A 144,179-nucleotide genomic window follows, 5' to 3' on the forward strand; every position below is an offset into this window, starting at 1 on the left:
TATATATACCGCAATTTGTTTATCCATGAATCCACTGATGGACATTTAGGTTAGTTCCCCAATTGTGAACAGTGCTGCTATGTATATGTGTGTACATATATTCAATTGAGTATCACTTTTTGATTCTTTTGGATAGGTATATGTAATACCTAGGAGTGGAATTCCTGGGTCATATGGTAATTCTGTTTAACTTATTAGGGAACTGCTAAACTGTTTCCATTTTAGATTCCCACCAGTAATGTACCAGGACTCCAATTTTTCCACATCCTTGGCAGAAAAATAACACAGTATTTTCTGGATTTTTAAAAGAATTATTATAGCCATAGCCATCCTAATGGGTATGAACCACTTCATTGTGGGTTTGATTTACATTTCCCTAATGGCTAATGATGTTGAGCATCTTTTCATGTGCTCCTTGGCCATTTACATATCTTCTTTGGAAAAATGTCTATTCAAAGTCATTTGCCCATATTTTAATTGGATGGTTTGTCTTTTTGTTGTTAAGTTGTAAGAGTTCTTTCTATCTTGTGCATACTAGACCCTTACCAGATGTAAGATTTGTGAATACTTTCTTGCATTCTGTAGGTTATCTTTTCACTTTCTTGATTGCATCCTTGGACATTAGCACAAAAGTTTTAAATTTCAATAAGATCCAATTTATCTATTTTTTCTTTTGCTGCTTACACTTTCCATGTCATATCTAAGAATCCATTTCAAATCTAAGGCCATAAATATTTACCACTATGCTTTATTCTGAGAGTTTTGTGATTTTAACTCTATATTTAGATTATTTTGATTAAATTTTTATATATGATGTGAAGTAGGGATCCAACTTCCTTCCTTTGCATGTGGACCAGTTATGCCAGCACCATGTGTTGAGAAGAGTGTCCTTTCCCCATTGAATGGTCTTAGTACACTTGCTAAAAATCAGTTGACCATAGATGTGTGGGTTTATTTCTCCATTCTATTACATTGGTCTATATGTCTGTCCTTATGTCAATACCACACTGTTTTAGTTACTGTAGCTTTTTATTGTCTTCATAATAAAACAAGATATGAATCTTAAAACTGGGTAACCTGTCCTTTTCTTTCTTATCTCCTCCCAGCTCAAAATGCCTGCATCTCTTAATAGCCAACATTCTCTTAAATCTGCAGCTGGACTCAATGCATTCAAGCCTCAGCACAATTTTTTTTTTCTGTAGTTTTAGCCTTTTCTGGAAAATTGGCTTGGTCTGCTCACTATAGCCACTCGGCTTCCTGTCATAATGCCACCCTCCCTAGGCATATGTAGAACCCTTGCCCTTCATGTACTGTGTCCCTTTGTGGGGCTGGTGCTTGCCACACTTCTTATAGGAAGTCCAGCGGGTTTTAGTGACCTTCACCATGTTTGTGAGAGCGCTATCAGGAAGGAAAGGCTAGTTACTATAGCTTTGTAGTAAGTTTTGAAATTGGAATGTGTGAGACCTTCATCTTTGTTCTTTTAAAATTTTTTTTTGGCTTTTAATGTCCTCTTGCAATTCCATATGAATTTAAGAATTGGCTTTTCGATTTCTGCAAAAATTATCATTGGAATGTTGATAGAAATTTCATTGAATCTGTAGATCACTTTGGGTAGTATTGCCATCTGAACAATATTAAGTCTTTCATTCAATGAACACAGGATATCTTTCCACTTATTTAGATCTTCTTTAATTTCTTTAAGCAATGTTTCATAGTTTTCAGTGTACAAGTCTTTCATCTTCTTAGTTTATTCTAGGTTCTTTATTCTTTTGGATGCTCTTGAGAATGGGAATTGTTTTCCTAATATCCTTGTCTGGTTATTCATTGCTGGTGTATAGAAACACAACTGGATGTGTGTGTGTGTGTGTGTGTGTGTGTGAGGATCTTGCACTTTTGTAACTTTGCTGAAATTTGTTTAATAGCTCTAGTTTTTGTTTTTGGTTTTTTTTTTTCTTTTTGGTACTGTCCTCGAGATTTTCTTTATATAAAATCGTGTCATCATGAGTAGAGGTAATTTTACTTCTTTCTTTCCAATTTGGATACCTTTTATTTATTTTTCTTGCCTAATATTTATGACCCTTTACCACGCTGAGAAAGTTCCCTTCTATTTCTTAGGTTTTAAAAATGTTTTTATCATGAAAAGATTTTGTTAAATGCCTTCTCTATATATCAATTGAGATGATCATGTAGTGTTTACCTTCATCCTATTAATGCAGTATATTTTGTTGATTCATTTTCTTATGTTAAACCACGCTTGTATTCCTGGGATGTTTCTCACATTGTCACAGTGTATAATCCTTTTAATACATTGTTAGATTTGATTTGCTAGTATTCGTTGAGGATTTTTGAATCTATATTTATAAGGAATATTGATCTGTAGTCTTCTTTGTGGTATCTTCGTCTGGCTCTAGTATCAGAGTGATACTGGCTTTATTGTGTGAGCTGGTAAATGTTTCCTCATCTGTTTTTCACAAGAGTTTGAAAATAACTGGTATTATTTCTTCTTTAAATGTTTGGTAGAACCAGTGTGGTTTTAATTTGTATTTCCCTATTGTCTAAAGAAGCTGGACATCTTTTCATAGGTTTATTGGCCATATTTACATCATCTTTTGTGAAATTCTGTTCAAGTCTTTTGTCTATTCTCCTACCGGTATTCTGTTCTCTTCTTGACTTGTAGAAGTTTTTATATAATTTGTATGAGTCCTTTGTCAGTATGTGTATTGCTTTGTCTTCTCCCACTCTAGTTTGCCTTTTCATTCTCTTAAGGATGTCTTTTGATGAACAACATTCTTAATTTTAATATAGTCCTATTTGTTATTTCTTCCTTCTGTGGTTAGCCCTATTTGTGTTGTGGCTAAACCATTTTTGCCTACTCTGTCATAAACATTTCTCCCATGCTTTCTTCTAAAAGCTCTGTATTTTTACCTTTCACATGCAATCTACCTGGAACTTATTATTGTGTAAGATGTGAGGCAAGGGTTAAGTTTTTTTTCTTTTTTTTTCCACTTAGGTACCCAACTGACCCAGCACCAATTCTTTCCTTAGTGGCCTGCAGCATCACCTTTGTCATAAATCAGGTAACTGTATATGTTTGGGTTTTTTCCTTAATCTTTTTTTCTGTTCAATGTGGTGATTTGTCTATCTATGCATGAATATCACATTGTCTTAATTACTATAACATTATAAGTCCTAGTATCTGACAGGCAAAGTCCTCCAACCTTGTTCTTTAAGATTGCCTTGGGTATTCCTCACCATCTGCATTTCCATTTGAATTTGAGTCAGCTTCTCAATTTCTACAAAGCAAAAAGGAAAAGCCTACTGGAATTTTGACTGGGAGTGTGTTGTTGCATAGGGCTTTGGAAGCTGGAAAAAAAAAAGAAAGGATACATCTAGAATTGGGGGGAAAGATCAGAAGAAACATTGTTTATTCAATAAATATTTACTTAAAAAAATAAATGTTTGTTCGGTGCCTGATTTTGGTCATGCCTTTTGTGAGGAGTGGAATATGTGGAGACACAGTGGTAAAGAAAATACAGTATCTACAGTTATGGAGCCGTCTAGTGGTTCTCTGAATTCCGCACTGAGACCCTCCACAGAATTGATGCAGTCGGTGTTTTGCTTTTAAATCATCCCAGTTTTATAATGGGTGAGATTAGACACCTGCTGAGGCATATTAAGATCATTTGTAAATGTATTCCTGATAAAACTAAGTGCTTTCCAAATCCTCAAGACATTTCACTTAAGAAATAGAAAGCTCAGAGTTTACTGAGTTCTTAATATGTGCTACTGAGTACTTTAACAGACTTTATTTAATTCTCATGACAACATCACCAATAATGAGGTAAATATTATTATCTTCACTTTTAGAGATGAAGAAACTGAGGCTTAAAGAGGTTGAGTAATTTGCCCAAGGTCATACAACAAGTATATTACAGATCTAGGGTCGGAATCTAGATCTTCCTAATTCCAAAGCCAGTGCTCTTACCCACCATACATCAAAACTAGAAATAATGTAACATGACTTACCCCTATGATTTAATTTCTTGCAGCATGTCTGCATGTGCAGTGTTACAACAGGAGAGCCACAATATGCGTGGAGTCTCAAACAAAGACAGACAAATATGAATGTGCTGGTGTTTCGGCAGTGCTCCATGGGGGGCTGGGCGTCAGGGGAGACAAAATATCTAGAGCCACAGGGAAGCTGGGATTTGTTATCTGGCCAGGTTGGGGCTGAATGGAGTAACAGTCCAGGCAGTTTTGAAGGACCGGACTTCGGTATTACATGGAGCAGTGAACTACGGTCACCTGGCAGGAAGTGCAACTTCACACAAGGCACTGAGAAACCCAAGGTCTGTTCCCAAGAAACAGCACAAAAGATGCAAAGAATTCAAAGCCTTCGGGGTAAAATAGGTGCTTCTAATGGTACTGGAGAGCTTAAAGAAAGAAAATGGATCATAGTGAGGACTCAAACGAGGCACTGTCTATGATTATTCTTAAAGAATCTGTTACCTTTTGTGCAGCAGGGTTAATAGACCCCCAAATAAATTCCTGAAAATCAAACATCCGCTTAGGTCTTGTTGTGAGTTGTCTAATTTCAGTAGCAGGTGAGGTATACCAGCCTCACCAGATTCCTCATGTTCAACTGAAGGCACTGAATAAAACAGCTCAGAATATACAGAAACGCCAGCTCCATGGAGTTTCCCTTGCAGCGGAAGCGGGTAAGACTCTTCTTGAAGACTCTGTAAAGACCTGGCCTGACAAGAATACTTTCTTCATAACTTACCTCCTCCACCCATCATTCTTTCTATCTATAGAGTTACATCTATATGTATGTGGGAGTATGTGTGTATATAATTATATGGTTACACATACATATACAACTACAGAAGTAACTATATATGTAGTGTATGAAATACATATATTGGTATATAGAATACATAGAATATAACATGTATTATATTATATACATCCCAGCATGTCTTGGAGGAGATAGGCTATAATAACAAAATCCAGTAAGACAGATACTAACTATACATCACAAGAATTGTAGGATTATGCTAATTTATATTGGTAGACTTTGGAAATGGATTCTGAGGGTGTTATGTTAATACTAGGGCACAGAATTTTAGGTCAGATTGTATTTACGGATGCACTAATACAAGCAGCTGGGAATGGGTCTAATTTTTTTTTTTTCAATTAGTTGACTGAAACCTGGCTAAGTAGAGTTGAGATACCAGAAATTCCTTGATATAATGTCAAGGAAACAATCCAAGCAAGGAGATAAAAGTGTTGGAGTGAAAAAAAGGCAAAAGAAAAAATGTTGGAGTGGATTGATCTCACAGAGGCTGTTTGTTCTCCCATCTTCCTGTGTCCCCTTAGAGGGTTGAGAGACACCCCTTGGTGAGGGGGCACCGACACTGAGAAACAAGTGAATGAACATTGTTCTGGCAATTCAATGTAGCCTAGGGATGTGATGGCTGGAAATGGGCTCCTGATTTAATTCCCCAGTGAACTCACATTGAGAACACTGAGGTCCCAGGGTAGTACCACCAAGGCAAGGTGTGTGTGGCAGCAGAATGGGGGTGGTAAATAGAATGAACCCTACAAGGATCTTTGTTAGTGCCTATTTGAGTATTCGGTCCCTAGAACAAAATAGATGGTCAGCCATTAAGGGCCCACTTGATCTAAATAACCAAAACCTTCTGACTCTGGTGAACAGAGACTTACTCTGAGCCCTGGCAGTGGAGACTCAGAGCCTGATTCCTAACTCCTGAGTCAGTTCAGTGACCCAGAGTGCCTGCATTAGGGGGAGGTGGGGACCCATGCAAAACCACACACGTATGTCCTGTGACTCTCCCTCCTGGACTTTTCCAAAAGTACCTACAAGTCATTATATCAGGAGAAGAGTACACAGTAAAGGTAAACACCTAAATGTTTGGGAGATTATTGAAAACTGGCTCAGAACTAACTCTAATTCCTGAATGAAACTGGTTTACAGGATAGAAAGAGATTGCTCCCTTGCTTCCTTTAATCTTAGCTGAAATACAGCCTTCCCTGAGCACCCTATTTAAAATGCAAACACCGCCCCCTTCTAGAATTCACTATCCCCTTTCCTTGACTTATTTTTGGCTCCATAGAATTTGTTGCCTTCTAATGTACTATATTATTTAGCTAGCTTATTGTCTGCTTCCTTCTTTTAGAACATTAGCTCCATGAAGGTAAGGGTTTTTGTCTGTTTTGTTCCTTGCAGCTGGAACATGCAGCTGGAACATTGCCTTGCATAGGATTGACACATAATGTAGTTACTGAGTAAATAAAAATGAGAAATGAAGTTTTGCTCTATGGAGGAAAATCGTATCATCTACTCTGGCCTGATGACTCATGATATAAACAAGGACTATTCTCTTCTTTCCAAAGTCAAGTACATACCTGCACATTTTAACTAAGTTTCAATTTCTCCCTAGGTCTCCTCCCCCCACTATTTTATATAGGCTCCAAATTAATCTCGTGATTAATTTTACACCTGTTACCAATGGGACTTTGGGTTGACCACTTTGGGAAAGGAGGTGAACACATTTTTCATTGTCCTAGGGTTTACTCCTTATGTTGATTAGAATCATTTCTTTCCTTCTGAGATTCCTCTTCTGTCTCTCCCTCCTTCCTTTTCTTCCTTCCTTCCTTTTTTTCCCCCTTTCTTCCTTCCATTTTTGGAAGTTTAAGTATGGGAAGAAGATTGTATGCTGATATTAGGCACCCAAAAGGGTGAAATATAGAACTGTGCAGACACTTATTACTCTTTTTTGCCACCCAATATCTGAACTCCTCTATATTTGTAGAACCCATCACTTTACGAGGCAGAACCTGCCACCTATTAAGCTTACAATGTGAAATAATTCTTTTTTTTTTTTTTAGATTCCTTGAACCTAAGTGAGAGCTGTCAATCAGTTGTATCTATCAAGTTCAAAGTCTTAGGAACCAGCAACACAAAAACATAAGGATCACTGTGCTCTGGTGACAGATGCCAGCTGTGGCTGTTTCCTGAACCAACAAAGAGCACTAATTCTACCAGTAGCTTCCTGTGCCCAACCAGTGACAGGGTCTATGCCCAGCTATCTTGTGTGCCATCAGCTCCTCTGTGTGAGTGCTGTGGGTGATCTAGGGTGCTGTTTCCTGGCTGGGTGGCCACCAAGCAGTGGTGTGCTAAAGCCAGCTTGTAAAAGGTGATTGCTATATTTTCAGGAATTTTGTGAGCCAGTCATTAAATGTAATACTAAATATTAAATTATGTAAACTTACAACTAAATATATATAAACAAAGATAATAAACTCAAAACTCATCATTTCCTGATTATTTTTACTGTATTTTGCTGTTATGTATGGACTTAATGTTATTTACATTTATGGCATCTGTATTGTACATTTCTTTCCAATTCCGTGTTCAGTGACGTCACACTGAGAGCTTGGACATCAGCCATCACGGGAGTATTTACATCACAGAAATTGGCAAACACTGCAAATCATGGACTGATTTACTATTTTGTTTATTGTCTAGAGTTTAAGAGATGGGAAAATGTTAGTAATATAAATTAAACTTAAAAATGTGTCATGTCTATAATCATTATTCGTAAATAGCATAGAAATTAAGAAAACATGTTTTTTTCCCCCCAGAAAGCTGGTTCCACTTCCCAAAATTGTCATTCTCTGATCTTCCCAGAGATTCTGAGAGCAATCTTTTATCCTTTTTTAAATTGAATTATAGTTGATTTATAATACTGTGTTAATTTCTCAGGTACAGCACAGTGATTCAGCTATATGTATATATTCCTTTTCATATTCTTTTTTCATTATAGGCTATTACAAGGTATTGAATATAGTTCCCTATAATCCTTAAAAAAGTCTTTTTCTGAAGAAATCAGAGTACATTTCTAGGGACTAAGAAAACTGATGAATGCACTCCTCTATCTGTAACAGGACAGTATCTTTTCAGTAGGATGTAACAAAAATCTCTACAATGAGCCCACAACATTCAAGGGAGAGCAGGACTCTGCCCTTTCTTCTGAAGCTTAGCCTGAGCTTCTCACAAGAACATCTCAACCCTTTGGGCAGTATTCAATTCCTACTTAAAACTGTTCATCTTTATATGTTCCAATTTAGTGGTAACATCTCTTCCACATACTATAACATACCTAGTGTCCCTCAATGCAAGTTTATATTCTGATGTGGGACTATTTTGCAGTTTTTTGAGGAACCTAGCTACTCTATTAAAAGTCACAAGCATTTATTAAGTACTTATGGTTTGCAAAATACTGTGGCAGCAGTTGTTGAAGAATAAAGAGAAAATTCTGTGTGGTCCTTGAAGAACTTTATCCCTCAGTCCTAGAGATGACATATACACAATGGCTGTAATTCAAAATGGAATGTGTTAGGAAACAGAAAAGGAGTTCAAATCACTGTGAAACCTACCAATTTCAGCAAGAAAATGACTAAGCGATCACACCACCCATAACAATAAGCCAAGCTTCATAATGAGTGCCATCCAAATAAAATTTGTAATTGGTTTTTTGTTTTGTTTTGTTTCTTCAATATGAGAGGAAGGAGCCAGACCGACCTGGGCTTGGGAATCTACGCAGAAATTTACTTGCTGTTAATTAACCAGTTAATAGTTCAATCAGGGAAGCAGACCACAAGGAGTGATACGGAATAAGGGGCTCATTATAGGGATTAGACATTACACAATGGTGGGAAAAGATGTGATGGTCAAGGTCAATGAAAGAGGAGGTAGTTGGAGGATCAGATAAAGTCGCTAACCTGGGAGCATGAATGGGAGCCTGTGAAGGGCTTCCTGGAGGGCTGATTCCCCTGCGGGTGGCCCCAAAGTCAGCTGCCTGCAGAGCAGCAGGGCGGGCTATCTTAGGAAACCTGGACACCAGTGGGTGGAAGGCAAGCATGCCAGCTCTTGGGAGCACAGCATGCTGGCTTTATTCCGTCTCTCACTGCAGCGGGTCTGACCAGGATTGAGAGCACCTGCAGTTGGAGGTGGGCAGGTGCCAAGGGAGCTGCTGCCCCAAGCCAACAAGATGAACCAACCAGCGGCTGCTGGGAGGATAAGGGCTGCGCTTCAAGCCCACCTTCCAGACCTGGCACAGATTCTCCCATGGCCAGCTTTAGTTAGACAGGGACAGTGCAAGACAAGGAACTTGGAGAAACAAATTCCAGCTTAGCTAACTGACACAGTATTGGACCACCATACTATGTTACTCAAGTTAGAGACTAAAACCCTCTTAGCCTCAGTTTCCTCATCTGTGAAAAGGGAATAATAGCATTTACTTGGGAGAGCTGTCCTGAGGATGCGTATCTTAAGGTAGAGTTCATAGTACCTAGTATATAATCTATAATATTGTTTATCCCATAAAACAAATTATTTTAAGGCCTTTAATACCAGTTTTATAGTATATCCCTCTATTTTTCAAAATACCCTCTTTTGATAAGATTATCTAGGTGATTCGCTATTTTTAAGAGAAATGACACTTAATTTTCTTGAAATATATTTTAATATTATACGTCATTTTCTATGATTAAAAGTGATCTTATTATTGACAGCAAAACTCATATGCAGTTAACTTTTGAATTTATGGCTCCAAATTTGAAAATAGGCATACAATTTGGCTATATTGGCATAGGATTAAGTCACCAATAGCCTGGTCCTTAACCTATACTGACTGGAATTTTTAGATCTCTCCAAAAAATTTATGATCCTTTCTAGATGCTTTTTTTTTTTTTTTTTGAGGCCCTTGGGACCAGTGCCCACAATGATATCAAAGTTCTCAGATCCTAGAGCCCTAGGATGGTTGTCAGATTTAGCAATTAAAGTATAGGATGCCCAGTTAAACTTGAACATATGATAAACAATGAATAATTTTTAATATAAGTATGTCCAATGCAATATTTGGGACAAATATATCAAAAAAAATCATTCCTTATTCATCAGAAATTCTAAGTTAACTCAGTATTCTACATTTTCTACAGCAACCTGATCTGGCTCTCCATTCCTTTGGAGGCGCCCTGACCTCACTAATCCAGGAATCTATTCTACTGTCGTATCTTCTCATGCTATATTTGCTGTCAGTTCCCACAGAATCTCACTTCACCCTCAATATATCCCAAGATGAAGCACGACCTTAACTTCTAATATGACTAACCTTTCCATCAAGTCACGTCTGCCAGTACCATTGGGATTCTTCTCAACTCCTCAGATAAGAATCTTGGGTTCACTTTTGAGTGCCCCTCTCCATCTATGCCTCCTTCCAGACATGACTAAGTTCTGTCTATTCTTTCTAGAAAGTGACTTCCAAGTGCTCCTTTCCTCCTCATTTTCACTGCCACCACCTCTGCCCCTTACTCTCATCGACTAGTCTCCTTAACTCCAGTCTCCTCCTTTGATCCTGTCTGAATCCTACTCATCTTCCTCCAACACTGCTATTTCACTGTTCTGTGCTGCTCAAGAACTTATAACAGCTTGCTACTGTCTATTGTATTAAGTTCTATAACTCATGTAAAATCTTTTGCTCTTTGAAAAACAATGTTAAGAAAATGAAAGACAAGTGGCAATTCTCTCAAGGAAGAGCAGATAACCTGAATAATAGTATATCCCTTTTAAAAATAACTTTATAGCTAAAGACCTTAAAACAAAGAAAACTGTAGGCCCAGATGGCTTCTCTGATGAATTCTACAAATATTTATGGAAAAAAATAATTCTAATTCTACACAAACTCTTCCAGGAAATAGGAATGAGGTCAGCATTACCCTGATACCAACAGGAGACTAAGATACTAGAAAAAAAGAAAAGGAAACAATATGTCTCATGAACACACACAGAAAATTCTCAACAAAATTTTAGCAAATCGTACCCAGCAATATGTAAAAGGGATAATACATCAAGATCAAGTGAGCTTTACCCAACAAATGCAAATTAGTTTCAAAATTTTTAAATCAATCAATGTAATTTACCATACTAAAACTAGAGAAGAAAGACTGGTCATCTCAATAGATACAGGAAAAGCTTTGAAAAAATTCAGTATCTACTCAAGATTAAAAAAAAAAAAAAAAAACTCTCAGCAAACTAGAATTCTAAGGGATATTCCTATGTTCCTCAACCTAAGAAAAGGTATCTATGAAAAATTTACAACTAACATCATAGTTAATGGTGAATGACAAAAGGTTTTCCCTGAAGATGAGGAACAAGGTAAGAATGTCTACTTTCACCACTCCTATTCAACGTCACACTGGAGGTGTGAAATAAAGCATAAAAATAAAAGACATAAAGAATGGGAAGAAAGAAATAAAATTATCTCTATTTACAGAAGACATGATTGTCTACTCAGAAAAAAATCCCAAATGGGATCTATAAAAACTAACTGGAACTAATAAGTGAATTTAGCAAGGCCATAGGATATTAGGTCAATATACAAAACCAATTGTATCTTTATATATTCACAATGAATAATTAACAAATGAAACTTCAAAAGGTATCATTTAAAATAGTACCAAAAAGCATAAAATATTTAGGTATAAATTTAACAAAATATGTAAAAAATCTTCATGATCAACTATGAAGTACTGATGAGAGAAATCAAAGAAGACATATAAACGTAGAGATATACCATGATCATGGATTGGAAAACTCAATATTGTCATTTCTCCTTTATATTGATCTATAGGTTCAATGTGATCCCAACCAAAATTCCAGCAGTCTTTTTTGCAGAAATCAACCAGCAGATATTAAAATTTATGCAGAGAAAGCAAACAAAATAGAATTGCCAAAACAATTTTGAAAAAAAAAAGAAGTTGGAAGACTCATGCTACCTGATTTTAAGACTTACATAAAGCTACAATAATCAAGACTGCTTTGGTATTGGCAAAAGGATAGGCACAAAGATCGATGTATGATAGAAAATCCAGAAATAGACTCACATGTATATAGTCAATTAAATTTTGACAAGAGTGGAAAGGCAACTCAGAGAAAACAGTACAGTTTTTCAAGAAATAGAACAAAATAATTGAATATTCATATGCAAAAAGAACCCCAACTTAATCCATATCTCACACAATATATAAAAATTGACACAAAGTGGATCACAAACCTAACTGTAAAATCTACAACTGTAAAACTTTTAGGAGAAAATCTAGGTGAAAGTCTTTGTGACCTTGGTTAAAGAATGATTTCTTAGATACCACACTAAAGGCACAATCTATAAAAGAAGAAAATGGGACTTAATAAAAAATTAACACTTCTGCTCGTTGAAAGACCTTTTAAGAAAATGAAAAGACAATCCACAAACTATCCAGAGAAATATTTGCAAAAACATATCTGATAAGGATATGTGTCCAGAATATAAAAAGAACCCTCAGAACTCAATAATAAGAAAATAAATAACCCTATAAAAATGGGTAAAAGATTTGAATTCACACTTCACTAATAAAGATACATGGATAGCAAATAGGCACATGAAAAGCTGGTCAACATCATTAGTCATTAGGGGAATGCAAATTAAAACCACAGTGACATACCATTATACACCTGTTAAAATGTCTAAAGTAACGATAATACTGCACGTGAAGAGGATGTGAAGCAATGAGACTCCCATACAATGCTGGTGAGGATGCAATATGATACAGCTACTATGGGAAACAGTTTGGTAGCTTCTTGTGAAGTTAAACATATTCATATCATATAACCAGCAATCCCACATCTCAATATTTATTCAAGAAAAATAAAAGCATATGTTTACACAAACTTGGCACACAAATCTTTACAGAGGCTTTATTCATAATCTCTAAAAACTGGAAGCAATCTAAATGTCCATCAACTGGGGAATGAATAAACAAACTTGCGGTATATCCATACAATGGAATACTCTTTGGCAAGAACTACTGATACATACATCAACGTAGGTGAATCCAAAAATACATGGTAAGAGAAGCTGGACAGGAAAACTTCAAACTGAATGATTCTATTTGTGAGACATTCCAGAAAAGATAAAACTATAGTAAGACAAAGTAAATCAATGGCTGCCTGGGATAGGGTGGGCAGGAGGGAGTATAATGACTGCAAATGGGAAGAGGGGAAGTTGTTGGGATTATGGCAATGCTCTGTATCTTCATCTTGGTGTGGTTACATGACTGCATACATTTGACAAACTCATTGAATTGTTCAACACTTTGTTTGGAGTTGCAGAGTTTAAACCTCCAAATTCCAAATTGTGTGTCCTCCACGTTGTAGGTAAGGGTTCTTTTTCCTTACTGTTTTAAATTTGCTTGATCTTCTCAAAGCTTTATGGAATATGCAAAGATGTCCCAAGTGGAGCCAAAAGGACCCAAGTCATGGATCACTCTAACTAGAGGATGAGAAAGCAGCTCCCTGACAGTTGTTGTGACAACCATAAAGATTTAGATCCTATGAGATTCAATATACTTTAAGAAGGCCTTGTAACCTATTTGTGTAACTTTATACTGATCCTTACAGTTAGGATTAAAATAAGCAAGAGATGTTCCAGAGGAAAATGTGAAGGCATCTCGATTTTGCTTCTGAATACTTTCTAATGAGTTGCTAACCAGAGGAAGTGATTCACGAAAAGCTAGAGTAAGAACCAGTGGGAAGAGAAGGAATGGCCCACTAGGCCTTCTGAAGATGGAGGTGTTTACAGGTTAGCTGACCATAATGGACACTGGCCTGGATTCTGAGATTCCCGGGGGGCCAAGAGATGAAGGGTAAGATAATTATTGTCATCAAGGTCTTTGAGAGTATTTTATGACTTATGCTATTAAAAGAGCTCTGTCAGATCCACTGTAAAGAAGTGTTATGCAGCCCAGAAGGTTTTTATTTCATTTTCTAAGTAGGGGTTTTTGTGCTTGAGGTCCTCAAATGATTACATCATGTGCACAACAGCTGTAAATCTGAATGGAAAAAAATATCTATGCCAGTGAAAATAAAATTCACAATTACAGAATTACATTATTTGGCTGTAATTGCATGCATGGAGCACATGCTAAGGCTAGGCTCTGAATGTTTTGCACATGCTTAGGCTCTGAATGCTTTTCAAGAGCCATATGAAAGAGATGCCATTATTACTCCCCTTATACATTTGAGAAAAATGAGACTTAGAGAAAATAAGTCCAAGGTCATAGAACTAGAAGCAGGTGGGATAGGGATTTTTGCCCAATTTCCTCTGACTCCATGCTCCATACTGACTTCATTGATTCAATAAATATTCTTGACTATCTGTTATGTACCAGGTACTTGTCTTTTCAAAGGACTCTTTTTTAAGGACAGCAAAGTAAAAAAGTAAAGAAGTAACAACTATAAAGGTTTAAATTCCATGAGCCTCAGTATACTTTAAGAAAGCACTGTAACTTATTTATATAACTTTATAGTGATCCTTACAATTAAGGTAAAAATAAACTTTTAAAGCCCAGTTATGAAAATCTCCCCACTAAAAAAACAAAACAAAAGAATACATCTTTGGATAAATACTCCACAAAGGATTTTTTACATTCCTTTTCAATAAATTGTGTTACCCTAATCAAATGTGTTATTCGAAAAATTGATGCTCCACTTAAAATTGGAGATAAACTCTAATCCTTAAATTTGCCATGTAAATGCTTATATTTCCAAAGTATTATTTATGTAATTATTCAGATATTGTAAAGAAAATAACAATTATTTTCCTCCAAAAGAATGGTGTGATATTATTCCAACACACATAGTAGCATTATCTACTCTTCTATTATCATATTTAGCTGGAATGATCAAATGATCATTTTAATTTTTTGCATAATGTAAAACTATGCTCGAGACTCTGATAACATTTCAATGTAAAGATTTTTTTTCCCTTACCATATTAGGAATTGTGTTGAATCTGTTCAAATCTAACCAAGTCTTTATCTTTACACTATTTTCTAAAATTTAATAAAATAAAGGGAAGCTAAGAGAAAAAGCTTAAGACAAACACAACTATCTTTATGTCAATGGACAGATACTTAAGGCTTGGCTAAAGATTTAAGTCTGTTACTTTATGACATATGCTCCCGGCTACCCTGGCCATTACTTGACAGGATGTTTGCTTACAAAATGACTATTTTCCTATAGTCATTCCTGATTTTAATATAAAAGACTATCGTTATGACTCAACTTGAACATTAAGTCATCATGGAATGTCATAGTTTCTACAAACAGACAAATATTGATCATAGCAACTTTTAGAAACAGAATAAAAGCAAAATGAAATTTAAATTCATTAAAAAGTATTGGTTTGAAAATGTTTTTTAGATTTCTCAAAACACATTAATCATTGGTTACAAAATCTCACAAACCTCTGTATTTTAGGTTTTTATTAATGTCCACCTTGTTACAAAAATAATTTAAGGCAACCTTCAAAACAACAACATATATACTTGAATATTACTTTCCTTCTACTATAATTGGCAAATGCAAAACCAGTATTTCTAGCATTACTGTTGAAAAAAAGAGTCCTTTGTAGAGTGCATATTGTCTACAGAAATTTATAAAACAGAATACACATCTTTACTGCTACCATTGGTTTTATAAAACAATTCTTCATTTCAATTCACAAATATTTTAATTCAATTGCTACTTTAACAAAAACAAAATTTTCTTAACCCTCTGTTGACCACTCACCTATATATTATAATTAGGCTGAATTAAAAATCTTGTCACCTTCAAATTTCCAAAAAAGCATATGAAAATTCAGAGTTTCCCCAGGCCTCATTTGCCTGTGTATTTCCATCTACATTATTAGTCTTTACCAAATTTCTCATTTCTTGGTCTACAATTTATAGAGTACTGCAAGTCAAATAAAAGTTGCCAATTATCCGATTAATTTTGATTTAGAATACTGTTGCTCCAAATGATCCAGGCCTATTTACTTTAGCACAAAATAAGAAGAAAGTTGAGTAATTACCCAGATACTAGTAACTCAAGTCTAAGTTTCTAATTATATAGACTAACTTGACTATATTAATACAATTCTCTCTTTCACCTCTGTTGCTAGTCATTATTTTCTTGGTATTTTATGACATTAAAATGATTTTATAAACCTTGCTTCCCCAATTCCTTTCCATAAAATACAGGTTAGAATGCTTATACAAAGAAATGTAATTTTGAAAATAACACTTGTAGGAGGAGTAAGAATGTGGTTATGCTTCAAACTTAATAAAAACAATCAAAAGGTTGGGGAGACAAAATAGGAAATTTTCATCTATTTCATAGGCACTTGTTTTCACAACAGCCTATAAAAATCACTTTCTGAGCATTCAGCATGGCGTAAAAATCAGTTATGTATAAACTATTTAAAGTCTTTTCTTACCATAGGGGAGGGGATGGTAGGGGGAATGAATGAAATAGGGGAGAGAGTAAGAGGGACAAACTTCCAGTTATAAAATAAACAAATCACTAGAATGTAATGTATAACATAGGGAATATAGTCAATAATATTGTCATAACTTTGTGTCATGACAGATGGTAATTAAACTTATCATGGTGATCATTCTGCAATGTATAAAAATATTGAATCACTATGTTGTGCAGCTGAAACTCATATAAGTCAACTCTAATAAAAAGTAAATAAAGCATTTTCTGAATAGTTTTGTATATGCAAAAATATAAGTGAGAGAATTGAACACAATTCTAGGTATTTTTAAAAAGTATTTTTAGAGTGAATTTTGCATAAAATTGTTTTGAGTCTATGCTTCCTTTTGACAAGGGAGATAAAATATGTATTCTCTTGAAAATAACATTCAACAGAACCATAACTGAAATGTTAAATTCTTAACCAGAATTATTTAAAAAATATATATATTTCAAAATATTAAACCACTCTTACCTAAGCCTTTCTTTGCAAAGTAATCTCCCTTAAAATGTTAATTTTGGTTTAAATGTTTACTTTAAATGAGTTAAAACCAAATTTTGTATAGTTTCTTTAGTATTTGCAATGTTTTTAATTCAGATCATGAATTCTTAGACACATAACTTCTGTTCCAAAATAATTCATTTGATAAGTGATGGTCAAATCTTTCATTTTATAAGCAAGTGCAGATTACTGAGACCTGAGTTTAGTCTATAAAATACTCCTTTCATTTTTTTTGTTTCCTTTTTTCTTTTTAAAATTATACTCTTTTAAACAAAATGAGAATATTTGTATATTACTTAAATTCAAGTTTTAATATGTAAAAAGCATGCTCTCAAAATACAAACTTTTAAAAATTATTGGCTTTAGACAATAATATTCCATTAAGTAGGCCCATTTATTCCCTCCTTTTGCGGGGGGTGGGGGGTGCTGGAATTCATGATCTGGTCAAAACTTTAATTTCTGAGGTATGAGAAAATACAAGGTTAGAACAGAGATTCCAAAACCAGAACCAAAAAGGAAGGGAATCTGTTAGATGTTTTCTGTTGTTGTAAGATAAACATAAGCCATCTTAAAACTGGTCAAGTTCCGGACATGACAGATGATCTTTTAGTCCATTTTGAGCACGACTGAGGCTTAGCTGAATTAAGTGTAGCTAAGAGAATCTTGCTGTAACAGACTGTGTCAGAGAAAATAAACAGTAAATAAGCTTTCTGGGATATTTCTTCTCTTGAAGGGAAACATCTTCCTTCCTTCTTTCCCTCTTTTAAAAAGTATTCAATCCTTCTCTCTCTTTAAAAATATACTAACAATTTTAAGGAGAGTCTGTATGCATATGGAAGAATTAATCAGATATATTCATTAAAGTAAACTTGTTTCAACATGTCCACATTTCGCTTTCATTCTCTTTTAGCTAAGCCATGGATCATTCTGCCTAATACCACATCAACGAGGTAGGAAACCAAAGTGGTGATCTTTATAAATTTAAGTAGAAAGTGAAATCAACCTGCTGTTCAGGGGGAGACTGTGTTTATTATCTAAATTGTCTATTTGACAGAGTTTATTGGATGATTGGCCAGCTCCTAATTTTCGTGTCACTTCATTTGGTGAAGTAGGTATAAATTATGTGACTTAAGGAGTAAACTTGCTTTTTATAATTCATACAAAAGTTAAGTACATTGTAATCATTTAAATCACTTTCTGAATTTAAAGGTAAGTAATTAGTTTTTATTTGTCTATATAGAGAAGTTCTAACACATAATTTAATGTGTTCTTTCTCATTAAATGTACTGTGGAGTACGGCGGCTTTCCTTGTTTCTTTCTAATTTCCTTTCCTTTCAATTAAAATTTGCCTTCACCCCTTGCCAAACTGCATTTGTTTATTTTCATTTTTAACAAAAACCAATTTCTTATTTCTTCTCAGCTTAAGACTTCACAATTTTAGTCTGTACGACTCAGATATTCCCATGTGACATTAGTTGGTTGGCTTGAAAATAAAGGATCCACCTTCCCAAAGGAAGCCCTAAAGAGCTGACATGACTTTTCCAAAATGCATAAAATCTTTTCAAAACTACAGACTGGTTAGACACAAAGATTTGATATTAAAAATTATCATTTGATGCTTATGGACATTCCTTTAATGTTACAAAATTGTCTCATTCTGCCTCAAGTAGCTAACAAAATCAAGGCATGACACTCTTGATGACAGCTCCCAAATCTCACTTTAGAAATTCTATTCTTTTTTAACAATATCTTGACTATAGAATTCCCTATTTGCAAACAAAAGTATAGTTTCTTAATTTCAAAGGAAATGCTACGAGATTTATCTTTTTAAGAAACGCAGTTTCTTAGTAGTATGATAATTTAACCTGTTACAACTTTGATTTGAAATATTTAATTTTGTTTATTGTTATATCAGTTTCAAGTTTTACATCTGATAGTTCCCTGATGCAACTATCTGAAAAACAAAATTTTAAAAATGGTACTAAATGATGAAAATATTACTTAAATAGAAGTTGTACTAATTAGTTTACATGTTCTGAATAAAAGTTTAGAGGGAAAAATACAGAACACTTTTGAAAACCCACAAGCATGAATTTTCTGTGTTTTAGAGAACATTCTATCACTGATTTTCATTCCTACAGTTTCAGTTTCTTTCATGTGACTAGCATTTCACTTTCTCTCACATCTAAAGGCAATAATTCGATTGCAATGAATTTGAGTTTTATCTGAAAGTCCTCAAATACAAGATAGACTACATGATGTAAGGCGGGGAGGAGGTCGTATTTGCCTATAGAAGGGACTGGATTAAATGTTTCATTTGGAAATTAAAGCTTTGTTGTCCTTTCTGAATGCTTAATACAGTCTTCTGACAACATATTTGATGCAAGACTCAATTTGAAATCACTGAACTCTGTGGTGATAAATATGCCAAAAAACTGAACAAATTCCAAATCCCAATCTATGCCTTACCAAGTTAAGATATTTAATAACATAATGTATATAGATTTTATAAACTCCACTGAAATAATTTTGACCTATACTCTCAAATGCCACATGTAACTCAGTTAAGCATCCTCTCAATTCTTCATTTGTGGTTAAAATATCTTTTAAAGAGTAAATTCTATTTTTATTAATATTTATCTCAAGGCTTTAAGATCATTAACCATCAAAGAATCAGTATTAAGGGGCAGAGAGATGATTTCTTGTGTATAGATAATATTTAAGTGTTTTTAACTTTGTTCTCTTTGGAAAATGAGCAGGTATTCCATGGGCAGGATGAAATAGAACCCCGCTAGAAGACATACTATATATGCCACTGAAAACTTCTGGATGTCCCATGGGCATTTAAGCATATTGGCTTTTTTTCCCCTCCCATGGATGTTCAAGGAACTTGTCAATCTAAAGGGATACTTTCCTTCAGTTTTCTCTACACAAAAGCAAAAGTATTTACACACTCTAAAAAATAAATACTAGAAATTTTTTACAACCAACAAATGTATCAGTGAGGCCTTTGGGAAAAGCTGACCACACAGATCCTGTAAATGCCCCAGCCCAATAAAACTGCCCTCACAGTGCAGAGACCAATATTAAATTCGTTCCCCCTCCCCCCCAAAATTAATAATAATAATAATAATAACAAACCAGCTCAAAGGGCAGAATGTATTTGAAAACACTCTAAAATATTGTTTAAAGTGATTCCTTGAATAATTTGTAGATTCTCAAAAAGAGAAATTTATCAGCATTGTCCATCTTAATATTTGCAGTTTAAAAGGAAAAAAAGTATATATTATTGGCATGAAGATCTTTGAATATCTATTTTGTTATTTTCATCTCCACATAATTGTTATTTTAAAAGGTTTTTTCAGGGCAAATTTAGTCTATTGGCTTTAAGGCTGCAGAATTTTTTTTTTAAGGCTGCAGAATTTTTTTAGTAAAAGCTCCAATGCTGTTTTCAGTGATCAAACCAAAAATTTTAAATATTTTTTCACACTTTCAGAATGTGTTCACACATAGTTTTTCTAATACTATAGAATATATTGATTTTATTGCTGCAACGAAGAGTCTACATCTGTGTAATCATGCCTTTTAATGATTATACTTCAATGTATTTTAATGGCTTACTTGTCAAAGATACACATATACTATTTACACTTAAACAAATACTTAATCCTGTGCCTCCTTCAAAGGAAGTCGAAATAAATGTAGCTACAGGGGGAAAATTCAGTTTTCTAGTATCAGAAAACATTATGGTTAAAATTTTTGTGTGAGCTGGAAATGGTCCCATCACTTGGGCCTAACACATAAATACATTTAGGCAGAAGAGGACAAATGCCTTATAAGACAAAGAACTGACTTATGTACAGGAGGATAATATGATGGCTATTATGGAAACAATCCTTGTGAATTTCCTAACTTTTCTGCCCACAAACTCTCCTTTAATCGTATTTACTTTCCTCTTTTAAAGTAACATTTAAAAATCTATGCTCAAGCATTACTGTTTTCTTTTTTGACACTAAATTGAGTGTGATTACAGTTACCAACTCAAATTCTATTAGAGTATTAACAATCAATGTTACGAAAAGTCATAAAATATATGTGTAACAAACATAATGAGCTTGGGTGTTGTTAATATTGTTTAAACTTTTACACAACTCTGCCCTGTAAAATATCCCTCATGCAAATCAGGTATCTGGACATTTTTCAACTGACATTTTACTACTGATGAGAAACAAGGAGGTTAGAAAGAAAATGAGAGATGGGAAGAAAAAATGAACATGATTAATAGGTATTTGTTTCTTAAAATCTCTAGGGAGACTTTTAAATCCTTCACTGTTCCTATAGGCTCACCGAAGTGGAGAGCTAGTTCACATGCCTTTCAAAGCCTTCAAAGGAGAACTGAGTAGTTACTCAATCTTTACTGATGCTAAATTATTCCATTTGCGTCCTGTTGTTGTGAAATCAAGTGCTCTTTATGCATTGGTGCAAGGTTAAATGTTGACTGTATTCATTAGAAACTTTTTTTTCCAAACAAGCACCTAAATTATGTCCAAAAAGTGTCTCATGTTGAGTCTGTTTCAAACAATGCCTCCTGAACACTAAAACATCTTTCTTGTTGCTTCCCTCTCCCCTTCACCCAGAAAGAACTTGCATTTTGACTTTTCTTTCTAAACTTTTTTGATCAAAAAAGTGTCATCTACTTTGCTTCGCGGTTTTTGTTTTTTGTTTTTTAGAATCACTCCTGTTTTCCAACTTTGTAGAAATATAAAGGGGAAGTTAAACTTTATACAGCATTTGAATCTTTAAAATTATGGGTATTCGAAACAATAATGTACTTCGAATCAAGGGTTTGCCATTCCTGACTATATTTTACTAAGATAACTATGATATAAATGTATGAAGATTGTTTGACTAATTAAAACAGGGCTCATAGATGTTGTGAGTACAGTAGCACAAAATTTGCATCAGTTTGCTTTTGAAAGGTGTTTCCGCAGTGGTAAAAACTTAATAATTCTGCCCAATGTGTTCGTGAATAAGGTATTAACCCCTCAGTTGTCCAAGTACAGCGCGTACACGCGCGCTCTATGTATCTCTATTTGTGTATACACACCGCCCCCCTCCCCGAAGAAAGGAATCGATTGCCGTATTCCAGAAATGACAATGAAGAAGGAAAACTAAGCAAGAACTATAATCAGCCGTCTACAGTCTCACTCACAAAAGGGCAGTGCTGTGGGGTTAAGCTGTTGAGTTAAAAAAACAAAACAAAACCCCAAACCCAAACCAACCAGTTGCCTTAAACTGGAGCTTCCCACAAGCTTTCGCGCTGAGCGAGGAGCGGGGAAGGCGTAGTTCTCGGGGAACTGGGGGCCGGGACCCCGACACCGTCACCACCTCCCGAGGGGGTCTTTCGGGAGCGCTCCCGCCGGAGCCGGTGACAGTCCTGGGTGGGCGCCGAGCAGAGAAAGCTCCGAGCGCGTCCACAAAGCGCCCGGACCGCCTCAGGCGCTGAGGCGCGGCGGCTCTGGCGGCGGGCGCAGGACGAAGGGCTGGACGGAAGCGGCGGCGGCGGCTGGCGGGCGGCCGGGGGCGCGGGCCGGGGCGCGGGCGGGGAGGCCCCGGGCGGGGAGGCCCGCAGCCCGCGCCGCCGCCCCAGCCGCGTGCGCGCGCGGCCGCATCAGCTGAGCGCGCGCGTCACGTGGTGCGCGTGTCGAAGGTCACGGCGCGCTCACAATGGAGCTCTCGGAGTATGTGCAGAAAGGCTTCCAGATGCTGGCTGATCCCGGCTCCTTCGACTCCAACGCCTTCACGCTTCTCCTCCGGGCGGCTTTCCAGAGCCTGCTGGACGCCCAGGCGGACGAGGCCGTGTTAGGTAAGCCGCTCGGCTCTGAGCTGGATCGGCCTGGGTGGAGGGGCTCTCGGAGAAGAGGAGCGAGACCGAGCGAGAAGGGGAAAGCCCCGGGAAGAGGAAGTCTCCGGGCTTTGCCCTTCGCTCCGGACGGAGTGTAGGGATTTGGCTCTGCCAGAACCCACAGCGGACCCTGAGCGTTGTTCTGTCCCCAGTTGGCACCTGCACACAGCCAGCTACACGTTCCTGGCCTGATTTCCCCTCCCAGTCTCTTTGTTCCTTTGTAAAGCCCGTGTTCAAGTCTTGTTTGTGGCCTAAACATCTAAGGTTTTCAGCCTGGTCTGGGGCAAAGGCTGTTTGACACTTGGCCTTCATCAGGGCAGCTCCCTGCAATTCAAGCCTTCAGTGCTAGGCTGGCGAAGGTTTGAAAGGGTCTGCTTCCAAAGTAATTACTAGGTCAAACAGTGTTGACATTTTCCAGCTTAGAGAATAACTCAAGGTCTTCTGACTCCCTCCCAACACGCTAGTTCAGTGTGTTTTGCACAGGTTCCACGCCTAGAACCTTAAAATATGGTGCATAATGTTTTGTTTCGCACCAGTTAATCAGGAGACGAGACTCTTGTCAAGTGGTCCAGTGATTGAGGAGCCGTATGAATGGAAGTATATTTTAAGACAGATCGCTTTTAGATGATTTTCTTAAATATAAATATCTCAACAATTCAAATTTTTGGCTTTTCCCTGTAGTTTCACGAATTAAACACGTGTACAAAATGTATGAAAGTGGAAGTTCTTTAAACGAAAATAGTAACCACCACCTGGGTTAATCTCAAAAAAAAAAGGATAGCTGTCAAAACCTGAAAATACTTTGCATTTTATATTCTGAACTCGTTCCCTCTCGCCCACCCCCATGTATTAATGTCCATGGAGCCAGTTACCCTAAAATTAATCTATAGAATGCAAGTTTATTCATTCTTAAATTTACACCATGTAAAATATCTTACTTTCCTCTGAATTGACTCCATCCAGCATTAGAATGACCGCTGTATAGTTGTTTTACCCTAGGACTATATTGTTTCTTTAAAAGCAATAAAAATATTAAGGCAAAATAAAAGAAGATAATTGAGACCAGGTAACAGCATTAATTATTGATGTATGCTCTTTATTGTTTTGCCATTGACCATGTTGCTCATCTCAACTTATAATTGCCAGTCCTTATAGTAGAATTCTTCTTGTTATCTTGTTAAAGACGGTTCTTTACCCAAATTAAAACACCTTTTTAGGAGCAGGGCTATAAAAAATTTATTATCCCAGGCATCACTGGCAATTAATTTATTTTAGATCACCCAGACTTGAAACATATCGACCCAGTGGTTTTAAAACATTGTCATGCAGCAGCTGCAACTTACATACTGGAGGCTGGAAAGCAAAGAGCTGACAAGTCAACTCTAAGGTACAGGATATATTTATATATCCATTTATTTTCAAATAGTACCTTTATGATTCCAATTTCAGTTTTTAAAATGGAGACTAAAGTTTTGCTTTTTTTCCCTTCTTTAGCACCTCTCTGGAAGACTGTAAATTTGATAGAGAGAGAATAGAATTGTTTTGCACGGAATATCAGGTTACTTCCTTAAATTTAAAAAAAAATTAACAGTTACTATTTGTCTTCTACTGTGTTTGCAAAGATGGATTTTCTTTCTTTTTTTTCCCCTCCCAGAATAATAAGAATTCCCTAGAAATCCTACTGGGAAGGTAGGTACTGTATAAGGTGTCAAGCTGAGCCACTTTTCACTTGCAGGTATGAATGGAGAGTACTGGTGTGAAACAAAACAGGGCAAAAACCAGGGATCTAGACCCAAAAAAAAGGGGGGGGGGGCAAAGGGCAAGTGAAACAATTGAAGTTAAGCTAATGTTTTTAAAGATAAAGTTTATTGAGATAATTTTTTAAATGCTCTTTTACTATTCAGAACTTGAAAATAAAGTTTAACAAAGTTTTAAATTCCGAATGGATTAAAATTGTGTGTGTGTCTGAGTGGGGGAGGTGGTAGACACCATTGTGGGTAAAGATAAATAACTAAAAGTTTTTCTGCAGTTATTATGAACAAAATTATCATTGTATCTTTCAGTATAGGCAGATCTCTCCCTCACATAACTGATGTTTCTTGGCGCTTGGAATATCAGATAAAGGTAAAATTTAACAAAATGTTCTCTAAGGGAATTTAGGGAACTTATTAAAAAAAACAGTTAAGGACTGAAATCCATGTGTTGTGTTGTTTTAGACGAATCAACTTCATAAGATGTACAGACCTGCGTATTTGGTGACCTTAAATGTAGAGGTATTTATACAAAAACCCTGTTTAAAAATTAAATGTGCAATGAAACTTAAAATTTCCTTGATTTAAATAAACAGCATATTTTTTCTTCCCTAGAACACTGATTCCCGATCCCATCCAGAGATTAGTTTTAGTTGCAACATGGAACAGTTACAGGTACAGTATTAGGATCTGTGAAAATGCCTATTTTTTTTCATAGATTTTTAATTGAGAATTATGCCTATGGAAAGTTCAAAAGAAAATTAATCCAACCATCTGTCAGTAGACAATGAAGGTTGGTTAAGGATTTGATGGGAAGAGGGCTTCAAAAGCAATATTTTAACGTAGGCTTCCCTTTTGAAATTAAGATGTTACTAATAGAGAATTGGTCTGCATTTGCTGTTCCCCCCAATTAAAATAAACTTGTGTAGTGTTGAGTGTAAATTCCTTCTATTTGTGATGTGTTTGAGCCAATAGGACAAAGCAAAATGAAGAGCATGGCTTTGAAAATGTCTTCTTTGCTTACAAAAATTGAATTAAACTTTCAAAACAGGATTTTTAAACAGTGGTTTTAAATGACTTTTTATAAAGGAGAAAGTATACATAAAATTCTAAAACTGTTTATATTGCCAGTGTAAGACTGAGGGGATTCAAAACCACATTGATTAATGGACATGACAACAAATTTATTTCTGTTTAAAAAAATGAGTATCATTACTTGAAATTTTGATGAAATTGAATTTTTCAAAAGGAATGTCCTACAGTCTTTTTAATGTAACCATTAATCAAACTTTACGCTTTCAGAAGATGTGAATACAGCATAATCTTTGTTAGATAACTTGAGAGATTTAATTTTGATATTCCTTGCCTGTTAAGAGGATTCAGTTAGAAACCGTATTTCACATCTGAGGACAAGTAGCCCATTTGAAGATGAGATAGTTTATAGGAAATCCTTCTTTTGACCTTTTAATTTGTTTTAATATTTTGTATTTTAGAGGAAAACCTTCTCTTGATAGTGGTTTGTCAAAGGTTTTAAATCTTTGTGAATTTCAAACTCGTTTAGAAAGTGTCTCCCGTCTTTTTTTTTTTTTGGCATCTTTCTTAAACTTGAATACTTATTTCTCGTGTTTTATCCTAAAAACGTACCATCATATACGTTTTTCAGGACTTAATAGGGAAACTTAAAGATGCTTCAAAAAGCCTGGAAAGAGCAACTCAGTTGTAACTTGGAGAAGTTAACGATCTTTCTAGAGGAAGACCGGGAACGCCTTGCCGTTGGCCGAACCATCGTTTGTGCGAGCTGGACGTCTTCCTTTGCAGGAGAACAGATTATTTTTCTTTTAGATTCCTGTCACTCACAAATTTTGACACTTCATTTTTTTACATTTGTTAAAGGGTTAAGAGGGAAATTCTGCCTAAGTATTTGAGTCATCTTTAGCATTATCTGTACCTTGATCCCATTTGATCTTTTTCAAGTCTTATGAAAGGAAGTACAGTATCACATTCTGAATAAATAAGTTGTTCTCACAAAAAGAGTGGTGAGCCTGTGTCTAGATTTTAGTTTGTTAATTATTATTTTGTAGACATAGACACGATTGGCTTTAACTTTTAACGATCGCCTTTTCTCAGGATTAGTTAAACACAGTGGGGAAGAATGCGATCTCCGGGGTTGGTTGAAGACCCCAGGTTCGCGGGACGTGGGGAGCGGGAGCGGTCGCCCCGCGGCGGGAGCCGGCCAGTCCCCGTTACCTGCGCCCGAGGGCTCTCCCGCAGCCCGACCCTCGCCCCCGGGCACCCCAGGCCCGGGCCGTCCGGTCCCGCGCGGAGCCCCTGGCCCCGAGCGAGCGGCTGCCCGCGCGCGCCCCGCTTCGGCCACTGGCGGGCGGGGAGGGGGGTCGGCGCGGCCGCGGGAAGACCGGGGCGGGCGCTGTTGTTTCCGCGAGCCCAACTCGGGCGCAGGTTCCGCGCCGCGGCGCCGGAGTCTGGGCCGCAGCCCGTGGGGCCGGCGGGGACGAGCGGGGGGCGGCGGCCGGGCGCTTTCCTCGGCGGGAGCCCGCGGACGTCTCCGCCGCTGGCGGAGGCGGGCGGCGGAAAGAAAGAAATAACGGGGGGTGGGGTGGGCTGAGCTGCGTGCGGGGCCGGAGCGATGCCCGCGCCGAGAGCAGGGTGGCGCATGTGGCGCTGTGGAGAAATGTCTCCGCAGCCGCGCCAGCGCCAGCGCCGCCGCCGCCGCGGCCGCCGCCGCCGCGCCGAGCGAGGGGGAGGGGGCCGGGTCGCGCTGCTCCGAGGGGAGGGGGCGGCCGCGGGCCCGACTACACCGACACTAATTCCCAGGCCGCCCTTAAGGAATGAGGGGAGCACGTGACCCTGTGGGGGGGCGGCGGGGGGAGGGGGCGGGCGGACTCTGAGCCATTTTGGAGCCGGTGTCAGTTTCCACTCTGCCTTCAGCGGTGCATTTTTTTTCCACCCTCCCCTCCCCCTTCTTCATCCTTCCTCCCCTCCCCCCGCCTCTCCGCACGCACACACACGGCGCCCCCCACCCGCCCTCCTCCCCCCACGGCAACTATGAAATAATAATCGTAGTATTAAAGGCAGAGATCGGGGCGAGACAATGGGGATGTTGGCGAGGGATCCCCGATCCGGATTAGAAACACCTCCCAGCCCCGCAGAATAATACTGATCGCGCCCCCTCCGCGAGCTCCCTCCCCCGAGTGCGGAGCGGGAGGAGGCGGCGGCAGCCGAGGAGGAGGAGGAGGAGGCCCAGGAGGAGGAGGCGTTGGAGGCCGAGAAGGAGGAGGAGGAGGAGGAGGCCGCGGAGGAGGAGGAGGCCGAGGCGGAGGAGGAGGAGGAGGCCGGGCTCGGGAGGCAGCATGAGCCGAGCGCGGCGGCCGCGGCTCCTCTCGGCTGCGCTCGTTGCCCATTGACAGCGGCGTCTGCAGCTCGCTTCAAGATGGCCGCTTGGCTCACATTCATTTTCTGCTGAACGACTTTTAACTTTCATTGTCTTTTCCGCCTGCTTCGATCGCCTCTCGCCGGCTGCTTTTTCCGGGTACGTAGGAGGCGAGGCGCCTCCGGGACGGGGCCTGGGGGCGGCGGGGGCCGCGCGGGGCTCGGGCCGGCCGCGGGTGGACAGGGAGCAGCCCCCCCGCGCCTCGCCCGCGCCGGCCGGGAGGGCGCTGACAGCGTGGGCGCCGAGCCCCGCGCCGCCGCCCGCCGCCGCCCGCCAGTCGGCCCCGCGCGCCGCCCGGCCCCGCGCGCCGCCCGCGAGCGCGAGCGCGCGCCCGCCGCCGCCCGCCGACTCCCGCGGCGCCGGGACCGACCCGCAGCCCGCGCCGCGCCGCCGCCGCCAGCCGGCCTCGGCGCCGCTCCAGCCGCCGCCCGCTCCAGCCCGGACGCGCCGCGCGCGGCCCCACGTTTTAGTTCCTTTCTCCCCCGAGCGCCCCTCTACACCCTCGCGACGCACATGGCCCCCGAGAAGAACACTTCTATTTGCAGCCTCTGTGGCTCTCCCGGCCGCGGCGCCCTTTGTTGAGAGGTAGATTTGGATAAAACGGGGACGGGTGCCTGAAATCGGGAGCTGCTTGGGTCAAGTGGCTTCCCTCCTCTCCTGAAGAAAGGGCTTTGGAGGGGTTTAAACAGCCAGAGAACGCCCCCATTTTATAGGGACGGGTTGCGTGGGGGGCAGCGATCCCTCCAAGTTGAATGTTAGGCTGGAGAGAGCCCGAACAAAAATGTTATTAACTTAAGTTGGAGGGACACTTGTGTGAAATTGGATGGCTTGTAAGATGGCGGTTCCCAGTTGTTTCCAAGGTCTCCTGCATTTGTGTTTAAAATGGTAAAGTTTTCGAGGTGTTATTTGTTGGGAGTCTCGGATAATGTTCTGCAAACATTACTTGGGACGTGCTCCCTGGGAAGTGGGCATTTCAAATTTGGAGCTTTTTTTGGAGTGATGATGGTGAGTGGACGTTAGTCTTGCAAGAGGTTTCCTCTCTTTCTTTCTTTCTTTTTCCTCTTTTTCTTTTTTTCCCTCTCGGAGACTACATTTTTTTCTCTCAACCTCTAGTATGGGATAGTACTTAGAACCATGACTTAAGTCCACAGCGTTTAATAGGTTTTGCTAAATGTCAGGATAGGTCATATGGTAAAGAGATGCTTTGGAAAACGAGCACTAAAAGTTGATGGCATATGTTTACGCATTGTTTTGGCTTTGACAGCGATATAGCATGATCATTTTCACAGAGATTTACAGTTAATAATTGGAAGTAAACAAGTAGAGAGACTTTGATCATTCCCAATTGCAATAAAAGGATTTAGTGGGCTTAGTGGTCACGGTTCAATATTTGAAAGAGAAGCATGTATTAACCCCTTCCCTTATAGTAGGCAAAATTCTGGGCATATTTATTTAAATCCAAATGTAGGTTAGTGGTGCCTAGAATGTTATGAGTAGTTCAACCTATATGTTATAGGACTCTTAACCCTCAAGTTCTGGAAACATATTATAAGCCACACTAAAGTCTTGAAACTTAAGAATGCCAATTGCTAACAGCATATGCTAACTTAGGAGGCTATAATAGTATTTGAGTTTTATTTTAAGTAGACTGCTCAGAATCCCTTAGAGGTTGATTTTATGAACATATTCATACTTTTTTAAACACTTGTGTACATCCATCCCAAAGTGCAAATGTGTTTGAAATAATCTGCCTGTGTAAATTTATGCCTAGTAACAGTATCTTTAACGCCATGTAAGAGTCACTATAAGAGAACTGAGCTTCTGTAAGAGAATTGAGCCATTTAGTTGTACTTGGTAAGTCCATTGATGCTCTACTACCAAGTTCTTGGGTGTGCATAAAGTGCCCCAAGGGTAAACTTCTCCCTAGGAGTCTAGTTAGCCCCAACTTTACCCATAACTTGTATTGGGCTGTGAGCCTCAGCTGGGGTTATGGAGTTCATTTGCATTTCTTAGATTGCAGTAGTCAAGCTGATTGTTAACATAAGAACTTGCTTCTGTTTTCCTTCATTTTGACATTACTGGTTTTAGGCCTCCAACAAAACTGACAGCCCCAACTGAGTGTGTGTTATAATGGCAAGGTTTAACTATTGAGTATTTTTTCCATTGTATGTTTGGTGCATTTTTGCTTGCTTAACTGGCATTTTCTGTTATGGAACTTAGAAGGTTTTCCTTTCTAAGGTGCAAGAGATTGTTTCTTAAACCTTACCAAGTACATCAAATGTTTTGGAAGTCTTCATTAGGTTGCTAGTTTTTTCAAGTGGTATAAAAAGATAAGGAACTGATTCTTATAGAAATAACAAGTGATATTTACCAGCATCATAAATGGTAATAGGGTTGTGACCAAATTCTCTGAATTGAAGTTAGAGGAGTTGTGTGAATTAAGACTTAAGATGAATTTGAAAGGGTTTTGGTCAAGTACATGTGACTTAAATGTTCAAAGCCAACCAGTAGATTTCCCTTCACTGAGGTCTGATTGTTCTATGTGTTAATATTTGTGTTTGTCTGGTGTTAGTTTTCTGTAAAGTAGAGGAGAAATAAAGGCAGCTGTTTTTATTGTAGACCCTTCCTGAAAGTCATGATCAGTGGCATTATGTGATGTGCTTTCACAAGGAGACAGAAGTATCACCTTGCTAACCCAATCTTTCTAGGAAACATCCTGCAGTTTCACAAGGAGAGGTTTCTTTGAGAACCAAGGCTTGTCTGTAATCACCAAGTACAATAGAATTAAATATTGCTACTCTTTAGAGACAGTGTTCCACCCACAACTCCTCTGCAACCCCACTTAGATTTATATTAACAGTATATTGACAGTATTCCTCTAAAGAAGTCATACAAAGATAACTGAGGAGTTACACAATGACATTTTCTGGTTGAAGTTGTTGGTTGCCACCATGGTCACTTTTCATAAAAGAGGCTTTGTTTTGTTTTTACTTTTTTTTTTAAAGTACTCTAAAGCTAGTTTCAGCCATTGATGTATGTTGATTAGTATTTCCCTCTTCTGCATTAAAATTCCCTAAGAATTAAAACCTCAGATGCATCTTCAAGTTTCACAAGTTCCTAGATGTCTATTCAAGGCAGCTTTGAGAATGTGCTTCAGATAAGTCTGGAAGCTTAGGCTTATTTCAGATTCTGAAATGAATGAAGTGGGAGTAAGAAATGCATTTTTCAAGAATACTGCACGAAGTAATTGACTTCCCTGATTGTCCGCTGGTGTATTGCTACTGACAGTTCCCCACCGTGACTTTTCTATGATATATGATATCTGTTGGGAATATCATTTCATTGTATGGGGGTCTGCATGGAGGTTAGGCTGAGAAAATGACATTTTTTTTGTGCTATGGATGCTCTGGGTTGACAAGGTGTTGATTTAGCTTTGGGAATGGGCTGGTCACATGGTTCTTTACATATTGTCATTATCGTTGGATTCAAGGAGTTTTTCTTGCCTCCAGCATAGTTCAGATAAAACAAGGCTTTGCCCACCTCGTCTGTTGTAAAACATTTCAGTTTTCAGCCTTTCCAAAACTTTGTATCGCTCATCTACTCTACAGGAGAACTTCCTATTAGAGAAGAAAGCTTAAGAGGTTCAGTTCAATAAACATCTCTGCAATTTGAGCCCTGACGGTTTTGGGCTAAGTGCACAGTTGGCAATTCTCAAAAGATCCCTTCGTGAAAATTTTGACCCTTCTCAAAAGATCCCTTCGTGAAAATTTTGACCCTAGTGATTGCTAACAGGAGAGACCGAAAGAATCAGGATCTGAAAGAAGCTCTTCGCGCCGAGTCGACGTGGAAAGAGGCCCCCAAGAGTGTCGGAAATGGCCGGGAGTGCGGTTTGCATTTTCCTTTACCACTGCACGCTCCAGGGTCCCCCAGGCCGCCTGCCAGGTCGCCGCGGGCCGGGATCCTGCTCCCCAGTGCTGCGGGCCTCGTGGGGCCGCCCCACCCCCCGCCCCGTGCGCCCGCACCCCACCCCGCCCCCGTGCCAGCCCCGCCCCCGAGCTGTGCCAGCCCCTCCCCCGCGCCCGCCGCCGCCGCCGCCGCCGCCGCCCGGCTGCCCCGCACACCCGCCGAAGCTCCGGGCTCGGCCGGGCTCCGCGCGGAGTTGCAGCGGTGGCCGGATGCCAAGTGTAAGTGTAAGTTGCTATGGAAACCCCGACAGAGGCGAGTTCCGAATCCGGAGTGAGATGGAGCCCCGGGCGCCGCTGGATCCGCCCCTCGCATCGCGGCCCCCGGGCGTCCGCCCGCTCAGGCCCCAGCCCGAGGCCGACTCGAGGTGCTTCTCCTGCGGCCCCAGCACCCAGCTCCGGAAATGCCAGGGATGCAGATAGAGCAGAATTGTTTTCCCTTTGTATCGGGTCAAAACGTGCCAGATTCGTGTTGCTGGAACCGCCTGTAACAACCAGAACCCCTGGGAAGCCAGGGCATGCTCCCGGATTTTCGATCGAAGATCCATAAGGAAGTTTTACAATAAATTTGGAGACCTGGAACAAGCCCTAGCGGTTGGTAAATATCTGCGGGGATTGTGAGATGGCTGCAGCAGCCGTGGGGCTGCTGGGCTGGAGGACAAATGGAAGAAAGAGACCCGAATACTCGCAGCTCCCAGCCCCCACCCCAGACCGTTTCTTCTTCCTCCTGAAATGACCGGAGGGACTGGAAATTACTTTACTTGGATCCTTTTTCAACAGTTCAGTAGAATTGATTGAAGTCTGATTAGTAAATTCCTTCTGTAGAAAACGGTGAGACAGTCCAGCTTGTACAGTGTTCAGCGAGTTTTATGAACTCCCTCAGCATTTCAGAGGGTAGGGTTATTAGGAGCTGGAGATAATCTCGATTCTCTTTCTGTGAATTATGGCCAATATTCCTGTGTCTTGCAGGATCCTTTATCGAGCAGAAATGCATCGAACAACCAGAATCAAGATCACTGAGCTAAATCCCCACCTAATGTGTGTGCTTTGTGGAGGGTACTTCATTGACGCCACAACCATAATAGAATGTCTACATTCCTGTAAGTACAAAGTTTTAGACCTTTTTTGGTGTCATGTATATTTAACATTTTATCCTGAAATTTGAAAACTAACAATTCCTGCAATCCTTGAGAATGTTGGTAACAAAGTGAAGGAGTCTTTATTCTCTTGCACTTAGTGACTTTTTAATACATATTTAATAAAATATTATTATATAAGTACAAATCGCAGAAGTAAATTGTACAAGTGTTCTCAGGATGTCAGCTGAGTTAGTTTATTTAATTAGAAATACCTTTTGGCATGTACCATTTTGTTACTTACTAGTTCTCTGTTTCTGATACTAGTTTTAATGCTTAGCATCTAATTCCTAAACTTTAAAAAAAAAAGGAATGTGTTTTTATTTCTAGTCTGTAAAACATGTATTGTGCGTTACCTGGAGACCAGCAAGTATTGTCCCATCTGTGATGTCCAAGTTCACAAAACTAGACCCCTACTAAATATAAGGTAGGAAAATGTTTTAAGTCATTGTAATTGCTATTGGCATTGCATAATTATTGAATTTAGTGTCTATTTCTTCTCACAGAATTTACCCTTGACTCCCTATCTAATGTGTGCACTTGGTGGAGGGTGCCCTTAATTTCTTGGCCGTTTTAATGATGACTACTTTAAACAAAATTCAATATTATTCAAGAGATTTAAATTTCTTTTAAATCACCTTTTAAAAACCAAATTAATTCTGCATTTTTGCATTGCTTTATTGACTCCATGACAGGCAAGAGTGATGTGTTTAAACTGCTTCCATTCAATCTTCTTTATTCTCTTCTGTATTAGCTAATTTAGTAAATTGAAAGGTACACTTCTCTTGATTCAGTGAAATGTGAAGAATTTATTAATGAATATAAAATATTTTCCCACTAATTTAAAACAGTGCTACTCCCTTAAGAACTTTTATTCTCATAATTAGCGTATTGCTGTAGTTATAGTCACAATCAAATTACTGTGACACAAAGAACACAAAGAATGTGTAATAACTTATGAGCATTCTTTTTAGTTTTTGCCATATTAATTGATAGTTTACTTTCTAATTAATTCTTCAGGTCAGATAAAACTCTTCAAGATATTGTATACAAATTAGTTCCAGGGCTTTTCAAAAGTGAGTACTTTGCTTAAAAATGAATTCTTAAAAAAGTATTTATGGGTTCTACCTGCTATACCAAATGTTTACGTCTTTTTCTCCCCCCCCCCCCCGCCCCGGTCTTTAGATGAAATGAAGAGAAGAAGGGATTTTTATGCAGCTCATCCTTCAGCTGATGGTAAACTCTTTGGAGGGGGAGAGACGTTTTAGGTGGAGGGAGACCTTATCCAGTAATTCATTAGAATTAAGTTTAATCTAAAGTACCACATCCATTCGTCTGTATATATATTTTAATTAAATCTTTAATTTTAAAAATTGACTATCAAAATGTCTTTCTAGCTGCCAATGGCTCTAATGAAGATAGAGGAGAAGTTGCAGATGAAGACAAGAGAATTATAACTGATGATGAGATAATAAGTTTATCCATTGAATTCTTTGACCAGAACAGGTAAATTCTTTAAGAAGTATGTTTCATGCTAATATGACTTTTTAGATTTATTGTTCCCCTAATAAATTATCTGTTTCTTAGATTGGATCGGAAAGTAAATAAAGACAAGGAGAAATCTAAGGAGGAGGTATGTCCCATGACACAAAAACATATAGAAGAAACATTGTTTGGATTCTAGATTTTATGAGGGTGTATTTGCCTCTTAGAATATTCTAGGGTCAAACAGAAGAAAATTGTCATGTTCGATGTTTACAAGTGATGTGTATCCAATAGTTAATAGACAGAATTTATATGTGAGTACTATTTTTACAGAATATTTTAAATAACGTTTAATGCTTCGATGTACTGAAAGTTTCCTTATTATATAAGGAATCTGTTCATTTAGTATTTAACATAAAAGCAAACTCAAAGACTAGCTAAGAACTTAGTCACATCCCAGTTTCAGTATTGGTACCTTTTATCTTATTTAGACATATATCTAATGGACTTTTTTAAAAAGTCTTAAAGTTAGGAATTTTTAAAAAATTCCTTTTCTTACATATACTCTTAGGTGAATGATAAGAGATACTTACGATGCCCAGCAGCAATGACTGTGATGCACCTAAGAAAGTTTCTCAGAAGTAAAATGGACATACCTAATACTTTCCAGGTATCTATTTTGTAGTCTTCATGTGTTTTATGTAAATCCTTTTTTTTCATTCAATGACTTTTTTCCTTTTTGGATTCTAAACCCAAAAAAGCAACAATTTCTTTTTGTTTTTTTTAATTTGGCACAATTTGGAAATAGTTCTTAAAAGGTTTGGTATGGATTCCTTTTTACACTATGAAAACAAACCCCTTAATAATTTCAAGAAATGTTTTTCCTCATTTAAAGTTTCAAGAGGGATTTGTTTCTTTGTCCAAATGTTTGGAGAAATTTTTTTTTTTAAAGCCTCTTTGGATTATATTTGGATGACCAAAAAAAAAATCTAGATTTACCTTGGTTCTTTGTGATGTTAATAAACTGAAGTGTTGTTTTTCAACAGATTGATGTCATGTATGAAGAGGAACCGTTAAAGGACTACTATACACTAATGGACATTGCCTACATTTATACCTGGAGAAGGGTAAGTAGCCTCCCTGATGCTCGACGATTATTTTGGCAAGCTGTACTTAAAGATGTAAGACTGATTGTTTTTTCCCTCTTAACTTTGTAGAATGGTCCGCTTCCTTTGAAATACAGAGTTCGACCTACTTGTAAAAGAATGAAGATCAGTCACCAGAGAGATGGACTGACAAACGCTGGAGAACTGGAAAGTGACTCTGGGAGTGACAAGGCCAACAGCCCAGCAGGAGGCATTCCCTCCACCTCTTCTTGTTTGCCCAGCCCCAGCACTCCAGTCCAGTCTCCTCATCCTCAGTTTCCTCACATTTCCAGTACTATGAATGGAACCAGCAGCAGTCCCAGTGGTAACCACCAATCTTCCTTTGCCAATAGACCTCGAAAGTCTTCAGTAAATGGATCGTCAGCAACTTCGTCTGGTTGATACCTGAGACTGTTGAGGAAAGAGATTTTAATCCCCTGATTTCTATAGATATCTTCATGCCATTACAGCTTTATAGATGCTAATACATGTGACTATCGTCCACTTTGCTTTCTTTTGTAGTGACATTAAGTTTGGCTATAAAAGATGGACTAGATGTACTATTCATATGGACGTTAATGGAAAAGATCGTTCCTCTAAAGAATGGGTTTCTGAGAAAGCAGGCAAGATGTTTTTTTTCTGTGTGTTAGGACAGATGTGAAATGGTTTCTGTAACCATTGTTTGGATTTGAAAATCTTCTGCAGTGAATATAAACATTGGGCCATAGTTTGTTAATCTCAACTAACCCTACATTACATCCTCCTTGATTGTTCTTGTTATTATGCTGTTTTGTGAATCTGTAGAAAACAAGTGCTTTTTATCTTGAAATTCAACAAATGGAAAGAATATGCATAGAATAATGCATTCTATGTAGCCATGTCACTGTGAATAACGGTTTCTTGCATATTTAGCCATTTTGATTCCTGTTTGATTTTTACTTCTCTGTTGCGACGCAAAACCGATCAAAGGAAAGTAAACTTCAGTTTTACAATCTGTATGCCTAAAAGCGGGTACTACCGTTTATTTTACTGACTTGTTTAAATGATTCGCTTTTGTAAGAATCAGATGGCATTATGCTTGTTGTACAATGCCATATTGGTATATGACATAACAGGAAACAGTATTGTATGATATATTTATAAATACTATAAAGAAAATATTGTGTTTCATGAATTCAGAAATGGTTGTTAAATTCTCCCAACTGGTTCGACCTTTGCAGATACTCTATATTTGAGCCTTACCAGCATAGAATATTTTTAAGTGTGGATAGCTGATTCTAAATTCTGTCCCATTGGAAGCAATTGGCATATTCGTAATACTGACTTTTCTCTAGTAATACATGTTTACTTTTAAAATTAATAGTTGCATTAAAGAAAAACTTTTGACTAAGGAATATGGAAATGCTGTCTTCATTTCCCATTGCTTATGATGGAATTAATGTGTTTTTAAAATGCATATTGGTCACTGGAATTCTAAAACAAATTTTTAAATAAACCAGCAAATTACTGAAGAAAGCATTTTATCTAAAATTATTTTAGTATGTGGTATAGTGATCATTTCAAATTTAAGAGTTGCTTTTACAGTTATAAACAATGGAATATGCCCTCTGTAATATCTGGAAATAGAAGCAATTTATTGTGAGCTTCTACAGGTATTAATTTTTAAGTAGAGTGAGCATGTTGAATTTAAAATATGAATATCCCCAACAACTTTCAGTTTGTGTTTTGCTTTGGTCGAACTTGGTGTGTGTTCATCACCCATCAGTTATTTGTAAGGGTGTTTATTCTATATGGATTGTTTCATGTTTGTATGGGAAAATTGTAGCTGAACATTTCATTGTCCCCAGTCTGCAAAAGAAGCACAATTCTATTGCTCTGTCTTGCTTATAGTCATTAAATCATTACTTTTACATATATTGCTGTTACTTCTGCTTTCTTTAAAGATGCAGTAAATGAAGTTTTATGAAACCACAAAATACATATATTTTTATTTTGACCTAAATTTGTATAGTCCCATTGTAAGTGTTGTTTCTAATTATAGATGTAAAATGAAATTTCATTTGTAATTGGAAAAAATCCAATAAAAAAGGATATTCATTTAGAAAACAGCTAAGCCTTTAATAAAAATTTGATATGAAAAGCACACCATGCAGAAGTTTTGGGAACCCTGTTGTGGACTACAAGTGGTAAAAGCTAAAGAAAATCCACTGCTGTCTTAGTGATGTTGCTAAGAGTCATGCTTTGTTGTATAATTGCTTGAAAGCCCAATTGAAAGATGTATCTGTTTATTTACTCTACAATCTTTGAAGTAAAAGTTACCCATGTTTGCCAATGTTGGTGATTTTAACTCATTTTTCTAGGCCTTTCTTCTCAAGTTTTTCATCATATTATCTAAGACCTAAAAAAAAAAAGTTAATAGAAGTTTTAAGCAATGTTTTTACTTTGGCTATGACCATGTATATAAAGAATGAAAAAATATTTTTCAAAGGCTATAAAAACTTCCAAGTGCTAGTGGATTGTCATTGACTCACACAAAACCAAGTTGTAGGATCAATATGGAACTCCAAGACTTTCTCAACCTTGTTATGGGATTATTTTTGAAATTACTTAGTAAATAATTTGAAATTACTTAGTAAGTGCAGGTACTGCATTTATGGCTCATCTAACACTATTTTACCATACTTGAAAGCATGTCCATTTATTTTGTTTGAAAGAGGAATTTTCCCCTTGTCAATTTGAAAATTCCTTAAGCTTTAAAGGATATTTCATTGAAAATTTGTCTTAATAAAACAGAAGGAAGATTATAAATGTGCTGTACTCTTCTATATTCAGCCATCACAGATCTGACAATTAAGACTTAAAACTTCTGCTAAACTACCACTTAAAATTTCAACCTTACAAAAACCTATACCAGAACTGCTAACTTTGTACCTCTTTGCAGTCAAGGCAGGGTACCTGAAAAGTTAGCTTTTCCTTCTGAAAAGTTAGCTTTTCCTTCTGAAAAGCCTTCTGAGATTCTATACCACAAAATTAGGGCTAAAAATATCCCACAGAAAATGCCTAAATTGATTTCACAGATTTTAGCTTAAATGCAAAAAGAGAATGAGGCTGGTTGCTGTTGTGTAAATAGTGATCTATCTTGCTTTTACACATGCGTGCCACTTTACAAGAACCTTTTTTGCTTTTAAAATTACCGGCCGTTAATTGCACTGAGTTGGGGAGAAAGTTACCCATCAGTTGACTTAACCTACCAACTATATTGCTGCTTTCCCTATCCGTATGCGCAAATACTAGGATCTCTGAAGGTGCCATGCAACAGGCAGAGTTACTTGATGAGGGCTTTTCTTCATGCTTTCTTCTTATTCTTTTCCCAATATTTGGAGTTGTAGCTCATTTGTGAAGTCTTTTGGTTCACTCATTGTATAGGCCTATCCAGATAAAGTTTTGTTATGAAATCATAGTAGGAACCTAAAAGGAACCCAGGTGAAATCTACTTGCACTGGCCAAGCAGAAATGAAAATGTTCGGTTCTTAAAAAATAGCTTATGGCAATCTTTAGAGGAGATGGGATTTTAATTTTAGGAATAATCTGCACATGGAACCTAGTCCCTTTTAGAATCCTAAGGTGAAGGGAGTGTTATTTTTGTTCATTTCTCTTTATACCTTCAAAGTTTGATAAATAAATCTTTTTCTTCTGACGCTGCTCCTGGAATGACAGTTGGAAATTCTGATTTAGTTTAGTGCTCCATGAAATGGAAGCTCCATGGTATTTTGAAACAGGATGATTGTTTCCTCCATACAGTCTTCCTTACACTTTATCCCAAACAAAAGGTCTTGATGAAATTACATTTTAAAGGACCCTTTAAAAAAAGCCATATATACCTTTAAGACATCTAAGGTGCAAACAACACAGAACGCAGCTCCAACATAAGGCTCTTGGGCTAGATAAGGTAATTTCACTTGAGGATGTTTCAGGTATAAAATGAACAGTACAAGCGATTATTTCTAAGGTCGCTCTAAAAAAAAAAAAAAGATCCTGACTCCTCCAAAATAAAACCTTGAATTAAACTAGGACCAAAGAATTCAGATAGACGGGTCCTTTACAAAGAAAATAAAGTATCGCAAAAGGGAGCTTCCCAGTAAGTCAGACTTGGGAATCACCCCCGCGAAGCCCCTGAGCCTGTCCACCTCCTCGCAAATCTCAAGATCGCCCAGTTTTGATTATGAAAGTCTCCGAAAATGTTTACACAGTCGAGTGTTTCCTGTTTCCGCAGTTAATTTTTTTTAACGTTTTTTCTTCTTTTGGTTCTTGAAACGGATTTCCTTTATTTGCACCAGTTTCTTTTTCTGAGTGTGCAATTTCTAGAGGTCTCACATGAAGATTTCAGTATCAATTCCGGTCTTCATCAAGTCGACGACATCAAAAGTCATTTATCACTGGAAAGTCTACTCTAGGATCCTTATGAGTTTTCTCGAGAAGTTCAAGTGCATATGGAAAACTCACCCCGAAGTCTCATTTAACCCTCTAAATGAACAGCAAGCACTCAATAAAACTTCCAATGAATGAGTTTAATTACTCCCATTCTTCTGACTCTTGTCTTAAAATAGCCTTTCCAGAGACCATTAGAAGGAATTCTCCAACATAACAAGTGATGTTCCCTCAGAGTCACCTACATTTCAGTGAAAAAAAAAAAAATTACTTCTTGCTCTGATTGTTGGGTCATCATAAACTCCAAACTTCATTGTGAACATGATTTCAAGTTCGGTGCGGATTCGGCGCTCTCCAACTCTGTCCTTCTAAGTTAGGTAGAACCCTAAAGACCCTTGGAACGCTGTGGACCAGGTACTCGGAAAATGAGTCGTAAATTGAGATGGAAGGAAAGAGAACATTACGGAGATGGCTAGAGGGGTTACTGAAAATAAGGAAGTCGGTCCAGGAGTACAGTCTTAGGTCTAAGTGCCCCCAAGAGCGGAAGATACTCAAAGAAAGCCGAAGGCAGGAGCGCGCTGCAGGGCTTGGAAGATAAAGTAGGGGCGAGGGTGATTAGCATGGAATAAGCAATGGCCGGTAGAAATGGATCAGGATGCCCGGCTGGAGAAAATGACCTTCCTTTCCCGGCAGCGCTGCCTTCCCGGCTAGGGAGCCTTTACCAAAAGGACGGGTTAAGGAGGAAACGGCCCTTCTCCCTGTCTTTATTTTTTTAAGTAGCTGCTCTCGGAAGACTGGAAAGAGCTACAGCTCAGACCTCTGGCGCGGAGCGCGCCGCGGGGTTCGTCCCGGCTCCGCGCGCGAGCCCAGGCCGCGGGGCTCCGGGAGGCCATTTTGCGCGTGCGCCGCTCGCCTCGCGCCGCCCTCCGCTCGGCGGACGCGGATCCCGCCAAATTTGAAAGCGAGATTTTCAGGCCCTGCCGGGCTGGGGAGGCGGGGAAGCGAAGTCGTTTCTCCAAAGCCGGATCCCGTAGCGAGTGACGGCGACAGCCGGACAAGCTTGGCTCCACAAGGCGGCCCCCGTCCTGCCGGAGGCTTCTCCACCGGGAGAGACGCCGGCGGGGCAGCCCGGCTGCTGAGACACATCCACTGGCTCCTGGGCCGCGAGCTCCCCGCGGGCAGGAAAGGGTCCCACGTCGGAGGAGGTGGCGGCTTGGCTTGCAAAGCCCCTAGAAGCACATCCTTGAGGGGCCATTCCAGATCATCGCCTTTCTTTGCCCTCCTCCCTCCTGCTGTTTCAAATCCTATGCCCTTTCTCCTTCAATAACGAGGTGTCCTTGGAGTTTGGGGTTTTGTTGGAAAGATTGTAAGCCAGATGATTAACAAAATATAAAATTGCCATCTCGAGGGTTGCTGAAGGCTGAGCTTCGTGGACGGTGACTAGAAAGGCCGATGGGAGAGGGTCCTACGGTTGAACATGTTTAATGGGCAGTAGGCTCTAATCCCCCGGGAAGGAAAGTTGACCGGGTGACAGTGTCAAGGAGAGGGTAGCTGCGCGGCAGAAAGCTCAAGCTCTGGGCGAAGGACCACACCTTGGGTTCCCAAAGACGACGGCTAAGTGCGTCTTCGGGCAGCGCGAACCTGGGATGCCCAGCGCCCTTGAGACCCCCGCTGGGTAGAGGAGCAGGCGGTCGGGTGTTAGGATGTGCCCCCCGAAAGCCGCCGGGATGCAGCCGGTTTCCTGCAGAGCCCCCGCCTGCTTGATCCTCGGGACAGAAATGCTTCTCTGACCCGGGAGTCCCACGTGCACCCAAAAACGGGGAGAGGAAGGGACGGTTTGGGGAAAGAGGATTGGGGTAACAGCACAGAAGTGAAAGCAGCCTAAAATGGGCGACGCCCGGCGAGTCCTCTTTATCAGCGCGGCAGACTGCAGGAGCCGCCATTTGGTGGCGGATTTCGGTATTTCAGTAGCACGTTGTGCTGAACGTCACAACTGGCTTGTCTACGTGGCACGGTCCTTTCTGAACCAAGGTTTTTGAAAATGCAAATTTCTCCCTGTTCTCCCTCCTCCTAGGGGTTACGGACCCCTCCCCCACTCCCAGTGGAGGGCGCCGCGGCTCCGCTCTGCCCGGGACCCGGGGCGGGGACCTTTCCTCGGGGCTGCACCGGCCCCCACCCACGCCCAAGAGCTAGTGTGATGCGAGATGGAGCCTAGAGCAGGACTAACGGATGTTTTCCTCCTCGTTTTCCCGAGATTCCGAGCCTGCGGCTCTCCTCTCCCCCTGCGGAGAATCTCATTTCCTTGGGGCGGTGACGGGCATTGTCTTTTCGCGGGGCCATGTCCCAGCCCTGGGACGCCTCTCTCCTCACACCTCTCGGATGCAAGGAAAGGAAAGGAAAGGCGCGCCAGGCGTGGCCGGAAAGGACCCACCCGACGAGAGGCGGCTCCTCGGGGAGTGTCGGGTTTGCATCCCGGACTTGCACTTCCAGCTCGCCCCGGAGCCCTCCGGAGATTGGGGGAGCTAGACACTTATGGAGAGTGCCAGGAGGACTGGTGTCCCAGCCAGGGTTGCCGAGTCCTCGAGGGTTTCAATTAAAAGCCCCCAAAGCACAAGGTGCCTACCCGTTGGAGAACAAAGGGCCGAGGGGCGAGCGCGAGGCGAGTCCGCGCGCGCGGCTGCCCTTGGCTGGGCCCACCTCGGAGTCGGGGGCGCGAGCAGGGCTGACTCCCGGCGGGATGGGAGGCGGCGGGCGCGTTGCGGAGCCCGCAGCCCCCGCCTTCCTGGCGGACAGAAGGAGCCCCGTCTTCAAGCCAGAGCTGCCATGTTGTATTCGCGGAGAGTGCCAGTAATTTGACGCTCCCGAGGCAGCGGCATCCCAAACCCAAGAGCCCTTAGGGGCCGTAAGTGCCGCACAGCCGCGGTCACAGCCCGAAGAGACCCCGGGGCGCAGGCAGGAGCAAGAGCGCTGCAGGCGGCAGAGCCGGCGCGGCCGCGGCGCCGCAGCGTTTCCCCTCGCCACCTTCCTTCCAGGGGCTGCGGGGCTGCGCGCTCAGCAGAGGCTCGGTTGCCAGTAGCAACCACACGACGGCGATTTGTAGCCGGGGCTGCCGCCGCTGGTACCGCCGCCGCCTCGTACACCTCGGTGTCCAAGCATTTGGAACTCTGCGGGTTGCCCCGGTTGACATCTCTCGTCCCCGCCCGGGTTCCTCATCTTCCGGGACCCTCAGCTCCGTTCAAAAGCCATCTCCTCCGCCTCAGCCCTGCCCCCACGGCAGACAATAGATAAATAGGCTCGGAGCGCACACAGCCGGAGCAGGCACCTGAGCCCCCAAGATCCAGGCGCTTGGCCTCGTCCCAGCCCCAGGTGCCCTGGTCTCCAACTTGAACCGAAATCTTTTGTCAATGGCCAGTCCATTAAAAAGCTCTTCTCGACATCAGCAATATGGATGATGGTAAGGAAAGAAGTCAAGAGAAGACCCCCACTCCCTTTCTAGTAACATCGACACAAAGAGCTTAGGGTTGTGTCTGCCCTTAGGAACTGGGGCTTTCCTCTCTGGGTTAGAGCCACAGGCAAACGCTACAGCCTTCCCTCTTCTTTGTCTACCACGAATATTTTACATGAAATCCATAATATAGCAGCTTGCATAGCTCAGACATTACCTCCAGATGCTTGTTCTTATACACAAGTGGATGGAGCACCTTTTCTCTCTCACTTCATTTGATGAACCACACCAGCCCTTGGCAGTGTGGACTGAGTGGTCTGATGCATAAAGAAAATGATTGACTTAGGAATCTTTCTGCCTTTTCTAATATCTGGCTCTAGGACACTGGCTTAATTTTTAACAGAACTCTTACTAATGTTGTTAACAGGTTTTTATTGAAGAAAAATCTTCAAAGTATCCAGTAAAGTCTTCTATGAGCTATTAGGATAACCCGGGAAATATGCGAATTGCCAAATTTCACTCCTAATAATTGTTCCGGCCATAAATAGCCATTAAGTTAGTTGAGTGTTCTTCCTAGATTGAAATTTAATGTAAATTACAGATGTTATAGAAATTTTGAAGTTTAAAGCTCCTTGAGGAGAAGCACCTGTCTTATTTATCATTATATGCTCCAGAGTCCTTTTAACATAACAAATATTTGTTGAATCTCTAGAAGAATCCAGAATTTCAATAACTCTTATGAGAAATAAAACTTACTAATTACTAGAAAGCTTAGATATCTTTAATGAATTCAATAAAAAGGTAAATATTTACCAAGCTAGTAGCTCTAATCAGATATCCCCATTCATGCATATTTTTACCTAATTATATTTCAAATGTGGTAGATTGTACTAAAAAATATCTGACAGATGTTTCCAGAATTCCCAGAATGATAAGGGCTTGTAACTTTACTATTTTCCCACCAAAGGTATCTGGAAATTGGTTAAATAGGCGTAAGTAAGATGATATTTTAAAGTGACTGTCATACAGCACAGGTGTGGCATTAACTGCCTTCACTGTTCAACAGAAAATCTTAGTATTGGATACTGCAAATCTACTAAGACAACGCACCTTGAAGTATCCTATTTAATTTAAATAATCTTTAAAACATACTGAGAATGGTTAATATGTCTTAATCGTATCTGATGGTAAACTTAAATCAACATTCCTCCTAAAATGCCTCTTAGGTATGTTGTTACAAAAGGATTTCATCTTTAAGCTTCACCAAATGTCAAGTTCATTAAATATGACAGTTTACTTCAAACTTAGCACTACTTGGCCCTTGGAGGCAACATAATGACCTGTAGCTTGCACAAACACCACCCCCCACCACCACTACCACCTGAAAAATAGGAAAGCAAGGCTTTAGTGAAAACTTCTTCCTATCGTCTTTCAAGAAAGAAAAGCCCCAACAACTTGCTTTGGACCAAGTTAAAGAGATTATCTCCCTTTTTTCAGTAAGACTGTCTTTCAATGAATTGATGGATAAGATCAAAGTGCATTCATATTCATGTGAATTATCGCTATTGACTTGAATAATGATGGATTTCATTGTTTTATTTAAACTGAAACCAGCAATGCTGCTGCTTTTGAGTCTACACCCCTAAGGCAGTAGAATTTCTTCTGAGGACTCAAACGCCAAGCAATTAGGTCTGACAACCATGTCATTTCCACAATGTACTTCCATACAGAGGACTTTTTTAAAAATTGGAATTGGTAACATTTCTATAGAATCTTACTGCACAATTTTTGACTCCTTCCCAACCTTCTGAACAAAACTCCTTAGTTCAATAAACACACATCCAAAATATTTCAATATAAATGGTACTGGGAAAAGAAAGTGATGTTTAGAAACATCTAGTTGTTCATGAATCAGAAAATTAATGCTATCAGTAATTAACTCAGGAGAATGTTTTTCCTTTGAATGAGATTCATTATAGTTTGTTTTCTACTGTAACTGAAGAACTCAGAGTAAGCTTGGGAAAATGTGTTTACCAGCTGTTCTTTCTAAATATGCCTCATGACAATTATCTTAAAATATTTTCACTTGGGTTCTCTTCAGACTATCTCAACATTTTCTAAGGAGAAAGAGGTAACGAGATCCTGTGGACCCCACTCACTTTTACCAAATAATCATTCTGCTCAAATTATTCACCAATTAAGGTTCTTTATCACTTTGGAAACACTTGAAAGGAAATTCATTAGAATAAAGTAAGTTTATAACATAATAATACAAGCAACTTTAAAATAGGTGTAAGGAAATGCTTTTTTATGAACTTTAATATACACTATCCATAAAGACTCTACACTTAAAGACAGAGCTTAGTGCAACCAAGACTATTATATTATCATAGTCAGCAATGGGTTCTGGGAATATCCTTTCCAAGAAAAATAACTCACATCTTGGTTGACATCTTAGTTGGTATCATTCTTAAATGTTTTACATATATTTAAAGCATTATGCACAAGCATCATTTTTTTAAAAAAAAATTTGTTTTTATATCTGGCTGTGCTACGAGAAGTCTGTATCTTCACTGTCCCCACTTGGTGTCCTTAGTATTGCAAGGCACTCTTTAAGCCAAGAGTTTGTTAGTAAGTTTGATTCCCTTTGGGACTTGACCATAAATATATTGACATTACTTGTATACGTCTAACTTTTTATGTGTAAACTTTAAGACCTTTGTCTTTGACTTAAAATAAGCAATTACTTATTATTTCACCAGGAAAAAAAAAACACTCCTAGAACAAAAAGCATTTCTTTACAATTCATTTCCTGCCTTACTAATGGGAAAGGCATTAGTATTTTCTTCATGTAGGTAGTCATAATCTTTTCGTACGTTGTCCATATGAGAACTTTGTCACTTTAAAAATAAATATGAGGCAACATTGGAGGAGGTCAAGTAATTCAGCATTAGCACTATTCAGATGTTTCCCTGAAATATCAAAAGTAAGATGATAGGAGTTGTGTTGTATAGCTTACTTGAACTAACGAGGATGCAGATCGTAGTGCAAAAGAAATTAAAGAATGGGAAGACGTGCCACTGCGTCTTCCAAATCTAGCCTACGTTTTAGCGGAGCTCTCTCTCGGCTCTGATAATCTCTAAACCGACTTGCACGGTGGATAGCCTGTGACATTTTTGTGAAAGCAGAGACCTTGAGCACCTTCTCTCTGTACTTTTGCAGTATTTTCCAGGAGCTAGAGCATACAATTATTTTTCAGAGTAATCAATGAGCCAGAAGTTTTGGCTTGGGGACTTGATGTAGAGAAATGACGTCAAAAAGTTAAAAAAAGAGGCTCGCACATGCGCAGTGATATACAGCTTTTTTTTTTTTTAAGTAAGCTTTGGGCTCCTCACCCCGCCTCTGGGATCCGGCCTGCGCGGCGGGGTCGGGAAGCTGACTGATGTAAGGTGGTGTAGGAGTCCCACACCCGACTACCGGCAAAGAGAGTCTCACCGCCCCCAATATCACCACCACCACCACCACCACCGGGGCTCTCTTTAAGTCCGGAGAGGAGAAAGTCAAGGGGAAGCAAGGCCGACCCGGGCGGCCGCCGCGAGCTTTTCTGGCTGCGCAGAGCTGCGGGCCTCCGCTCCCGGGGTTCCGGTCTCGGCCGGCTCCGGGCTTGCCCTGGGAGTTGGCCGCACCATTCCCCGGCCCACGGGTCAGCCGCGCCGCGGGGAGGCTAGGGCCCGGACCTCTCCGCGGGAGCCCGCGCGGCAGTGCGGTGCTTGCTGGAGGCCTGGCCGGAGAAAGCAAAACGAAAGGACAGAGGCCTTCTTCATCTTGCAACTCGCTCCCCGCAGACGCTGGCTGCGACATCCACGGCCCCTTTTCACCCCATCCCCAGGCCAGCAGCCCGCGGGGCTACGAGCAAGCGGGAGAGTGGGACACCCCCCCCCCGCTCGCACCCGCCGGCCCCCGCTGCCCCGGAGGACCCGCGGGAGGGAGGCCGCCCGCGCCGAGCCTGCGCCGCGCTTCCGCACTCGCGCCTTCGGGCTGCGCGCCCCCGCCCCTTCCTCCTGCCCGCGCTCCCGGCCCTGCCACCCCTGCGCCCTCATTTCGGCGCAGCTCAGCTACCGACGGCGGTGGCCTCGCCGGTTTCTGATCCGAATGACAGCCTGACCCCAGCTTCAGCCGATTCCCGAGCCCCCTCCCCGGTTAGAACTGCGCGGAGACCGCGGAGGTGACTGTTGGAGTTTGAGAAACTTCGGCCTAAAGGAAAAGCCAAGGACATTGGCGGAGCATCACGTTCTTCCCTTCCTCTGGGGCCCCAACAGCCCATCCACACTGAACGCAGTTGCCTGCCGTCGAGCCAGGGACCCCGCGCCCATGCTGCGCGGGGATCCTCCTGTGTTCAGTTTTGCTGCGTCAGCCCAGAACTTTCCGCTCCGGGCTGGCGGAGCTGCAGCGCAACCCTGTCAGGACCTGCGCCTAAGGGTTGCGTGGGCCGCGTCCCCGCGGGTCTTGGCCCGGATGCCGGCTTGATAGGGTCCGGGGATCTTTTCTTATGTGGCACCTTCTATCTTTTGTCTCTTAAGTCCTCTACTAATAAAAAGGTGGGAAAGGACTAGCACTGACCTTGTCTGGGACAAGTCCAACAAGCCCAGGATTTCAAAGGGGGTGGGGGGGGCCTGTGGGTGTTGAGAGGGAGTGGCTGACAGACTTCTGTGGTAGGGCGCCTAGAGGGTATCTGATGGTGCGGGGGTTTGGGTACAATTTTAAAGAAAAACGCACGTCAAGTCTTTAAAAAGAAGATATTCACATGATACACACACACACACAAAGCAGCAATAATTTGGTTTTTATGCATGTCCCATTGCCTTAGAAAATATTATGCTGTACTTAAGACTTGTACATTAGAAGCATCAATGTTTAGTATCAGTCACTTTGTGCCATATGGTGCCTTTGGAGGTGAAGTTATTCATGTGTGGAATCCCCCTGATTCCGGTTTACTTTGGTGGTGGAAAAGATGAGTTCAATTTCTGCATCCACTGAATTACTGGAAAAGGAAGCCATGTACAGGAGTATCTAGAACTTTGGGACCAGCAAACTCATTGTCATTGTAGCACTTTATTGGCCTTAACACAAGGAAACGTAAGAATTTTTAAAATGTAAGGAGTTGACTTAAAAAGGCTTGAAAAGCAAAGAATGGGATACAAGACACAAACACAACCCCAGCATAGAAATGTTAATCTTCCTCTCCTGGATGGAACTGTCTCATCTGCTCTGTTGACAAACTTGAGGGCACATCCCGTTGGTTTGCTGAAACCCAAAAGTAAAAGCCTGACACTTTTTCCCAAAAGAGGGGCAGAGCAACATTTAAGATGTCATATGTTAGCTTTCTTCATTACAGATCATATTTTGAGTCCACTAACTTGGGTTATAGGGTATTATTATGCCTTTATTTTTTAATTGAAGTATGTAAATATGGTGTTATATAATTAATTTTAGATTTGCTGTTGGCAAAATGATTATTGTATTCTCATAAATTACATGCAGTTGCCAAATGAATGCATATTTAAATACCACCAATATGTTTTAATTCTTTGGGGGAGGAGGGAAGGAGATTTCATATCTAGATAAAACTCAGCTAAGTTTTCTTAAAAACAAGACATCTTTTATTAGTTGACTGATGTTTTGGATACTCTCACCTCTTCCCCTAAGCCCCTCTTCTTTGCTCCCAAAGCACTAATAGCGCTGAGTACAATTATAGCCCTTAGAACAGGGCAGACTGCAGCATATGCTTGTTGAATGAATTAAACTTTAGATGTCTGTCTCCCACTAGATTTTCTGTCCTAGAAGACAAGCGCATTCTTTTATTAGCAAAGTGTCTGGCACACATTGATATTTAATGTTTTTGTCTTAGAAGAGGAATGTGTACACACACACGCACTTGATTCATATCAACAGCAATTTTTAAAATGTGGATATCTAATTAGCACATATAAAGCTTTAAATTTAAAATTCAATTAAAAACTAAAAAAAGTCTGTTAAAATTAGTAAAATTTAATTTTAGGCGTGTGTAGAATATATTCCCATGATAATAGGATTTTCTGAATTTCCAGAGCAGATTTTTAAAGAGAAACACAACAGGATTTTTAAACTGACTTTATAATATTGTCTTTTTGAGTCTCATTTTCATAAAAAGAGAAAATAAATGCAAAAAATGATTTTGAAGTTACATGTAATTAGCTTTGTATAAGGAGCCAAAGGCTTCCACACAGATCTTTCATGGAAGCATTTTTGCAAGTTACTGAGATAATATGTTTCATTCTCAATCAAATGTATAGTTTAATGTGTCAAGTACATTGTATATCTGTATTTAAAGTCACTAGCACTTCAAGAAGAGTAATCTTAAATAGCACTCTTTTTTAAAAAATTGAAATATCCCTTTGAATAGTTTTCTTTCTCACTGCTTAACTGTTAGAGGTGTGAATGTCATCTTGGGGCATACAATTAGCTTTGTAAAGCAGAATGGTATTTTAAAGTTAGTAATTTGAAAGTGGATCAGAAAATATAGATTGGCTTTCTTGTCAGTAAAGGTAATCTTTCAATTTTGCCATTCTTTACATTTAAATTACTAACAATTCATTTATATTTTATGATTATTCTAAGTTGAATTTCTCCATTTAATTTTAAAGACTTTGAAAAAGAAAGCCAGAAGAAAGAGCAAAGATCTAGCTTGTTTAGGATGTCCAATTTCACATATAAAGTAGGAATTCCTTATTTTTATCAGGAACAATTCAACCCATAGACACTGTTAATGACAAATACACAGACTCTATAGTTAAGAATAGTTTATATAGCATTTGAACTTGTTTTCAAACTTTGTAGTGTTCCATAAGTAGACTGTTATGTTTATAGGTTTAGACATTTTTTTTTTGCTATTGAACTTTTATCTCAACACTTTCAAAGCAGAAAATAAATAGTAAAAACAACTTCTAAAAATGGCAGCTCTGGTAGCTTAGGAGTTTGAATTGTTTAAGGACTGAAACCAAATATGGAACCTTTTAGTTTTAAGGGGATTTCTTTTTTCATAATGCAACAAGGAACTGAAAACAAAATTACAATGAAGGTTTATGCAATTTTAATTATTTGTCCAGTCTGTTTCCCTCCACACACACCACACACATCTCTAAATTGGAACACACAAAAACTTTAATTTTAAAGGACCTTTCTCCTTGGGGAAATGTGGAGATCACTGTGAAACTTTATGCCTCAGGGTTAAGTCAAGGGATTGTGGGTGTCAATGGCTTCTGAACTGCAGAGTAAAACATGAACCTGTTCTAGGGGTAGCAGGGACCTGGCTGAATATACTTTTTCCTCCCTCTGAAGTCCCAACTATTTGGGGCTTCACAAAATACCAGGACTTCATCACAGAGTTCAAGTCAGAGTGAGCTTTCCAAGATTATTACATAGCACTCATCCCAAATATGAGAACAAGCTAAGTTTGCATGCTCCCTTCTCTTAAAGAACAGATATCAAGAGGTTTCCTGTCTTGGCGCTACCCATCAGCAGCTGTGACTAGCTTCTCACTTGACACCTGATGAAATTGTAGTTTCTGGTGGAGAGACATTTAAAGTTGATACCTGTCACTGAAACATTTGGTATACAGTTTTCAGACAAGCTGGAAACCAGTAATAGACTACTTAACTTTTGTTAAAAGGAACTGGGTAAAGAATTAGTTAAGTAAGCTAGGGAAGCTAGTTAAGATAATTTGAATCAGGAGTTTTCAGGTAAAGATTCTCCCTCTCTTTTGGAAACATCTTTCAGCAACAAAGTGAAGCCTAAATTTAAAAGACAAAGTGTTTAAAAATCACATAAAAGTGAGGAAACAATTAAGTTAGCAGTAATTTGGAGAAAGTCATGGAGGATAAGACGTTTATCAGATTGTTTCTTCGTCTGCTTTTCTCACTGAATCTCTAGGAAGGCTTATTAAATGCTTTCTATACGGTATAATTAAAGATATGAACATAGTTGTCTTGACCCTCGAGGAATCCTGAAACCCGAAATGCCAGGTGTGTAAAAGCGGGATTAAAGGGGAAAACATTTGACTTTGAGGTTGCACTGACAAGAAATGAATTTATGAGATTTACACAATGACACACGTGTGATTTCTCTCGACCGTCGAAGCCCAGGCGACTGCATCGCCGCAGTTTGCTCATCTCCCTGCATTTGAACCGGTTGCCTGGGCGCGTGCGGCTCCCTCCGGCCCCGCAGCGGTCAGGAAACCGCGCGGGTCTGGGTTCGGGTATTGACACTCGACGGCGCACTGCTCTCGGCGCAGCCGGGCCAGCTCCGCACGTCCGGGGACCCCCCCCCAGGCGGAGTCCCCCAGCGGCTGCGGACCGAGCGGGGCGCCGGGGAGGGGGGCCCCGTGACGTCACTCCCGGGACTGCGGTTGCCGCGAGACCGCCGCGTTCCGGTTCCGGCCGGTTGCCCCGGAGACGCGGGTACACAGAAAAACGGCTCCCGTCGGAGGCCGACTGGTCGCCGCGATCGCCCTCTCCGCGGACTCGCCGGCCGGGCGCCGCCGAGCTGGTGGCGGGCGGAGGGCCGTGGGCGCCATGAGTCAGAGGCAGGTGCTGCAAGGTAGGCCCGGGCGCCCCGACGGGGGGCGGCGGGGGCCCGGGGCCGCGGGCGGTGCGCTGCAGCCTGTCTCTCCCGCAGTGTTTGAGCAGTACCAGAAAGCCCGGACCCAGTTCGTCCAGACGGTAGCGGAGTTGGCGACCAGACCCCAGAACATCGAGACGCTGCAGAATGCAGGTGAGCCCTCACCCCGAACCCGTGTCGCTCCGTGCCCCTGGCCTCGCCCCGCCCGTCGCCCCGCATCCCTTGGCGCCCCAGCCTCGCCCCGCACCTCCTTTCCTAGTTGGCCGGGGTCCTCGGCCCTGCTTCGCCCCTACCCCCGGCATCCCCTGCGCCTCATCGCCGGTGTCCCCTGGCCACCCCTAGCCCCGGGTCCCTGTCTCCTCGCTCCCCTCGCGGCTGGGCTGTTGCGAGCGGCAGGATGGGGACAGGAGGACGGCGTCCCTGAGTTTCTCCAAACCACTGCGAAGGCTGTAGAAGCGTTCTGTCTCTTTAGCGGGTCTTTGCTGCTGAAGTTTCCAAATTGGCTTGAGAGGGGCCCGACGTCCTTATTTCCATCTTTATCGCAACCAAGCAACTGTAAGGTTGAAAGTCAAGACCATAAGAATTGCCTGGAAATCATTTTACATGAATGTGAAATCTACCCTAATCAGAGCCATTTTATCCGGATGCCCTGCCTTTGATCACTTTCGACTTCTCACGCCAAAGGAATTCCGGAGCGGTTGACACGTTATTTCTAGTCTTGCATTAGTGAAAGAGCAAAGATATGCTTAAATATTTTCCAAGAGTTTCAAAGAAGGCAGAGACCTAGCCTTGAGAAATCCTTATGGTGCTATTATTCCACCTCTCTGTCCAAAGTCACGTAGACTCTATAGAGAAAGGAAGAGAGTGTGTGTATGTGTGTGTGATTTTTCTTATCTTTTATCATAAACAGAGAAGATAATGGTGGTCCCCTCTCTCCCTGCCTCTCTTTCCTCCCCGGCTCTATCTCTGTCTCTTGATAAAGAATGATTCCACCACTATCTGAAGGTCGCATTTTATCACTACTGTGTTATAAGAAATCTTCAGTTTATAGGATGTGATCATTAAAACTCATTTAAATTAGCACAGAATCAGAAGAAAATTAAGAACATATTTTCAGGGCAAGAATGTTTAGACATAATGTTTAAACTGGGTTTCTGTGAGGGGCATTACTATTGTGCCTAGGTGGTCATTTCTCTTGTCACTAGGAGGGGTTCTGGTGCTTATATATTGCATATTTTAATTTTGGTGGTGGTAGGGGATGTATTTAGAATAGGGAAAGTGAATTTTATAATCCTTTTTTAAACTGTTAATTGTGAGATAATTGTAGATTCACGTGCAGTGGTAAGAAATAATATGGAGATCTCATGGACCTCAAAACTGTATCACAACCAGGATGTTGACACTGATAAAAATCCATCAGTTTCTTTCGGGTTTCCCCAGTTTAAGTGTATGTGTGTGTTTAGTTCAAAACAGTTTTATACCATGTGTACCCATCACCACTGTAGTCAAGATACCACTTTCATCACCACAAAGATCCCTTGTGATGCCTTTTTATAACTACACCCAATTTGTTCTTGTCCCTAACTCTGGGCAACCACTAACCTGCCCTCCATTTTAAAAATTTCAACTTTGATAATCTTTTGTTCCACAGCTGTTTCACCTGGACTGGTTTTCTTTCCTCTGCATGTGTGTGTGCTTGTGTGCATGCATATATACAACTCAGAGTACCCAGAGCAGTGCTGGTCACACAGTGTTGCATATACACTATTGTAACTTTATTAAAGCATACTACATTTTTTAATGCACTTATTTTTTAGATTTTTTTCCCCCTCTCAGCTCTACTCAGTAGCCTTTGTGAATGGACACTTGCTATTTACAAATGTTTAATTTTCTTGACAGTGTGTATACAGCTAAACTAAAACATGATTTTTTAAAAAGGGGAAATGATTGACATTCTTTTAGAAATTTGATACTGAAATATAGATGTACAGATAACACTTAAGATACAGAACATCATGTTTTAGTGTAATAGTGACAGATTATCTCTTCTCATAAGTATACAGTGTAGGATGTATTATGGAATTTAATCAATCCAAACAGGCTAAATCATCATCAAAGTAGAAGTGACTTAGGTATAACATTCTTTTTTTTTAATTGAGTTATAGTCAGTTTACAATGTTGTGTCAATTTCTGCTGTACAGCACAATTAGATACAACATTCTTAAATAGCCACCTATTTCCACTTATTGTCTGGCTTATGAAGGAATGGAATATAAAAGGAATAGAACTTAATATTTTGAAGTTACACACTTGACTATTATCTTGAGAATGATAAGATTTTTCTTTCCACTGAGGAACTTATTTTTAACATATTTCATGTTAGCTAAATTCAACTTAAGCACCCTTTTAATAACTTTAAGTAGAGACAGATAATGAATATTCCAATATATTTATTCTTTTAATTAAAAAATCCCTATAAGCTTTGCTGTGAAAACTTCTCTTAATAGTTAACCATCCAAATGGTTCATTTTTTGAAATGCACCATCGACTTAAAAGTGCATTTGAATGAGACACAATATGTGTACATCAATTATATATTTTGATTAAGCTTTGTTGTTGTTTTGTGGTTTTTTTTTTTTTTTTTTTTTGCCCAGTCAAGTGACTTCATTTTGGTAGCATGACACCAATGCATTTTTGTTCCTGACTTTAACATCATACTGTCCACATACCTAGGAGGGTTTTGTTTTGTTTTCTTACTTTTCTCCCCTAATAAACTGTTTAAATAAATATGTATCATAGGTCCAAAATAATATGAAAAAAGTTTTCCATATAGGCATCATGATTAATCAGTAGTTGACTTGTTAAGAAGTTTTTAATTCATTCAAGGTGAAAGGAACCTTAAAAGTAAAAATTGTCAAAGGAGTTTTAGTTCATTTAAAATCTCTGATCTTTTCCATTGTGTTTTTGATGTGCTAATGAGAGAATGTTCTTTATTAAATATGTCCAAAGTAATTATAAAGCAAACAAAGTTTTACAAGATATCTTCTTCAGAGTATTTGGACAAAAATAAGTTTGAGTTGTCCAAAATTGTTGCTAGCAAGAACTGTATACAGTGTGTCCAGAACCTAGAGTTTTTTTTCTTTTCTCATTGAGATTTTCTTCCTTATAAATCAAAAGAATGATACGTGAAAACATTAAAAAGTTTAATGTTTGTTATAAAGTCTCTCTATGCACCCTCAAACCCTGTATGTTTGAACCATTGCATCTTGCAGCAATTTAAAAATGAATTTGGATACTTCCACTCTTTGAATAATTAGTAACATGACTGCAATGATAGCGATAATACCCTGTTAACTTCTATCAATTGTAGAATTTCAGCAATTGGAGGTGGTTGTTATAAAATATAAGAAAAGTGTTTTGTGGTATATTGGAGTATGAGGCCACTCTTAGGTTGGTTAGAAGGTTTTTTTTGTTGTTGTTGTTGTTGTTTTTTTAATTTTAACTAAGCTAATAAAAGCTCCAGGAACATGATTTTTAAACTGCTTAGCTATATAAAATAAACTTCGGAAGCAGTTACTTACATAAGAAAAGTGGGGGGTAAATTTTTAAATAATACTTTGTAATATTTCACTTGTAACCTGTAGCAAAATGGTAAACATGGCAAATGAGTGTAGTAGTTATGCACATTTTCAGAAGAGTAGAAATATAAAAGGTTGCCTAATACTTTAAATATGCATCTGTATGAAACTAATTTGCAAATTGAGGCAATTTATTTGGTTCAGAATTCAAGAAAATAAGTGATATATGTTGACATAAAATGATTTTAAATTACATGTGTCTGAGGCAGGGTGAAAATCTTCAGATTAATGATCTAGGACTTCAATTTGCTATGAGAAGGAAAAGCCTGTAGTGTACTTTTATAATGTATTTAAAACATACCCTGAGAGGTACAGGCACCATGATTTCCTTACAAAAACTACTGTTCCAAAGGGTACTGGAACTGAAAAGATGATTAGTAAAGCAACTTCAAAAAACTTAACCAATTATGCTATTTAAATTTGATGTATTTTGTCAATATAAAAGAAATATTACAGTTGTGAATGTATGTAATTAACTCAGAGCACTGACTTTTTTTAAGGACAGGGATAGAGTTGGTTTTTTAAAAATATATACTTCAGTGGAAAATATTCTAGAGAACTAACAAAAATTCAGAACTTGTGTGCATCTAACAATATATCCTAAAAACAAGATCTTTCAGAATTTTAGTCTGTGTTGCAAATCATTGTTCCTTCATGGACATTCATCTGTTTTGTTATCCAAGCATTGGTACATAAGTAGAAAATACTATAACCAGAGCTAAGATCTCACTGTTTTCTTAGGAAAAGCTGGGTGACTAAAAGAAATCCAAGCTCTAGATGAACATGTAAGAGTGGGTTTTGGAAATGGCAAATGATGTGGGTTAAATTTTAATGCCACAGATTAAATGTTTTTAAAAAGTTATTTGTTTCCTACAAACACTTCATATTTAAATTTTTTTTTTTTTTTTGAGGCCTTTGCTCCTCTGACTAGAACCTTTCCCTCCATTTCTTTGCCTGCTTAGTTTCTACTCATTTTTATGACTCTATTTGGAGCTTGATTCCTCAGGGAAACCTTCCCTGAGCCCTCACAGTGAGCTGTCTCTTGATTTATCTTGCCTTGATTCTGATACTTCTCTTTCATCATCCTTATCACAATTGTAATGATTTAGTTTCTCCACTAACTGAATTCCATGCCCAGCACAATGCTTAGCCTAGAGCAGATGCCAAAGATGATTCAACAGAACGAAGGAAGGAGTCATTGTTTTTCCAAGTGTTTGCATATCTCTTAAAAGATGAGATTCTTATTAACAGCTCAGGTTGATAGAATGGGTATCTTCTTTCAAAGAAGGGTGGATAATTGCCCACATCACAAAGTGAGTTAGTGGCCAAACTGGGACTAGAACCTGTTTCTTACTTGCTGTCTGACCTTGTGCTCTTTCTGTGTTGCCTCATGGGTAGGATGTAAGTTATTCCTAGATGTTCTCGGAGTTCCGAATAAACCTCAGTGTTAACTGTTAAAATGAGTCATCTGTTTAGGCCTTTGGGTACCAATGCCCATCCAGTCATTGTGCACAAAGTTCTTTTGCGTTCTCCTTGAGGACCATCACGGGTTGTTGAGTGGAGGCCGGACGCAGAGGACCAACTTTAGTTGATACATACCTGGAGGTTTGAGGGAGTTGAAGTTGTATTTAGGGCTGAAGCCGGCTTCAGAGCTCTAGAAGACCTTTTGGCTTGCTCTGGCTTCTAAGGGAAGCCTTATCAAATCAGAAGCTCTTTAAAAGCACCCGGGGAAAGTGTGTAATCCACTGGCAGTTGAGAACCGAGAGAGTACTTCAGAGAGCTGTTAGACTGAGTCCCACCATTATCAGGGAGCATGCTGAGAAGGCTTCCTCAGACCCCAGGGTGCCTGGTGCCCTGTGATAACTGCCTGCTCTCCAGGCTTTCTGAGAACATGTGAGGTAGAACATGAGGAAGAGGGCAGCCCTGGGTCTTCGTCGGTTGATTGATGTGAGTGTGTACTCAACTCTTCCCTTTGGTTTTTTATGTAATCATACATTGTGTGAAGGGCTTTTCTTCCATGTTCACTGGGAGCAGAACTTTGGGGTTTCTATGGAGTAGATGTACTGGCTCTGGGAGAAATCCTGGGTCATACCTTGAGAAAAAATTTGGCCTTTTCTTGTAATGGGCAGGATGGCCATCTGAACACGAGTCAGCCTTCTCTAATTTCCAAAGTGAAATATTGGTTTTGCTGTATACCTCAAGTTTTCTACTATGAAGGTGGCTCACTCTTAAATTTATTGTTTATTCAAGTTCTAGTAAAAATCTTGTCTCAATTTGCAAATTAGCTCTCTTACAATAAACCAAGTTCTATTAAAAATCAAGTGATATTGATATTGTGTCCATGTGTCTCCAAAGGAAATGATCTCTATCCACTTTTCTGTATATTCTATCTCTGTGTCACATGAGAATCACTATTAAATTATGTACCTTGACTAGATTACATTATTTTTCCATAGAAATGTCTTTGTAGAATTAGTCTTGTAATATGCCCCTGCCCTTCTTCAGGGCTTATTTAAAAATATTTTTTTCATAACTTTAAAAATCTATCACTGAAGACATTGTCCATTCTGCTGTTAAGTTATTTTTAATATAAAGATATACTCATTTATTCTACCAATCTTTCTTAACTATCATGTGTCAAGCCAGGCCTAGGTATAAAACGTCAGGAAAAAAATTGTTCCTGTTTCCTTTTATTTCATAAAGTGGCTCCCTTTTTAAATTTTGCTGCCAGGAAACTCAGTGCTATGTTCAGAGTTCACTTGTAACAACTCTCCCTAAATTATATTTCTAGTAAAAAGCAACAGCCCTAAAAACCAAAAAACCCTTTCCATGACATGGCTCTCAGTTACTTTCTTTGTATCCATACCTTTTAATCTATCTCAGAAAAATCTTAAGTAGGTAGAATATGAATAAAACAAAAAATTTCATCTGAAGATAGATTTTTGAATTGATGCCTTTCAAATGTTTCCTCTTCGAATATTACCCATGACATCTCTTGGAGCAGGCAGTGTTTTTAGAATTGTCCTTTCATCCTCTGCACTGACTCCATTCCTAGACGTTCCACTCTTCTCCGGGTAGACGAGTATAACAGGTGTGTGTTGCAAAAGAGAAATCACACTGACAGAAGACAGGACTAATTTAAAATTTGCAGCTCTCTAGAAGACTTTTAAATTAAAATAGAATTATATTTATGTGGGGTGGTTAGATGAGGGAATAGGTTAAATGACCCATTTGAGTTCCTTAAAAGATTTATGAATTTATGATAACAGTGACATTTATGTACCTGACCTCATGTAGCTAAAGAAAAAACTATGAAACATATGTTATCCATTTTGTTACTTTAATTAAAATTTACCTGGAAAGAGAAAAATGCACATTAATTTTCACAGTTTGTTCATTCATCATTCAACACACATACTGAGTGTCCAAGTGCCAGGTTCATGCTTAGATGCTGACCATGCAGAAACAGAAGGCAGAGACTCCATCCTTAAGGAGCTTATTTGCTTATGGAGGGATATATAAATAAAGTACATTTTGATAAGTGCCTAATGTATAGACACATGGAACACACATGAAAGGTACCAAACCGAGCTTTAGAAATGAAGGGCACCAGTCATGGGGGGCTTCTAGGAGGAGGTGTTAGGTGTGCTGAATTTCCTAGGAGTTAGCTAGATGAAGCAGAGGGAGAGGAAGCTGCATTCAGGTAGAGGGACCATTACGTGTAAAGGCAAAGAGGCCAGAGAAAAGGTGGTACTCTGTAGAAAAGGTGGATGCTTGGGTGTGGCTGGAGCTTCTGGGGAATGGGACAGGGGAGAGGCAGGTCAGTGACTGGAGAGGAAAACAGGCCTAATTAGGAAGGCCCTCACCTGAAGTTTGGATTTATCCTGAAGTTACTGAAAAGTTTTAATTAGAGGGATGATGGGGTCCATTTTGTGTTCTAGAGAGATGATTTTCATAGCAGGGTGGAGAACAGGCTGAAGGGGGCTGAATCAGGATGGGGAAGGCCAGGTGCCCATTTCGCTACAGCAGTCATGCTGGGTAAGGGGTCTGCACCACTTGTGACTCAGCAGAAGGGGGCGGGGGGGAAGGTGAGGAGGGGGGAGTTGAAAATGACTCCAAGGCTTCTGGTTATTTAGGCAAATTAGCACCATTCATTAATGGAAAAGGGACACAAACAGCAGCCAGAAACGGTGTTTCACTCTGTAACGGCATTAAGGCTGCCGTGGGAGATCTCAGTGCTTTTGTTGATCAAGTACTTACTGGTGTTTATTTTGTCCCAACTGATCTTTCTAGCCCTTTAGAAATTTTAACTCATTTTAATTCTCATAACTTTCTGAGGTAGTCTTGGAATTTGTCACCATTTTGTGTACGAGGAAACTGAGACACAGAGATGTTAAGTAACCTCCCTGAGGCCCCACAGTCAAGAATTGGTGTAGTCCAGATATGAACCCAATCTCCCTCCAGACACCTCAGTCATTTATCTCTCAACATAGGCAGTCATGTAACAAGTAGGGCAAGATTCCTTCTATTTCTAAAGCATGAAGTTTCTTTTATGTTCTCATGGGAGCCCAACAGAATGCCTGAGTAATACTGACAGTCAAAGGTGAACCCTTTGCTGCGTATCAGTTAATTGTATGCAGAAATCACTTCCAAAACTTGAATGAACTGTAGTAGCAAATTTCATAGTAAATAGATATATAGAAAGTAGTTTCAGGTTAAAATAAAACATGTTGTTGGAATTTTGAAGTTTTAAAGGTTTGTGAAATTTACAGCAACACATTTTTAACATATTTTGTGTTTATGATAATTTTGAATAATATAGGAAAGTGAAAATATATAGTAGAAATCATTTCATTTTTAAGCCTAAAAAAACAAAGAGGGCCATCAAAGGATACTGTCAGAGAATGAAAAGACAGCTGACAGAATTGGAGAAAATATTTGCAAAGCATATATTTGATAAGAGCTTAATATTCCGAATATATAAAGAACTACAACCAACAACAACAAAAAATCCACTTCAGAAATGGGCAGAAGACTTAAAACGATTATATTTCTCCAAAGAAGATATACAAATGGACAATAAGCACATGAAAAGATGCTCAGCATCGCTAGTCATTTGGAAAAATGCAAATCAAACCTCGGATAGATACCACTTCACACCCATTAGGATGGCTACTAAAAACAACAATGAAACATAAGTGTTGGTGAGGATGTGGAGAAATTGGAATTCTTGTACTTTGCTAGTGGGAATGTAAAATGGTGCAGCTACCATGGAAAACAGTTTGGTCAAAAAGTTAAACACAGGTTACCATTTGGTCCAGCAGTTCCATTCAAATGGATACTTGTACACCAATGTGCACAGCAGCGTTATTCACAGTAACCTAAAGGTGGAAACAACCCTAATGTCCATCAACACATGAATAGATAAACACAATGTGGTGTATACATACAATGGAATATTATTCAGTCTTAAAAGGGAATGAAACTTTGATACATGGTACAACACGGATGAAACTTAAAAACATTATGCTAAGTGAAAGAAGTCAGATAAAAAAGAACAAATACTCTGTGATTTCACTGATATGAACTGTCTAAAATAGGCAAAATCACAGAGACAGAAAGTAGAATAGGGGCTCCCAGGGGCTGAGAGCAGAGGGATGGGAAGTTACTGTTTAATTGGTAGAGAGTGTCTGTTTGGGATGATGATAAGTTCTGGAAATGATAGTGGTGATGGTTGCACAATGCTGTGACTGTACTTAGTGCCACTGAATTGTACACTTAAAATGGTTAAAATGGTAAGTGTAACATTATGTTTATTTTACCGCAATTTAGAGGGGGAAAAAAAGATAAGCAGTAACCAGGGCAACCAGAAATCTTTACTTTGATTTAAACGAACCCAAAGACCTAGTTTGCAGGTACTTGTTTTTAACGGAACAAAGTTGAGACGTTAAGTAACTTTATAGAACTCCTCAGATTGAGATAATATGTGTATAAATTATACAAATGTAATATGAGAATGAGTGAGTTGTCTTTTTTGTATTTGGAAGTGCTTGACATTTCTTTCCTGATTTATTTACGTGCAGTTGGTATGCAAAATTAAAGTGACTAGGCCCATGTTGTATTAAAAGAGTTGTGATCATTTTGAGGCTATTTTATAATCCCCTCCCCTAGATTATTAGTAGGAGCTGCCTTTACTTGTGTATGTGATCCTATTTCTTGCCACTTGCTAAACCCTCGTCTATTTTTTGAATGAATGACTGTGGGCAGGATCAACGAGGCTGTTTTTATTCTTGTGTTTTGCATAACTGGATGACGATAAATTAGAAACAATGTCTTCAATACAGCACTGGAACAAGAAATATAGAAAAGAAACTCAAAGTCGGGATGGGGGAGGACTGTAAAGATTTGGCCCACAAGTTACATTTCAGAAACATTTTCATACCATTTTATCAGTTTGTATGGAGAAGACAGAATTGTTTTGTAGATATTAGAGTAGAATATATGAATTATTTTTACGATTAGTTATAATATTGGATAGGACATGCAGACTCCTTCAGGGGAGGCCCCAGTGAGGTCATTAGCTGCTGCCCAGAGACCCTGTCTGTCACATATTGTAGCATCTCTTCCGATTGTAATGTATGGGCTTCCATTTTCATGCATTCACTCAGCAAGGATCAATCATCATGGATTCCTAGTGGACAGGCAGGTAAGGAGAAATTTCTTTTTATGTTATATGTGCTTCTCTTTTTCCTTCCTTCCTTCCTTCCTTCCTTCCTTCCTTCCTTCCTTCCTTCCTTCCTTCCTTCCTTCCTTCTTTCCTTCCTTCCTTCCTTCTTTCCTTCCCTCCTTCTTCCCTCAGTTCCTCTGGCATCATTTTCTGTATTTTTAGGACAAACCTGCAATTAGAAAAATGAAGCCTCTAGGCTTCCTCCGTGTAAGAGACAAAAACATGTTCCTGGGGCCTGATGACTGTGAAGCACTAAGAGGCAATACAAGGACTGGAAATTTGGGGCAGCGTTTTCTCCAATAAGAATGACCTTATTCAAACAGATATTTTAAATGGAAACTTTAGCTTTTACTTTTATGGATCCAGAGATTTTAAATGTTTTAAGCTTCTTATTGTGCTACTGTCTGAATGAAGGAATATGAGGCAAGTGTGGGAGAGCGGATGCATCTGGATGGAAGCCCCACTCTGATAATGATACAGGAGCAGAGGGAAAGGAATTGGGTGCCATTTTGCTGGCCTTGTTTTTCCCGGGCTGGATACAGTAGAAAAAGGGAGGAGAAAATATATAAAGTAGAAATTTCTGTTGAGTATATGGACAAATGAAATAGCTTTTGGGAGGTAAAATATCCTGTTGCTAAAATGGCAAAGTAGAAATATCCAACATCGGGAGACTTGTGGTATATTAGCTCTATTAAGCTGTTGATGATCATGATCATCGGAAAAAATAATATGAAACATATTTGTGATTCTTTTAAAACTATTCTAAGCATACTTGTACTCTTTTTTTGGCCTCATTAACATATTTACTATGAAACTTAAAATCTATGATAACAAATTTAGCTTTTCTCTTTTAGAGTATTGACTCGTTTTACTTAGTATGTTACATATTCACTATAAAAATATCAAGTTATATTCATCAACAAAAACAACCAACCCAACTAAAAAAATGGGCAAAGGACTTAAACAGACATTTCAACAGAGAAGCTGTACGAATGACCCGTAAGCACATTCAGCGTCATTCATGCAAGGGAAATAAACATCAAAACCGTACAGGGATAGCACTTCACACCTATTGGGGTGGCTACTTTGAAAAAATAGCAAGTGTTGAGGAGGAGGGGGAGAAATTAAAACCCTATGCTTTACTGCTGGGAGCGCAAAATGACGCAGCCTCGGTGGAAAGCAGTTTAACAGTTCCTGGATAGTAGTGATGATTACACACCATTGGAAATGTATTAAATGCCACTGAGTTGTACACTAAAAATGGTTAAAATGTTAATTTTTATGTTACGTATATTTTACCACAATTAAAAACCTAAATGAAGTAATAAAGCAACTATAGAGAAGAAATCAACAAATTATTTTAAATCCAACCTTCTAGAAGGAACCCGTGTTAATATTTAGTAGTCATTCTAATACTTTATCGTGAGATGTGTCAGAAATTATCTCTATGAAAAAAGTGTAGAGAATAGTGTAAGCAACACTTAGGTCCATGGACATGCTGATCTGTTTAACACGATCTGGGGCCTGGGCGTGAGGAGGGGGGCTGTGTGCCTGCAAAGTTGACCCACCTGCATGGGCTGCAGACTTGTACCTGTGGCCTTATGGGGACTGATCTGACCAAGCCAGCTTAGACATCAGAATGATCACTAACCTGGGAACTACGAAAAGCAGCAGGTCACATCATTAAATGCTTCAGTGATAAGCATCATTATTCTCCACTCATGTTATTTGGTAGTATTATTTATCTTATTTTGGTCTAATCCTAAATGTTGTAAATGTTTTCCTTTTATTCTGTTTCACATGTTTCTGGATATACCATTATAAACATTATATATATATATAAATACACACACACACACACACACACATATATATATATATAAACATTATAAAAGAATATTGGTAAGATGTATTTGCTTTTATAGGTCACTGGGGTATGTTTTTAAAGAAAAGATATAATAACATCAAGTTGAATAGCCTGCTATAAATTAAGTTTAGAAAGTCAAGGAGCACTTTGTTCTAGTTTGAACTCTGTCATTACTTTTTTTGTAATCTTAGACTAAAACACCATCATCAAGGCACAAACAGCCGTGGATTATTTTGCATATTTTATAGTAAGGCCAAGTTACTATAGAGTGGGAATACCCAATAAAACGACCCAAATGCAGTTATTTTCCCCCACCGACTCAGTTTCCCAGACACATTATTTATTTAGTAATTACAATAAAGTCTGAATTTCTAACCTTGCTCCCCCATTTTAGTTGTGTGACAATTTCCTTAACCTTTCTCAGCCTCCACTTTCACGTCTGTAAAACAGACATAAGAACAGAGCCTACTTCATAGGTTTGTTATGAGAGTTCAGTGAATTAATATGGAAAACAAATCCTTAGAACAATGCGTGCACGTAATAATATATAAGATACTTTTATTGTTGTGATGATAATATTCCTACTATGTGTTCATTCGATCCTAGAATAAATATTATGAGAGCCAGTAACATGATACACTTCCTTATCTCAAAGAATTTATTTATCTGGAGTTAATGTCAGAAATCGAATTTGCAGCCCTTTATGAATGTGAGACCCTAGCCAAATGGCCCTCCTAGCTCACCTGGCCCTGAAATAGGTCCTGATAAAATTTCTGTAATAGACTCCCAAGTTTTCAGTTGGAATCAGAGAAAAGACCCAACAGTTGGAATCAGAAAAAACAAACAAGTCTTGATTGAAAGGAAATGGCTGATCCGAGGCCTGAAAACAGGATTGTCAGAGGCTGCGGTGGGGGATCCCAGCTCCCCACAGCCCGCTCCACACATTAGGTTGGCCTTCTTCTGTGTGGTCACAGTGTCTCTCTGCCCTCCTAAGGACAGCCCCGTCATGTCGCACAGCTAGTGTTTGCCAAACCAGGGATTTAAACTCTCATTCTCCAAGGCCTTTCTTACTTCCATGCTAGGCTGCTGCTCTGATAATTACATGTTGTATGATTCTATGCCTTGGCCAGTTAGGCGCTGCTTAATATCCCGTTAGTTTTTAGTGATGATTGTTTTGTTTGTTTTTTACCGATGTTTTCCCCTTAATTTTCCTATCTGCATATGCACTGAATTGTATGTTTGCTTTTTAATGTACATTTTGCTGATTTCTGTTTTCTCATAACTCACCTCAGGTGTGATGTCTTTGCTGCGGCCTCTTCTTCTGGATGTGGTCCCAACAATTCAGCAGACTGCTGTGCTGGCTCTGGGGAGACTGGCTAATTATAACGATGACCTAGCAGAAGCGGTTGTGAAAGGCGGCATTCTTCCTCAGCTCGTTTATTCATTGGTAGAACAGAATGTAAGAAGTTTTAAAAAAATTAGTTACATGGGTTTTTTTTTTCCCCTTTTGTTTTGGATTTTAAGATTTTTGATAGTTTGGGTACAGTTGCAAATTTGTAGGCATAGAAATATTAGGATGTTAATATAACCTTCAATTCTTTGAACTGCACAGAATAATATCTTTAGGGTATTATATCTTTGGAGCTGATTGGCAGCTTTTCTCTATTAGTGTTTATATAAGAAGAAGACATTAAAATTTGTAATGGAATTATGCAGAAGGCCATATTCCTATATATGGGCATATTAAAGTTACAGGATCAATCTCAGAAAGGTATATGGAGCCCTGGGCAAATAAGAGACAGCTTCGAAGCCAGGGGGAGAGAAACATCCAAAAGGAAGGAGAATGCATGTAAAGGAAGGTTTGACAAAGCATTTTTTGTCAAGGAGACAAGCCTGCCTAAGAGTCATCTAAGCGCACCTCCATTCTTCCCCAGCCTGTCTGGCTCCCTCTGTGTTTCTAATAGTCAAGGACCTTCCTCTAGGTAGGGTCTCGGACTGTTCATCCCAACCTGCTGTTTTACCATAACCTAGGGATATATGTTTCTTGACATGTCTTTAAGATTAAATTCCTATTTGTGTAGCCAAAGGACAAACAATCCAATTCAAAAATGGGCAAAGGACTTGCATAGACATTTATCCAAAGAAAATGCATGAATAGCCAATGAACATGAAAAGAGGCTTGACAGCATTAGTCGTTAGGAAATGTAACTCAAAAACCATAACAAGATAGCACTCTACCTACCAAGATGGCCACAGAAAATCAGAGAAAGGAAAAAAATAAGTGTTAGTGAAGATGTGGAGAAGTCATGTAAAATGGTGCAGCTGCTACGGAAAGCAGTTTGGCAGTTACTCTGCAAGTTAAACACACTTACCACATGACCCTGCAATTCTATTCCTTGTTATAGTTCTGAAAGAATTGAAAACAGGTGTTCAAACAAGACTTGTACACAAATGTTCATTGCAGCATTATTCATGATAGCCATAAGAATGACTAGGTTAAAAACAATGTTACATATGCATTACAATGGAATACTGTCAGCCATAAAGAGGAATGAGGTTCCGATACATCCTGCAACATGGGTGAACTTGAAAATGTTACGTTGAGAGAAGGAAGCCAGACAAGTCTACATATTGTATGATTCCATTTATATGAAATATCCAGAATATGCAAATTCATAGAGATGGAAGAGGTCAGTGGTTGCCAGGGCCTGGGTGCAGGTGAGGAGCAGTAAGAAGCAGCTGCTTAACATATAGACGGGTTCTTGTTGGGGTGATGAAAACATTCTGGAACTAGATAGTTGTGGTTGCACAACATTGTAAATGCACTGAGTGCCACTGAATTGTATACTTCAAAATGGTTAATGTTATGTGTTTTACCAAAAAAAAAAAAATCCTAATTGTTTAAAAATGTGCCTTAATTTTTAGATTGGAGAGTCATTTGCTAATGACTGTCTTATCCCTAGAAGGAGTTCTAGAAATCTTATTTTTCTTGTAGGCGCTCCTTCTATCATCAGATGCTGTTAGACTGTCCTCTTCTCTGACTCTTAGCTCCTTCTCTGAGGGCAGGGTCTGTGTTTGGTGTCCAGTGTAGTAGGTTCTCAACAGAGAAGTTCTCTAAGTGTGAATGAGTGCCCACTAGTTACAGAGAGACAAACAGTGCTAGGGCCGAAGTGAGGGCAGAGTGGGAGTGCGGGGCACTGTTCACAGGCTTCTGCCTCCTTCCCCTACCAGTCCTTTAGCCCATTTCTCCCAGGAGATTTCATCTCTTCTTTATGAGGTGCCAAGTCCTCTGATTTCGCTCTTCCTTCCTCCCTCCCTCCCTCCCTCGTTCTTTCTTTCTTTCTTTCTTTCTTTCTTTCTTTCTTTCTTTCTTTCTTTCTTTCTTTCTTTCTTTCTTTCTTTCTTTCTTTCTTTCTTTCCTTCCTTCCTTCCTTCCTTCCTTCCTTCCTTCCTTCCTTCCTTCCTTCTTTCTTTCTTTCTTTCTTTCTTTCTTTCTTTCTTTCTTTCTTTCTTTCTTTCTTTCTTTCTTTCTTTCACAATTCTTTCAGCAAGGAACGGGAGAGAAGAGAGTTAGGGATTTGGGAAGTGGACATCGGGAGGAAGGAGGAATGAGGTCAGAAGAGTGTGAATTCTAGGCACTATAGTTAGTCTGACTATTGGTGCCCAGTAAATTGTGAATTTGGAAATTCTGCAATATCAAAAGTCAAATTAGCTTAAGGGAATGACAAGAACTGTATCACCATTAATTTCCCACAAGTATAAGAAAATAATTTAGGGAAAGCTACTTTAAAACTCTCTAATTTTTTTTATAAGTTAGTAGATATTTGGTTATTGACATGTTAAAATTAGACTTTATAACAAATATTTTAATGTCTATGTATGTTGCTATTTAAGAAACTAAAGAAATATATCAAATCAAAACATTGTTACTAACATAGTATATTTCTTATACTATCAACATATACCAATTTTTGAGATATAGTGTGTTAAAGTATGCTTGATATATTATCTCTCATATAATTTTTATTGAATCTTAATATTTTAGCCTACATAAATAGAATGCTTTCAAAACAGGTACTGTAATCACCTAGTCACTTTTTAGTAGTCACTGGAAAGAAATAGAAACTTAGAATCCAAAATAGGGCACTTACTGGGGTTCTATTAATGAAACCTAGCGTTAGGAGACCATCACTGTCATTATGCTAACCATGAAACAACAGTGAGTGTTATAGACAAATACTTCCTCTGCATTTATTTTAATTTTTTTAACTGTCCAAAGAAAACATGTTAGCCTTGTGTTTCAGTTCTATTTCTTAATCTGATAAAATTTACATGTAGAAAATATTATAACTATATGAAGCATTACTTAAAATTCACATAATGGTAAAATTTTTATTTATCTTTTTAAAAATGCATTTCTTAGAAGGGTTAAATAACATATCCTACTCTTGGCCTGGTTTAATTGCCAGGAGAAGTTTTAAAATGTATCACAAATGTTTTGCCTTTATGTTTACCTGATGATTGCTAAGTGCGCCTCAGAACATAACAGTTGTTATTTCAGGATAACATGGGACCCCGGAAAGGTTAGTTGAGGTCATGCTTAGAGACTGAGGGCAAGTAAAGGAGATGAGTTTGTCAGGGGACAGTTTACTTTCACACACTCACAATCCAAGAATTCCCACAGGACAGGCCTTTCAGTGCCATGCACATACATAAAAGCTCATTATTTTATGAATTTGTAGGAACTATAATGTTCATATTTTATCTTATACAATTTCCAGATCCATGTTTCTGAGTAAAACATTTGAAATGTGATCAAAGACTTTGTTTTAGTTACTGAACAAAAGCAATGGGGGAACATCAAAAATTGAAAATGATTTAATGATTTTGCAGGATACTTTTCATCTTTTGTATTTAAAATCTGTTGAGCTTTTTTTTTAATATCAATGTCATTTTTACGTTGGTTTTGGTCTATTTTAACTTTTAGCTCAATTCACTGAGTTTTGTCTATTTATCTTTGTAGCGGTTTTACAAGAAAGCAGCTGCCTTTGTGTTACGAGCAGTTGGTAAACACTCCCCTCAACTAGCTCAGGCGATAGTGGACTGTGGAGCACTGGATACACTGGTTGTATGCTTGGAAGATTTTGACCCTGGAGTCAGGGAGGCTGCAGCCTGGGCATTCAGCTATATTGCGAGACATAATGCAGGTAATGGGCCTTATTATAAAATAGGATTATTAAAGTTTACATTAATTAAGTAAATCTGGTTTTGCTTAGTTAACCATAGATTAGATTTTAATGATATTTCTATACATTATGGGAGATGGATTTTGAATGATGACCAAGTTGTTTGGATCACAGATTCACACACACAAAAAACCCCCTACATTTCAGTCTTTATCTTAGTTAGCAGAAGAGAAATTTGAAGACAGAAAGGGAAGCAGAGGGGGTAGATGGAGAATGAGATATTGATTGATTCTCAAAGACGTTGGTAAATTGGTTCAGTTACAAAATTATTTTAGTCATCCCTCAGGGGACATTGGGTCTTTGCTCTCACTTATGGTAGGGTGTTGCAAACCAGCCAGGAACCATGTCGTGTGACTGAATAATGTTGAAAAGACATAAGCATGGTGACTTTCAAGAACATACTTGTGTTCGGCCTGTATTGTGCAGGAAGGAGGAGAAAGAGGAGGAGCCCCTTCTTTTATAAACTGACAGCTCAGTGAAGGCATCCAGAAGGGGCCTGGGCCTCCTGTATGAAGGCGGTGCTGACACAGCTGATCAGTGAAAAACACACAGGGAACAAAATTGCCCCCGCCACTTTACAGAAGTTGCTAAATAATATGAACCAATAACACAAGAAAATGACAGTTTCAAAACAAATGTATGTAAAAATAACTTCACTAGTAATCAAAGAACTGCATATTAAAACATGAGTGAAAGTATCATTTCCTACCTATTATTATTCGGGGGGAAAAAAAGAGTAAAGCACAAATAGAGCCAAGTGGCTAAGAGCACTGTGGCCTTAGACCAGATCTGAGTTTGAGTCCAAGGTCTACTACTCAGGTGCTGTGTGATCTTGGACATGGCTTTTAAACTTTCAGAAACTCAACTTCCTCATCTGCAAAAGAGGAAGTACTGCTTCAGAGCTCTGTTGTGAGGATGATGAGATAGGTCGGTGCTGGGCACGTGGTAAATATCCAGTAAACATAAGATATCAGCATTAATAGGGAAGGTCAGAGAGGATGCAATGGTGTTCCTGCCCACTGGGGGAGGCACTACAGGTTGTCTAAACTTGTGGAAAGCCGTTTGGTAAAACTAATCTAAATCACAAAAGAGTTCATGGTTATTCTAAAAAGTCTGCTTTGGGAATTCATCCTAAGGAAAGAATTCCACAGAATGAAAAAGCTGCATTCATACAAATGTTATTGTAATGTTATTTCTAATATCAAAACCCTCAAGTATTTGGCAGGAATTTAGTGGTGAAATTATAGTACTTTGCTTAATGGGATCTCATTCAATAAACTAAAAAGGTAATTATGAGTCCTATGAACATGGAAAAGTGATTATAATGTGAAAAAAATTATATATTACAATTGTAATAATATAAAAATAGAATTTTATATGGATGTAAATTACAAAGAAATATATGTTTATGTTACTAGGGTGATAGAATCAGGGATTTTTTTCCAGATTTTTCAATGTGTATGTAGGTATAAAACAATAGCTACCATTTATTGAGTAATTACTATGTGCCTGGCTCTGTGCAGTATGCTTCAGGATATGATCTCTCTTTAACTGCAGAGACACTTAGGGGAGGTGTGTATGACTCTCCCAGGTAAACAGAGGAAGAGAGTGGAACTTAGGATGCCTGAGGTTATATTAACGGTGGAACCAAAATTTGACTCTAAGTCTGTCTGACTCCAAAGCTGTGTGTCAACCACTGTACCATACAAGTTTACTATGTATTTCTTTTTTAAAAATATATTTTATTGAAGTATAGTCAATTTACAATGTTGTGTACAGCACAATGCTTCATTCATATAGGAACATACATATATTCATTTTCATATTCTTTTTAACCATGTTACTACAAGATATTGAATATAGTTCCCTGTGCTATACAGTATAAACTTGTTGTGTATCTATTTTATATATAGTAGTTAGTGTCTACTATGTACCTCTTGAAAGAGTATTGAGGAAGAATTCAAAATAGAAACAGGAAGTGGCTGTCCCATGGCTATGTTTAATTTGGTTTTTAAAACGGTGACACTATTGGAGACAAAAAAGAAATAAAATGATATAAAAGTAAATTGAGAAAGAAAATTATCCTCATTTAGAGTTGGTATATTAAAATTATTTCCTTAATATCTAGGGTATGGTTTTCAAGGAGGTTCATCTTAGGACTGTTGTTTAATACACGCTGATTGAGAAAACTAAGGCAGTGTTTTAAATCTGAAGCTGGTTATCATGGGGAAACTACATGAGTATATTTAGCAATTTTTTTTTTTTTTAATGTCAGAGGACTTTCTGGCAAACATTGTAACATGAGTATTTTAAAGGGTGGTTCAAAAGGGCTCTGAGGGACAACTGTACAGACACACTCTCGGGCAGGTACCCATAGATAACCTTTGCACACCTCCCTTTGTTGAATCTGAGGCTAAATGGTTATAGTTCATGAATAGGATCTGTCTTAGGGATTCCATTCCAAATTCTTGCTATAATCTGGCTCCCACATGGAATTCCCAGTGTAATTTCAATACTTCACAATATTTAGGGGCCTGGGACCCAGAAGCTCCCAGAAGAGATTCCCACTATAGATTTTTCAGAAGGAAAGGGAATTGTTATCTAGTGAGCAGAAAGTCATCATTCACATCCTGAATATCAGAGAAAATAGAAGATTTACCTCCAAATAACCCAATTTCTTTCTCAGTGATTTCCGAAAAATGGAATATATTGAGATTAATGGGATTCATTCAGTGTTTCCTTTGAGAATTAGTGGTAAAATGTTTGATTAGACAGTTTAGGAAATAGAAACCTTAAAGGAGGTGCAAAAGACATGTACCTTTAATGGCAATAGAAGGAAACACTTTTGTGTATAGGAAACAAAAATAAAGCAAGCAATTAGAAGAGAGAAAGCACTGGGCATCATCTGACTTTTCCTCATTTGACGAATACAATTTCTAAAACTTACTTCTGTGTATAGATTTTAAAACATTTTACAGATAACCAAAGGAAACTGGGGGGCTAAAAACCAGAAATGGCATTAAAAAAACCTCTGCAAACTGTCTCCTTGAACCCCTGTGATTGAATCACTAGTTACTGAATACACCTGATAATACACACCTCTTTAAAGATAAATAAGCTATTTCTCTGTATTTTCCCTGCTCCCTAATAAAGGTCGAAGTAGGGTTCTTCTCGGGTTGGCGGTCTCCCTGCTCCCCTCCCGCCGCACTGTCCCCTCCCAGCAGCAGCAGCAGCAGCAGCAGCAGCAGCAGCGGCAGCAGCAGTCTGTTTACGTTGACCTGATAGGGTCAAACCTCTCACTCCTTCCAGGCACTAGTCTTGCTTTTGGAGAGACGGGTTGGGGGGTGAGGCCGGAGCCGGCGCAGGGGGGAAGCTGAGGGGCGAGGCGGAGGGAGGTGGGCCCGGTGGTCTGAGCGCTCCCGCCCGCCCAGAGGGCCCAGAAAGGGCAGGTCCCGGGCCCGACCCTCCCGCCCGGCAGCCTGGCCTCGGCCTCGGGACCGTGGGCCGCGCCGCGCAGGAGCGCGGGGCAGCGACTAGAGCGCTGGGCGCCGCGCGGGGAGCAGCGGTCAAGGCGGGGTTCTGTAGGAGGGGTCTGCGCATTTGGGCTCAAAACCAAGTTTTCAGTGTTTGTTCAGGAGCTTTCGCTAAAAACGCTAACTCTTGTCCACTTTGTCTCCTGGAAACCTCGGTTGTTCTCCATCCTGGCGAAGAGGAGTACTTCTAGTCGGTGTTCCTAAACAGTTTAATTATGAACCTAGTTGTCATGTATTACGAGGAAACCGAAACAGAGAGGCTAAAGGACTTACTCTGGTCAGACAGCAATTTACAGCAGAACTGCCGGCAGTTACTCAGAACAGTGGTCCTTTCTGTGAGAAGGGGAAAGGCAAGTGCGGGAAAGCTCTTTCTCCTCGCCTTTGAGCTCCTAGTATCTGAAAGCCTTGCCGGATGCCCCTGTTTTTACTCCCTGGTGACTGGTTCCCACGAGTGTGACTAGTCCTTCTCCTGTGGACCTGATCTGTATCCTTAGACCCACTTCAAATGAGAAACGTCCCTTCCAGCTCAGGAGCAGTTAGGAGAGGCGCAGTGCTCACAGGAACTGGCTGGTCTGGATGCCACAGGGAACCTTCAGTGGACTGTCGTCTCCTAGGGACCAAATAGACGGTGGAAGGAAGGAAGCCAGACAGAGCTGGCCAGCCTGACTTTTCCACGTCGTGTAGAATGATGAAATGATAAAAGGAGAAAATAATTGCAAAATTCAGAATTTTTGCAGATATTCTTATGCCACGCATGCCACCCACATATAAACACCAGCAGTCCAAGTCATGTGGAGCAGGCTTAGGAAGCACTTTAAACAAAATCTGTATATTAGTGACAAATATCTGAGACAACTAGGGACTTTGTACTGTATGTCTTAGCATGAGGATGGATGGGGTGAGGGGCCAAGAGCCAGATAATGAAAACTTGGTTTAAAAAGCCCTAAAGATAGCTTTCTTCGCTGATGCCTGTAGATGACAATGTTGATTTCTGTGGCATCTTTTTCTTTTTATAACTTATCTTGGAGGGGTTGAGGGAACACATAAGCAAACAAGCAAATGATGTATATGGGATTATACATATTATATATTACACCTACTTTGATCTTAATATTTATTTCTACAAATATTTTTCTATTTTTTTAGGTGTTGGTGAAAAAGGTTAAAAGTGAAAATAAATGTCTCTTCTATGTTCTTTGGACGTAGAAGCTTAATGTGTTAAACAAAGTAACATTTTCATTTTACTCAGTAGTTACCTAATTTGTTAGTCATTATTTAGGGTTAGTTTCTATGCTGGTAAATAATTGTGTGTGCATTCTTCTGTGTTTTTATTTCTTGAGATTTTTAAAGTTAAACTCATAAAGTTCTCTAAGCTTTTTGGTTTTTTTTTTTACAGTTTTTTTGGAATTCAGAATATGGAGCAATAAAATATAATTCTGTGATCTCAGATCCCTAAGTCACTGAGATCTATAACTTTATATATAAGGCTAACAAACAATTTCTTTATCTCCACCATCATCATCGTAATCATCAAAAAGTATATGAGGCACTTATGTGAATGTTACCATGTCTTTTTTACTGTACAAACTAAAATAAGTTGGCTAACATCTCACCTCTAAGCCTTTACAATCTAGAATCTGGGCAAACACTGAACAGAGATGTACCATATTGACTGGGGAGGATGTGTAATACACGGGGTGGTACATCAGACCAAGTGAGAGATGGATCATTATGTTTTCACACCATGGCAGGAAGGGGAATCTTTACTGTCTTATTAAGAACTTTGTTTCATCCAGATAACCACTGAGCCAACTTTGGGCATAGAAATAAAAAGAAGTAACACTGATAGTGCAGTTGTAGGAGGAAGGAAAGCCCTCGGCCACTCAGAATACCTCTCAGTCTGATGGTACCTCACATTCTTTTAGTCTGACGCTCTTTTCTGTTTAGTTCCAAAACCTGTGGGAGAATTGTCACTCTGTGTGTGTGTGTGTGTGTGTGTGTGTGTGTGTGTTTGTGTGTGTGTGTGTGTGTGTACGCTGAGTGACTAAAGAGAAGGGTATTTGTATCCTAGTGGTTTGTAAATAAGCCACATTTGAACAGCGCATCATACCGTATTTTGTGAGTTTGAACAGAATTGTTTCTTGAACCTGGTTTATCTTCCAACTCCTAGCATATGAATCCTCCTAGCACCTGTTAGATATTGAGGGAAAAACACTTTTATTTACATATGAATTTTTAGAAGTGCATTAGGCTTAGAGTACTTGACTGAAATTTGAACATACGCCAATTAAGCATTTCACAAACAGCTATGAGAGTTTAGTTATTGAAAGCTTAGGACTTTGTTAACATAAGAATTGTACTTTGAAATGTCATGTTTGTCATCTTATTTCACCATAAATTTTAAAATCTATAATCTGCAGGAAAATAGTTGCTGTATAATTGTCATGTTACCTGACTGATTTTGCACAGTTAATTTTCGGGTCTACTATGCTTTTGTCTGTGGTTTTAGATAAATGAACCAGCTTGCTATAAAAACGTAGTACAGGTTAATTGCATCAAAGCATTTTTTTTCAAGATAGGACCTCTGACCTTGAGAAATTATTTAACCGTTTGTGTCATAATTCCGTTACTAGCCATGGAATATTTCTCTGTATCTTCTTTGATTTCACACTACAGTTTTACCAATCTAGTAGCCAGTAGTCACTTGTATACTGTTGCGTACTTGAACTGTGGCTAGTGTGTCTGGGGAACTAAATTTTAAATTTTACTTACTTTTAATTAATATAAATTAAAAATAGATAATCAATTCAACTATCAAAAAAATTTTAGGCATGATAGGAACAACATGGGTATGTGACTTTACTTTTTCAACTGTAAACCCTTTGAAATCTAAATACTACAGATCAAATATTTCCAGTGAAAATTTAAGCAGCTAAACTGAGATGTGCTGGAAGTGCAAAATATTCACTGGATGTCCAAGACTTGATGTGAAAAAAGAGATTGAAATAACTCATTAAAACTTTAAAATACTGATTATGTGTTGAAATTATAATATTTTGTATATATTATGTTAGACAATGTATATTATTAAAATTCATCTCACCTATTTTTTTTAGTTGTTAAATGTGGCTACTAGACAATTTTACATTGTACATGTGCTTCATATTCCTGTTGGACAGCACTGTGCCTGTGCTGCTCTCTGGCTTTTTATTAAAAGGCAATATAGTACTTAATGCTGAGACCTCAAAAAGTCACACTTAATATTCGTGTTTATTAATGAGTGTCACTAAACAGTAGTAAGCAGCATGTTAAGGAACATGGAACTAAACTTACCATCTGGCGACAAGTAAATTATGAGTCAACTTTGAGCAATCACTGATGTAAGGGCTGAAATGTATTTTATAAGTGGCCAAACTACTAGACTCACGTTGTTGATGGGGACACACTGATAATCCCCTTTGGAAAACAAAACTGCAGTGCATATTGGGTTGATCTGTATGAAATTACCTATGTTCAATTGATTTTGACTTAACAAAAACAGCAGTTTCATGTGGTTTTGTCTAAAAATATCAAGAACCTCAAAAAATGTTCACACTCACCCCCTTGGTAGCTTCATCTCTGGGCCTCTATTTTAAGTATATACACACATGTATGCATATACATACAGATGTATGTATGGTTGTATAACCTGGGACTTATATGTGTATGAATGTACAATCCGTGGTGGCCAGCCTCCAAGACACCCCTCCAAGATCCTGTGTCCTGGAATTCACACCCTTGTCCCCTCCCACATCGTAACAGGACTGGTTGTGTTACCACTGGAATGCAGCAGAAGTGATGGTGTGTCACTTCTGAGAAAAGGTGACCAGCTCTACAAGATTAAGGCGTCTGTCATGGGAGCCTCTCCTCACCTGCTCTGAGGGAAGCCAGCTGCTGTGACATGAGGATGCTCAGGCATCCTGTGGAAGGGCCCGTGTCAAGAGGAACTGAGGTCTCCAACAGCCAAGGAGCCAGAGCTTCCAAAGAAGTACGTGAGTGAGCTGGGAGGCAGGTCCCCCCGCTTGTGCCCTCTGATGGCCGCAGCCCCAGCCAGCAGTGCGACAGTGACTTCATGAGATACTCTAAGGCTGAACCCCCCAGCTATGCTGCTCCTGGATTCCTGACCCACGGAAAATGTGAGATAATAAATGATGTTGTTTCAAGCTGCTAAGTTTGGGTCATTTGGTTTGTAGTTATGGATAATTAATACATAATCTTTTTTTAAGGCATCACTGAGGTGATTTTTTTCCCCAAGTTTTAAAAACTTTTATTTGTGTTTATTTTTAATGGAGGTACTGGGGACTGAACCTGGGACCTCATGCGTGCTAAGCAGGCACTCTACCGCTGAACTATTCCCACACCCCTAACTAATACGTAATATTAATGCACAAAGAGGTTCAGTGTACTGTAGTACATAATGGCAAAAACCAAAATCAAGCAAAACAACTGTCCTGAATTGGGGGGATGTTTAAGTGAATTATGGCATGGTTACTCAGTGGGATATTATGCAGTTATTAACAGTGTTGGGCCGGCTACATCCTCAGAAACAAAAGGGGACAGTGGAGGCCCTTGGGTAGCTTTGAGGAACCACTCAAAGGGAGTCCCACCAAGAACTGCTGACCAGGGAGCACTTGTATAAAAGTGCCGTGTAAACTTTCTAACCATCCATTTCCTTTCTGTTTCCTCTCTCCTCTCTGTGTTCTTGTAGAAAGTTCCACTGGAGCACTGGTAAACCCCTACTGTTCAGCCTCCTCCATCAGCCTGTGCTCCTTGAAGGCAGGAACTTATCTAAAACTGGGCTGGAACAAAGACTGAATGTCAGTGAATTTGAATAATAAAATCTGCATTTTCCATTTAAGGTTTCTTTTTTTTTTGAAGCAGAATGCAGATTGTAGGTGGAGTGAAACTACAACTATGGTTGCAATATTATATAAAGCAAGTGGAAACAAATGTAAAAATTTCTAGGTGCAAAAAAATATGTTTTGTAAAGATCTGTTTCCAAGTAATTTATTGTCATTTTCTTCATTACAAGAGCACTCCAGACCCTCTCTGTAGTTTTGTCTTTTCCAATATGGCTAAGTCTCAGCTGTCTAGTAGTTCTAAGTACAAAACTAAGATGTGCTAAAATTGGGGTTTGAAAAATTGCCTCATATCTTATGCTACCTGTTGCCTTCCAGGGCTATACCCAAGTCTTTACCTTTTCCCACCTTCTTTTTCTCTTGTCTCCACTTCTTGAATTTTTTTTTGTAACCATATTTTGAAGGTGTTTTTCATATTTGAGCCTTGTGTGTGCTGTCCACCCAGCTGATTGTAATTTCTTACTAAGGCCCCATTAGCTCCAGATCAATGGCTTATTTGATTTACTTGACTTTTCAAAGGAGCTAGAATTATTTAACCTTCAAAGCGTATGTATGTATGTATGTATGTATGTATGTATGTATGTATGTATGTATGTAAACCCTTGATCTCTCAAACACTCAACCCATATGGAAGGGTTAGACAGCAGCTCTGAAGATCGAGGGGAGAGAAGTGGTGTGGAAACAATGAGTAGGAGAAATGACATTTGTGGGGGTGGGGGATACATAAAAATCATGCATTAGACTTCTTCATAATAATATGCAAATTCCCTTCACCTTCTCTCACTCCCACCTGCAATTGGAAATGTCAATTTCTCAGCTCAGAATCTAGCTCTAGGGAACTGCTGTTACCTATGGAAGATGTGTCAGTGAAGAATAAAGGTTTTTGGTAGCTGGCTTCCATGCCTGCCTCCTCCTATTCACATCCTTGTGTAGTCTCCTTCTACACTGAGCAGGTGAAAAATAGCAGAAGTTACAGTATCTCACTTGCAAGGTTAGATTATGAAAGACTGCAGCTTTTGTCTTGGGTTCTCTCCTCTGGACCACTCTCTCTGGGGGAAGCCTCCTCACAAGCAGCCTATGGAAAAGCCTGGAAATGGGGAGGAACTAAACTGATGTCTTCTCCCAGCATTCCCACGAGTGTGCTAGGAAGAAGATCCTGTAGACCCAGGCGAGCCACAGATACCCGCAGCCCTAGCTGATGGCTTGATCGTGACCTAGGGAGACACCACAGCCTGAACCACCCAGCTACGCTGCTCCCAGATTCCTGATCTACAGAAACTATGAGATTATGTTTCCTGTTTTAAGCAGCTAAGTTTGGTGTGATTTCTGACATAACAGCAGATGAACAAACCAGTTGTAAACAGCTGGGTTAGACCAAAAACTAGACAAATGTCTTCTACTTTGGAAGTGACATTCCTAAAATCATACTCGAGTATGGTCAGCATATAAGCAGCTTTGGTGATTGCAACTCCATATTTGTTTTCTCTATAATTTCACTGAGTCATGAAAAATTTGGTTAAATAGGATGGCTGATTATTGTAACATAAGGTTAACATCATAAATGGTAGCCAAGTCTTAAATGTGGTTTTTAACCTGCTTTATTTCAAAAAGGTCTTGAGGAGATACAGTTAAGTACTTCAGAGCCAGATATAAAACCAGCCTACCTTTAAACTGATGGGACCACCTAAATGCAAAGAAGTGATGATTCATAAGTTTCTTTTAATGAAACAAAATATAACTTTTTGTAGGACTTAGAAACAGGCAGTTAAAATCCATGTTTGGAAAAATAAATTAAAAGGCAATAAAGTTAAAAGGAATTAAGAGTTTCTGAGGTGTTTTCTTAATTATTTTTGAATTACTGTGCTAAAGACATAGATTTTTCCCCCTTTTTTCCTTTGGGAGAGTCTTTTAAAATTTTGAGTCTTTTTTATGAGTTCTCATGATGAACCCCTTAATGTTGCTCAAGTTCTTCCCTCCTACATTTTCACTATGAGCAGAAAAATTAGTTGAGTATCATAATATATGTTTAGATTAATCCTTTTTTTTTTTAACAGGCCAATTTTTAGCTTTTCATCAAGTTCTTGGAATTCACCTCTGAATTTTCTTATACGACCACTATAGTGGTTCTTCCTTTATGACTCCAAAACATGTCTTCAAGAATCAAAAGTAGAAAGAACGTCACCTTTTTACCTCCAGAAAGTCCCCACAGCTCATTTTAGAAGGTGTAAGGTTTAAGCCTGGGGTTGTAAAACGGTGACCCACAGATGGACGTATTTTATTTGGCCTGCGCTACGTTGTCTTACGCAGTTTTGGTTTTTTTTTTAAGTTGCTAACACTTAAAACCTGGGCAATTTCATGTTAAAAAATCTGATGTCTGGCTTCTCTTAAAAAATCCAAAGATCTGACAACAGTAGTCCTATATCCCTGCGTGGCAGCCCCAGGCTGAAGCTGAATGGTTGCTCCTTGCAGCCGCTGTGTGTAAATGTCCAGTTTCCTAGCTCCAGTTTCCTAGCTCCACACTTGCTATTTTTGTTTCGCCTTCTGACTTCGCTTATTTCAGCTACCTGCCTGGGCCCTGTGTTTACCACTCCTGATCTAAACAAATGTAACAATTAAGCCACAACAATTAAGAGGAGGGGGTCAAAGCCATTGTGAGCCCTGTTAAAGCAAGATCCCTTTGCCCTGATGTACCTGGTTTTACCTGTTACAGCCTGTTTTATGCTGATGGGCATTCCTGTCTGTGCAAGTCTCTTCTGATCAGCAGAAAGTCACTTCTAATATTCCACTCATCCAGCTTTAGATAGTACTAATTTTATGAATGTTGTTGATCTTAAAAGTCCTCCCTTTTATCCGTGTCTCTTTTAATATTAAAATTATATCTAACGCTTGTCACAGTCCCATAGAAGAGGCTGCCTCAGTTCCTCCACTCAATAGTGAGATATTCAGGAGGGTGGACAGAACTAGCTAGTCCTCTGCTGAGAACACTGGCCATCACATTTGAGGACTGTATATTTCATTGCCTTCATGCATGTAATCGATGGCTTTAATTATTATTTATGAATAAGGAAGGTGCTATTGGATGGTTTTATTTCCCCTGACAATTTGAAGTCCAAAAAAATTGTTAAAAATGAATAATCCTTAACATTTAAAAAATGTAACATTTTAACTGCAATAAGGGCATGAATTAAGATGAGGGAAAGTGTGAAAGAGTAAATGGATCATATTTCTAGTACATGTTAGTAATTCTTCAAAGAATATTCATGTATGCACTCTTTCCTAATATTTTGTTTAAAAGACACATACATTCCCACCATTTTTTAAAGCAGGATACTTTCTGCCTTATTGAGATACAAGCTAAAGTCTTTATATTTATTTTTCCTTTTAATAGTAGTGTTAGTATAGTTACTCCCAGCAGTAGCTGTATGTATAGTTGAAAGCCATCTTTTATTTTTAAAAAATAATCATGTTGTTCATGTATAACTGAAAAATTGTGCTCTACACTGGAATTTGACACAACATTGTAAAATGACTAACTCAATATAAAAATGTTTAAAAAATCACATTGAAGAAAATTTGGCAAATAGAGAAGAAAAATACATCATCAGTAGTACCATCGGTACCGTATAAGTCCTTTTAGTGGAGCTTTTTTCTCTGCAACTTTTTGCGTATCTACTTTAATCTTGCTTGTCATCTAACAGTAGATGATTATGTCACATGTTCTTGCATAAAAGGTACAGTTTTTAAAAATTAATTTTTTGAAGATTCATTTAAAATTTAAAATAAGGCTAAGATATTTTCAGGCACTGAAGACAAATTTCTTGACTCACTGCTTTTATTTTGTTGATCAAACCTTTTACGAGCATCTGTACATATCAATCTTTGATTTCCTAAATATAATAATTAATTGAACAACACAAACTCATTTCCAAATTAGAGTTAAGAATGTATCCTGTGAGATTTCTCCTATGGGGAGTAATTTTAAGTGTACCAGAATTTTGTACGTGTTGTGGTTACTACTGCTTTTTTTAGGGTAGAAAAGTATAGGGAAAAAGAAAATGAGAGAAGCAAGTAAGATGGGAAGCATTGCCCGAAACAGCAGCCGTGTATGCATTTCCCCAAACAGTCCACACACCTGACTCCCAGCTCCGCTCTGCACGGTGGTCTGTTTGTATATTCACCCTGAGCAGAATCTGCCAGCACAGAACACAGTTTCACTCTGTTCTGCTTCCCCAAGATCTAGCTGAGTTTCTAGCACATATTAAGCATGTGATGAATACTCAATGACCAGAAAAGAGAGGGAAATATGTAGATACAACAAGCCTGAGAAAGGATAGAATTGTATCAGTGTGTTTTGGGGTAAGTTACAGAATCTCATATACAAGTGGCTTAAGCAATGTGGACTTTTTAAAAACTTTCACAGGACACAAACTTCAGAGTCAGGGCAGTTCCAAGGTTGGTTATGCAGCTCAACAGTGTCATGGAGGACCCAGATGGTTTTCATTTTTGTACTCAGCCATCCTCAGCACATTGTTGATTTCTTCTGTGTTAGTTGCAAGATGGACGTAGGTGTTCCAGATGTCATTTGCAGGCAGACACGACCACATCCAGTAAAGAAGAGGCCGTGTCTCCTCTTGTATATCTCCATTTGTTACAGAGGAAAACCTCTCACAGATGCTTCTAGCTGACTTCTTCTCAGGCTCCACTTGCCAGGATTGATTCACAAGCCCATGCCCTGACTGACATAGGCTTGTTAGGTGGATGCCAACAGCGACTGGCACAGGAATAGCAGAGGAAGTGACAGTAGGGAAGAGGACAAAGATATACCACAGGGAAAAGAGCAGTGACTGGGGCAGGATGAAGTCGTGAGCCTGTGGGATGTTCAGGCCTATTGTACTGTTACCTGATATGCACTGTCTTATGCACCCAGTATCTGTATGAAGGTGGTAGGACCATGTCATCTATGAGCGATGATGTGTGCCACCCACAAGCAGACCTGGGTTTTGTAGGACAATATAAATTGGAGTTGTAAAGTATATGAAACTACAAGCACAAAATTGCTAGGCCCCATCCAGGTCCTTGGAATCTTCACTCCCTTCAGGCAAACCCTTCTTTGGTGCCATCCGCAGCCCTTCCCGCATTTAATATCACTGCTCCAGAAAGAATGGAAAACAGCTTCAGAGGGGAATGGGTAACAAGTCAGAAGAACCGCTTGCTGAATTATTAACATTATACAGTCCAAGGAGAGGAGGATATGGCACTCAGTTATTTGAGGAAAAGATAAAGTTTTTAGTAATAGTACTTTTAAACAGTTGTTTACTGCATATTCTTTACTCTTAGAAACTATGTATAGAAGTGAAAATCTATAAATAGATGAACTAATCCTTTCAAATAATACTCTTTCAAAATAAAGTGTTTAGCCTATTTAGAATTGACCCTTGAATGATGCAGGGGTTAGAGGTGCCGACCCTCCCTGAAGTGGAAAATCTGAGTATAATTTATAGTCAGCCTCTTATCAGCAGTTCCTGTGTATCTGTGGTTCCAAATCCAACCAACCACCATGGTGTAGTACTGCAGTATTTTCTATTGAAAAAGTCCGCCTTCAAGTGGACCCACACTGTTCAAACCCAGTGCTGTTTGGGGTCAACTGTATATATATATATATTTTTTCCAGGTACCCTTAAATATATACATATAAAGTTGATGCTACCATACAACACCTGTATAATTTGGAATGAATTGAATTAAGTAACAAGTTCATAATTAAGATAAAGTATAAAAATTTTACATCTAGACATCACAGGACATCACACTTTGTTTTCCTCCCATTTCCCTTGGGTGAGGGTGGCCAGACAGAAATAGTGATCATGTGTTTCACCTGCTGTCTTTTTGGTCTTCAGGTGATTGCAGTAGAGCCTCAGAGATGCTTCTGAGGAATCTCTTCTATTGATCTGTTAGACTGATATTCCAGTCTGTTGCTGCTATTGTCCTTTTTGGAAAAAACCCATCTTCCTCTTATCTGCATCTGGTTCTTGAGATTACAAATTAACTTCCTGTTGTATTTCATATTTCACACTAGAGTTTGTAAATTGAAACATATTTGCTAATCAGCGTAGTGTTAATTTGTAGACGTGTGTCACCTGCACCAGTGCCGATTGAGTCTGGCACATAATAACCTTCCATTAATACTTGTTTAATGAAAGAATGAATCATTTAGACGATCTTGGGACTTCTAAGATAATTGTAATAATTGAAGGAAAACAAGTGTTGGACACTAACCTGCATTTTCTAACATTATTTTCTTTTTTTTAGAAAATGTGATATTACCAATCTTTTGAAAAATTAAAGACTATTTTCTTTAAAGACTGTGACATGCTCAATTGATAGCTTGGCTATTAAGACATAAATTTTCAAGGCACTACAAATCTGAGAAAATGAGAACATAATTTGAAAGGAAGAGATTGTAGAAATGGATATATGTGATTTAGTAAGAGAGGCCATCAACACAGTGAGAGTAGAATCTGTATGTACTGTGTTTTATGCTTCTCAAAAGACATTTTTTACACATATATTGTATGGATCTGCCTGCTTGATTCCTGTTCTCTATAATTTAAAAATGTGTTTTTTTATAGCTGTTATTCTTGGACACACAAGTAAATCAACATGTATATTCAAAACATATGATTTCTGACATGTAAAATTAAGAGAAATTTATTTCTTTATCTAACATTAACATGTATATATATTAAAGTATGTTGTTCAATTGTAGCTCTCATTTTTGAAAGTGTTTCTATGTGTATAATGAAAATGCATCTTTTAGTTTTTCATAAAAGTTTTAAAAATCTTTTAAAAGTACTCTAAGATGAAAGGAATTTAAAAATCGACATTATTGGCACAAGCTTCATGTTAATGTTTACTCATGTAAGTAGCACAAAATACTGCCTAATTAGTGTGGTTGGTAAATTTTTGGTACTTTAATTTTCTCTGTTATTGTAAACCATGCATAAAATGCTTGCCTATTGAGAAGCGCAGAATTGTCAGAGCTTAAACAGCTGACATCTGCTTACTCTCTTAAAAAAAAAAAAAAAAGAATAACAAGCCATTTCAGCCTAATCTACCTCAAATGTGTTCATGTAAATTGAGGTCCGTCCATTGACCTGCATTCTTTTCAGCTCAGGATTGGTCCACATGGTTCATGAAGCCAGGAAGGCTGATTAGAAATGCAGATGTCGAGACAGTGAAGTACGCCCTCCCCTCTTCCCTTTGCTGTCTATGTCAGGGTGAAAAGTGGCTTGTACCAGGGTCAGTAACCCATACTCACTTAATTACTTTTCTTGGACCCACAGAACTGTCACAAGCTGTGGTGGATGCGGGAGCCGTTCCTCTTTTGGTGCTCTGTATCCAGGAGCCAGAAATTGCTTTGAAAGGGATTGCTGCTTCGGCCCTTAGTGATATAGCAAAGCATTCTCCAGAGCTGGCTCAGACAGTGGTGGATGTGGGAGCGATCGCTCACTTAGCCCAGATGATCCTGAACCCTGATGCTAAATTGAAGGTATTTAAAAATAAAGTTAACCAGCAAACAAACCAGGCTTCTGATAATCTAAGAAAATGAAAATGTGTGCAGCTTACTATGTGTTTAAAAAATAATTAGTAAATTATCATGGAAAAGAGATATGAATATATTATGTATTTGGTCCTTTAATGCATGAAAATTATGCTGTAAGGATTAGACAATAAGAAACGTGACTGGGAAAAATGTGTGCAATGCTGAAAACTAGGAGTAGCATCAGAGTTAATATTTATAGTTAAAATCAGGAATAACAAAATGATTGAATCTCAGGGTTAGAAGAGACCTAAAAGTTTTCTAGCCCACTAGACTATTGAAGTTTCTTATGAAAATTGCCATATTTTTATTAGTCTTTTTATAGTTTTCTAAAATCTAATTTTTAGTTCATAGTCACCAATTATACTTTTATATTCTAATAGGTATATTCTATTAGGTTTAAATTAGTAGTGTTAATTAAGCAATGGAAAGTTCTTTAAAATGGTATCAGCAACATGCCAAAAATATTAGTTCTGCTTGACCATTTTTGTGTTACATTACTGCCTTTATTGTAATTATTTAAGTATTGCATAATTAAGAAATAGTATTCATACAGGGATCATTCTTTCACCAGCCTCAGTAGATAGAGGTTTAAATAGTCAGTAGTGTGAACTAAGACCTTTAACTTGGGAATTAGGGAATTTAAGAACTTGAGCTTTTAGGTGTAAGACTAGGATGTGAGTGCCTCATGACTCAGAAATCTTAGGCCATGTTGGATATGTGATTATTTTTTCCCTTTCATAAAGGAATTTGCTTGTACATAAAGCTGTTTAAATTACACCTGAGCTCTGCAGCGGACTCTTCGTGATGTTTTGCTTTGGTTTTTGCTTAACAGCGTCAGGTCCTTTCCGCTCTCAGTCAGATCGCAAAACACTCTGTGAATATGGCAGAAATGGTGGTTGAAGCGGAGATTTTCCCTGTTGTACTCACGTGTCTGAAGGACAAAGATGACTATGTGAAGAAAAATGCTTCCACTTTAATTAGAGAGATTGCAAAGCATACACCTGAGGTAAAAGAAGGAAAAAAAAAAACAGTTTCTGATTACAATAATATGTAGTTAGTTTTAGTTTTTAAGTAAGATGTCAAATTATTCACAAAGTCCCGGGACGATGTCACATGTTCTCCGGATTTCTCATCCTCAGCACTACTGACCTTTGGACCACATATTTCTTTGTTGTGGGAGGCTGTACTGGGCACTGTAGGATGGGTGTTCAGCAGCATCCCTGGCCTCTGCCTGCTAGATGCCAGTAGCACCCCTCCCCTCAGTTGTGACAATCAAAAGTGTCCCATATTGCCAAATGTTTCCTGGTGGACAAAAGTGTCCCCAGTTGAGAACCATTGGGTTATATCAACAGAGTTTCAATCTGAAGTCTCAGTTTTTAACCATTTTCTACTTTCCATTTCTAGATTGTAGGGACCGTAGACTTTGTCATTCCATCACTTTAGGTCAGCTGGGTGTAGTAAGAGATAGTGCACCCCTAGATTGGGAGAGCCCACCAGGCCCCCAACCTGGTGTAACCTAACAGCCACTTGTACATGGTGCATCCGAGCACTTAGATGCAAAAGGAATAGAGACCAAGTGACCACAGGTGGATCCTGAAGTTGTATCTTCTTCTGTGTATATTTTGATGAATCAGTTTCATTTCACTAAACCTTAAAAGTCCTCATCCTTTATTTCACCCAGTGTCTTTATCTGGCTGAGATTTTTCAAGATGGCAATGCCATCAGCTAGTGACCATTGCTAGCAAAGGAGGGATAATTAGGCTGGACTACTTCAAGTCTGACCTTGCCTTTCAGCATTCAGTGAGTGTGACCAGTCTGCTTCATACTCACGCACGGGGATGGGGGATTTCAGCAGTTAGCTAGTTACAAAGTGGCCCTAGGGTTAGTGTTTGGATGAGGAATTTTGACATCCACAATGACAGGGATAAAAGTTGTGCCATCGATGCATGGAAAGTCGAACCACGGAGAGGCTCCTCACAGGGAGCCCTGTCTACACGCCAGAAATAGGATGGTTATCCTTGCACAGTTCTTTGATAAATATAATAGTTTCACTAAATGACAGTTCAGATTTTACCAGATGCATTCTAGGTCCTAAATATCAAAGTTTGGCAATGCTAGAGTACCATTTAAAGACCACCTTACCCTTTAGGGTCATGGGTTATCCAGCTCTCCTCCTCTTCTCTTAGCTTTCGCAGTTGATCGTGAATGCAGGAGGAGTTGCTGCTGTGATCGACTGCGTCGCATCCTGCAAAGGGAACATCAGGCTGCCGGGCATCATGATGCTTGGCTACGTGGCGGCTCATTCTGAGAACCTGGCAATGGCTGTCATCATCTCCAAGGTTTGTTTTGGCTGCATTTTCCTCTCATGATTGCAGTGAGGGACTCTAAGACAGAACCACAGATGAATGCTCTTCCACAGGATGTGAAATACAACCGACCAGAGTCAAAGAACTGCCAGTTCTTTTCAAGTTAGTAAGTTTCCCAAAGCAATGCTTGAAGTAAGGCTTACTTGGCAGGAAGTTTAGAGTTCTACTCAGTATTTAATATCAATACCTCTGAGTATTATTAGTATTATCTGTACTTAAATATTGCATGCTTGTATCTTGAAGGATTGGCTGTATCTATTTACAAATAATATAAAGCATACTTTGATTAAAGACAGCTATCATAAAGGACATGCCCCATGGTCATTTTCATTATTCTCAGAGGTCTGTACATCCTCCCCCTTCCTGCCACTGGGAAGGCTCCCTCTCCTGCAGCTTCCATGAGGTGGTTTCTCTGTTGGACTGAGGCAATTCAGAGCATGTGGTGGATAGCAACATTTGTTTCCTTGCTCTGGGGACTTGGTGGTATCTCAATTTACAACTTGGTATTAACCCACCAGATTGTGTAGCCCTGGCTCATAGTAGGTGCTCAAAAAAAATATTTGTTGAATGTATTGATCTCTCAAAACGTGCTTCAAAGGCTGTGTGCTCCCAGTGTCTCTGGAGACCCTCTAGGGTATGGATTTCTTATCAGCATGGAAAATCTGCCTCTGTATGTTAAACAGAAGTGTTGTTTTTTTTTTAATCCCTTGCTAATCCTCAGGATAAAAAAGAGCCTCAGATCTTTATTTTCTACCTATTCCTTGATAATTCTTTACTTCATTCCCTTTTTATCCTGCGCTTTTCCTTTTGCCCTTCTATTATGAAAGTCTCCGATCATGGCCAGAGCAGCAGCACTGCTTTCTGAAGGGTCACCGTGGGGATGTTTTTGGGATTTCTGATTCTCAGTCCTTTTTGGGTAGTCAGAAAGTCTGCATGTAGGAAGGAGGTTGAAAGGCGCAGTGATTGCTTTTCCTTCCTGTTTCTTCCCCAGATGAACCAGGAGGTGCTCCCCTCCTTTGGTCCGGGGCCACGGCTGGCCTCTCCCACCTGGTTTGTCCTTCGTTCAGTTGAGGATCGAGGTGGGGGCAGCAGCGGTTTGAGGCAAACCACACAACACTGTCTCAGGCTTTTCCTTTTCCAAGTGGCACTGTAAGGACTGCCAATGAAGAAATAGGGCACATTTCCTCAGGAGATTGGTCTTAAAAAACCAAATGTTAAGTTGGAGGGGAAAAAATGTATATATGATCACTTGGCCTTTGCTGTGGTAGCCTGACCATGTGATCGTGGCTTTTGTGGTCCTCAATTTAAAGTGATAATTCTTACTGTCTTGAGTTAGAAAATTATGCCTATACAGAATCTGGAATTATAATTTGATATGGTTATTTGAGTCTTCCTTGGATACATAAACTGTAATGTATTTGAGGTCCTTTAGTTAATTCTGTTTTGATTATTTAGATAAAATTGAAGTTTGAAGTGCAGAATATAAGCACATGCCATCTGTATAACAAAAATACTCATCTCTGCTTTGATAATCACATGAAAATGGGCAAAAATATCATTTAAAAGTTGACCAAAATTAACAGAAATTTACTATTTCAGGAAAGGTTTTAGTGAATATTTAGTGAAAAATTCACTTAAATAGAATCCTTGCTCATATCAGTCATTTGATTTTGGATCTAGAGTAGTTATTTTGTTCTCAGATCTATTGTACTTGGTGAAGAGGCAATTTTTTAAAAGGATTCTAAGTTAACTTTTTTGACAAAAGAAAAACAAAAGGTTTTAAAGTCCTTTGCATTTTTGATTTGTCACAGTGGAATCTGGTTTTGCCTAAATACTAATCTGTGGCATCTGTTTTTTGATTAAATGCCTCTGTTTGGGGAGTAAATGCTAGTAGAGATATTTAGTTTGGTTGGATTGTAACAGATAATTAAGATAAATTAGTTCTAGCCATTTTATCAACTTGAAAAATGACAGCCCCTGTGAAGTGCTCATTTATTGAACCATTTAGGGGAAGAAAGGATCAAGACCAAAATGATTCCTTCTAATGTTTGTGAAGCAGGGAAGACTCTTTAATCCCGCTCGAGATTCATAACACTTGCTCTTTTGATCAACGCTGCAGGGTGTGCCCATGTTGTCAGTCTGCTTGTCGGAAGAGCCAGAAGACCACATTAAGGCTGCTGCCACCTGGGCCTTAGGACAGATTGGGAGACACACTCCCGAGCACGCCCGGGCTGTCGTGGTCACCAATACGTTGCCTGTTCTGCTTTCTTTGTACATGTCAACAGAAAGTTCTGAGGATCTTCAAATAAAAGTAAGGGTTTAATTCTTCACCGTTTTAATGAAGACTTGTTAGATTTTTGACTCACTCTTAAAAATATGTAATTTAAAATGTTTTAATTTTCACTACGGACAATATTGCTTTTCTGTGTTGAGAAAGACATTTATCAGAAGAACTGAGGTGACTGAAAATGCATTAGTTACCCTTGACTCAAAGAATCCGAGAGGTATTTTAAATTAAGTTCTCAACAAGTACAAAGTTGTTTATACAATGAATGTCTGGTTGCTGCCTTCTACATTTCTGTGGACTTTTCTTATGAAACAGGGATTGAATAATAGAATTTTGGATGTGAAATTGGCCAGAGAGAACTTTAGTCCATTTTACATTAAAAAATTGAGTCTAAAAGAATTTTAGGTGATTTCCAAAGGTATTCCTGAAGCCACGAGCTACCTCTCCTGACTCCAAGTCCTCCTGATCTTTTTTTTTAAATTTTTATTTTTTCAGGGAGGAGGTAATTAGGTTTATTTATGTAGTTTTTCTGATGAAGGTGCTGGGGATTGAACCCAGGGCCTTGTGCATGCTAAGCATGCGTTCTACCACTTGAGCTATACCCTCCCCCTTCTTCCTGATTTTTTAACTATATCTTTGTTTCTTAAAAGAAAATTGACCATAAGATTCACTAAGCATTTTAAATCATGCATTTAAAAAAAATCAAAATTTCGGAAAAAAAAATGTTACTAGCTACTAAAATGATTCATAAAACATGAATATAAAGTAGAATGAATTTTTAAATAATTTAGAGTCACAAAGAAAGAAAAATATTTCCCAGAATGCTTGCTATTAGGGAAACATGTAACTTTTTGAAAGCCACTTTCAGAATTGACTTGGATTGGGGGAATTACACAGAAAAGACAATAATTTAAAATAATATCAACAGTAAGTTAAATTACATTTGAATTTTAATTGAACAATAAAGTAACATAGGAAAACATATTTGCTGGAGCAACTTTAGTTGGTAGAGTGAAGCGGGTAGTCTTTTTGAGCCACACAGTTGAGGGAATCTGAAAGTGATGTAGGGAGTCATTTATTTGGTTTATAAATTTTATAAAAGTGAGTTTATGTTGATTTCATTATGTGTACATGTTTTTTTCTCTACAAATTCACTGAGGGAAGTTGATTTCTAAGATTAAGCCTTTTTCAATTTTTATAAGACTTTCTAGATCAAAGCAATGACTTAATAGCTTTAGGGGTCCCCTTACACATCTCCAATCTTGAGTCCATTCCTTGGCAATGCTTTGTAGAGAGTGAGATTGACAACATGCTAAAGTCTTTTCCTGTTTAACAGTTCTGTACATCTTTGACTTTCTGATGAGAAACCACAACTCCATTTCCAGTCATGAGCTGTCCAAGTACAGCTGACTTACATATGTGTAATTTTAACCCATACATGGAGTTCTCTTTTTGCCTCATATTTCTTTATCCTATTATCATCATTGTCTTTCTTCCTCCTTCTTCCCCGTCCCTCTCCCCTCCTTCCTCCTCCTCACTTCTCATCTGCCCCACCCTCATATCTGGTGATCTGGGGAAATAAAAGAATACATGAGCCAGAGCATGAATTATTAATAGCAGAGCCAATAGTAAATATGGTTTGAGAAACCCTTGCAAATAGTTACTTGGGGAGCACTACATACTATTTATATACTACCAAGTTTATATAACTTGGCTTTTAATGAATTATTATGATGTTATATTGTATACATATCCCTGGAGTAAAATAAGTTTGAAAACTTCACTTTTTGAAGTCAGATAATTTTTATTGTGTACTATTTTAACAAAGGTGGTTTTATTAAGACATTTAGGTTTACTAATAAAAGGTTCCTTCTGCCTTTATTTGATACAATGTTTACTTTCAGGAAATACAGTAGGTATTAAATTAAAAGTGATTTATCAGTCATTACCCTGTCAGCAATCTTTCCAAGGCTTTAAGTCCACCCAGATATTTTCTTATTGTAGGGACTTAATCATTCCCTTTTTCTCTTCCCCAAGGTCTCTTGGATTCTATCAGTTGTTTTAAAGGCTTTAGATTAAAGTCCAAGCCTGTTCAATTTGACACTATCTTAGTAGAGAAAATATATCCAAGAGCTTTAAGAACTGTCTAATGGTGTTTCTCATTTGTTACTCTGTAGCAGCTTTCAAATTATAAGGCCATGGTGAAGCTCATTTTGTCCCAAAGGTATGTCAGCTTTTGTAAGCATCTCTAATTGGTTCTGATCCAGGAGAGCCAAGGAGCAGCCCCTTGGAATTTCTTGCACATTTTCGCATAGCCTGACTATCTGCTTGCACCTGTGTAATTTCAAATACCTTATAAAAACTGAAACAATATATATGTTGTATATAAGAAGCTTACCTACATGTATTTTGAAAATATTCAGGCAACTGCATTTCCATTTGTTTAGATTTAGAGGTATCTTGTGTTTTCATTTCTCTTGGGTATACACCTAGGAATGGAACTACTAGGTCACATGATAATTCTTTTGACCATTTTGAGGAACTGCCAAACTGTTTTCCAATGTGGCTACAGTGTTTTACATTCCCACCAGCAATATAGGAGGGTTCTAATTTTTCCACATCTTTGCCATCACTGGTTATTGTCTTTGTTTTTTATTATAGCTATCCTAATGGGTGTGAATTGGTATCTCATTGTGATTTTGATATTCTGGATACAAGTCATGGCACTTAAAAGCACAAATAATCAAAGAAAACATTGATAAATTGGGTTTCATCAAGATGAAAAACTTGTATGCCTCAAAAGACACTACTGAGAACATGAAAGGACAAGCCACAGACTTTGAAAAATTACTTACAAATCATGTATTTGAGCAAGGACATGTATTCAAAATATGTAAAGAACTCTTACAACTTGATAATAAGAAGACAAATAACCCAATTAAACAATGGGCAAAAAATATAAATAGACATTTCACAGACAGATGATCAATCAGCACATGAAAAGATATTCAGCATCATTAGTTACCAGGGAAATGCAAACTGAAACCATAATGAGATGTTACTTCACACCCACAAGAATGACTATAATTAATAAGACAATTACAAGTGTTGATCATCATATGGAGACTTGAACCTTCTTACATTACTGGTGGGAATGTAAAATGTTGCAATCATGTTGAAAAACAGTTTGGCAGTTTCTCAAAATATTAAACATCCATTTACCATTATCACTCAACAACTCCACTCATCAGTATTGTCCCAAGTGAAATGAAAACATTTGTCTACACAAGGGCATGCCTATGAATCCTCATAGCAGCATTATTCATATTAGCCAAAAGTGGAGTTAACCCAAATGTCCATCAGCTGGTGAATGGCTAAATGAAACATGGTAAATTTGTGTAATGGCATACTGTTTAACAATGAAAGGAACAAAGCATTGATGCACGCTGTCTAACCTGGATGAGCCTTAGAAACATTATACTCAGCGAAAAAGGCCACACTCAACACTTCACATATTGTATGATTCCACTTACATGAACTGGCCAAAAAAGTCAAATTTATAGAGACTGAAAGTCAATTAGGAGTAGTCTGGAGCTGATGGGGTAAGTAGGGCGAGGCAATAGGGAGTAACTACAAAATGGGCATGATGTTTCTTTTGAGATGATGAAAATGTTCTAAAACTAGATTGTGGTGATGGTTGCACAGCTCTGTAAATTTACTAAAAATCCATTGAATGGTGCACTTTAAATGAGTGAATTTATAGTAAACAAATTACATCTTCATAATCTTAAGCCCAGAAGTTGACAAGTAAACAAAAATCTTACTTTTCTAATATACTAATATTTATTTCATTCTGGATAATACAGCTGATTATTGATCATGACATAGATCCCTATCAGGAAGTTTATAGTTGAAAACTGAGTATGTTTCTTGACAAAGGATGGTAAAGCTCAGTGGATCTCTAGTGTCATTGGAGTTCTTGATTAATAACTTGACAGTCTATCAACACCTTGGAACTGCTAGGATTGGAATAAATCTGTCTGCGTGGTACAGTGGATGTGATCTTGGCTATCCTGTTAGTAGACCTTGTCACCAACAGCAGTTAAGTTAAATGTGTTGGCCTGCTAAGTGCACTGTGATCCTAAGGTGGTTCATAAAGATATAACTAGGTGTGTTGGGAATTGAGAGTTTAATTCCAGCTTCTATTACTTGTAGAGAAAAGTTGGGCTACATTTCTTACATTCCTTGTTTTTATTTAATCTAGTTTTTAAAACAATGTTTGAGGACAAAAGTGTCAAGAGATAAGCGGTCACATAAGACTGTTTAGCTTGGGTCTCTGGGAAACCGTAAAATCAAGAGATCCTTTACTGACAGCACAAGTGTGATGAAAGTTTTTTTTTGTTTGTTTGTTTTTTTAGTGAATCCATTTACTAATTGTAGAATTCATGGTGTGAAAATCAAAATTCTCTCTGACATTTCAAAAGCATTGCTAGACATTCAATAGCAAGCTCCCAGAAGACTAGGTCGGCTAAGGCTTTGAAGAGGGAAGAGGTGATCAGAGGAGAGGTTGTAAGGATGCGCTCAAGCACAGAACCATGTACAAGCAGGTGTGGAATTCTAGTGAACACGAAGCTCCTAGAGTGAAGGGGGCAGGCTTTCATACTATAAGGAAACAGAATCACCACCAGCCGTGGCCCAAGAGCTGCCTCAGGGATGTCCTACAGTCACAGGGGGGCCCTTCTTCAGCCCCACTTATGGTAGGGGGCAGTGCCAAGGGGTATCACTGTGAAATACAGGGTTCTGGGGAGAGTGGGAAGGGGCCATGCAGGTGCCTCTTCTTTTACTGCTGGTGTTACAGCCCCTGTTGCTGAGGGGAGCTTTTCTACACATTAGAGTGGGTCCTCTCTGTTTTGTTTCTGTCTGTGAATGGAGCAGTTTCTAACCATGTGCTGTAGCAGCATATCTGCAAATGCTCATTGAATGATGCACATAATAGAATATTTCTCACTACATGCCTGTACGCCGTGAAACCTTTCGGAGAACGTGAAATGCCTGATAATGACTTTCTACAATAAACCACCTTCTCTCATTTGTTGATTGGAAGTAATAGGACATATTAGTTATCTCACAGTTTAATATATATTAATTCTTATACTAATAAAATATGATATATATTAATTTACAATCTGTAGCTTTATGCTATAGCTTTATTTCCACATAGATAGTTTAAGAGCTCAATAATACACTGTACCTTTAAAAATTTAACATGAAGACAACTGTCAAGGTATTTGATGGTGAACTAATGAAAGACAGTTTTTCTGACAACCATTTTTAAACAATGAAACTCCAGGTTATACCAGGAAATTCATGTCACTTTAAAATTCCAGGAACACAAGACATGAATTTTTGTCCTGCTTTCATTGATTACTTACTTTGGTATGTATTTTGCTTTGTATTCCAATAGAGTAAAAAAGCCTTAAAGAATATCCTACAACAATGCACCTATTTACCAGCTCTTGAGCCATTACTGTATGACGCTCCTCCCAACATTCTGAAGCATGTGGTTGGACAGTTCAGTAAGGTAAGGGCTGTTCTCTTAGCCTGGAAGTGGGGGAAGAAAATTAAAATGAGGTATTAGCTCATTTTTTTCCCATTGGGTCAATATTGTCTTCTGCAAGCTGGGGGCAGGGTTTTCTTATTTCTCTCTCATGGGCTGTATTGACAGGGAAGGTAATATAGTTTAAAAAATGAACATAAGTTAATAAAATTCACACTTTCTTCTTCCTCACATTTTCCTCACAGCCTCTGTACTGTCTTTTTTATGTTCTTGGAGAGAGGAAAGAGTCAACATATGAAAACCTTATAATGCAGATAATTTATATTGATAAGCAACTTTGGGTAATTTTTCCGGTGTCTGCTAGTCTCATGCATCTGAAAGATCTTATAAAGAAAAGGTAAAAGGTCTCTGAGTCACCAAAATATTTTTTGCAAAGTTCAAGCACTTTACTGGAGATGCTTTCAGTCATTTGGAGTTTATTGACTTATTTTGTGAACACTTTTAACAAATGTGGCCGTCATATTTCTTAGGTCAATGCAGATTAAAAGTAGTAAGGTAGAAAGTTTGAGCTGCTGGAAGGGGTACAGCCAGTGGGGCTGACTACTGACAGCAGAGGTTGAGAGAGAGAGAGAGAAAGTGCTTTCCCATAGCCATGGACAGCCAGGATGGGGACGCTAAGCTATCGAGAACTGGCCACATTGTGCTCAGGGGACTGGATTTAAGCAAATGGGGTTTTTGGAGTTAGTGTCCCACAGTGGCTGTGAGCTCAGGCTCTGGAGTTGGGTGGCCTGGGTTTCCTGTTTCCCAGCTGTAATATTTTTAGCTAAGTATTGACCTCTTTGAAACTTAGTATAATGACCCATAAAATGGGGCTAATAAGAGAACCTATTTTATAGGGCCATTGTAAAGATTAATGAGATGTTATATGTAAAGAATTTAGCTTAATCCCAGGCACATATCAAGCATTCAAAAAAAAAAAACAAAAAAAACCCCACTAAAAACCCAAAAGTTGTTTTTAAGAAGTAAAACATTGATGTTTTAAGGCTGGTTTTTTAAAATTAATAAAAAATGAATGGTGGAGTGGAAATTCATTTGAATAGTCAGTTATAATGCTGTAGAAAGGAGGTCCTACTGCTTGTGTTCTGTATTTCTACAAACAATGAACAAAAGTATATATTGCTATAGCATTTAAACTAGGCCCTGCAGCTGCATGGGTCTAGTTTTTGGTACTCATCTGAAGATAATACTGTTAGCAGCCCTCAGTTCTCCGAACCCTTTCCATGATCTCCCACAGCCTGGCTGCCCCTCAAGGACCACAGTCCCTGAATGGTAGAAGGTTTTATGTTGTTGAAGGCACCTCAGTGTACAATTCTCTGCATCTAACACTTATGCTCTGTCTTCCTCCTTCTAAGAAAATAATCAACCTTTTTTTCTTTCTGAGTGCTCAGTAAGGGAGTGACCTGCTAATTTGACCAGCGAAGGGGGAGGGAGGAGTAAGGAGATGAGTGGTTCATCTACAGACAGGGGGTCACCAGCTCTTGAAAATGAGCAGCTGACATGATTTCTCCAAGCTTCATTTTACAGTCTAATATTTTCAGCTACTGAGTGAGATATTCTATTTTTATTGAACTTGCTATGAAAGTGAACACTAACCTGAACTGAGTTCAAAATAAGTCACTTTTAAAGTAAATCAGGGGGGTTTGTAGAAGTCAGCCAAGATCAAATGAAGACAGTACTGCATATCATATACTCTTATAAATGTGCCTTTGGGAATATTTGCTTCAGGTGGAATTTTGTGTTTTCATAATCTAAGGATCCAGAGCCCTAGAAAGAGATGGGAAAGTGCTTTAAGGCAGAATGAGAAAGATATTAATTTAACCTGGCTGCAGACAGATAGGAGGTAATGAAAACTCTCCAGGCCAAACAAAATATTTTAAACAGACACATCAGTAGGCTATTCCATTTGCTAGAAATACACGTGTCACCTTTTATTGTCCAGTTGATGTGTATTATCATTTTATTAGCAAGATCCTTGTGTAGTTTTAAGTATTTGTTAAATGCCTATGTGTACCTGGCACTCTGTTAATGATTAAGCAATAGACCAAAAAGAATAAGACCAAATTCTTCTTCAAGGAACTTTATAATCTAGCTGCAGGCATGAGATAAAACAATTAGAAAACACTTCAGAGTGCTAGACTTCAAGATAAAGTTACTTATTTATTTTTTTTCATTTGAGAAGGAATAAGTGAATGCAGCCTGAGGTATTCAGGGAGGAATTTAATGGAGGAAGTACAAGTGAAAAAAGCTGGTCTTTGAAAAAAGAGTAAGGTTGGAGGGGGAAGAAAGGGTGTTTCTGTTAGAGGCAACAGTAGCAATGACCATGAAAGAGAGCAGTAATTCCCAGCCCCACCCTCCTTGTCTGATCGTCCTGTTGGCTTGAATAATTAACTTCATCTCCACTGCCTCTTTCTTCTAAACACAACAACATCCACTGTGGCTTTATTTAGTTCTCATTGGTTGCTTCTTAAAATCTACGCTTGGATTTGTTGATTCCCTACTTCCCTGATTTTTCTTGTCTCTAACATCTCAATTTCCTTTCTCTGGCTACTCCTTAGTATGTTCACTCATTTGTTAAATGTGTGTAGAGTGTCTGCTAGGCTCCAGGCACTAGAGAAATGAATGAGTGAATGGTTTCTTCCTTCGATGACATTTACATGTGACAGACATATAAAGTGATAATTAAAATATTACATGGCATGTGCACTGATAGGGGTTTAACAGAATGTTGTAAGAGGTGAAAAGTACCTAACTCATCCTGGGAAAAGAGAGTAGGGTTGTCCCAGAGAAAGTTTCTTGAAGGAGGTGACACCTGAACTGAGTCTTATAAGATGAACAAGAGTTAGCCAAGAAATGGGGGACGTGCATGGAGGGAGGAAGGGCATTCTAGAAAGAGGGAACAGCATAGGCAAGAAATGGCTTGGATGCACCCTTTGAGGTTATTCACACAAAATTCAGCATGGAGATTGGTGGAGAAGGAAGCTGGAGAGGTATTTAGACCTGAGTCACAGAAGGCCTTCTGTGCCTTGTTAAGGAGCTTGCCTTTAATTTTGGAGAGACCTCAAGTGGGCATAAGCAAAGGACAGACACCACTTGGCATCTTACATATATGAGTGGATCTCCATCACCTTTATTCCTGTTCATTGCCTTTATTCCATCTCCACAACATAAAAGGTTAATACATTTCTAAAAAGGCCACATTTTACTTCCAATCATCAGCAAATTGAGGCTCATTATGTTACAAGTATATTGGACATAAATTCTCTTTTATATTTCCTCGGATGTATTACTGCTTTTCAGTAGCAAAAATCCAACTTGGAAAAGAAAAGCTGACATTTTTATGTGCTTCACTTTTCAAGGTGCTGCCCCATGACTGCAAAGCTCGAAGGCTTTTTGTAACAAGTGGTGGACTTAAAAAGATTCAAGAGATAAAAGCAGAGCCTGGATCTCTCCTTCAGGAGTACATCAACAGTATTAACAGCTGTTACCCAGAAGAAATAGTAAGGTGGGAAAAATGGACTTTGAGAAGTTCAAAGTTATAATACAGTTCTTCTATATCTAGATTTTATATCTATTTTGAAATCAAAATGTGGACTTTGAAATACTACATAAGACCAATGTATACTACTCTCTTGATCTCTTTTATCCCTCAAGTTAAACGATGCTCTGATTGACACATACATTTCCAAATCGAACTAGAATGTCATTTGAGACATTTCTGTACTAATTTAATACATGCTTTATTGAAGAGTACCCAAATACAGAGTTCAAGTTACATTAACAATCCTTAATGTGAGCCTGATTTAGAAAGAGTCTGATTTTCACCATTCCCTGCATATTATTTTTCTGCCTTAAGCTCACTTTCATATCAATGAGAGTATTACAAATAGAAAAGAGATGTTGAATGGCAAAAAAGAAAGTTACTATCTATATTTGAAAAAATAAATAATGTTTATGAAATGCAGATGCTTGATAGTAATGTAGCAGGAAGCTCTTTTCTTTTTTGCAAATTAGATACATTTTATTAGGAAGCTATTTTCAAGATTAATTTTTTAAAATGATGTTGGTTTGCAGAGCATTAAACCTAAGTCTCAGTCCTTGTAAGACTAGAGGAGAACTAAACCACTAAACCCCAAATAAATAAGAAAGTTACCAAAAACAGAGTTATTAAGCAACTGAATCTTGAAAAGTGTCCACAAAACATACAGAATTAAAGGCCATATTTATCTATATTTTTCTAATACTACACTTACTTCTTATTTTCTCTTAATTGATATTGGAGAACATAAATTCCAATGTTTAAAATTTGTTACAATTTATATAAGTTATATAAACTATAATTCCTGTTTAACATCAGTGGTTTTTAATACATATGGTAACGTTGATTTTAAAAGCACAAAAATAATTTTAAGATTGAAATTTGTTCTATATTCACATGTATTCTGCCAGTAAATTCTTTCCAAAGGTACAAGTTAATGCACTTTGGGGAGGTTTATGAGAACTTCTTGACCAAAAGGGTTTCAATAACAGCTTTGAAAATTACTATATATATATAAAATACATCCCAGGAGTAGTGTAACATGTATATCCACTATATATAATATATGAATAAAATAACATACCCACAGGATTATATAACATATAAAATATGTACAAAAACCAGTAAATGAAGGAAATAGGAAAATCTTTTATCAAGAATATAAAATTAATTTTTATACATGGAATGTATGTCCCTTCAGGAAGAATGCTTTCAGTGCAATTTTCTAATATAAACAAAATTATAGAAAAATGAAAAAAAAGCAAACTAAAGGGCTCCCCAAATGGAGTGACCTATTAGAATCAACCAATGGAAAGGTACTTCCTTGAGTAGAAGTCTTCTTTCTGCTCCTTTCTAGGATTATTTTACAGAGCACTAGGGGAAATCAAAAACTGTCGTATTAGAATTGGATCTGCTGCTTTGCCAAAATACCATTGTAAATTCCACTTCTCACATTCTGTGATCTGGGATTTCATTTTAAAAACTGGCTAATTATGAAGAATTTTGGTTTGCCAACTGTTTCTAGTTTCTGATATTTTTTGAAGCATTAGATTCTATAGAACTTAGAGGAGTTTTATAGAATTCTTTGAAACCTTGTCTTTCTATGAAAACAGACAAATATGATCTCAAAAGGGTTTTATTTTTTGCTATCATAATTCTCAAAAATGACTTGGTGACTATTTTAGAATTATTCCTTATAGGACACAGTATCAGTGGATACATTCTCTCAGCTATTTTTAGCCTAAACAGTTATTTCATATTACCTCCTAATTTTAGCAATCTTTAAAGATGTTTAATAAAGGTGGTTGGTATGATGAGAGGGAAGGGGCCCAGGACTAGATGTCAGAAGACCTAAGTTCTAGTCCTGGGCCATCCTACAGCCAGAAAGTATTTTTGGAACTCTTGTCTTCTGGATCTCTGCCTAAACTGGGAAGGCGAGGTTGCTCTTAGGAAACATCTAATTTGGGGAGGGAGGCATGCATACAGTCTTCCAGTAGGCACATTTCTGGTATGATAACAATAGAATAGCCCAAATTCTACCTGGGTCTAGGGTGAAGTTGATTCCCCTATATTCTTAAAGGCCATAAAGAGGTAAGTCGAAATAGCAGTGGTTGACAGCAGAAGAAAGGAATTTCCAGGGCTTTGGGGGAGGTTTATTTTGGTTCTTTCATAAGGAGTATGGCTAAAAGCTCGGACTTAGGTATGAAACAGATCAAAATTCCTATCTCAGTCCCAACTACTTAGTAATGTGGTTTTGGAGATACTACTTAACCCTCTTAGCCACTTTCCTCATCTGTAAAATGTGGATCATTACCTACTTCATAGAGTTGCTATCAGGATTAAGTGAGATAATGTTTAGCCAAAGGGTTTGCACATGGGAAGAATTCAACTCAGTAAATATTCTATAGTCCTCTGTGGGTGCCCCTATTCTCTTTTTTATATCCGGGTTAAATCACATTATTAGGTGGATCAAACTTAACATTATAATAATACTGAGGAAACTGGGTAGCAGCACTTGGCCACTTACATTTTTTCACTATTTGTTTTGATGATAAATGTACATCAAGCAAATATTTGTGTCATTTTTTGCCAATATAAAAGACATAAACAAATATTCTGGTTAGATTTAAATTGCTTTTAATTGCTAATGTAGGGGTTCCACACTTTTTTCTAATGGAAAGCTGCTTTTGAATGCCTTAGCATCAGACAGATTCTAGCTGGTAGGGGGTTTCTGACAGTTAATGGACAACCTGATGTACTTATTTACAGGATCATATACCAAGATACGTACATGTATGCATTTATGAGCAGTTGGGTAGTGCTAAATTTAGCATTCTGCTGATGGGGGTGAGCAGTGTAAGTCCTCCCTTAGCACATTTCCTACCCTGTGGGGAATCCTGGGGATTGTGGCATCTCCAGGTCCCCGGGGAGGGAAATATGCAGTGGCAGTTTGCTTGGCAATTAGCCAGGTAAAACCTCAAGGATTATTGGTAGATTCTGATTGATTTGTTGGGGAAGCTTTATCTTAAAGTAATGCTATCCAATAGAAATATAATGTGAGCCACATATGTCATTTAAAATTTTCTAGTAACCATATTTAAAAAAAGTAAAATGGAACAGGGTAAATAAATATTAATGATGTATTTTTCTTAGTCCAATATATCTAAGTATTATAATTTCAACTTGTAATTAACATAAAAACTATTAATGAGCTATTTTACATTTTTTGTCCTAAGTTTTTGAAATATGGTAGGTAGTTACCACTTTCTGCACATCTCAATTCAGATACTAAATTTCATTAGAAATACTTGATCTGTATTTAGCTTATGTTAAGTTTACAGTTGAAAAGTATATTCACAAGTTGTTACAAACACACCTAAATTTTTTCCAATAAATGAATCAAATATCAGTTTTTAATATTTAATTAAAATTGAATAGACAAAAATCCAGTCACTTAGTTATATTTCTCGTATTCACATTCCCCTTATTTCTAGGGCTTGAGAACCACACATAGCTAGTGGCTACCATATGAAACAGCACAATTTTCAAGTTTTGGTTTTCTAAATCTACTTTTTACCCTTTCTCTAAAAAGTACCTATCTTGTGTCTAACACATTTATAAGACTGGGAAGGTGAAGACTGATTTAAAATTTGTGACTAACTCAGCGAGAAACAGTTATAACTTCTTTCATTTAGGAATACTTCAAAGAGACTCACTGCTGGGGGACAATTTTTTTGAGGGTAGGAAGCCTTTAGAGGAGAAACATCCTTTAAGGTAGCTCGTTATGTATGCATGTATGTATCTGTTTATCTATGACTGTTTGTAAGCACACTATTGAGAAAAACAGCTCTGTTTTATCCACCTTAACCTGACAAATTGTGGAAGAAATTAATGTAATATAAATTATGAGCTTTTAAGTCAGGCATTTGAGGATAAAGATAATTAACAAAGGATAAAACAAGTCTTGAACATTAGGTTTCTTTTTTTTTTTTTAATCTGGAGAAAACACCTTAGAAGGTTTAATTATTTTGAATATTTGGGGAAATTTTTAATTACACCTACCTAGCTTTTTTATCCATTTATTCTAGAATGTCTGCCAAAATTTTTGACATAATTTTATATGCATGTCAATTCTTTCCATGATATATGAAGCACCCCACAATGCATTGATCAACATATGTAATACTTTTATACTATATATTTTATAAAACATTAAATTTGTAAGTATAAATTTATAGTACTATAGATGCCCCAAACCAATGAAAATGATTAATCTCCTAGGTTTGTATGCTGGGCTGTTTGTAAACTATTTATTAAATAGTTCTTTAATGTGAATGATACTCCCAGAAATTTTTGGTCTCGTGAGTGACCAGATCTAATTAAAACATACATTGAGAATAATCTATCTGTAAGGCAGTCAGGATGCAGGCATTGGTTAGTAATGATAGACTGTGTTGTCTAACTTACGGGAAAAACCCTATTAGCTGTGATGATCAAAGCAACATCAGTCACTTGACATAATACAGACTAAGTCTCTCTAATAAAACACTGTCACTAGATCCAAGTTTCCTGCTTTGGAAATACCCCTTCTTTGCCACTGCAATGACACCCTTTAAATGTCCTGCTATTTATCTAACATGGTCTTCCTGGATCATCTCTAACCTCATGCACAAAGCATTTCTGGAGCATCACTGGTCAGTGTATTTGAAGTTTCCCTCATAAAATTATTTCAAATAAATATCTAATATTGAATCTTTTGTGCCTACTGTGCTGAATCTTTTCACAAAGATCTAATAGAAAATTTTCTCTTTCAGGTATTACTCTCCTGGATATTCAGACACACTTCTGCAGAGAGTGGACAGCTATCAACCACTTACTCACTGAACAAAGTTATAATTTTATACCCAAATTCATAGAAGAATGTCTCAAAATAGTTGAACAAAATACATTCTAGGTTTATTCAATGGCAAATATCTTTGGATTATATTTTCTAAATTTAGGTAGTACTTTAAGAATTAGTGGCTTGAATATATGTGGAACTATTCGTGGTAATTGGTATTGGATTTGTTCTAAAGGTAAATTTTAAAAAGATATTAAAGAATCTTAAGGCATTTGTTAAATTGTTCTGTTAAAGACCACACACACACTTTCAACTAGATGGAGATGAAAGAGGATGTTCAAAAACTCTTAGCTATTTTGAAAGAGGACATGGATGACAAAGTACAGAGCATTTGAAAGACACACTGATGCTAGTTGTACAAATGTACTAACCCAACACATGGAATCTATGTCAGTTTTCCTAAGAAATTAGGAAGCTCTCCTCTTCATCCCAAGTTTTCTAACTCCTTTGTTATTCTACCTAAACTCTACCCTTGCCTTTCCTGGAAGTCAGTATGAAGCATTATACAGACACGCTTTTCATTTTCACTGAAAGATTTCCTCTGAGTCTAGCCCTGCTCATGAATAAACAAGGAAGCAGGCAAGTCAGATCCTCAGTGTTCCCTTGTCCTTGCTTCACTTACCCAAGTTTCAAAAGTCAGATTCAAGGAATAATTTGAAAAGAGTACCATCAGACTCAGACTTCACATGCATTTTGGTCTGCGGAGCTGAAAGGGTGAGAGGGAGTTGCAATAAAATTTTAAGTAAAAGCAGCATTAGAATTGTCTCTTTCATTTTTCATATCTAGTGTGTTTCTGACCTTGGGGAATATGTGATTAGACTGAGGAGTTTTAGTTGGCATGTGTGTGTGTGTTTTTTTTTAAATCTAAAGGGACATTCCTTACAGTGATGGCCGGGGAGGCCTGGAGAGGAGGTAAATGATGACACTTGGACACATTGTTTCCATCTTGTTGGCTTTCAGGTTTCCTTCTTGGACTCTTTCTTCTTTTCCCCTTCAAAAGAAAGCTACCCATTTATTTTTGGCATTTTCTGGATTTACCTCTGTCATCATTTCCCAACAGTGAAGTTTTGTTGCATCTTTTTAAAACTTCATCATACCCAAGATTGTCTCATTTCTTTTTGCCTTGTATCAATCTAGGATTGCCTCTAGTTTGACTTTTTAGTATGTTTTTTGGGCCTATTTTGTTTCCTTGCAGTAATTTCATTGATCCATTGCATAAGAGGATGTAATTTTTATCTGCAATTTTGTGGATCCCTTTTTCTCCTTCCTGCCTGCCCAGCTTCTCCTATGAACATTTTAGCAATCTGAGAAAATAAAAGTAGTTTTCATCTGTCTTCATTAATACTATTTTTCTTAGATGACAGTGCTAATAATGACAGAAACTAGTCAGTCTATCTGGGATAAGACCTCCTCAAATGTTGTAAGAATGGTGAATTTCCTGTTATGTATTTCTTGCTATCTTGTGTTGTATTTGAAAATTTTCACTTCTTAACATCATACTTATCAAAGAGTTTTAAACTAAGAAAAATAAGATATTTAATAGAATTTGGATGGTTGCTTTAGCCTGATCATCTGCAATTTATTTATTTCATATGCTATGAAATGTTTCTTGACATGAAACACTTAAAGCAAAATGAAGGTTTGTTTATTCTTTGAAAAAACTCTATTATGAGGCTTTAAAAAATATTTTCCTACTTGTGCTAGAGGAAAAATAGTGTCTCTTGATGATGCTATCCTTTGATATTTTCACCCCAGTTTGAATTTTGTCAATTATAATTCTCTGGGCTGACCAACCTGCCTTATTGTTTCCCCTGCCACCACACCCCCACTGCAGTTTATTTAAAAATCAACTTTCATTAGGATATCCCATTTACCTTATATGAACAACAATTTATTTTTAGGGCTTTAGCTCAGGAATAGAATGGTTGAATTGTATTGTTGGTTAAACCTTATTATTACTCATTCAGTTCACCTGTTGTGGAAATAAGTGCACATCTATCAGTGATGCTTAAAAGGAGATGATAGAAATCTGGGTTCTAGTCATGTCTGTTAAATAGTAAGAGTGATCATTCTTGCTCAGCTTACTCATAAGATGCTTATAAAGATAACTTGCAATGATGCATGTAACAATTTTGTAAACTGTTCCATTCTGTGCAAACCAGTATGTGATTTATGGGCAATCTGATAGTCGATGACAGATTACGCATTTTGGCCAGCACTTGGGCACCCAGGCCCCATACTCTTAGATAAGTGGAGTTTATACCAGATGATTTATGATAAAGAAAAGCTAAATTTCCTGCCCTCATGGAGTTTTCTAATATAAACACATTTGCCCAGACACAGAGAGTAAAACAAGCGCAGGACACAGAGCACCACGCGGGCATTTTCCATGCAGTGTGTGAAAGCGAATGACAACCTCATATTTACAGGAGGCTGACCTGTTTTTCTAACCTTTCCTCTCCAACCACCCTCTTAAAGACAGGATTAAAGATTTGCCTGTTTCTAAACTTGATTTGAGGTTCTGCTTAACATAAACCTTGACCTTAAATTCCTGGGTGAGGCCATCTCCAATCCAAGATGTCAAGTTTAGAAACTAACCTTGGAAGAATGAAGGATTTGTCTGCTGTGTTTTCAAATCTCCAACCCTTTCCTTAAATTCATAAACCTTGACCTTAAATTCCTGGGTGAGGCCATCTCCAATCTAAGATGTCAAATGTAGAAACTGACCTCAAAAGCATGAAGGATTTGTCTGCTGTGTTTTCAAATCGCCTAACTTTGATTAAGTTAGATGCTAGCAAATGTTGAGGCTTGTGTATACTGTGCCTTATTTTGCCACAAAATTCACTGTGTAGACAAGACTAATTTGAAGCTCTTCTAAGTTTCAGAGATTAAAAGGATCAAATGAGAGTCTTAACTGTAACTGTTGTATTTATCACTTAGTTAAGGCACTTTGGACTTTCTTTAGGTTTAAACTGGCTTTTATTTTTATCATTTTATTATTGCATAGTTGATTTATAATATTATATGTGTTATGCAGTCAGATATAATAATTTAAAATATTTTATGTCTTATGTAGGTGTACAGCACAGTGATTCAACATTTCTACAGATTATACTTCATCTAAAGTTGTTATAAAATATTGACTGTATTGAAGGTGCTGTTTAATATATCTTTATAGTTTATGTTATACATAATAGTATGTACCTCTTAATATTACCCTTACATCTATTTTATCTCCCTCCCCTATTCCTCTCCCCACTGGTAACCACTATTTGTTCTCTATAACTGTGAGTCTGCTTCTGTTTTGTTATATGCATTCCTTTTAGTTTTTAGATTCCACACAGAGGTGATATCATACGGTATTAGTCTTTCTATGTCTGACTTACTTCACGAAGTATAATACCCTCCAAGTCCATCCATGCTGTTGCATCTTTTACCTTGTTTTGTTACTGACAACTGTAAGGCGGGAAGGAGAAGAGGAGGAATTAGGACCATTGATTTGCAGCATGTCTTACTGACAGTTAAATACAGTGGTTTGTTCTGTTTTCTGCCACTCGAGGGTTATTTAATTAAATTCATGACCTAGGATGCTAACCAGCTGCACATCTAAAATAATTGCTTCTCTGTTGGTGAGATGTAAAGCCGGGATTGATTTTTCCCCTGGCCGATGGCTCTCCTTTCTGAGTCATGAATGTCATCTCCACTCTCCCCCCACCTCCCCACATAATTTGATCTCTGTATTTGATCCCTATTTAGTATACACTTTGCTAAACAGATGTCTGAGTAATTAAAATCCCACATGGGCACACTCATCAGTGAGTTACATCTATTTAACAGTCAGCTTGGAAATTTCTCACCCCCGGCTCTTCTCCCATCCTGGTGTCATCTGTCACTGGCCTCTAGCAGGCTTTAAATATAAGAGTTCCTGCCTCCATAGAACCTCTCTTTTCATTTTCTGATTGCATTTTCCTCAGAAGTCCCTCATCTCTTTCTCTTTCAACTCACCTGGATTTCTTTTCTACCAGCACTCACATTCTCATTGGATGAATCATTCTATATTTCATTCATGCCAGCACCAGCAATAATTTAAAAAAAAAAATCAGAACAATGTTGGCAGAACCATGGATTGAGTGTCTTTTATTTCTTTCCCCTGAGGCACAGCCAGATATTTCATTCTGAACAATCCCCTCATTTTTTTTTTTAAACTATTTGAGATTAAATACTGGGAACCTGTTTGGTGGCTACAGGTCACTGAAGGCTTTTGATGGCCAAGATTTACAGAAGGAAAGAATGTGGACTTGGAGCAGGAAAAGGAAGTTAGGAAGGACTTACTACACAAGATTTATTCACTTTTGAGAGAGGATTTAGATAGAAATTTATTTATGAAAATGTTTATACTTAAAGAGATAACATTCTTATAAATCTTGATACTGATATAACAATACATAAAACTTAGGTTAATGCTGAATTTATAATAGGTAAAAAAATTTCCTTTGCAGTTGATGATGCATATTGATTTTAAGAACATATTCATTTTGAAATGAGTACAGAATATATGTATCTTTTCCAATACCTATCATCTGAGACTTAAACAAAACCAGACAAATCAGTGAGCAACAATCATATAACAAAAGGATTCTTTATCTTCCTACTTTTAGATAGAGTTCTGGTGCATCTAACGTGGACCATTTTATGGATGTAAGTTTATCAGAACATGCATGTTTCTTGTGAAGTTTCTTTGTATTCAGGACATTAGGAAAAATAAGGTGATCAAAAAACAAGCAGAAAGTTCAGAGGTTAACTAATACTGTTTTAGCTCTATGAGAGCAAACTCTAAAACTATTTGTATAAACTTTAGTACCATGATTGTATTTTAAAACTGCATGAAAATCCTATTGTGCAATTCAGCTTCATTTTGGTCATTTAGACATAACTTCTAGCCTTGTTATCTAAACTAACAAAGGCCAGGTAAATAAACAGAGACATAAATTAACTAGAGGATTCTTAGACAAACAGTGATACGAAGTACAAGCTGGTATTTCAGGAAGGTAAACGAGCTCAAAGTGGTGAGAATGCTGTGAGTGTGATGGCTCTCTCTGTTTATCATCGAGCATCAGTACTCGTGAGCTAGGAAGATTTTCATCCTCCCCACACTCAGGATAACCGTGGCTCGCCTGTTCCCCAGCTCCCTCCCCTCCATGCAGCTTGTGTTTAATCTACTTAAAGTCCAGGGCACTTCTTTCTCTGATCCAAGCCTTGTAAGTCTTGTTTTCCCTCCAGTCATTCCTTATTACATGTCTATCCATGCTCTGCTGTCAGCTTCTTCCAGATCATTTAAAAAAAAAAGTCTAATTCCAGTAACCCATTTCTGGCTTCCCACTGCCGTGGCGTCAGTTGGGGAGAATATTTTCCGACCTGCTTACAAAGTTGTGAGGGTCGAATGAGCTCTTGTGGATGGGAGGGCTGTACACGTGGTTACACGTGGCCAAGGGGCTTGGGCTCCAGCCCCAGCTGCCTGGGTCAAGGGCAGCTTCTACCACTCCGGTAGAAGTGTGTGAGCTTCAGCCTGCTGCTTACCTTTTCTGTACTTCAGTTTCCTAATATGGAAAATGGAGATCATAAAAGTACCTAAGTCTGAGATTGTTTGGTGATGGTTACATGAGACAATTCATGCATATTGCAAAGTCAGTACATGCTAAATACAGCCCCTGTTTTAAGCCCCCAGCAGGTGTTAGCACAACTGCAGGCATCTGTGAACTTCCTCACAGCCTCTCTCCAATCGGGCCTCTGGAACTCATGCTCATTCAGGCACTGCAGAAAGCTAGGCTATATCCCTTGGGCGTGGTCTGTGACATCTAAAGATGGGGCAGGATGGGAGAACCCAGCTAAACACAGACCTTTGAGGATTGGCAGGTACTTTTTAACAATTGCCTCTCTCTCAAAATGGTGTTCACTCTGCGTGGCTTGGCTTCTCCTCTAATGACTTATTTATGTTGGTATTTCAGTTTGTTGCCTGTTTGTACTTAAAGCTACAAAAATACAGCTTCCTAATATGGAAAATGGGGAGAGGAAGAGTATCTACCCCTAGGTTTGCAATGAGATTAAATCAAGTAAACCCCTTCCAGAGAAGACAGGGAAGCACAATATTCTAGGGGTGCTTTTGAAAAAGAAATTGGAAAAAAAGCATTTGTAATCCAAATACCATCACTTTGTATGCATGAAATAAGGTGGAAACACAAAACAAAACATGCAAAAAACAAGTATCTTGCATTCTAAAAATGGGATAAATGATTCTTCCAAATGAACCTTCTTCTTCAAAGTTGTTCCCACTGAACTCTTAATATATAACCCATAATACAATGATGATGTTTTTGCCCAAAAGGTGTTGGGGTTTCTTCTTTGAAAAGGCTTTTAAGGACCTTGGTGCAAATACTAACTCCGCCATTTTGTATTTACAACAAATATCTTTCTACTTCTCAACTTATTTAATGTTTGTAATCTTTGACACATACAGATGTTCTAAATGCTTATGCAGGTACATCTATATATCTTCCATGTTTTGTTAGTTTCTTCCCCACCCAAAATCACTTAAATACTCATTTACATTTTCTTTTAGTTCTTTCATAGTTTCATTTTCACATTTGTCCCTTTAATCCGTCTAGGATGTATCTGAGTAAATAGTATGAAGTGAACATCTTATTGATTTAATTATTGGCCAGTTTTGCTAGTACTGGTTATTGAATAATCTGTGTCCTCTTCATTGGCAATGCTTCATTTATGGGCATATTAAATTTTCTTTCAAGCCTTTTTCTGAAATATTAATATATCAAGCTTCTCTCAGTAGTTCAAAGTCATTGCAATTATTGTGGCTTTATAATATGTATTAACATCTGGTACATCTGGTGAATCTCCTATTACTATTCTTCCTTTCCCAAAGTATTCTGGCTACTCTCCTGTCTTTTCCTCCAAACGGAAATTAATTTTTTTTTAAACTTCCAAAAAAAAAAATCTTATTGGAATTTTTATGAAAATCACAAATAAAGAATAGATACATTTATCTAGAAGATAACATAACAGATTTCTCAATCTATTTAAATCTCTTTACCTTTGTGTTTTTTCTCTTCTCTCCTTTTTTTCTATTAATCCCTTCCAGTTGTTGCCAATATTATTTTATATGTGAATAGAATCTTTAAAAAAATATATATTTCCCAATAGGTTATTACTAGATCTGGAAAAGTTGTTGGTTTTTAATCGTTATTTTATAAGAGCTTTTTAATCAGGTCTCTTGGGTTTCCTAGCAAAAGTATCATCTGCAAATAAAGGCAACCTTTCTTCTATTTTCAATAGTTTTACCTGTTTCTGTTTCTTAGAATTATTTCAACATAATTTTAAAGGATACTGTTGATATTGGGCATCTTTATACCTGAGTTTAATGAGAATGCCTCTATCACTGAGTATGGAAATTTAGGAATAAACACGAAATTAGATTGAGTAAATGAACTCTCATGTGCCCATCACCTAGCCTCAACAATTATCAACATTTTTGCAAGGACTTTTAGAGGGATTATAAATTAATCCAGAATTTTTAGGTGCTAATTTGGAAATATCCATCCAGAAATGGATCCAGTAATTCCATTGCTGGGCATTAATCCTAATACATCAGCATCAATAGGCAGATACTCAAGGATGCTTACTATAACTGTATATAATTGCAGAGAACTAGAAAGTGTTCCCCAATAGATGAGTGAAAAACTATGGTGCATTTGTATAATATATAAACAGTTATAGTCATGTAATTCATATATATATTCATATATTAAGTTGTTAGGAAAAATTTTGGTAGATGTATGTACTGATATGGGAAGATATCCAAGGCATGGTATACAATGAAAAAAGTGAGTGCAGAACAATATGTATAGTATGATTCTATGTTTTTTTCAAAGGGGATGGTCAGAACTTTTTTGTGCACAGGAGATTTCTGGAAGGATATGCAAGAAACTGTTAATGGAGGTTATGTCTGGGAGCGAGAATAAGGAGTGACAATGGGAGGCTGAGGAATTATTTTACACTTCCTCCTCTTCCTTACAGTTTGGCCATCTTACCATGAGCATTATTATTTTTATAGAACATCATTAAAAGATATGATGCTGGCTATTGGTTTAATATTTACTTAAGAGGTTTTTAAAAAAATTTAGTTGTGGTTTTAATCAGGAGTAGATGTTAGATTTTTATTGTCTATTGAGATAAGGTCTTTTCTTATATGGCCTAAATGTATGAGTTATTATTTCCATTATTTTCCTATTATTAAGATAGCCTGGCATTTCTAGGATAAAATCTACCTGATCATGCTAAAAATTTTTATTTCATTGATGTGATCTACTGATATTTTCAGGGGGAATTCTGGGTTTTGATTTCTTATGTGAGTTTATATTTTTTGACTGCTCTTTTTGTAACACTTTTGATAGGTTTTAAACAATTATATTTGCTTCATAAAATGAATTAACTTTTAATATATTTATGCATACATATTAAAGGGAATAATATGGCCTTCAAAATTTGTAATAATTTGCCTATAAAATTTCTTTTTTGATTTCTTCTCTGGTTTTGAGCTATTTAGTTTTTCTAAATTTTTCTTGATTAAATTTGAGTGACTATGTTTTTCCAGAAAAAAAATGTATTGGCATATAGCTAACTGTATATATTAATTCCACATAATTTAAAAAAATCTCAAACTTCTCCATATCTATTATGTATTATGTCTCCTTTCTCATTTAAAATTTTTATATTTTCTCTTTTTTAAATTAAATAGATTTGCCAGATGTTTCTCTACTTTCTTTCCATTTTTCCAAAGAATTCTTTTTGGAATTGATCAATAATTGTGTTTTTTTTTTTTTTTTGTTTTCTCATTCATTAATTTCTGCTTCAATCTCTCCTTAATTCTCCTTTTCTCAAAGTTTAATTTAAAAAAAATATGGCTCAGTTCACTTATTTTTATTCATGTTCAATTTTTCCCTGCTAAACATTTCTAAGCTTGGTATGGTTTCAAATGACTGGGGTATTTCTAAGAATGAAATCCATTCTCAGAAGAGAAAGGTTTGCTATCACTGATGATGTCATTTAAAAGAATGTGACTCAGTCTCTTTTAGAACTCTAAAGAATTCTAAAAATGTTTGGGTAACAGCAATACAATTGCAGCAAGCTTATGACCTATTCTGAAAGCGCCAAAACCTATTTGTATATATAAAACCGGTATATTTGCCAGAACATTATCTGCCTTCATACATTTGGAAAGAGCCAAGTGCTAGAATTTAAAGAGAAGCTTTCACATTTGCTTAATGGGATGTGCTCTGATACCACATCTATAACCCAAGATATTTTTACGTTTTTTTTCTTTTTGTGAAAATGTATTTAAAGACATTATATGTACAGCCTGGCTTCATGTTTGCTTGTGATTGAAATTAAGCCCATAAAACATTTTTCAAATGCAAAGATTAAAAATTGTTTGTATGATAGAATGACAAAGTTTTCCCTGCAAAAATCAATTCATGATAATGTAGGTGAAGGCAGAACATTAAAAAAAATTATTTTAAATGTTCTGATACACCAGATTATAAGCAATAAAAATGTCTCTAATGAAATAAATATTGTGCCAATAGAAAGGTAGACTGCAGGTGTGACCTTTGCCAACACGTGTAGCAGAAGATCATCAGATCCATATGTTTTTAGATTATGCAACAGTGTTTAAGTGGCCAGGAAAGGGAGGATTTTGTCGTCAAGAAAGTGGAAATGTCCTGTTTAACATATGACCCTGGCCAGTCTCATCTCAAATTACTGTTGATCAAGTTGCAGATGGTTAGCAAGCCACGTGGGAGGAAGAGAAAGGTCTGACAAACCTGCAATAAATAGGAGGCCACAAAGCCAGTGGTTGTGATCATGAAAAATACATAGTCAGGTCTTCAATATTTTAAGTAAATCAGAGAAAAGCTGTTTTGCAAAGCATCCTGGACCAGCAAATGTTCCTTTAAATGGCTTTAACATAGCCTTCCCTAGTAAGATTTTAGGAAAGTCAGAACATGGCTTTATGAATGAACCAAAAAACATATAACTAGACCGTCAGGCGACTGACAGCTTTATGATCATGATTGAAAAGCATTTTCTTTGTTTTCTACCCACGTTCATCTCAAGTTTAAGCTTCCAAATGTCTGAAACATACAAACGCCTGTGTTCTAGGAATTTACTCTTGAGAGGAAGTACCACTAAGAACCAATAAATGGAAAAACATTTTTATCTATACTAACATGGAGGCATGTATATATAAATTTATATATTGAGGATTGGTCTCAACTAGTTGCCTTTTTAAAAGTTAAAACATTTTTGTTTTTAGCAGTTTAGGGCTAACAGGACAGTAAACCAGAGCCAAAACTAAATCTAATTTTCTTTGTTATTGTGGCTGTGAAATTTTCAGTAAAGCACATACTGAAAGCCCAAACACGGCTAAAGGATTATCTTAGAAAGCAGAGCCCGAGGCCAAGTTTAAGTGCTAAGATTTTGTTAGGAGGTGCAGTCCCAGGGCAGCAAGGGTGAGGAGAAAGGCAAAGGAAAGCAAGTGGAAAGTGGTGCTTCATTGAGCTGAAAACAACTTCAGAAGAAAAGTACAGCTGAGTGCTCAGTCCCCAAGGACGGCTTCCAAACAAACCATGCGGAACCATCACGCCTTGGGACCAGCGGCCTATGGAGAAAAGGCGAGAGTTTATATTCTTGGAAACTCTTGCTCCCTGCACTCTTCAGTTGCCCTCTTTGGTGCAAGTTTGCCTCATGGGGCTCCAACGCCCCACTCTTCTGGGCGTGCCTCCGGACCACTCCAGGCAATTGCCAGGGAGACAAGCACAAACTGAACCTCAAGGTTTTTCACCTGAGTCTGGTGCTGGTTGAAGGAGCCAGTGCCTCCTATCAGATTCAGAGTGTGAGGGAGGCAGTGCTAAAGCCTGACCTTCATCCAGGGGGAAGCTGTCCCCAGAGGAAGCCACAGCTGGAGAGGCCAGGCCTCTGCACTGAGCCGGCGGCTAAGGTGCGGGTGGAGGTGTGGTGGGACTGAGGCAACTGGGGAGGTGCATAAACTGGGTCTGCAGCAGTCTGTATCCTTCTAGGACCTGAGCTATTCCCAGTGCTGATGTTCACTGACTCTTAGGAAACTGGACGGGGCTGCTCAGTTCAGAGAAAGCACACATTTAGCTCTCGGATTTTGTAAATATAATTATTTTCCACCAACCCGTCCCATGTTCCTCGATTATCCTTATGACTTGAACTCCCCACCCCCAACATTTTCTGCAGTGTAATCTGAATATAATAAAACCCTTTTGGAGACTACACAGCGTTGGATTCTGGCACCTGCATATGTCCTGTAACATCCATGCCCATCAAGACGTGGAAATTGTTCCATCACCCCCAAAGTTCCCTCCTGCTCACCTTCCACCCTTTCGCTACTTTCACTCCTTCCCAGGCGACTGCTGTCACCACAGTTCTGCTTCTAGCATTTCAGATAAACGCAATCAGATAGACCAAGGTTTTTTGTGTTTGCCTACTGCCGCCCCCATCATGCTTTTTGGATCCATCCGTGTCGCCGCGAGTATTAATACTGGCTCCTTGTTTACTCCTCGCTCTATTTTAGAGAACGTACTGTAGGTGCTAAACGTCGGGCATTTTACCTGCATTCGCTCATTTGGAGACTGCACAACTAGCCTGCTTCACAGCACCGGGACCCGAGGCTCGGGTGCCCGGAGGGGGAGCTTGGGGAGGGGGCCCGGGGACATTCAGGCTGCTACGCTCGCCGCGGTGCGGAGCCGTACCCGCGGCACCCGCTGTCCGGCTCGCGGGCACAGGGGGCCTGGCCGTGTACAGCCGCGGGCCAAACCGCCCCGGGGCGCCCGCGAGGCCGGAGCCAGCCCCCACCCCGGCCCCGGCGCCCACCAGCCCCCCGGCCCCAGCCGCACCCAACCAGCCGCCACCCCGGCCACAGGCCTGCGGGGCTGTGTGCTCCCGCGGGGCGGCCCCGGAGCTCCCGCCAGAGGCAGAAGCGGGGCCGCGGGAGAGCGGCGCGCACGAGCGGGGGGGGGGAGGGGAATCCCCATTTCCGCGGAAGCGTCACGGCTCCAGGCGTCTCACCGCGCCGCCCGCCGTTTCCCTCCGCGGGCAGACGGCGCTACTTCCAGCCCGGGACTCTGGAGCCCAGTCGTCGGCGAGGGAAGCGCGGGCTCAGTCGCTGCCCGGTCCCCGCCGGAGGTGCCGCCGTTTCCCTGCCGCTGCAGAGGAGAAAGCGAGGAGAGTGGTTCCCAGGCGCTTCCTCCTCTGCAGAGACCTGATTTTGCAGAAAACAAAGCTGACGATGCTTTGCCCTCCGGCGTCGAGCGGCCTGCCGGCCGCTATTGTCTGGCTGCCTGACGGGGAGCGGCGGCCCTGCTTCTCTTCTTCGGACGCGGCGCCTGGCGAGCGGCAGAGGGACTGACAGGGAGGCTTTGTCTGAGGAGAAAGAGCTGCTGCGCCGCGGCGTCTCCTGAATGGCCGCCGGGCCGCGCGGCGACTCTTTCCGCTTCAGTCAAAGCCGGGGCAAGTCTGCGCCTTCCCCTCCCGACATTTTCCTTCACGTTGGAGTCTTGGTGTCTGAGTCGAGGAGAGCCACCCTCCGCCTTCGCTCACGCCATCTCCTTTCCTCTGTTCTTTCGTGATTCTGAGATCCGGTGTAACCAGGTTCTCTTTGGACCTTTTGAACATATTTTCCTTTCTCAGAAAGAACCGAGTTGGGACACCTTGGAGGTGGGCGATGCTCACAGACTCGTAGCCCCTGAGATATGCTTCGCCCAGCCCACAGCCGGGTGCCCCAGACACAGGCCCAGAGAGAGGGCTGCTGGGGGTTAAGGTTGTTTTGAAATCCCCTCCTCCTATGACTTGTGTGCACATCCATTGAGAAGGTGGGGGGCATCTGAACCGAAGAAAGGGGCCCCCAATCCACCGAGAAGGCATCTATTTGGTTGCACAGCAGCCCGCAGTGGGAAGGAGGGTATTCTTTGAGAGCTCTGAATTCAAGCAGTTTGGACCTTGTGACCGCTGATCCCCCACACGCCTATTTCTCTTCATAGCATTTCTTACCCACATGATAATGTTGCACATTTTGCATATTTATTTATTTATTGCCTCATTTCTCCGCTTGATATGAACCTGTGAGAGAGCTGGAGTTTGATTCCCTGCAGTTCTCTGGAGCCATTGTAAATATTTACTGAATCAGTGAATAAACAGCAAACGTGGCCTGTTACTTAAAGGCACTGGGAGGGAAGCACAAAACCAAAAGCTACGTTACAGGAGGAAAATTGATCCCTTCACACCTGCTCTTTTCGGAGCAGTCATTGGTAAGGAATAGCCAAGACATAGTGATACCGCTATTCTATTTTACAAAGAAGAGTTATGAAAGAAATGAGCTCTCACTTCTAGGGTGCTTTCTACTTCTTTCTAGGGATTAATTCTCCAAGGTGAGCCCACCAAAAATCTATTAGGAAAATGGAATTCTTTTTTCCCTAGTCCTGTGTAATCCTCAGACACACGGTCACCTCCATCTGGGAGTTGAGGTGCCTATATGATGAGCAAGACATGGGCCTGTGGGACATTCAGAACTCTTACAAGATGGACATCAATGTGCGGTACATAAATATTTTTATGCGCTGGACTCTCATGAACAGCATGTGGAGACACATCTGGGAAGTGTATGTTACATGAAAATTAGCTGACTAAATCCTTCCCCTACCTGAACACCCTTTCAGAAACAGCCCCACAGGATGCTAATTCATAAACGGATTAGTTTTGAAGTGAAATGGAGTTATTTTGAGAGTGAAGAGAATCAGAACAGCCAGCTCCTCTAAGAAGTTACCCTACCCCTGTCTCTACCTCCATTTCTTTGGAACTTTGACAAGCAAAAGGCCACACTTCTAGGAAAGTTTATAATACTTTAAACTAAAACTTTAAAGGTATATCCTGACAGGTTGTAAAGTTGGAAAATTCTTCATAAAAAATAAGTTTTAAGATCTCATATATAAATGCTTAACCATCCAGCAATCAGCATCCTGGTATCCTGGGAGATCGTTCATTCAACAAATATATTTACTGAGCATCTATTATGTGTCAGACATTGCTCTAGATGCTGTAGATATAGTAGTAAAACAAAACAAAACAAAACAGACAAAAATCCCTCCCGTTTTGTATTGTTTACCCCAACCCCTTCTATGCTTTTACATCTTTTTTCTTTCCTTGTTTTCAGCTTTGATTTGCCACTTATTGCACCACTTAAAAAAAAATTCATTTCTATTTTCTGCCCCTTACTTTGTCCAAAATATGATCATATCAAATAAAAATGTGAGATAAATTTTACAAATCAAGTTCTTTTAAAAACCTGTTTCCCCCTAAAAAAATCCATTTCTAAAATTATCCTTTTATAGCTATAATTTTCAAAATTAAAAAATGATTTTCCTGGTTTCCTTCAGTTGGCTATTGTGTAAATGGAGATAATGACTATTCAATCAGCTTTCACCCTTCCATGAGAATATTTCCTTCACCCAGACTTTGCCTGACCATACCAGTTTTACAGTAGCATACAATAAAACCTGTGGAGAATAGCAATAGTAAAGAATTTTTTTTTTAATAGAAGCATTCCTTTCCCAGATTTTTATTTTATTAAAGAGTAAACAATGTTGACTTAGGGATTCAACATATGAATGTACAGCAAGGTTCTAGTGCCCAACACAGACAGTATCAGAAGGAATTTTCAAGTGTATTTTATCTTAGTTGTACTAATTGTTCTCTTTTTCACCAGTTTTCTCTCAATTTTCTCCCTTTGATTCAGTTCAAAAAGCTCACAGGCCCAAACGTTCCCTGAAGACTATGGCTCAACTGCAATACTCCCCCTTCCCCATTTCACATTTAAATGCAGTATGTTTCAAACTTGCTTAAACATGCTGAATAATCCTTATATTCCTGCTCATTCCCTTCAGCCTAAACCGAGGAAGCAGACCTCTGTCTTCCCTCACCTGCCTTAACTGCCAGCCCCCAACTGCTGAAGCCTAGGGCTTAGAGCTAGGTTACCCAGCATGCTAGTGATTCTCAACTTTGGTTGGCATATTAGAATCACCTGGGAGACTTTAAGAACTACCGGCTTCTTGGGCCTACCCCTGACCAATGAAACTGGAATCTGTGGAGTCAGAGTTCCAGCACTGGTACTTTTATAAAGCTCTCAAGGAGACTCTAATGAAAGCTGGTTTGAGAAACAGCGCTTGGGCAGCTCAAATATCTGTCTAAGACAGTGCTTCTCTAACTTTAGTAGTGTTTCAGAAACACCTGAAAGGGCTTGTTAAAATAAGGATTGCTAGGTCCTACACCCTGAGTTTCTGATTGAGTAAACTGGGGCGGGGCTTGAGAATTAGCATTTCTAACGCGTTCCCAGGTGATGCTGCTGTTGTTGCTGGTTCAGGGATTCCACTTTAAAACCACTGTCCTAGGACACCGAGAAAAATGGGGGGCCGAGAAAAAATGAAAGGAAAAACACAGGAAGATTGTATTTGGTATTTCAAACAGCTTCTAAGTAACTGTCACGGTGCAAATGAGAAACCTTGGGGGCTTCCTTACCTTTATTTTATGGTTAGTATGATTTTTGATTTCGAGCTGTATTTGGGGAAAGAGACAAGACCCCCATAGTTCTTTCATTGCTAGGGGTGGCTTCTAAAAGTCTTAAGCCCTGCAGTTAAGTACTCCACAGACTAATGCGTATCTTCATGTAAAACACAGCTTTTACCCTTCTGTGAGAATGTTTCCTTCGCCAGATTTCCCTGACCATAACAAGTCGAAGTAGCCCACAATAAACATTTACAGTGAGCAGCAAATACACACACACACACACACACTTCACACTTCTCCCAACAAGAAAGCCGAAAGGCAGAAATAGTGTTTATCTTGTCTTCCAGGTGATAGGCAAATGTATCCTGCGTGTTCAACCCTGTGACAGAGAACTTGACCCATGGAAGTCATGCAAATATCATTGTAAGAGGACCTGTCAGAGTTATGGAAATGAAAGTTATTTTTGCTTTTAAATAACTTTTCCATATGTTTTTGAAGTTTATCTTCTTTCTACCAGCACGTGAGAGACTTCTGTTTTACATGGAGATAATCAAGTGCAGGAAGCTTTCAAACTTGCCCAGAACCATACGACTCATTAGGTATGAAGTGAGGGCTCTTAGCTCCCAAACTCTGCATTCTTTTCTCTAGAATATGCTGCAATTCAAATGCCAGGACACTGGATCTGAAGGGAAGAGGGAACAAATTTGAGACTTTTTTTAACCTTGTAGAAATGAAATCTAAGAAAAACACCCTAAGTTTTTCAAGTCCATGTAAGTAACAGGGTTAACGTGTAGTCAGAATTTAGATACAATTTATGTTACCTTAGGGAAGAACACTATGAAAGGAAGTAAGATGACAACACAGATGGACCTTGAGGGCAATATGTTAAGTGAAATAAGTTAGAAAGAGAAAGACAAATACCATATGATTTCACTTATATGTGAAATCTTTAAAAAGCAAAGAAACAAATAAAAACCAGCTCATGGAGACAGAGAACAGAGGTGGAGGATGGGGTGTGGGGTGGGGAACGGTGAGAGAAATGGGTTAAGGAGATCAAAAGGTACAAACTTCCAGTTACAAAATAAATAAGCTAGGAAATGTAATGTACAGAATAATGACTTTAGTTAATAGTACTGTATTGTATATTTACCAGTTGCTAAAGAGTAAATCTTCCAAGTTCTCATCAAAAGAAGACAATTCTTTGTATGTTGATCATTTCAAAATATATACAAATATTGAATCATTATGCTGTATATCTGAAACTAATATAATGTTACATGCCAATTAAAAAGGAAGGAAGGAAGAAAAGGGAGTAAGCGAAGTAGAAAAGATTTAAGGTAAAACATTTGTATAGTTAGCTAATAGTCCTAGGGCCTGAAAAATTCTGATGGATCTTAAAACAAAACAGACAGGGCAGAAGACATCTTTTCCTTTAACTTCTGCTGTATTACAAGCCACTCCATATTTAGTAGCTTAAACAAAGACCATTTTACTTGCTCACAATTCTTTGGGTTTGGAGTTCAGGCACGGCTCAGTGAGGATGGCTCTTCTCTGCTCCTTGTTATCTGGACTGGGTTGCCTCAACTGGAGGATCCAAGATGGCCTCATCCACGTGTCTGGGCCTTGGTGCTGACAGCTGTGTGGGGCATCCTGGTTCCCCTCCACGGTCTCGCTCGCTCTCTCTCATTCCGCGTGGTCTCACATAGTTCAGTAGTCTAGCTCAAACATTTGTACGTGGTGACTGTCTTCCAAGGGGGGAAAGGGATTGCACAGCATCACTTTCACTTATTCTGTTGGTCAAAGCAAGTCAGAGGGCCAGCATGGAGTCAAAAGATTGGAAAATAGGTTCCATTCTTGATGGGAGAGAACATCGCAAAGAGAATAGGCACATTGCAAAGGGGATGTGGTTCTGCTGAGTGAAGGAAGCCAGAAAGAAAAGTGTACATTATATATGAAAAGATAAACTAATCTAGAGTGACAGAAAGTAAATCACTGGCCACCTGGGGCTGGAAGGTGGTGACAGCAAAAAAGCATGAGGGAACTTCTGGGGATGATAGAGATGCTCTGTACCTTGATTGTGGTGGTGTATGGACAAGGTACTTTTGTCAAAATGTGTGCATTTTATTATAATTATCAGGTAAATTATACAAAAAAAAAAAAAAAGAGTAGGAGGTAGAAGGGACTGTGGGGCCAGAAATAAACTACTGTACATAAAAGCTTAGATCTGAAGGACACTTTGAAGATCATCTGGTCCAGTGTCTTCACTTTACAGAGAAGGGAAGTGAGGTCCAGGAAGAGGAGGTTTCCAAAGGATGCTCTGCTAGTTAGTGACAAAACCATGATTGGAACCCAGACTCCCGACCACAGGCTTTCTCTAAGAAAACTGGGGAGAAGGATGCCCTGGGGCTGTGTTCCACTGAGGCTCACTTAGATGTGAGCATGTCTGGGAATGAGGGCTGGATCATGAGAGCTGTCAGTATCCCTTGCATAAGTTTCCAGTGGCCTCCAGAGGTCAATATGAAGAAATCAGATGTCTGTGCTCTGTTCCTAGTTCTGAGAGATGATGGACAAGTTCCTGTAACACATCCATAAGTTGGTGCCTATAATAAAGGTGAATGGAGCAATATTTATACCTAGAATTGAACACTGTGGGAAAAAATAAAAGAAGAACAGTTTCACCACAGCCACCTGTTGTCTGCAGTGCTGTCTCTGGGCCTCCTATGAAGCCATTGGTAGGAAAAGACCAGCAGGGCTGTGGAACTATTGAAACATTATTTACTTAAGTTTTACCTAATTAGTAAGCCCACTTCTCAGGCTCGTAAGGTATGAATTATGGCAAGCCTTCCTAAAGTGCTCAAGAGAGTAAGATAAGGTTGAAATAATAATAAATAATATTGACACCCACCCTTAATAATATGCAAATGTTAGAACATACTTAGGGAATTTGAAAAAATGAATACAGTTCATTCTCTACCTTTAGTATACTGTCTTTACTCAGAAAAAATGACTTTGAACCTTGCCCAAAGTGTCTCAGATACTTATCAAATGTATTCAACTCTTTTGGATGCCAAAGAACTTTTTAAAAAATATCTACAAGAGACAGCAGAATGCTGTAGGCTGATATGATTTTCTGCTGGTACAACAGAGAGTAATACCCCAGTGATCTTCTGCAGTTACCCAGGGAACTACGGACTTGAGCTGTGGATGGAATCTGAACTGTTTGCTAATACTAAGCTACTTTTGAAATTAGTTGCCAAAACACTAAAAAATGAATCATTCAGCAAAGGAAGTTTTTTTTAAAAGAACATCACTCTAAATAGATTTCTGAAACTTGGGTTTTTTTTCATTTTCATTTTAGGTTTTTGTTATTTCCCCATTTTTCTAATACCAATATCTTTTTATTATTATTATTATTATTGAAGCATAGTCAGTTACAACGTGTCAATTTCTGGTGTGCAACATAATGTTTCAGTCATATATATATGTACATATAATTGTTTCCATATTCTTTTTTACTGTATATAATATAGGTTAAAAAAACAAATTTCTTCTGTATAGCACAGGAAACTATATTCAGTATCTTATAGTAGCCTCTAATACTGATACCTTAAAAATTATCTTATAGTAAACATCATATTAAGGGAAGGAACATTGATTTGCATCTTGACTGTGTGGTTTTTCTGTCTCAAAGCTTCTGTTTGGGAGGAGCCTGTTTTTTCACAAACTTGAAATTCAGTTGCAGAGTAACTCCACTGGCCTGACACTAATGCCAGGTGGAAAGTGATGTATTTATGGAAATAATTCAAGCCAAAGAAATCTACTTTTGTTTGGATTACCCTAGCTGGGCAGTGCTTTGCTCGTGAATGGATTCCCCTTAGGTTAATTTGGGTTAAAGAGGGTGAAACAATATGGGCTGTAAGGGAATCAGTCTGGGGCTCTGTTAGAGTTTAACCCCAGCAATCCTGCAAGCTTAGCTTGGTCTAAGCCAGACATTCTCAACTAAAGACCTTTAAAAGTTACACTTTCACTCCATGGCTGCCATGTTTTGAAATATCTGGATTACCCAACAGGTACTATTATTCATAAGCCTTGTAGCTTTCACTGAGGAACATGCACATTTTGGTAAGGTTTTTTTCGATAGCACATACAGATCACCAGCACTACCTTAAGAGCTCAGTAGCCCAGTGTGACATGAAACTCACAAGGGAGATGGACTAAAATTGCTAGGTCTTCTACATCTCTGCCAGCCTGGCTCCCACTTCCCACCATCACTGCTATTCCTCTGGAACAGATGATTGTTTCAGTCACCTACCATTCACACCATTGGTGAGGGAGGGATTCCCACCCTAGAGTTATGGGGATTACCAGACACACAACCCCTGACACTGGACAGATGAGATTGACAGCAGTTTATAGGTCACCTATACACACAGTCCGGGGGGAGGAAGACACAGTACATATGGCCAAGTGGAGGTTGCTCTTGGTAGCAGAATGAACAACCAGGAACTGTATTTGGGCATGGAAGGCAGGCTTCTTTGTAATATTATCAAGAGGATGAGGTGCCCACCATCCCCACAGGAGAATGTGACTGACTTGTTTGAATTCCAAGGGCTAGCAGAAACTGAAACCCACTACTCAGGGATTAGCACCAGATCCATTTTATGAGGAGGGTTGTCTGGCTAGGGGACCTTACCCTCTGGAGCAGAGAGGGCAAAGGAACTTGTGCTTAGGCCATTTGAGGTCTCCCATTTTTCCCTAGACATCAAGACATACATAACGTTGGGCCTTAATTTTAGGCCTTATGCCACAATAGCCAAGTCACGACATTATTCTTAGACCACCATCTACAATATCCTCTCATAACTGGGAGGGAAAAAAAAAAGTAAGGCGGAATGAAGCAAAGGATGCAAGACAAACCTTTCTAGTTAATACTTTTAATTGGTCACATAGCAGATATCTTCACATGTCAGCACTGGACTGGGCCCTGAGACTTAAAGGTGAATGGAACACAGTCCCTATTTTGAAAAAAGTCAAATGGAGGAGAAACAGAAGACATGAGCAAATGGTCACAATACAGAGTGATGGATGCAGGAGAAAATATGTATGCATGTGCTGGGAGAGCACAGTGATGGGGCTGGTCATCCAGGGATGAGGGCCAGTGGCCTCTGAGGTGGCCTTGAAGATTGAGTAGGAGTTTGCCCGTCAGAGAAAGGAAAGATGGAAGCATCATATCAGAGGAACCAGCATGACCAAAGGTGGAAATGATCACAGCATGTTAAAAATAAGTGACAAATAGTCCAGCAAGGGCTGGGGTGCAGAGGGGATGTTGTTAGCATAGTGATTGGGGTGGGATTGGGACTGACACTGTCACAGAGAGGCAGCCTGGGGTAGTTAGGAGCACCCTCCTTCCTCAACGCCTCCCTCCAGTCTTCTTTCTCCCTCAGGCATCTTCTTTTACTGCACAATTACATTCTGCCCTTATATTGTTGGGAGCTGGGGTGATGGGAGAGAGAAGACAGGTGATGAGAGGAGTGTGCTAAGGGATCCAGAATAAACTTCATTTGCCTGACCACCTTACCAAAGGCGCCTCTGAATACACGTGCAAAATACTTAACATGCCAAAGGTCCCAGCCATGGGCCAGGCCAGCTGGGTGCTGCTCAAAGCTTTGTCACCAGTGCTCAGATCACCTGACCTCTCTCTCATCCCCTTGTATTCCTTCTGCTGCTCTTGGAATCTTCTGCATGTTCTGCCCCTGCTCCCCTTGGCCAAGACAATTGACTCTATAAAAGCCATACATTTTTCTAGAGGCTGAGGAGGCAGGAACCAAGCAGCTAATTTTCCTTGAGTGGGAATAGGGGAGAGGGAGTTAAAGGTATTTTTATCCAGATCAGAAACTCTGCCATCAATGTTCCTAACTGAGATGAATAGATCTTTGGGCTGTATTTATTTTCTTACTCAATTTTCTGCCTTCACGTGTGCTAATCTCTTGGATTGCAAGTTACTTGCCCTCCCCCTCTCCCTATGTTCTTAACTGGAAAGCTCCTACTTACCTTTCAAAATCTAGCTCAAAAGTCACCTCCTTAAGAAACCTCCGTCAGGCAAGCTAGTTGCTACATCCTGGGGCTCCCTTAGCAGCTATTTTACACTTTTTAAAAAACACTGAACACACAGATAATAATTCTGTTTGCCTGCATTTTCTTCACTCTTATCTAAATTCCTGAGGCATCTTTGTTTCCATAGCAACCAGCAATAACAGACACATAGTAGGTATTCAGTAAACCTTGAGTGAATAAAAGGGGATGAAAGCCAAAGAAAACATTTTAAAAATCATACAATGGATTAACGTTCCAACTACCAATTTACAGAATATAGAGTATGGAAAAAGATGTTTTTCTTTTCTGCTGCTGCAGGATACAATCAGCAAAATCCTGAGAGAGGAAACCCTTTAGGACAAACAATCCAGTTTCTTAAAAAATAAATTGAAGGGGGTGAGGGAAGAGAGATGGAGGAAGACTAATGATTTAAAAGAGACTTAGAAGACCCATCAAATAATTGCAAAGCCTGGATTTTATTTGGATCTTGCTTTTTAAAATATATTAGATTAAGACATGTATGAGACCCTGGAAATTTGAACATGGGACATTTGATAACATTAAGGACTGATTGTTAATTGCTTAGGTGTGATAATAGTGTTATGTTAATTTTGAAAAGAGAGTAGTCGTTATATTTTAGAGATAAGTTCTGAAATGTTTATAGGTGAAATAATTTAATGTCCAGAATTTGCTTCAAAATAACATGAGAGGGAGGAAGTGGCTTAGAGGGTGAATGGGGCAGGGCTGGCCATGGGGTTGATGGTTGGATAATGTTGAGGCTACATGATGGGTGGTGCTTTTGAAAAGAATCACAATATACATATTGTTGGGTATGCCTATAATTGCCATTGCATTGTTTAAGGAATATTTAAAAATCTTGAATGTTTTGCATTTACGCTTTTGTGGTACAGTAACTACTTTAATAACAAAACTGAAATTATTACTCCTCACCTCAATATGAAAAATATTTGTTCAATGTATGCATGTGTAGTTTTATTATGTATTTTTGCCAGAATATTCTCCAAAGGAACATCTTTATTTAAAAAAGATAAGTAAAACCAGTTAGAAAATAGAGGGTTTATATTTAGAAATTCATTTTCTTAGCCAATTTTTAGGAACACACCTGTTTTTGCAATATATATATAATTGAATTTATCAAATAGTAGACTGTTTTAATATTTATTGCCAGTTGCAGACAGTTCTCTGGTGCAAAGCAAATTTGGAAAAATAGTTTCTAAGCACAATCACCAACAACGTTAGCAATAAGTAGATTTTAAAGTTTGTTCACTTCCACAAAGTCCAAAGTTCTATAAGGTAAACAGTGAGTTTCTGAGGGTGCTTATCAGTGTGGATAAACAAGGTGTGGTGATACCCACACAGGCAGTGCTTCTGAAAGGAAAAAGAAAATTCATTGAATCAGTTTGCACAATATTGGTTACTTAGCAAGAACATTTTATCACCTAATATCTTCAATGTAATATTGCTTTCAGTTTTTTTTTTTAATGAGAAATATCTTCTGAAACTTAAAGATTAAGTATCAAAAACTTGGGTTTTCTCTTGTCAGATTTGCCCCACCTAATCTGGGGATGAGGGGATATTATCCTGTGCCTCCTTCAACTCTTACCCTGTGAAATATGGATACTCAAGCAGTTGGTCCTTGGAACCAGTGCTTGCCATTAAATGTGTGTGTTTAGTTAACATAGCAAAGTTACATGTAAGAGTTTAGTTTTTAAGTTAATTAAATTTCTCAGTTTTAAATGTGTCTCGAGGTTTTTTTTTTTTTAACAATCTTGAGATTTTTTGTGTGTGAGTGTTGCTGTATGACTGAGAAGTAGAGGGGGAGGTGAGAACCAACCCTTATTGAATGTCTGCTATGCCACCTAACATGCTCAGTTGCTTTTCAGATGTTTCAATTAATCCTCCCATATGCAGTCAAGAACAGTTTTACTGTTACCACTTTGCACATGGGGAAAGTAAGGCTCAGAGAGGACAAGACACTTGTCCAAGGTCACACAGCTTGGTGGTGGTAAACAGTACATGAAGTCAAGTGTTGGTTACCCTGGTTTATACTCTTTTGTCCTTCTGCCCAATTTAATTATTTTCTCTTTAAGACTGTGAGCCCTTCAAGAGCAGTCTTTCATTAGTCTTTGGGACCTTCATGGTTCCTTAACCCAAGTGGGTTCTTAACAAATATTTGTTAGATAATCTCAACAAATCATTGCAGTGTCAACATCATAACAGCTGTAACCTCCTTAGGCTTGGAGCTGGGATTCTTTGCCCACATTTTCCAAGCTTGCCTTTGGAACTGACTGTCTATGATTATGTAATAACCACTTAAGAAAAATGTTTGAGAATACATCTGGAAGCTTAAAATTACATAAAGAAAAAGTGGGGAAAAGAATGATGCCAAAGACTATGATCAAGGTTGAGAAAAATTGAGATTTAAATTTGGAAAATGACAAATCAACCAGACAGTTTGATGCAGTTTGGACTTTAGTATGCAGTCTTACTTCAGAACCAGTGGAGAAATTAACAACCAATGGAAGAAAATTCCTTGAACACTGGGATTAAGTCAAAGCACCTGATGGTTCTGGAAGACAGAGTTTTCAGAGATAAAAATACAACAGATCACTCCCTGAACTCTGTTCCCCAGCCCATAGGCGTCTGTCTGACTTCCCCTTGCCAAGGAGGACTATTTCCCTGGTGTGGCCTTATCTATGGAATCGGTGCAGCCTCCTCAGAGTTGAGGCACATGACTCAAACTGCCATGTGCTTTGACAAGTGTGATGATTAATTTTATGTGTCAGCATCACTGGCCATGGGGTGCCCAGATATTTGGTTAAGCATTGTTCTGGGTGTGTTTGTGAGAGTGTTTCTGAGTGGGATTAGCATTTGAATTGGTAGACTGAGAAAAGTCAATGGTCCTTCTAGACCAAGTGGGCCTCATTCTCCATTGAAGGCCTGAGTAGAACCCAAGGTGAAGGGAGTAAGAGAGAACTTTCTCTCTGCCTGTGTTTGAGCTGGGACATTGGTCTTCTCCTATATTTGGACTTGGACTCAGACTGGAACTATACCATTGGTCTCTTGGGTGTCCAGCTGGCAGACTACAGATCTTGGGACATTTTAGCCTCTGTCATTGCATGAGCCAGTTAGTTATAATAAATCTGTCTCTGTCTCATTTTCTCTGTATATCCTATTGGTTCTATTTCTCCTGGAGAATTGAGGTTCATATAACAGGTGAGATATTAAATGATAGCTAATAATATTAGCTGCCATTTACTTCAGGCCCAATATCTCCTAGGGGCAGTACTCAACATTTTACACAAGTTATCTCTTGTAATTCTTACAGAACCAAATGAAGAAACTAAGGTTCAGGAAGTTGTGATTTTGCAGCTAGAAGTTTCAAAACTGGGTGTTTCTGTCAAACTCTAAAGCCCAGGCCTGTTCTCACAGGTGTGATGATCGGTGAGGATGGCCAGCAGTGTCATGAGAGTGGATTTGTGTTTAACGAGCTCTTGTAGCAAAAGTTAATAAGCATTCAGATTTACTGAGGAACTGTGTCCCAGAAAGATGTGGAGAAAACTATGAAGACAAATGGAGGCCTGGCCCATGACCCTCAATGAGCCCTTGAGCAGAAACTCAGTATTTAACATTCAGAGTACAAAGCCAAAAGTAAACTAACTTTAAGGTAGAGTCTGCATTTTCAAAGAAAGCAAACTCACAGAAAAGGAACAAATTGAGTAGATGAAGCTGGTGGAAAACTTGCCCCACTGTTTCTAGCACCTGCTCCTCTCTGTCTAGACTTCCTGCCTCAGTTCCTCCCTGGCCTGTGCACTGTGCCCAGAACAGCTACCATAGTCTTGCTTCTAAAGCATCAAGGTGACTGCAGGCTCTTTGAGGACAGTCCTGGGTTCCTGATGAGACTCCAATCTGGAAGATGCTAAGCAAATATTTGTGGACTGTTCCAGGGATCAGAGCACCCTGAGTGAGAACTAGGACCACCTTCATTATCTTCTCTTTTTCCCATTGCCTGAGGAGCTCAGCCATGGAATGTGTGGGGACAGTGGCTGCTGCCATGCCATGCCAGTCCCTTTCTCACTTCAGCTGCAGACTGACAGTTGTTTATATTAAAATATGAAAAGATTTTTCTAAAGATAAACTAGTCTGTAGTTAGAAATCAGGATCTTTTTAAAAATTGAAGTATAGTTGATTTACAATGTTGCGTTAGTTTCTGGTGTACAGCATAGTGATTCAGTTATACATATATATTCTTTTTCATTTAGGTTATTACAAGGTATTGAATATAGTTCCCTGTGCTATACAGGAGGAGCTTGTTGTTTATGTCTTTTATATATAGTAGTTTGTATCTGCAAATCCCGAACTCCTAATTTATCCCTCCTCACCCCTTTCCCCTTTGGTAACCATAAGTTTGTTTTCTATGTCTGTGAGTCTGTTTCTGTTATGTAGATAAGTTCATTTGTGTCATTTTTTTTAAAGATTCTACATATAGTAATGTCATATGATATTTGTCTTTTTCTGTCTGACTTATTTCACTTAGTATGATAATCTCTAGATCCATCCATGTTGCTGCAAATGGCATTATTTCATTCTTTTTACTGGCTGAGTATTATTCCATTGTATGTATATGCCACAAGTTCTTTATCCAGTCATCTGTTGATGGACATGTAGGTTGCTTCTCTGTCTTGGTTGTTGTAAATAGTGCTGCCATGAACATTGGGATGTGTGTATCTTTCTGAATTAGAGTTTTCTCTGGATATATGCCCAGGAGTGGGATTGCTGGATCATATGGTAACTCTATTTTTAGTTTTTTTAAAGACTCTCCATACTGTTTTACATAGTGGCTTCACAAATTATATTCCTACCAAAAGTGTAGGAAGGTTCCCTTTTCTCCACACCCTGTCCAATATTTGTCATTTGTGAACTTTTTAATGATGGCCATTCTGACTGATATAAGGTGATACTCATTGTAGTTTCGATTTGCAAGAAATCAGGATGATAGTTATGTGGTGTGTGGCGCTAATACTGGGCACAGAGGGGTTTAGGGCACTGGTAATGTTCTGTTTCTTGATAAAGTTGCTCATTACATGGGTTTATACACTTTGTGAAAATTTGTCAAACTGTGCACTTATGATTGGTCCACTTTTCTGTATGTATGTTATACATCAATACAATTTACAAAAAACTGGTGCAGTGAATACTTTGAAACTTCTCTGTTAAAGAAAGTCTCTAAAATTGTGGGTTAACTCTGACATTGTTTCTTCATGAGAAGAGCTGAACTAAATTCTGAACTCTTGCAGCATTTATAAATAAGCATCATGATGCTTTATGTGTTAATAGGAATGATTAGTCTTAAATTTTTTTCTGTAAAATAGTTTTCATTTAGAAAGAAGTCCATTTGCTAGCACTTTTGTAAGAATCATTTAATGAGTTCTGTATAGCTTAAAACTGTTTTTACATCATGTTTGCTTCCTTAGAACAAAACTGATTGCCACTTTGTAAAGGAACAGTAAACAGGTCAATTTATGAAGGTCAATAGCTGATAATCTCTAATCCATCAATCTACTAATAAAATAAAACATGGGAAATCAAAAAATTCCTGGCATCAGAGTGAAATGATAAAACTTCTTAAAACCACCAGTACTCTGATATCAAAAGTGTTCCCTGACCCTGTGGGCCCAAGAAAGGAAATACACTTTTTGACATTTGTTCCAATGTAAAGTGCATCACAGCTTCTCAGAGAAAGCTGTGCCTACAATGTGATACAGGATCAGTAATGCCTTAAATTCAGACTCTGATAATATACTATTGCATGATTAAAATCAGTATGGTAAGAGTTAAGTGAAAAATGGACAGATGTTATAGTAATGTATAAAACAGAGACAGCTCTCAAATCCAACTTTTGCCATGAGTTGAATAGTAAATCTGTTTTCAGAAGCTGCTTAATTTCTTTCCAGATCTTGTACTTACATCCCCTTCCTTGGTTATTTTGTTGAGTAGAGATCAACTTAAATCTCAAGGTCCCAAGTCAACTTTCCAAAAGGGGTCTCTTTTAAAGCCCAGTGTTTCCAGACGTACCCTCAGCACGCCCCTTCTTGTACAGGGCTTCATATAATAGTAACAGCAGTAGTAGTGGTGGTGGTGATGACAGCAACTGTACTAACAGCTAACGTTCGTACAGTGTTTTCTGTGCACTGGGAACTTGTTTTGTCAGCTCGTTCAGGTTGCTGTAACAGAATACCACCATACGCTGGGTGGCTTAAACAATAAGCATTTATTTCTCATAGTTCTGGAGTCTGGGAAGTCCATGTTCAAGGCCTGGTGAGATCCCACTTCATGGAGTGGGAATGGGTGACTTCTTGTGTCCTCATGTGGTGGGGAGCAGAAGGAAAGAAAGCAAGCTCTCTTGTGTCTCTTCTTATAAGGGCACTAATCCCATTCATGAGGGCTCCATGAATCATCTCCCAAAGGCCCCACCCTAACATCATCACACTAGAGGTTAGGACTTCAATGTGTGAGTTGGCGAGGGTAGGGCGCTACAAACATTTCATCCATAACAGAACTGTTGTAAATGTTTTCTATAAAGCCACTTAATCCTGCCAACAACTCAGTAAAGCAACTCTTAAACCATCACCCTCATCTTTCCATTTTGCAGGGGAGAAAACTGAGACACAGAGAAGAGAGGGGATTTGTTTGAGGTTATTTAGCTAGTAGGCCCAGCCCCAATTCCAGATTCTAATTTGATTGGTCAGGAATTTTTTAATATTCCTTGGGAAATTCTAATGAATGGCCAGGGTTGGCCTCTGGTCTTGGCTCGGCATCCGACTATGCAGTTCATGAGAAGCTCTTGAGCAGACACTATACTTTGGTTCCTGTGGCTTTTCCCATTGGTCACAAACTGGTTAAAGGAACAGTCAATGGAAGGACAAGTCTTGTGAATGAAATAATGACAACCCATGGGCATTAGCCAGACATGAGGTTTTAGGCAAGTGCCTTGGGATTTATTTTTTTCATTTGCAAAGCAAAGGGTTTGACTTGACTAATTCCCTGCTTCCTTCCAGTCATAGGAGTCTATGAATGCAATCAATATATTAAACCCTTGATTATCCATGAGTAGATGATCCACAGAAAATGTTTAATCTGAGAACTAGCTTCCTTCAGTCAACCTTCTTATCAATTGCTGTACGCCCAGGAATGCACATCAATTTGATTTTTGGCCTAAGCAGAACATAATGAGGAAGGAAAGAATCATGTGTGTTTGCACATGTGTACGTGTGAAAACCATTCAAAAGATAAATTAAATGATTTGGAGGGATTATTTGCTGTTTTGGATTATCCACATCACTGCCCCCTCCAAGAGCGTTGATAATTGAAAGTTGTCTGTAGACTGATTGCTGACAGCTGACGGATTTGTGTTGCCAAGGAAGCTATGGCTGTAAGCCAAGTAGCGACCTGATTATCCTTTCCTTTGTGCTGTCCCAGCTCTCCATCCTCATCCCTCACCAGAGTGGTGTCCAGCTTCAGGGGCTCAGAAGAGAACAGTGAGCCCCTCCCAGATGAACAGCCCTTCTTTCCTGGGGCAGAAAGTACATTAGAGAGACTTCCCATCTCTCCTCAGGTCCTTTGCGCACTGCCCTACTCACCGACTCTACCTGAGATAATAATTAAGTGGAGGAGGCTCTGTCCAGCCACGCTGGCTTTCCACATGGAGGGTTTCAGCAGAATGCTCTCTCTTCTTCAATCTGATGAATATGGAGGTCACTCAAAATAGCATGACAGAGGCTCCAGAGTAAGAATGAACTGATAGGACTAAGAGGCTGAACCTTGTCCCCAGTGGCTCTACGCTGACTGGGTTTAACAAGTGATTATCCTCCCATGTTTCAGTTTGGAGGGGCATAGAGAATTCTGATGGCCTTTTCTAAAACCAGTTATAAACATCTGGCTTTTACAAGGGTATTAAATGAGCATTGAATTTATGACTGCAGGGCAGAGGCATTGATGGTGAAGTGTGTGGTCTCCAGTCTACACCACCTGCAAGAATGGCTCTGTATCAGAGAAGAGCCCACGTGCATTTCTCCACTGCCCGGGCCCATATCAGGGCTGAAGAGTACTTCACACCAGGGCAGTTTGTGGATTCCAGAGGCTTTCCCTGTCCACATCTCAGTGGCCTCAGCACAGAGTTCCCCAGTCCTCCAGAGTTTATGTTCTGATTTTTTACTGGGTGTGCCCGCCAGCGGCCAGCTCTGCACTGGTCTGCTGGGGCTTTCCAGGGCTGGCTCTCCAGGGCCGGCCTCTGAGATGCATCACCCTAACCCTGGGAAACAAGCCCCTGGAAGAGGCTGGTTCTACTTAGCACTAGAGCCTTTCTTGCCCGATGGCTTTCCCTGTGGTGGAGTCAGGCAGACCTCCGGCATCTGCGCCATCTGAGGCTCAGTGATGATGATGCTTTCACAGAGAACCAGTCTGATTTTGCGTAAATTTCAAACAGATCTTTTAAGAGTAGGGTCCTATCCTGGGGGCAGCTGGAAGGGGACAGATTTTCTCTTAGAACTTGAGCTTTGAAGTGGACTCTGCTAGCTATCTTGCTCTGAGCATTTCATGAACACCATTGTGAACTGTAAATTGATTTGGGAGTTTGTCCAAATGGGCTGGAAAACACAGTTTTCCTGTGTGGGGCGGCTCAGTGAAACCACTATTTTAAAACCACTGGAGGTCCACACAGCACCCCCTCCAATGAGATCATTCCAGACACTTCTGGTCAATAAAAAGAACTTGAGCCTGTGTTTCTGTTAGTGGAATAGACAAGTTCTCAGGTACTTGGACACTGATTTAGGTATAGATTTGTGCTTAAACCACAAAAAGAGATTACTCTGGTATCTAAGCCATATAGATAACTTGATTTCACTATCTATACCTGTCTGTAGATATAACTTATTAGCTTGTCTTAATGCCTTTCTTCCAAAGAACAATTTATTTAGCCTTTAGAAAACACATTGATTTTTAAATAATTATATAGCTTTATAAAAGAACTTTAGCCTGGCTAAATTTGTTTTGCTTGTCTGCACATTCCATAGATTTACTGGGGTGTAAATTTCCAAATTGATGTTCTCTTTATCTGTTCACTAAATTACTTTATGACTTTACCTATTGCCCTAAGAATACTTGTTGTTAAATATGAAGACCTATTACGTTTTCCTAGTCATCAAAGGAATGTAACTAGAAGGTAATGATTTTCTCCCATCAAAGAGTCATGTTAGCAAAGAAGCTAATGTGGCCACATATTGCTAGTGTGACATCTAGGAACATATCCTGACACAGAATTACTTCTAAATAGGAGGAAAGGTTTTATGTACAAGTTACTCAGAACTACTCTATAATAATTTTTAAAAGTAGAAAAAAATCTATCCGGTTACATGGGAATTGTTGAATGACTGGCCATATTGCAATTAAAAATGGCTCTAATGAAGAGCATTGAAAATGTTTATGATAGACAACTCAGTGAATAAAGCAGGCTATAACACTGAATATGGGCAGAGGCAACTTTTTTTTTTAATGTATAAAATATGTTTCTGGAGACAACTTCCACCCCCTTCCTTTACTGGCTGCTTAGGGCCTGAAGACCAAACTCTGAAATTTAAAGCAGTTCCTGTCTGGGCCCAGCCTCGCCTCCACTCCCTGTTCTGCTTCCGTCAGCCCAGCCAGCTCTCCAGTGCATTCTGCCTCTAGGCCTTTGCATGTGCTGTTCTCTTGCCCAGAAAATGCTTCTTCCTTCCCTGTCTCAAGGCATCCCCCAGTCCTTCTTGACAAACATTTTCTGTGCCATAAGTTGATCATTTAAGGTCTTGCCTTCTGCTCTAATTTTTCATGTACTTTCATTTTTTTTTTATTCATCCAGATACTCAAGAAGAGGAAAGCATGTGATTGTTTTATTGTATTTACTAAACACACCCTGAAATGTTTTTCAGGAAAAAATCAAAGAGTTACAGGTACCCAGACCCTTGCTGCAGGTCCCAGGGAAGCTTGCAATCAGTGCTTCATGATCCGGCCAAAAATGGCATAAAGTTATGTTTGAAGTCTTAACTCATGTTGCGTGACAAACTCATACTTGTGACCTAGATATGAGGGCTAGCAGTAGTAGCAGAACCAGTGATCATGTGAGAGAAGGGGCTTGGAAGTGATGCAGCTGCCTCATGAACCTGCACTTGGGGCAGTGCCCTGGTCTCCCGAGCTCTACCCTAGACTTGGTGCTCAGCGTTTATGCAGGCTGGACCCCGTCTCATATTAAACAGACAAGTCCAAGGTCACTGGAAAGGAAAATATAGCAAGTGTCTGTAGGGCAATCAAGATAAGACATAATGAAAATTAAAATGTTACATAAATCTTCTATGGTTAGACACATACGGGTCAGGAGCCGGGGTGGGATGTATGATAGTGACTGCATAGTGTCTCTCACTATTATTTCTGACAATACAGAACCTAGTCGCGTTGAACACACTTTAAAAGAACTGACATACCCAATGTTATCTGATATTTCTAACGAGAGCTGAATTTGAATCTTAATGTGGTTTGTGCGTATTTTCAGCAGTTTCTTAGTGTTTCATACAATCATAGTGCTTTACTATTGAAATTGCCAGGTTCTGTGTTCAGATTCATAACTAAAATACTGTTGTCTATTAGTGGTCCCACAGCATTTCCCCAAATAGACACTTAAAAAAAATCCTACACACTTTCAAAGATGAGTGAGCTCCTCTTTTAGGAGAGATCTTTCCCTACACATGCTTTATTTAAGAATAATCCAGAGAAAAATAAAGTATTAGAATGAGGACTAATGAGTCCTAAGAGCACAAAAGTAAAAATAGCCATCACCTTGCCCAAACTGTGAAGTAGCCCCTCCAGACTACCCACCTCTTCTTTGGTTTGATGGTGGTATTGGTTCCTAAGGCTCAGAGTCATCATTGAGATATATATATATAAAGCTATAATGAAAGTTTCTTTACAGAAGGATTCGTGTGGTCAGAATAGCTTATCCTCTGCCCTACTCTGTGGTTTAGGGATGGATGAGGAGTCTCATCCCCACCTGCTCCCCAAAGGGCTCTGGGGCAGGAGAGACTGTCCACATGTTTGCCATAACTGGCCAAACACAGTGAAGCCAGCTGTCAGGCAGAAGTGAGGCAGAAGTGGACCTGGGTTTGGAGGGTGGTGAAGAAATGGGATTCCCCACATTCATCCAGGTGTCTCTGCCCTCCACCAAGTAGGTAGTCAAAAATCTAAAAAGGGCTTTGGGATATGCTGTTCTTGGAAAGCAACCATGGCTAGGGGCCTCCAGCCTAAAAGACACCAGACTTTTGGGTTTCAGGCAAACTGGGCTTTGCCCTTAAAGGCTCATAATGTTCTCACATTCTTGTCTAAACTATTTTGCCCCCTTTGGTTAAATTTTCATGAAAATGACAAAAGCAGAGGCATCCAGCCTTTCCCCAATATTTACTCTTTTTAGTATCCCCAGTCATGGAAAAAAAGAAGTAATCATTAATTTGTTTTGCACTTTTTAGGTTCAGAGCACCTGATCGGCAGGTGGGATAAGTAACACCCCCGCGTGCTAATGTTGTCCCAGCCAAATGCCACAGCTCATGGGCTTCAACCAGGCATGGGGCTCTTGCAGCAGGCCCATGTTGATGGCTTTTGGACTTTGGGAAATATTTAAGAGTCTGAGGACTCCTTTCAGTGTCTTGAAGACTCTTGACAAGTTGGGGCCTGTTGTGTCAAGCAGATGAGACTCTGGGGAGGAGAGGGCCTGGAGCAGGCCGATGTAGGTGCTATGGCGGCTGAGGACTTTACACACTTCCTGTGGCCCTGGTGGAGCCGGAAGGCAGGACCTGAGCTGGTCCATTTTCAGGGATGGGAGGGGGGAGTTCTCCATGAGCAAGCTAGGTGTTCCAGGGACACGAAAGTTAAACAACAGCAACACAAAGATATTTTTAAAGCTTTTTAAAAAGCTTAAAAATGGTTAAGAAAGAAAAAGAAAAGAAACAAGAAAAAAAGGAAAAGAAAAAAGAAGAAAGGAAAAAACTCAAGGAAAGAATATGTCAAGTGTGCCCTTCAGCCCACAGGTGACTGGATCAGCTGGTGTTTAAAGAAGGGAAGGGCCATTTCAATGGGGAAGTCAGCATTGGTGAGCCGTTGCCATGTGCTAGGCACTGTGCTGGGTGCTTTATGGGGCTGGGTTTTCTTACAACAGCCTAGTGTGGGCCACACAGATCATTCTCTTGCCTGTCCCCATGGACTCATCACCAAATACCAGCATGAAGGGGACTGTCATCCGAACACCTGCAGCAACATTAACTACAGCAACATGGACAGAAACAGGTTGTGTTTGCTGGAGCCTGACCAAGACCAGGCACCCGATTGCCCTTTTACATGGATCGATTAGTTCAGCCCTGAGGATGTCCTGATTACATAGGCACTGTTACGATCATCCTCATTTTATAGCTGAAAAACTGAAGGCTCAGTGACTTGCTGAGACCACATAGTGAGAGAGAGAAGGGTCTCTGGGAACCAAATTCCATGTCTGTCTGGCTTCAGAGCCCTTGCTTTTAACAATTAGAGTGGATGATAAGGGAGGGAAAGATTTCCACAGAACACAGACAGCAAAGAAGCAGCATTAGCTGCCACGGAGATGGAGGCACACTTAACATGGAGCCTCAGGGTGCACTGAGCTGGCCCCACAGCTGCCAGCTTGCCCCATCCCCAGCCACACACGACAGCCTGTGGTGAGCTGGGGCAGAAGAGAAGGAAAACTGTCCAATTGACATGGGAACCAAGAGAGACAACTTCCACTCTCCCCGGCCATCCCTCCCCAGCTCCCACAAGTTCTGGCAAGTCCTGGGAGGATGATGGGGATCTGAGGGGAGGGCTGGGGCTTCTGCCCAGTGAGTGATGCTTTGTCTTGAGAAGTACAAGATTACAGCTATTGACTGGGCACTGTTTACTCCCAAACTGGTGGGCCTGGGAAATAGGTCTTACATTTATAGTATGTGAATAGTCTGTTTGGCCAATGAATCTTGTATCTCTTTCCCATCTGTGTACGTATTTTCCGAGTTGGAGTTCAAACTTTTATGCAAAGGCTTCCCCCGCTTCTTTGTTCAGGATTTTGCAGTGTTGCATGAATTTCGGTGTTTTGTCTGTTTTCTATGATGATGGCAAATATGACTAAGAGACAGAGGTCTTCCTCACAAAGCCCTTTAATTCTGGAGGGCCCTCCCCCTAACAAATCCCTGGTATATTTTTCCTAGAAATGAGGGAGGTGTTCCACTGCCATTTTTAAATAATTGCATTAAGTATGTTCACAGTGTGTTAGTTCCTTTGTGTAATGCTGACACATCTTAGATTTAGTGGGTTTGAGCCCCATCTAGACCATTACTTGCCATTTGACAGCCGGGCCATCAAGCAGATTGCTTTATGAGCTGATGGGATTGTTATAGACTTCCTGAGTAACAAGAGGAGACCACAAAACGCGGCTCCAAACAGACTCTTGTTGTGTGAGTGCTCCAGGACTTACAGTGGGTCCCCGTTGCCCTTTGGATTCACCGGAGCCTGATCCACCCTCTCATCCTTCTGCCTCATGCAGGCTCCCCACAGTGTGTGCTGCATTTCATGCCTCAGCCCCCTCTGCTCAGGGGCCTCCACCCTGTGGGGCGCTCTCAGGAGAATGAGCTTCCCTTCCCACAGCCTGCACGCTGTGGCAACTAAATGAAGACATGCTCAATCAATTTGTAATTAACATACCATTCAAAGGCCTGACAAGCATCACGCTTTCTGAAAACCAAAGACCGGATTTAGAAGGACTGTTTTCAAGAGTGAAAAATAAAAAATAAAAACCAAAAAGCTTCAAATAAGGACTGTTTACATTTGTGATTATTTCTACCTGAAATTTGAAAAAAAAAAAAAAAACCAAAAAACTACAGAGAACATAAGCAGCCTCTTGAAAAACAGCCTGTTCAGAACCGTGCAGATATATTAAAATACACACCAGCACAGACGTTCTATCACTTTAAAAATGTTTTGAATCCCTGATGCCAAGCAGGATGCTGGGGATTTCTTGCAGCCAGCACCAAGTGTTGGGAAAACATCAAAAACCAAAAACCAAAAAACAAACCCTCCATGTTGACTCAGCCAAAATAAACATTTCATTACTTCCATAATAAAGACAACTTCTTGATGGAGGAGATGAAATTCCACATAGCTAGCTTTCCAGGTTGTACTGTGTCGGCAGTTTTCAGAAGCACAGCATAATAGTGTACATGATAGAGTATTGAATTTGATTGGCTGGAAGGAGATTGAAGGAGAAAGACAGCACTGTGAGGTGGTGTGATAGACCCTCGCAGGGAATATGATGGATGATTGAATCCAAGGACTAGTGTGCCACATATTAGGTGTCTACTGACAATGCCCAGAAGCTTAAAAATAAATTAATTGTTGAAAATGTGAGTAAACTGTCTTCAAAGAACATGGTTTTAAAAAAAAACCTCAGGCAGGTTTGTGGAATTTTCAAGAAAGGAAGGAAGGAAAGAGGGAGAGAGGGAGGAAAAAAGGGGGAAAAGCGATGATTTCAGTGGCTTTGTAGTTCCCCCCACCCCATACCCATGAGTAACAATCACCCATACATTCTTCAGGGCTTTTCCTCTTATTTTATCTTGTTTCATTCTCATCACAACTTTGAGGGAAACTTTTTTTTTAAAGCAGGGAGATGAACACACAGAGGTTAAAATACTTGCCCAGAGTGATGTGGCAAACAGATCAAGGAGTGGGGACCACAGCCAATCCCTCCAAAGAGCAAAGCCAAGACATTCTGAATTATGGAATGAATCCTCTTGTCTCTTGCCTGGGGTCCCTCTGCCCTCGTGTTGCTTTTCAAGTCACCATATGGAACGATTTAGAGAAAGTCTTCTGAAGGCAGGGCCATGGACTTAATGATGCTCAGAGGTCCCTGGTCACGTGATGGCTTCCGTGTGGTCCTAAAAGTGTACAGTGGGCCTCTATGTAAACATAGCTCTGTGTGCAGGAAGTTGGGATTGGGCTCGGTTTCTTGTCGTTGACCCAGTTGCACATGTTGAGAAAGAGCATAAAAAGAAAGAAACAGATGTTCATTGCTGGTGTGTTTCCCTAAGAACTCATTGCTTGTCAACTAGTGGCCCTCATGTGGACTGTGAGGACTTCACATCAAGTCCAGTTGACAGAGTGAGAATTTAGGTGGCTTCTTCTGAGAGTCTGCACCAGACTCATCCCCTAATCTTCTGGGCTCAGAACTCTGTTGGAGGCTACACCCTTTGATCCCTTATGGCAGGCAGGGGGCGGAGGCCCTTTGAGGGTACGGGGGTGGCTGGGAGGGGTCTTTGGGATGGGTTTCTCTCTCCAATACTCAGATCATCTCCTGGAGAAAACCTGCTGCCACTTTGCCTCTACAGTCATTTAATGTGCTGAAGAGTTGCCGTAGCAACATGATTTCTGCATCAGGTTGACATAAATTCATGCTTGCCTGGTTTGAAAAGAAAAATTGAACATTCAGTCTCCACCAGAGAATTTATACATAGAAACAGTAGCTACATATTCTGACTTTATTGTTATTATTTAAAAATTTTTTAGTATGGGTTTGAACACGTACGAAAGTAGAGGCAAGTCTAATGAAGCTTCACATGTCTGTTACCCTCTTTGACAATCATCAATACATGGCCAATCTTGATTCATTCCTACACTCCCTCCTTCTCCAGCCCTCACCCACTGTGTTATTTTTAAACTAATCTCATCTATCAGATCATTTCATCCACAAATACCACAGTATGAATCTCTAAAAGGTAAGGACCCTATTTATAACAAATGATTCCCACATGGATAATAAGTAAAAAGTAAAGATAAAAGAAGATTTCAGAATACAAATTCTGCCTTTCTCTTAAACCAAATTATTTAAACTGCATCTATTCCATTTTATTAACATCTCTACTTAGACACTATTTATATTTTGGCCTACAATATAATAGCACCATGTAGCAGGCAGTGTTCTAAGTTCTTTACATGAATTATCTCATTTAATCCTCACAACAATCCTGTGAGGTAGATACTACTATCATCCCATTTTACAGATGAAGTTAGTTGCTTGGTCAATATCAAACACTTAGAATATGTAAATGAGCAAGTTCATTGATTTTAGTTCCTATTCAGGGCTAATCCTACCATTGAAATGGGGGCACAGTTAGTTTACAGTTTGCAACTTGTCAAGCAGCATCTCCTTTCCTGTGCTTTGCAGTCCTGTGCTTACTCTTAAGACTTGACATTAAAACGTCATTGAGCAGAAACAGATCGGTATCAGAAGCATGCTAAGTCATTTCAGATTCATCCCCAAGGTGACCACCTATCTTTATCTCCACAAAGTATATTTTCAACTATGATATATATTCTGTTAAATCCTGAGCAATATCCTTCAGTGGAAACTTTTAGAAGGTTTGATCCCTGAGAAGCAGTGCAGCGAGGTAGCCACCATGCTGTGATGTCACTCAACCACTTACTGGCTTTGTGACGGAGGGTGAGCGGCAGACCTCAGCTCCTGGCAGGTACCCTTGCCCTGTCAGAACCTACCCACCTTGTACTGCAGTCATCCTCTTACTCATCTGTTTCCTCAGAGTCTCCTTGAGGCCAGGATCCAATTGTCATGAATTGTTTTGGCTGTTTGTTCTTTTTCTGTGTCTGAGCACTGGACCTGGCACAGAGTTAAGTACTCAGTAATTTTTTTCCAGGTATTATGATTCTCTGGGTTTTTTAAAGTTTTCTTTCAAATGAAGGAAATAATGATGTATCTGGCTGTGACTGAAATGCAGGATAGATAAAAGCAGCCACATTTCAGAGAAAATACAGATTTTTAAGTCAAGGGGAGAGATGTTCCTGTCTAATTTTCCACTATGTCTGCCCATATTGATGTTATTCAGTATAGTTTCCCAGTGCCTTTGTAGAGGTAGTCTTTGGAGTTTATCTTGAGGCAAAAATAGCAGTATATTATTTGAGGTTTTTAATGTTTAATATTTTAAGATTTAAGATGCTTAAGTTGAATTGCCACTACTAATCATTGTTTTAGGTTTCCAAGAGAGGCAAATATTCAGAACAAGAACTGGAAAGGTACAATTGAAATCAATATTAATAGAATGTACAGGTATTTCCAAGTTGTCCCCAAATACTTTCCTCACAATAGTACAGTAAAATGATCATCCAAATTTTCTTAGATGGTTCTGGTTTTAAATATTTGCCCTATGGCTCCCACATGTATTTAGCAGATCAGAGGCCAGGTTTTGGTTTAGAAAATGTAACTTCACAGTGGACTAATAATATTACAGTCATCCCGTGACTCAACACTTGTCCTTCTTACACAAGCCTGTGCTTCTTTCTGTATTTTATTCCAGGTGACAGCAATTATTGAAAGTATCACATAGGATGTTGCTAGGATTATATTGAAAATGATTTTTTTTAAAGAAAAGTAACTGTATAGCTCATATAGTTTGAGCTGTTTGCTGAGAACTAGAAATAACCCTAGGCAAGCACTTACGTGAACAATCAGAAGTCCAGTAATTTGCTCTGCCCTTTTTTCTTAATATAAAAATATAGGAAATAATTTAACATTTACCATATATCTCACCCATCACCTATTCTCTGCATTTTTGTCAAGAAATATTCTATAAATGGTATTCTTTTTTAAAACTGAAGTATAGTCAGTTTACAATGTGTCAATGTCTGCTGTACAGCATAATGTTTCAGTCATACATATACATACAGATATTCATTTTCATATTCTTTTTCATTATAGGTTACTACAAGAGACTGAGCATAGTTCCCTGCACTATATAGAAGAAACTTATTGTTTATTTTATATATGGTAG

The 144,179-nt window shown here is 39.2% G+C and overlaps 3 protein-coding genes and 1 pseudogene across 6 annotated transcripts; 3 read left to right on the forward strand and 1 right to left on the reverse strand.

Annotated features, from left to right (window-relative positions):
* Positions 1-1,016: 1,016 nt before the first annotated feature.
* On the reverse strand, positions 1,017-1,385 carry LOC135319357 (large ribosomal subunit protein eL42-like; annotated as a pseudogene).
* Positions 1,386-22,601: 21,216 nt separating this feature from the next.
* COMMD3 (COMM domain containing 3) lies at positions 22,602-26,612 on the forward strand. The gene is made up of 8 exons (XM_010975125.3): positions 22,602-22,791; positions 24,106-24,217; positions 24,325-24,388; positions 24,485-24,519; positions 24,894-24,954; positions 25,047-25,103; positions 25,197-25,256; positions 26,245-26,612. The coding sequence occupies exons 1-8, from the start codon at positions 22,653-22,655 to the stop codon at positions 26,302-26,304; spliced, it is 588 nt and encodes a 195-aa protein (XP_010973427.1). The 5' UTR covers positions 22,602-22,652; the 3' UTR covers positions 26,305-26,612.
* Positions 26,613-27,651: 1,039 nt separating this feature from the next.
* On the forward strand, positions 27,652-38,089 carry BMI1 (BMI1 proto-oncogene, polycomb ring finger). Of its 3 annotated transcripts, none has more exons than XM_031444707.2 (10): positions 27,652-28,128; positions 32,961-33,091; positions 33,458-33,554; positions 34,148-34,203; positions 34,313-34,363; positions 34,525-34,633; positions 34,715-34,760; positions 35,184-35,282; positions 35,659-35,739; positions 35,830-38,089. In XM_031444707.2, the coding sequence occupies exons 2-10, from the start codon at positions 32,980-32,982 to the stop codon at positions 36,157-36,159; spliced, it is 981 nt and encodes a 326-aa protein (XP_031300567.1). In that variant the 5' UTR covers positions 27,652-28,128; positions 32,961-32,979; the 3' UTR covers positions 36,160-38,089. The 3 variants fall into 3 exon arrangements, with proteins under 3 accessions (XP_031300567.1, XP_010973426.1, XP_010973425.1); XM_010975124.3 differs by lacking the exon at positions 27,652-28,128 and adding an exon at positions 28,408-28,614; XM_010975123.3 differs by lacking the exon at positions 27,652-28,128 and adding an exon at positions 32,153-32,589.
* A 14,038-nt stretch (positions 38,090-52,127) lies between these two features.
* SPAG6 (sperm associated antigen 6) lies at positions 52,128-104,713 on the forward strand. 2 transcript variants are annotated; one of them, XM_031444705.2, is made up of 11 exons: positions 52,128-52,264; positions 52,343-52,438; positions 65,810-65,976; positions 69,541-69,724; positions 85,538-85,743; positions 86,630-86,803; positions 87,984-88,136; positions 90,283-90,474; positions 95,915-96,031; positions 99,424-99,569; positions 104,417-104,713. In XM_031444705.2, the coding sequence occupies exons 1-11, from the start codon at positions 52,240-52,242 to the stop codon at positions 104,484-104,486; spliced, it is 1,530 nt and encodes a 509-aa protein (XP_031300565.1). In that variant the 5' UTR covers positions 52,128-52,239; the 3' UTR covers positions 104,487-104,713. The 2 variants fall into 2 exon arrangements, with proteins under 2 accessions (XP_031300565.1, XP_031300566.1); XM_031444706.2 differs by lacking the exon at positions 99,424-99,569.
* The last annotated feature ends 39,466 nt before the right edge of the window (positions 104,714-144,179 follow it).

The sequence above is a fragment of the Camelus dromedarius genome, chromosome 26, assembly GCF_036321535.1.
Source record: "Camelus dromedarius isolate mCamDro1 chromosome 26, mCamDro1.pat, whole genome shotgun sequence".
Lineage (NCBI taxonomy): Eukaryota > Metazoa > Chordata > Mammalia > Artiodactyla > Camelidae > Camelus > Camelus dromedarius.

Bases quoted from the DNA above. Each gene is read 5' to 3' on its own strand.
- COMMD3 (XM_010975125.3), top strand. From the start codon at position 22,653: ATGGAGCTCTCGGAGTATGTGCAGAAAGGCTTCCAGATGCTGGCTGAT. The intron at 24,955-25,046 runs GTAAAATTTAAC...GTGTTGTTTTAG, and splicing joins GCTTGGAATATCAGATAAAG to ACGAATCAACTTCATAAGAT. The intron at 25,257-26,244 runs GTACAGTATTAG...TACGTTTTTCAG, and splicing joins GCAACATGGAACAGTTACAG to GACTTAATAGGGAAACTTAA.
- BMI1 (XM_031444707.2), top strand. From the start codon at position 32,980: ATGCATCGAACAACCAGAATCAAGATCACTGAGCTAAATCCCCACCTA. The intron at 33,092-33,457 runs GTAAGTACAAAG...TTTTATTTCTAG, and splicing joins AATAGAATGTCTACATTCCT to TCTGTAAAACATGTATTGTG. The intron at 35,283-35,658 runs GTATCTATTTTG...GTTTTTCAACAG, and splicing joins ACATACCTAATACTTTCCAG to ATTGATGTCATGTATGAAGA.
- SPAG6 (XM_031444705.2), top strand. From the start codon at position 52,240: ATGAGTCAGAGGCAGGTGCTGCAAG. The intron at 52,265-52,342 runs GTAGGCCCGGGC...TCTCTCCCGCAG, and splicing joins TCAGAGGCAGGTGCTGCAAG to TGTTTGAGCAGTACCAGAAA. The intron at 65,977-69,540 runs GTAAGAAGTTTT...TTATCTTTGTAG, and splicing joins ATTCATTGGTAGAACAGAAT to CGGTTTTACAAGAAAGCAGC.